Genomic DNA, 121,896 nt, shown 5'->3' on the forward strand with positions numbered 1-121,896 from the left:
AGGACGGTCTTCATCAACGGCCACGAGACGTCTTGCCTGATTGACTCTGGGAGCACGGAAAGCTTTGTTCACCCCGACACGGTAAGGCGCTGTTCATTTGTTACCCACACTGTAAACTAAAGGATCTCCCTGGCCTCTGGGTCACACTCGGTGGAGATAAAGGGGTTCTGCCTAGCGAACCTCACTGTCCAAGGCAGGAGATTCAACAAGTTCCGCCTTTATGTCCTGCCGCACCTCTGCGCGGCTACCCTCCTGGAGTTGGACTTCCAATGTAACTTGCAAAGCCTGACCTTTAAATTCGGCAGCCCTATACCCCCCCTTACTGTCTGCGGCCTCGACCTGCCTTCCCTGTTTGCGAACCTCACCCTGGATTGCAAACCCGTCGCCACCAGGAGCAGGCGGTACAGTGCCCAGGACCGGACATTCATCAGGTCAGAGGTCCAAAGGCTGCTGAGGGAAGGGGTCATCGAAGCGAGCAACAGTCCCTGGAGAGCTCAAGTAGTGGTGGTAAAGACCGGGGAGAAACATAGGATGGTCATTGACTACAGTCAGACCAGCAACAGGTTTACACAGCTGGACCCTCTCCCCCGTATAGCCGACCTGGTAAACAGGATCGTGCAATACAAGGTCTTCTCCACGGTGGATCTCAAGTCCGCCTACCACCAGCTACCCCTCCGTAATAGTGGCCGCAAGTACACTGCCTTCGAAGCAGATGGGCGGATCTATCAATTTTTAAGAGTTCCCTTTGGTGTCACTAATGGGGTCTCGGTCTTCCAGCGAGAGATGGACCGAATGGTTGACCAGTACGGCTTATGCGCAACGTTCCCGTATCTAGATAACGTCACCATCTGCGGCCATGACCAGCAGGACCACGACACCAACCTCCTCAAATTTCTCCAGACCACGAAAATCCTTAACTTAACGTACAATAAGGATAAATGCGTATTTAGCACCGACCGTCTAGCCATTCTAGGCTACGTAGTGCGAAATGGAGTTATAGGCCCCGACCCTGAGCGCATGCGCCCCCTTATGGAGTTCCCCCTCCCTCACTGCCACAAGGCCCTGAAGCCCTGCCTCGGGTTTTTCAGTTATTACGCACAGTGGGTCCCCAACTACGCAGACAAAGCCCGACCCCTGATCCAGTCCACAACCTTCCCCCTGTCGACGGAGGCCTGCCAGGCCTTCAGCCGCATCAAAGCAGACATTGCAAAGACCATGATGCGCACCATCAAAGAGTCCCTCCCCTTCCAGGTCGAGAGCGATGCGTCCGACGTAGCTCTGGCGGCCACCCTCAACCAAGCGGGCAGACCCGTGGCCTTTTTCTCCCGGACTCTCCATGCTTCCGAAATTCGCCATTCCTCGGTCGAAAAAGAGGCACAAGCCATAGTTGAAGCTGTGAGACATTGGAGGCATTACCTGGCCGGCAGGAGATTCACTCTCCTCACGGACCACAGTCGTTTGCTTTCATGTTCGATAATGCACAGCGGGGCAAGATCTTGCGGTGGAGGATCGAACTCTCCACCTTCAACTACGAGATCTTGTGCCGTCCGGGGAAGCTAAACGAGCCTCCTGATGCCCTGTCCCCGCGGCACTTGTGCCACTGCACAAGTGGACCGCCTCCGAGCCCTCCACGAGGACCTCTGCCGCCCGGGATTGACTCGTTTCTTCCACTTCATCAAGACCCGCAACCTACCCTACTCCATCGAGGAGGTCAGGACAGTCACCAGGGACTACCAAATCTGCGCGGAGTGCAAACCGCACTTCTACCGGCCAGAGAGGACGCACCTGATAAAGGCTTCCCATCCCTTTGAACACCTCAGCATGGATTTTAAAGGCCCCCTCCCCTCCACCGACCGCAACACGTATTTCCTATCTTTACACTGTTCGGTTTCCCCGCGTACATACACAGTGATAGGGGGTCCTCCTTTATGAGCGACGAATTGCATCAATTCCTGCTCAGCAGGGGCATTGCCTCAAGCAGGACGACCAGTTGCAACCCCCGGGGAAACGGACAGGTGGAGAGGGAGAACGGCACGGTCTGGAAAACTGTTCTACTGGCCCTACGGTCCAGGAATCTCCCAGTCTCCCGCTGGCAAGAAGTCCTCCCGGTGGCCCTCCACGCCATCCGGTCGCTGCTCTGTACAACTACCAATCAGACACCTCATGAAGGTCTCCTTGTTTTCGCCAGGAAGTCCTCCTCCGAGACCTCGTTCCCAACCTGGCTAACGATACCCGGACCCATCCTGCTTCGGAGGCACGTGCGGGCGCACAAGTCAGACTCGTTGGTCGAGAGGGTCCACCTGCTGCACGCTAACCCCCAGTACGCCTACGTGGCGTTCCCTGACGGCCGGCAAGATATGGTATCCCTACGGGTCCTGGCGCCCGCTTGAACCCCACGCGCACCCGAACCATTACCCACCCCCCCCACAGCACCTCAATGGAGGGTCAGTACTCCCGCTGCTCCTGCCTAGGCCCGGCCACCCACTGACACCCCCTACAGGCGACCCCCCCGTGTCAACCGTTTGCCCACCAGCGCCGCCTAGGGGTGACGAAGCTGCCAGGGAGGCCGAAACCACGCTCCCGGAGTCGCAAACACCTGGACCCCCACCAGAATCACCACCGAAGCCCAGACGATCCAGAAGGATGACCAGGCCACCCGATCGACTGATTGCTTCGCTGTGACTTTAACCGTGAACGAACACTTTGTAAATATTCTCGACAGCCCTGTAAGGAGGTATCATGGTACCTCCATATCTGATCATACCATGTTAAAGGCGTCTGTTACCACTGGCCACCACCCCCGCCGGACACTTTTTTAACAGGGGGTGAATGTGGTATTATCAGGTATTGCGGTACCGAAGCGGCTGATGACCATTGGTTAAACCTAGGAGTCCTAATGTATCCATTGGCTGTTGATACGTAGCTCCGCCCTGGCAGGCGGAGTATAAGAACCGGTGCCGTCCCAGCAGCCACCACTTTCAGTACCGAAGCTGCTGGGCAACAAGTTCTAGTCGATTAAAGCCTTCAATTATGAAATCACTTCGTCTTGAGTGTAATTGATCGTGCATCACTGTGGTGTCAATTATTCCTGCTGATACCATATCTAAGACTCGCACTAGCCCTTCTCCTTGTAGGTTTATGGCAGTCAGTGCCAGAGGCTCCATACTGCAGCCCCTTTCCTACTTCGGCTGCTACCCAGGAGGCATAATTGTTGGCCTCCGCTAACTGTGTTGAATTCATAACAGAATTTGCGCTGCCAAACAACCCGCCAACGTCTCCTAGGATACTGCGTTTGCTGCGCCTGTATAACTTTGATTCTGGGGCAATCCTGTAGGTATAGTCGTCTATGGCTTCCTGCAGTCTGGTCTCTGCCCAAATTATAGCACTAGGGTGATCACAGCATTTGGAGCGCAAAACGTCCAATAACCTTGTAACGTTATATGTGACCTCGAGCGACACCATGGTGACATCCTGTAGTAGTAATTTTGGCTGCCGAATCCTAACTAACCCGTCCGGGCGAAGTTCAACCATATGGGGGCATTTTGTGGGCTTTTGATAGCCACAAGTGCTGAGATTGTAGCATCTTACATCTTTACATCCTAATCTGTCTATCACATGTGTGCAATATTCCTGACAGTACAACCCTTCAAGGCCAGGCTCCCACACAAAGAGGGGCAGACTGGCCCATCCGGCTGTTATATTTAAATACGGACCAAATACCCAAGCTTCCCCTTGTGATCCTGTTACATTGCATGTATATCCCCACATTCCCAAACCCGTGTGTACTTCATAAATCCCCTTTATGCGCAAATGTCCTTCAGTGTCCAGTTCAGTTTTTAGTCCCAAGTCGGAAGGGGGGGCAAACCACCCTCCTCCCGCACGTGTCTTCAGAAAGTGCCATCCTGTGGGTCACTTAATGCTGTTTGTCCCCCAGTTGGCATTGGCCCAGTCGCAGTCTGGATCCTTGAGTCTGATGGGTGTACTGGGTCTTTCAAGGGGCACCGAAACTGTGCGCTCTGCCACCGTCCTTCCCCTTACGGACGTGATCACTTGGGTTCGATGGCTGTCCGGTGCAACCCTCTCCGAGATCCACGTGGTCGGTTACTTTATCCATTCCCCTGTTCCTTCTGTGAGGAGTTGCACATATTGGCCCGGGTGCAAGCTTGTGTGGTCGCTGATGAATACCGTGGGTGCCTCCCAGGTCTGGCCTAGGCTTATCCACGGAAGCAGGAATCTGTAACATAAGATGGTATGAACCCCTCATAACCGGGGGAAGTTAGATCTCCTTTGGTTCCTTGTACATTTGAATTTGAGTATAATGCTCCCACTTTGGCATGCCTTTCATTTCAATTAAGGCACATAAGACCATAAGACATAGGAGCAGAATTAGACCACTTGGCCCATCGAGTCTGCTCCGGCATTCAATCACGGCTGATATTTTCTCATCCCCATTCTCCTGCCTTCTCCCCATAACCTCTGATCCCCTTATTAATCAAGAAACTAACTATCTCTGTCTTAAAGACACTCAGTGATTTGGCCTCCACAGCCTTCTGCGGCAAAGAGTTCCACAGATTCACCACCCTCTGGCTGAACAAATTCCTCCTCATCTCTGTTTTAAAGGATCGTCCCTTTAATCTGAGATGGTGCCCTCTGTTTCTAGTTTTTCCTACAAGTGGAAACACCCTCTCCACGTCCCCTCTATCCAGGCCTCGCAGTATTTTGTCTGTTTCAATAAGATCCCCTCTCATCCTTCTAATGTATTCACATGTATCCCCTGTGCCATCACTCCATGCGGTTCTACCTACCTGGGCTGTAAGCCTGCCCTTTCTGGAAGAACCTTAATCATGACTCTGTCCCCAGCCTTTGGGGTCTGGCTGTGGATGCAATCACTTTCTTTCTCCCAATCTCTCACTCTCTGTGTGTCTATCACTTCTCCCTTTAAACTGTGCAGCTGCTCCGCTAGGAGCCTGATAAATGTAAACACTCTCTCCCTTGCATTACAGCTCTCTGCGCCTCCTGTTACTATGTCCTCTGAGAGTGCCAGGATATTCTGCCAATATCCTGGCCACTGTCCCTGCTGTGCAATCCCTGCAGGGGAATGCCTCCACCCACCGGGTGAATCTGTCTATAATAACTAAGCAGTATCTTTTATTTTGTGACTGCGGGAGTGGTCCGGTGAAATCTATCTGCAGTTGCTCCCATGGCCCCTGCGGCCTGGGCTCAAACCTCATTCTTATTTTTGGGGATTTCCCTGGTTCGCGTTGGGTGCAGACTATACACTGCTGGCAGTGTATTGCTATCTCTCTACCCATCCCTTTCCACCACCAGCACCTATACATTTGTTCGATCATTTTGTCCCTACCAATGTGAGCTATTCCATGGTAAATCTTTAATAATGTCTGCCTTATACAGCTGCGTGCAACTACGCACCCCTCCTTTCTCCAGATTTCATCTGGATCGTGTTTTGCCCCCTCGCGCTTCCACTCCTCTTTCTCTTCCTCCCCCGCTGTTGCCTGTAACCTTCCTGTGGTGAATGATATCTGTATACATATGTACCCTTAATGCGTAGGCCCCTTTAAGACCGGGTTTGGAACCCTGGGGGACTCCGCCTCTGGCTTCGCCCCCAGGAAGCTGTATATAAGGTTACGTTCAGTAGGCAGCGTGCAGTGAGCACACTTCTCGGCAGCTGTCTGGCTTTCTGGTTATTAAAGCCTTGTATTATCGAACTCCTCTCCTGAGTCGTATTTGAGGGTATCTCAATTTAATAACCAGACTACATCATGATGGACCAGTTCTACTCCAGAGGCACGTGAGGAGCCATAGGACAGATCCACTGATCGAGAGGGTCCAACTACTACACGCAAACCCTCAATACGCCTACGTCGAGCACCCCGACGGCAGGCAGGACACCGTTTCCCTGCGAGACCTGGCACCCGCTGGCTCGCCCACCGACGCCCCCCCTTCCACCGACGCTCCCCTCCCCGCACCGGCGGTCGACTCTGACAGTGCCCCCCCCCATAGCGCCCCCCTCCCCCCCAGCCAGCGCCAGCACCAATCACCCTAGCCACCCCGGATACCCCCCCTGCTCCAATCGTGCTCCCGGATATGCCACCACCGAGGACGACCGTATCCGCCGCACTACCGCCGGAGCTGAGAACTTCGACACGGGCAATCAGACCACCCAAAAGACTGAACCTGTAATTCCACTTTACCCCCGACAGACTATGCGTCTTTTTTAACAGGGGGTGAATGTGGTGAATGATATCTGTATACATATGTACCCTTAATGCGTAGGCCCCTTTAAGACCGGGTTTGGACCCTGGGGGACTCTGCCTCCGGCTCCGCCCCCAGGAAGCTGTATATAAGGTTACGGTCAGTAGGCAGCGTGCAGTGAGCACACTTCTCGGCAGCTGTCTGGTTTTCTGGTTATTAAAGCCTTTGTATTATCAAACTCCTCTCCTGAGTCGTAATTGAGGGTATCTCACTTCCCATGCTGTCTGGGTCTGGTTCAGGTGCCGCAATGGCTGACACTACTTCCCCTGATTCCCCGGGGATCTGCTCGGTAAGGACCTTTGCTGCCCTATTGGCATAATCATTGCCTTGCTGTTGCAGGGTTTGTATCTTTTTATGGGCGGCTACTTTGATTACGGCGACTTCTGCTGGGGCTCTGGCTGCTTCTACCAGGTCTCGTATGTGCTGTTCATGTTGCACGTGCCCCCCTGATGAAGTTATGTAACCTCGCCTAGCCTAAGCTACAATATAGTCATGAATCACTCCGAAAGCATACCGGCTGTCTGTATATATGTTCACCCTCTTTCCTGCTGCTAATCTTAAGGCTTCTGTGAGGGCAATTAATTCTGCTACCTGAGCTGACCAAGTCCCCGGAATCTGGCTTCCCCTTAGTACCGTGCCTATTTTATTCACTACTGCCCATGCGGTACGGGGCATCCCCTCATGATATTTCCGGGACCCGCCCACAAATAATTCCCATACATCTTCCCCTCCCAGGAGTTCCTCTGCTATCCCGCCACTCTCGCTCTCATCGACTTCCTCCACATTGTGCTCCGTACCTTCTTTAACCATCATGGACGCAGGGTTAAGGGTTGAATCTTTAACTATCTGGATTCTTTTGTCTGCTGGGAGTAAAATGCTTTCCCATTTAGTTCGGCAACTATCTGAAACTGCCCTTAATTTCCCTGCTTCTAATAGCTGTACTATGGAATGAGGGGAGTGAAGGATAATGGATTCTAGGAGAGTCACTGCTTCTGCTGCCTCTATCGCCCACGTGGCACAATCCAGGGCCTGCGCACATCGATGTAAGCCTGCCACCGTAGGACCCCGATTAAATGAGTAATAGGCTACTGGCCGCATCTTGTCCTCATGTTTCTGATCTACCACCGCTGTATAATGTCCCCCCTGATTATCACAGTACACGTGAAAAGGTTTAGTCGAATCTGGCAACCTTAGGGCTGGGGCTAAAGTGAGGGTCTGCTTTAATTTGTTAAAGGCTGTGTCTTGCTCTGGGGCCCACTCGACTCGCTCTTGGGACTGTCTCCCTCCCCTGGTCAACCCTTGCAATGGCTCCGCAAGCTCGGAGTAATTCTCGATACAGTAGTTGAATAGCCCCAATGCCTGCCTAACTCCTCTTATGGTCTGGGGGTTTGGGGTTTCTAAAATAGCTTTCTTCCGATCCCCTGGAATCTTTCTCTCCCCTTGTCTAATGTGGTATCCCAAGTACACTACCTCTCCCCGCCCTAACTACGCAGTCCTGGGGTTGATCTTAAGGCCAACTCGCTGTATGGTTGCGAAGATCCGGATGAGGGTGATGATGTGGTCTTGCTCCACTACTGAAGCTATTAGGATGTCGTCTACATACTGGAGTATGGTACTCTGTATCCCGCTAAGGTTCACTTGGGCGACCACCTCGGCCATGTGCCTATGAAAAATGGCTGGACTACTGTGAAAGCCTTGGGGTAATCTAACCCACGTATACTGTTTTCCCCCTACGGTAAAAGCTAATTTGTCCTGATGCTTTTCCCCCACTGGAATGGACCAGAACCCGTTGGCTATATCTAAGACTGAGAATGTCATAATATCCACGCATGTATATAATGAAGTGCAGACAGGCAGTGATTGACACACAGGATGACCAGTAAGCACACAGCACAGTGCAGCCAATCACCAGACAGGACACTACCACTATAAAGCCAGAGGGCACTAGGTTTCCCGCTCTCTCTGGACCCAGCCACTGAGACAGTCAGAGTCCACGAGCTAGCACAGTGCAAACACCATTGCCCATAGTGTCCAAAATTGCCCTTAGTGTTGGGTGGTGTTACTGGGTTATGGGGATAGGGTGGAGGTGTTGACCTTGGGTAGGGTGCTCTTTCCAACAGCCGGTGCAGACTCGATGGGCCGAATGGCCTCCTTCTGCACTGTAAATTCTATGATTCTATGAGGAGAGTTATAAAATGGGCTCTGACTTCCTATCACCTGTTTTTCCTTATTGCATAAGGTCCACACCACTATATGCTAAATTTAACCAATAATTAGTGTTTCTTCTCTACATTAAACTGGTGCACCGATTTGTGGGGCATAATACAGAGAAATAAGGAGCACTTTGTTTCCTTTGGACCTTGCCTCTAACTTACCTGTTTCATCGCCGGAGATGGCCTTCAGTGTCTCCATGTGAGTGTGATGTTCATTTATCATCCTTTTAGAGTAGAACCCCAAAAATCTGAGGTTGGAGGTGGGAGCCAGGTGGTGGTTGCAGAGGAGCTTCTGCTGCCCCACTGTCAGATCTCACTTTCACCCCAGACTTCCCTGTTACTTCGAGGATTATGGATAATGGAGGAGTATGAATTTGGGGGTGGGGGAGGAGGTATTTTATTCGGGCTGCTCTAGAAAGTGATTAAATGACCATTCCTGGGATTTAAAGTGGAGGCACTTACTGTCACTCATTTACATTTTTGCTGGGTCACAATCTCAAAGAGACCACCCCTCAGTTCCGATGAAAGGTGACGTTAACTATTTTTCTTTCCGACTTCCGGGTGCGGCTATGCAGAGCTAGGTCGCATATTCGGCAGCTCCCGCTTGGAACGGACTTTTGGGCTCTTTTACAGGGCCCCCACGGCATTTGTTTGACATTTCCCGGTGTGGGAAGAAGACTGCAGCATTCCCCTGACGGTGTCCCCCGGGAATGTTGTGTCTTTTGGCTGCCAGACCCGGCAGAAACAGTGAAGGATTTGGCTTGATCTGCAGCAATAGACAGAGGCCTCTTCCAGCATGCAGGCGGGGGAAGGGCAAGCTTAAAGCTGCAATCTGACTTGACTCTATCAAAGGTGAATTCTAGCAGCAGAGGTAACAACTGTGAAAGGATCTACCAGGGCCATTGAAGAGGCGGGGACGAGGCTTCTGGTGGCGGCCATGGAGGAGTAAGTCGCGCATTCGGCAGCTCCCGTCTGGAACTGACTCTCAGACCTTTTTCAGGAGTTTCCATAGACTTTTTGGGGCAGACTGGTGAAGCAAACACTGCCAACTTCTATGAAACGGACCAGAATTGTAACGGCCAAAGGAGCGGCACTGGAGCAACGGGAGAAGCGAGGGAAAGAAAACAAAATGGCGGCAGCCAGGGACAAAGGGGAGCTGCAGGAGTTCATCAAGCGCTGCTTCGAGGAGCAGCGCGAGGAGATGCGCAAAGAGATGTTGGCGCCTATGCTTTCGGCAATTGAAGGACTCAGGATCACCCAGAAGGCCCACGAAGCTAAGATCCAGGAGGTACAGAAAAGAGTCAGTCAGAACGAGGACGAGCTTGTGGGCCTGGCGGTGAGAGTGGAGCAGAACGAGGCGCTACACAAGAGGTGGGCGGGAAGACTCGAAGACCTGGAGAACAGGTCGAGGAGAAACAATCTGCGAATCCTGGGTCTCCCTGAGGGAGTGGAGGGGGCTGATGCCGGGGCATGAGCACGATGCTCGAGACGATGATGGGCACGAAGGCCCCTTCGAGGCCGCTGGAGTTGGATGGGGCACATCGGGTGCTGGCGAAGAAGCCCCAGGCAAATGATCCGCCAAGGGCGATGGTGGTGAGGTTCCACCGGTTCACGGACAGAAAGTGGGTCCTCAGATGGGCCAAGAAGGAGCGGAGCAGTAAGTGGGACAATGCAGAGATCCGAATATACCCGGACTGGAGCATGGAGGTTGCAAAGCGGAGAGCGGGTTTCAACCGGGCCAAAGCGGCGTTGTACCGGCAAGGAAGTGAAATTTGGAATGCTGCAGCCAGCGCGACTGTGGGTCACATACAAGGGCCAACACTATTACTTTGAAACGCCTGAGGAGGCGTGGACCTTTGTACAAGCCGAAAAGTTGGACTCTAACTGAGGGTTTGTGAGGGTGGGGGGGATGTTTTGGGGTTTGATGTGTGATGGTTGTTGTACATAGGGGGTCAATTACGTGCAGGAAATGTTACATGGGCTGGGGGAGAGAGACAAGGCGGCGACAGGAGCTGCGCCAGAGGGGGCGGAGCGGGCTTTGGAAAGCACAGGGTTTTTTCCCGCGCGCGGGAAGAAAGGCGGGAAGGGGAACAAAGAAATGCATATGGATTGGGAGACTCCCACGCGGGGAGGTCAATGGGACGGCGGGGGAAGCCGGGGTCAGCTGACTTACGGGAGTGATATGGGGGGAGCAAAAAAGCTAGACAGGAGTCTAGCGGGGGGGAGGGGAGCGGGGGGGGAAAAAGGGTTGCTGCTGCACTGGCCGAAAGGGAATGGGACACAGAAGAGGTGGTCGAGACGGGGGTCCCCCCTCTGGGGGACTGGAGGGTGAGGGAGGCGTGGACACGGGACTGGCCCAGAAAAGGAGATGGCTAGTCGGCGGGGCGTGGGGGTGGGGGGGGGGGGGGGGGGGGCTGAGAGCCCCTCCAATCCGGCTGATAACGTGGAATGTGAGGGACCTGAATGGGCTGGTGAAGAGGGCTCGAGTGTTCGCGCACTTAAAGGGACTTAAGGCGGACGTGGCCATGCTCCAAGAGACACATCTGAAGGTGGCGGACCAGGTCAGGTTAAGAAAGGGATGGATAGGACAGGTATTCCACTCGGGACTGGACGCGAAGAATAGAGGGGTGGCAATATTGGTGGGAAAGCGGGTGTCATTTGAGGCCAAGACTATTGTAGCGGACAATGGAGGGCGATATGTAATGGTGAGCGGTAGGCTGCAAGGGACGTGGGTGGTGTTGGTAAACGTATACGCCCCGAACTGGGATGATGCAGGATTCATGAAGCGCATGTTGGGGCGCATTCCGGACCTGGAGATAGGAGGCCCGATAATGGGAGGGGACTTCAATACAGTGTTGGATCCAGCACTGGACCGCTCCAAATCAAGGACTGGAAAGAGGCCGGCGGCGGCCAAGGTACTTAGGGGGTTTATGGATCAGATGGGGGGAGTGGACACATCGCGGTTTGCAAGGCCGCAGGCCAGGGAATTTTCTTTCTTCTCCCATGTACATAAAGCCTACTCCCGGATAGATTTCTTTGTTCTGGGTAGGGCGCTCATCCCGAGGGTGGAGGGGACGGAGTATTCGGCTATAGCCGTTTCGGACCATGCCCCGCACTGGGTGGAACTGGAGCTGGGAGAGGAGAGGGATCAACGCCCGTTGTGGCGGCTGGATGTAGACTGCTGGCGGACGAGGTGGTGTGTGGGAAGGTGAGCGGGTGTATCGAAAGGTACTTGGAGGCCAACGACAACGGGGAGGTGCGGGTGGGGGTGGTATGGGAGGCGTTGAAGGCGGTAATCAGGGGAGAGCTAATTTCCATTAGGGCTCATAGGGAGAAGACAGAGGGTATGGAAAGGGAGAGGTTAGTGGGGGAGATTCTGAGCGTGGACAGGAGATACGCAGAGGCCCCGGAGGAAAGATTACTTGGGGAAAGACGACGGCTCCAGACGGAGCTTGACCTGTTGACCACAGGGAAGGCGGAGGCACAGTGGAGGAAAGCGCAGGGGGCGACCTACGAGTATGGGGAAAAGGCTAGTCGGATGCTGGCACACCAGCTCCGTAAGAGGATGGCAGCGAGGGAAATAGGGGGAGTCAAAGATGGGAGGGGAGCCACGGTTCGGAGTGCAACGAAAATAAACAAGGTATTCAAGGACTTTTATGAAGAGCTGTACAGATCCCAGCCCCCAGCGGGGGAAGAGGGGATGAGACGATTCCTAGATCAGCTGAGATTCCCGAGGGTGGAGGAGCAAGAGGTGGCTGGTTTGGGGGCACCAATTGGGTTGGAGGAGCTGAGCAAGGGTTTGGGGAGCATGCAGGCGGGGAAGGCCCCGGGACCGGACGGATTCCCGGTGGAGTTCTACAGGAAGTACGCAGACCTGTTGGCCCCGCTACTGGTGAGGACCTTTAATGAGGCAAGAGAGGAGGGGACCCTGCCCCCGGCAATGTCGGAAGCGACAATTTCTTTGATCCTAAAGCGGGACAAGGACCCACTGCAATGTGGATCTCACAGGCCGATCTCGCTCCTCAATGTGGATGCAAAGTTGCTGGCAAAAGTGCTGGCCACGAGGATCGAGGACTGTGTCCCGGGGGTAATCCACGAGGACCAGACGGGATTTGTAAAGGGCAGGCAACTAAACACCAATGTGCGGCGGCTCTTAAATGTGATAATGCTGCCATCGGAGGAGGGAGAGGCGGAGATAGTGGCAGCTATGGATGCGGAGAAGGCCTTTGACCGAGTAGAGTGGGAGTATCTCTAGGAGGTGCTGCGTAGGTTTGGGTTCGGGGTAGGGTTTATCAATTGGGTTAAGCTCCTTTACAGAGCCCCGATGGCGAGTGTAGTGACGAACCGGCGGAGGTCGGAGTACTTTCGACTGTACCGAGGGACGAGGCAGGGGTGGCCCCTGTCCCCCGTTGTTCGCATTGACGATCGAACCATTGGCCATGTCATTGAGGGAGTCTAATAAATGGAGGGGGGTGGTCCGAGGGGGAGAAGAGCATCGGGTGTCACTATATGCGGATGACCTGTTGCTGTACGTGGCGGATCCAATGGAGGGGATGGTGGAGGTCATGCAGACTCTAAGGGAGTTTGGGGAGTTTTCGGGCTATAAGCTCAATGTAGGGAAGAGTGAGCTCTTTGTATTACAGGCGGGGGACCAAGAAAGAGGGATAGGGGACCTACCGCTCAGGAGGGCGGAGGGGAACTTTCGGTATCTGGGGATCCAGATAGCCAGGAGTTGGGGGACCCTACATAAACTGAATCTGACGAGGTTGGTGGAGCAAATGGAGGAGGATTTCAAAAGATGGGACATGTTACCGCTCTCGCTGGCGGGTAGAGTGCAGTCGGTCAAAATGGTGGTCCTTCCGAGGTTTCTGTTTGTGTTTCAGTGCCTTCCCATCGTGATCACTAAGGCCTTTTTTAAGAGAGTAGGCAGGAGTATTATGGGGTTTGTGTGGGCGAATAAGACCCCGAGAGTAAGGAGAGGGTTCCTGGAACGCAGTAGGGACCGAGGAGGGTTGGCGCTGCCAAACCTGGGGAGCTCCTACTGGGCAACAAATGTGGCGATGATCCGCAAGTGGGTTATGGAGGGAGAGGGGGCGGCATGGAAGAGGATGGAGATGGCATCCTGTAAAGGAACGAGCCTGGGGGCGTTGGTGACGGCACCGCTGCCGCTCTCGCCGACAAAGTATACCACGAGCCCGGTGGTGGCGGCAACGCTAAGGATCTGGGGCCAGTGGAGACGGCACCGGGGTGCAATGGGAGCATCGGTGTGGTCCCCGAACAGGGGTAACCACCGGTTTGTCCCGGGGAAGATGGACGGGGGGTTCCAGAGCTGGCATCGGGCGGGGATTGGAAGAATGGGGGACCTGTTCATCGACGGGACGTTTGCGAGTCTAGGGGCACTGGAGGAGAAGTTCGAGTTACCCCCGGGAAATGCCTTTAGATATATGCAGGTGAGGGCTTTTGTGAGGCGACAGGTGAGGGAATTCCCGTTGCTCCCGGCACAAGAAGTTCAAGATAGGGTGATCTCGGGTGTATGGGTCGGGGAGGGCAAGGTGTCGGAAATACACCAGGAGTTGAAAGAAGAGGGGGAAGCGCTGGTAGAAGAGTTGAAGGGTAAATGGGAGGAGGAGCTGGGGGAGGAGATCGAGGAAGGTCTGTGGGCTGATGCCCTAGGTAGGGTTAATTCCTCCTCCCCATGTGCCAGGCTCAGCCTGATACAATTTAAGGTGGTCCACAGAGCGCACTTGACGGGGGCGAGGTTGAGTAGGTTCTTTGGGGTAGAGGACAGATATGGAAGGTGCTCAGGGAGCCCGGTGAACCATGTCCATATGTTTTGGTCATGCCCGGCACTGGAGGGGTTCTGGAGAGGAGTGGCGGGAGCAATATCTCAGGTGGTGAAAGTCCGGGTCAAGCCAAGCTGCGGGCTAGCAATATTTGGAGTAGTGGACGAACCGGGAGTGCAGGAGGCAAAAGAGGCCGGCATTCTGGCCTTTGCGTCCCTCGTAGCCCGGCGAAGGATCTTGCTAATGTGGAAGGAAGCGAAGCCCCCCAGCCTGGAGAAATGATATGGCTGAGTTCATAAAGTTGGAGAGGATTAAGTTCGCCTTGAGAGGGTCTGCGCAGGGGTTCTACAGGCGGTGGCAACCCTTCCTAGACTATCTCGCGGAGCGTTAGGGGAAGGTCGGTCAGCAGCAGCAGCAACCTTGGGGGGGGTGGGGGGGGGGGGTGGAGGGGACATCCTGGGAGGGGGAGGGAGAGGGGGGAAAGGGGGGACTGCCTGGGAGGGTGGTTGAGCAAGAGATAACATGAAGGGTTGGGGAAACTGGCACGTACGGGTGAGGGCCAGTGTACAAAGCTGTGTAAATATATCATTTTGCCATGTATATATCTTGCTCTGCGCAATTTCTCGTTTTTTTTTGTTATGAGGGGGGGGGGGGGGTTATTGTTTGTAAGGGAGAAAAATTGTGTTAAAAAACTTTAATAAATATATATTTTTTTTAAAACTATTTTTCTTCCCACAGGTTCTGCCCGATCCACTGAGCATGTCTCGCCTTTTTTTGTTTTATATTTCAGATTTCCAGTGTTTAGCTTTATCTTGAGATCAACCTTGTTCCTCCTTACCTGTTACGACGACAGGCGGGTCCACGTGCGGGTTAGTTTATTTCTTTTGGTTTTCATCCTTGGTTAGGGAATCTAGAACCGGGGGCACAATTTCAAAATAAGGGAGCTGCCACATAGGACCAAGATAAGGAGAAATGTATTTACACATAGAGTTATGAATCTTTGGAATTCTCTATCCCAGAGGGCTGTGGTAGCTCAGTCACTGTGTGTGTTTAAAGCAGAGATTGATAGATTTTTGATTAACAATAACATAAAGGGTTATGGGGATAATGGGTGCAAAAGGCATTGAAGTGTCTGATCAGTCATGGTCGTATTGAATGGCGAAGCAGGCTCGATGGGCTGAATGGCCTATTCCATTTCCTACTTTTCCAATTTGCTTATTCCCCCAGTGCTGCAATTGGCTCTTTAGGGAACAGCAGGTTTTATATTCTGCTTCCGCACTTTGTCTCTGCCATTCCTGCAGATATTTGCAGACCCCAAACATACCCATTCCACCTCCACTCTAGTGACTTTCCAACCCCACCCCCTTCAGGGCTCATTCTAACTCCTAACCCTGTGTAATCAGAAAGAGGGGCTTTGATCCCAACCAGCTGGATCAGCTTTGAATGCAGGAAGAAAGCTTAGAGTGCAAATTATTTAAAATAAGCAGTAATGCCATTTAATTGCAGTATGTGGAGTATTACAATCCACAATTGTCACAAGACAGCACTGGGCACAGAGATTGAGAAAGTGATGTTTTAATTTAAAACTGTTTTAAAACCATGTTAAAATTGGAAAATGTATGCTCATGAGAATTGCAGTAATATTTCTCAGTATAAGAGATGAGATAAAAGGTCAAAAAAGATCTTAACAAGTTCTGGTAATTTATTTCTTCTCAGTCAGTTACCACTAAACAACAAAACCTTTGAGGGTTAATGATCCTGGTGAAAACCCTCTAAGAGACTACTATAATAAAACAGTCAGGTGTCTCTGATGTTCTCTGCCCATGGGTTCAAATGGTTATGCAGTCATTTTAATGCTGGCAAAAAAAGAAAATACCGTCAACAAAAAAGGCAGAGGAAATCCCGGTTGCTGGCTTGAGTTAAAAAAATATGTTTTGACGGTCCCCTTCCACTTAAACTCCACGGAAGAGGAATGCTTCATTGAGAGAGAGCAGTGCAATATTTAATTAAAAATTTTAAAACTCAGCAACCTCACTGCTGTCTTTCTGAAAGGTAAAATGGAAGTCAGGGGGCGCGATTCTCCACTCCCGCGCCGGTTGGGAGAATCGCCTGGGCCGCCAAAATTTCCGGGGACGCCGGTCCTACGCCCTCCCGCGATGCTCCCAAGCGGCGGGAACGGCCCGGTCGAGTTTCGCGGGCCGCAGGCCGGAGAATCGCCGGAGACACCCAAAATGGCGATTCTCCGGCACCCCCGCTATTCTCAGGCCCGGATGGGCCGAGCGGCCAGGCTAAAACGGCGGGTTCCCCCCCGACGCCGTCCACACCTGGTCGCTGCAGTCGTGGGCGGTGCGTGAACACTGGGGGGGCGGCCTGTGGGGGGGGGGGGGGGGCGGCGAGGGGGGATCCTGCACCGGGCTTCACCTGGAATGTGGGGTGGCCCGCGATCGGTGCCCACCGATCGTCGGGCCGTCCTCTCTGAAGGAGGACCTCCTTCCTTCCGCGGCCCCGCAAGATCCAACCCCCATCTTCTTGCGGGGCGTATTTAGAGAGGACGACAACCACGCATGCTTGGACCTCCTTCCTTCCGCGGCCCCGCAAGATCCAACCCCCATCTTCTTGCGGGGCGTATTTAGAGAGGACGACAACCACGCTGCTTTTACGCGGGCGACAAGGCCTGGCGCGTATAGATGACGCGGCCCCGATCCTGGCCCATTGTCAGGGCTTGAATCGGTCGGGACCGGGGCCGTTCCGCGCCGTCGTGAACCTCGATGGCGTTCACGACGGCGCGGCCACTTCGGCGTGGGAGTGGAGAATCCCGCCCCCGTGTTAATTTTGCCAACCAGCTTCACATTCAGTTTGCATAGTGGACACTCATCAACAAAACGAGATTTGTCTGACCCCTCATTATTATTGATAAAATCACTCGGAAATTAAGTTGGCGCGATAGTCAGCTCCTCAGGGGCAATTCGTTCATTTGTCTGTTTATTAACCGATTTAGAAAATTACTACAACATGGTGATGTAGCACCATCGATCACACACGAGGCGAGACGTAAAGAACTTCAATCGAGGCTTTATTGAGCAGACTTGTTCAGACTCGTTCCCCAGCAGCTCAGTCACAGAATGCAGCTGCGGGGATTAAACCCAGGTTCTTATACCCCGCCTATCTGGGTGGAGCCCAGTAGGCGGCGGATCCAATCGGGATCCAGCATCTGTCCTCCAATAGCTCCTCGGCATTCATGGTGTACCGTATTACCCCTAATACATAGCACCACATTCTCCCCTTGTTAAAAAAGAACCCGGCGGGGTGGTGGGTGGTATGGTGGTAGGGGTTTACAGGGTCGGTACCTTAACCATTGAACTATATACAACCATGCCGACTTTACTGGGCCACTGAATTATTCACATTTTACCCGATTTGCAGCGTTAACTATTTACAACAAAGCCGCTTTACTGGGCCACTGAATTATATACATCTTAAGTCGATTCGATGAGTCGAGATGGTGCTCTGGTCGCCCTTTCCGATCGTCTCAGCCCGGGTGGTGGTGGTGGTGCTGGCTCGGGTCCGGTCGACTCTGGGAGCATCGCGCTGTCCCCTTCTGTTTCCTTACTCCTGGACGGGCCTGGGAGGAGGACCGATCCCCCTCGGGAAAGGGGTGGCTGTGGGGTGCACCGGCGGGAGTGAGGGCGAGGTGATTTGTGTTGGGGGGGGGGGGGGAGCTCCGGCGGGCGCCAGGTCCCGCAGAGAGACCGTGTCCTGTCGGCCGTCTGGGTACGCCACGTAGGCGTACTGCGGGTTTGCGTGGAGTAGATGTACCTTTTCCACCAGCGGGTCTGATTTGTGCGCCCGCACATGTTTCTGGAGGAGGATGGGTCCCGGGGCCGCCAGCCAGGTCGGAAGTGACGTTCCAGAAGCGGACCTCCTAGAGAAGACAAGGAGGCACCCGTGAGGCGTTTGGTTAGTGGTGGTACACAGCGGGGACCGGATAGAGTGAAGGGCATCCGGGAGGACTTCCTGCCAGCGGGAAGTTGGGAGACTCCGAGACCGTAGGGCCAGTAGGACCGTCTTCCAGACCTTCCGTTCTCCCTCTCTACCTGCCCCGGGGGTTGTAGCTGGTCATCCTGCTCGAGGCTATGCCCTTGCTGAGCAGGAATTGACGCAGCTAGTCACTCATGAAGGAGGACCCCCTGTCGCTATGGATGTAGGCGGGGACACCGAACAGGGTAAAGATGGTGCCGAGGGCTTTAATGACCGTGGCCGCGGTCATGTCGGGGCAGGGGATGGCGAAGGGGAAGCGGGAGTATTCGTCAACGACGTTAAGAAAGTATGTGTTGCGATCGGTGGAGGGGAGGGGGCCTTTGAAATCCAAACTGAGGCGTTCAAAGGGACGGGAAGCCTTTATCAGGTGCGCTCCATCTGGCCTGAAAAAATGCGGTTTGCATTCTGCGCAGATTCGGCAGTTCCTGGTGACTGTTCGGACGTCCTCGACGGAGTAAGGGAGGTCGCGGGCCTTTATGAAGTGGTAGAAACGAGTGACCCCTGGGTGGCAGAGGTCCTCGTGGAGGGCTTGGAGACGGTCCACTTGTGCGTTGGCACAAGTGCCGCGAGATAGGGCATCGGACGGATCGTTCAGCTTTCCGGGACGGTACAAGATCTCATAATTGTAGGTGGAGAGTTCGATCCTCCACCGTAGGATCTTGTCGTTTTTTATCTTGCCCCGCTGTGCACTATCGAACATGAAGGCTACTGACCGTTGGTCAGTGAGGAGAGTGAATCTCCTACCGGCCAGGTAATGCCTCCAATGTCGCACAGCTTCCACTATGGCTTGGGCCTCCTTTTCTACTGAGGAATGGCGAATTTCTGAAGCGTGTAGGGTCCGGGAGAAAAAGGCCACGGGTCTGCCTGCTTGGTTGAGAGTGGCCGCCAGAGCTAAGTCGGACGCGTCGCTCTCGACTTGGAAGGGGAGGGACTCGTCGATGGCGCGCATCGTGGCCTTTGCGATATCCGTTTTGATGCGGCTGAAGGCCTGGCGGGCCTCTGTCGACAGGGGAAAAGTAGTGGACTGGATTAGTGGGCGGGCCTTGTCTGCGTACTGGGGGACCCACTGGGCGTAATAAGAAAAGAAGCCCAGGCAGCGTTTCAGGGCTTTGGTACAGTGGGGGAGAGGGAACTCCATGAGGGGGCGCATGCGTTTGGGGTCGGGGCCTATCACTCCATTACGCACTACGTAGCCAAGGATGGCTAGACGGTCGGTGCTAAACACGCATTTTTCCTCGTTGTAGGTGAGGTTGAGGGCGTTAGCGGTCTGGAGGAATTTGCGGAGGTTGGCGTCGTGGTCCTGCTGGTCGTGGCCGCAGATGGTGACGTTGCCGAGGTACGGGAACGTGGCCCGTAAACCGTGCTGGTCGACCATTCGGTCCATCTCTCGTTGGAAGACCGAGACTCCGTTCGTGACGCCGAATGGAACCCTTAAGAAGTCGTATAGCCGCCCGTCTGCTTCGAAGGCAGTGTACTTGCGGTCACCGGGGCAAATGGGGAGCTGGTGGTAGGCGGACTTAAGGTCCACGGTGGAGAAGACCTTGTACTGTGCAATCCGATTGACCATGTCGGATATGCGGGGAAGAGGGTACGCATTTAGCTGCGTGTACCTGTTGATGGTCTGACTGTAGTCTACGACCATCCTTTGCTTCTCCCCTGTCTTCACTACTACCACCTGGGCTCTCCAGGGACTATTGCTGGCCTGGATTATGCCTTCCTTCAGCAGCCGCTGGACTTCGGACCTGATAAATGTCCGGTCCTGGGTGCTGTACCGTCTGCTCCTAGTGGCGACGGGTTTGCAATCCGGGGTGAGGTTCGCAAACAGGGAGGGCAGTTCGACCTTGAGTGTCACGAGGCCGCAGATAGTCAGTGGGGGTATAGGGCCGCCAAATTTGAATGTTAAGCTCTGGAGGTTGCATTGGAAGTCCAACCCCAGGAGTGTGGGAGCGCAGAGGTGGGGAAGGATGTACAGCCGGTAATTTTTGAACTCTCCCCCCTGCACCGTTAGGTTTGCGATGCAGAACCCTTTGATTTCAACGGAATGGGACCCCGCCGCCAGGAATATTTTTTGGGTGCTTGGCCGAATTACAGGGAACAGCGTCTTACCGTGTCCGGGTGAATAAAACTCTCCGTGCTCCCCGAGTCGATCAAACACGGCATCTCGTGGTCGTTCGCCAGCACCTTTGTCGTTGTCGTCTGGAGCGTCCGGGGCCGCGACTGGTCGAGGGTCACCGATGCCAAACGTGGTTGGTGTATCAGATCGTTGTCTTCAGGCAGTGTGGAGCCGTCCACGCCGGGGTCCTTGCCTGTCAGCCAAGATGGCGGTATCCATGGATCGCACGCGGTCGGGGGTGGACAAAATGGCCACTCCCATGAGTCGCACGCGGCCGGGGGTGGACAAAATGGCCACTCCCATGGATCGCACGCGGCCTGTGGGTAGGAAGATGGCGGCGCCCGTCCCCCCCTCGTGGTGTCCGGGGTCCAAAATGGCGGCGCCCGTTGGCCGCCCGTGGGTCGCTGGGGGGCTTGAGCCCGTGGTCCCATTTGTTCCCCGGAGATAGCGGCGACCCCACGGGACTGGCACACCGCTGCGTAGTGCCCCTTTTTACCGCAGCTTTTGCAGGTGGCCGAGCGGGCCGGGTAGCGCTGGCAGGGGAGTTTTGACTGCCCGCAAAAGTAGCAGCGGGGGCCCTCCGGGTGGTCTGGGATTCTGGCTGCGCACGCTTGTGGAGGAGTTGGGGTTGCCGGGGGGTCGGTCGCGGCGGGGGTCCACGGAGCCCAAGGGGGCATAGGCGCGGGCGTTTTGGGAGGCCACGTCGAGGGAGGCTGCAAGGGCCCGTACCTCTGTGAGTCCGAGAGTCTTTCTCTAAAAGTCTCTGGCGAATTTGCGACGATGCCAAAGCTGCTACGTAAACGTCTCTGATCAGGAGGTCCGTATGTTCGTTCGCCGTAACCGCTGGGCAGTTGCAGTTTCGTCCCAGGATCGTTAGAGCATTGAAGAAATCGTCTAGCGATTCCCCGGGGATTTGTCATCTCGTCGCAAGCTGGTAGCGTGCGTAGACCTGGTTGACGGGCTTAATGTAGATCTCCTTCAGCAAGTTGAGCGCCGCTGGGAATTCTTCCGCGTCCTCGATGAGTGAGTAAATTTCGGGACTCACCCTGGAATGCAGGACCTGCATCTTCTGGTCTTCTGTTGGTCTGCCGGGGGCTGTTCGGAGGTATCCCTCAAAGCACACCAGCCAGTGTTTAAACGCCGATGTTGCGTTTGCTGCGTGGGGGCTGATTCGCAGGCACCCCCGGGGTGATCCGGAGCTCCATATTCCTTTTTAAGTCTGCTCAATAAATTGTAGCATCATCGATCACACACGAGGCGAGACGTAAAGAACTTCAATCGAGGCTTTATTGAGCAGACTTGTTCAGACTCGTTCCCCAGCAGCTCAGTCACAGAATGCAGCTGCGGGGATTAAACCCAGGTTCTTATACCCCGCCTGTCTGGGTGGAGCCCAGTAGGCGGCGGATCCAATCGGGATCCAGCATCTGTCCTCCAATAGCTCCTCGGCATTACCCCTAATACATATCACCATAGGTGACAAGTGCCTCTGCAATGACATGGTCATCGCAAAAGCCAGCCACAGGGGCTCAATGATAATACTATGTACAATGGGTGGTATAACAGAAGTCAAGTTTTATTTTGACCAAACCTACAATAGCAACAAACTTCTCTACCTTTTATGATGTAAAAGCTCATCACTAAACAAGATTCTTAACAGGAGTTTAAGAAAGTATGTGGGTGTGAAAATTGTGAAGAATATGGGGAGGGATTCGCCGATAATGGGGCTAAGTGTTGACGCCATCGTAAACGCCGGAGCATTTTACGACGGCGTCATCTGGCCTCGAGGAGCAGTGATCCTGCGCTGCACACAGGGCCAGCATGGCACTGGAGTGCTTCACGCAGCTCCGGCTGCCGATACGGGCGCCAGTACGGCTGGCGCATGCATGCACGTGGGCTGCCTTCTCCAAGCTAGCCCCCGGGCAACATGGCGGAGCCTTACAGGGGCCCGGCACGGAAGAGGATAGGCCTCCCCGGAATTAGCCTGCCCGTCGATCGGTAGGCCCCGATGGTGAGCCTGGCCACCGTGGAGGCCCCCCCCCCCAAAGTCAGATCCCCCCTCCCCCACACCAGGACAGCCCCCACAGCATGAACTCTGAGGTCCCGCCGGGTAGGACCACATGTGAATGGCACCGGTGGGACTCAGCCAAACTTGGCCCGTTGAGCACGGAGAATCGTCGGGAGGCCGCGTTGAGTGGCCCGACTGGCGCCGCGGCAACCGCGCCGGTGGCACTGACGCCGATTCTACGGTCGCCGGAGAATCAGCGGCCCGGCGTCGGAGAATCCCGCCCATGGTCCTGTAATATTTTTTATAGATCTATTGGGAACATTTCCCTTTTTTGTTTATCGGCCCTCAGTAGGAAGCTGCATTTCAGGAGGAAATGTATCAAATATTTGCAATGGACAGAAGTTGACACGTGTGCTGTTCTTTTAAAGTGATAGACAACATTTATTTCTCTTGGACAATTTCCCTGCTTCACCCACAGTTGTAGCCGAGTATATATTTTGTCCTGTCAGGAAGCAGGAGACAAAGTTAGGCTGCAATATCTTTTTTTCTGACTGCCAAGGTTTCAATCAAAACCTCAGGTTTGATTTCACAAACTATCAATGCCCACCAATTTCACTCAATTTAGTCAAAAAGAAATTTCTTAAAGTAATAGCTTATGAGAGAGAGAAATGGATAAACTGTGGATGTAAACTATTTCCTCTTTCATGTTCATTTGCCATTTCGCATGGAAAGATAACTCGCGTAAATGCTGAGACGAGATATTTCACAGAATCACTACAGCTGAGGGAGCCCATTCAGCCCATCGGGTCTACATTCCGAACAAGCAATCCTGCACATGCTTCCTTTTCAGACAGTAATCCAAAATACAATTTCAAATACATTGCTAATGTGTAAGGGCATCAGACACAGCTGTGCTAAGTCAAACAGACCATAGTGTTCCATGTTCAATCCCTCGCCTGGGCTGACAGGTCCAGTAGCCAAGATGGAAAATTAATGTGAGCATGAAGGGTGAGTACAGGATCAAACTCGGCCATAAGTAGCCTCTTAATACTCGCTGTCAAGGCTCACAAGCAAAGAATATACGCTTGGGCAAGCTATCAGAAAATAACTGGCTCACCAGAACAACAAAGAGAGACACGAGTAAAAAAGTTCTTAAACCATTCTGTAGGGAGGAAAGGGGACTGCTCTTCGATTATAGCAATGCAGCTGTTACCACATGTTCACAAAAAAACCCATCACAATATTGAAATAAACACACGGTTAAAATTCAAATAGGGGCGGGATTCTCTGACCCTCTGCGCCGAAATCCTGCTCTGCGCGGGGACAGAGAATTAGCCAAAATAGTTTCCCACACTGGCACGCAATTCTCCGGCGACCAGAGAATCGCCGCCAGTCACGCACGTGGGCGATTGACGCGGCGTCGGTCGGGAGCCGTTGAATGCGGCCCCCGTGGTGATTCTCCGCGCTCGACGGGCCGAGTGCCCGCCAGCGTGGTTCACATATGGTTCTACCCGGCGGGACCTCGACGTTCTGGCTGCGGGGGCCGTCCTGGTGGGGGCGGGGGGGATCCGATTCCAGGGCGGGCCTCCGAGGTGGCCAGGCCCGCGATCGGTGGCTACCGATCGGCGGGCGCGCTCATTCCGGCGGGGGAAGGGGGGGGGGACGGAGGGGCTATGCTCCTCCGCGCTGGGCCCCTGTAGGACTCCGCCAATTGAGGACCCGCGGCTGCACGGGCGTCACTGCAGGACTCCGCCGGCATCCGCAGTTGCGGTACGCACGCCGGGCCCTGCTAGCCCCCTTGAAGACGGAGAATCACCCCGGACTTTCTAGGAAAAAGTCCGGAATGATTCCCGCCCATTTTCCGGCCGGTGTGGGGACTTAGTTCCCAGAAGGGAGAATCCTGCCCATAATATTGTACAAATTCTTTATTTCAAAGTGTAAGTTCTCAGTCTAGAAAGCATTTTTGAACACATTGAATTATTAGAAACGATTCTGTTTTATTGTTTCATTTACACAGAGAATAAGGCAACTTTCAAACTAGATGCTCTCCTATCTCTGAGATGGCGATTTGCAACTTGCTAACAGCCTTATTAGCAGATCGTGACAGTTATGCTGCTTGCTCTAGACAAATGCTGTGCACAAGTCTAGTTATAAGAGGCTTTAATTAAACAAAATTATGTTCTCAAAGTGAAGAACGACTTAAGCAGAATAAGTATATATCTGCTTGTTAATTATCAGCAAAACTTGTTTTTTTAAAAGCTCTTAAGCAAAACATTTTCATTTTTACATTGCGCTGTAGTTAGCTGCAAGCAACATAATGGAATGTGATAACTAAAAATGCTGCCAATCGCTCCTCTAAAGTAACCAATGGGCTGCTGTCCTTGAGTAAAGAAATTCCAGTCTGAAATTATTCTCCTTGTACAGAATAAATAAATAACAATTAATTGAATTGACTAGATTTTGGATGAATCTCAAGTGTGTTAAATATAGCTCATTTGGGGCCTGCTCCTTCCTATTATCAAACTCAGAAAGAAATTGAGTAAATGGTCACAAGTAAACAGCAATTCCTGTCAACCTGTCTTTTTTTCACAGTGCTAGGTACTAGCAATTCTGTTCATATTTGGCTGATTTGGTAGTGAGCTAATCATTTGCTTTCTGCATCTCTGGTTGAGTCAGATTTTTTTGGAGATGCTTCCTTCGTTACAGATCATCATCGAATGTCTCTGTGCATCTCAGCAGAACTGTCTCGTCATCAACATTGGGGGAACTCTCCTGTAGACAGAGGTGGGAAGTAATTTAGTACCAAAAAGAGGACAATCTGCTCAGTCAATTACATCTGGTCACATTGCCTAAAACAACAACCTTCTTCTGGCTCATGAAATAGTGCTTTTTTTCAACATTCGAACAGCACATGCTCCAGTGTTGGGATGTTGTCCATATTCCCTGCAGCCTGTGCTCAGTTCTCCAATACCAGGCTGTACAATCCAGCATGGATCTGGGAAACAAAATGGTGACATAAATCGATACTAACAATGGGTGAATAGCTGGGAACTGGAACCAACATTTTTTTTTTATTCATTCACAGGATGTGGGTATCGCTGGCTAGGCCAGCATTTATTGCCCATCCCTATTGCCCTCAGGAAGGTGGTGGTGAGCTGTCTCCTTGAACCTCTGCAGTTAATGTGGTGTAGGTACACCCACAGTGCTGTTAGGGAGGGAGTTCCAGGATTTTCACCCAGCAACAGTGAAGGAACGATGAAATGAAATGAAAATCGCTTATTGTCACAAGTAGGCTCAAAATGAAGTTACTGTGAAAAGCCCCTAGCCGCCACATTCCGGCGCCTGTTCGGGGAGGCTGGTACGGGAATCGATTTGTGCTGCTGGCCTGCCTTCAAAGCCAGCGATTTAGCCCAGTGCTAAACCAGCCCCTCCTGTACTAAACCAGCCCTTGATATATTTCCAAGTCAGGATGGTGAGTGACTTGGAGTGGAACCTCCAAGTGGCAGTGTTCCCAGGTATCTGTTTCTCTTGTCCTTCTAGATGATAGTGGTTGGGGGTTTGGAAGATGCTGCCTAAGGAGCCTTGATGAGTCCCGGCAGTGCACTTTGCAGGTGGGACACACTGCTGCTACTGTTTGTCGGTGATGAAGGTAGTGAACACTGTGGATGAGGTGCCAATCGAGCAGGCTGCTTTGTCCTGGATGGTGTCGGGCTTCTTGAGTGTTGTTGCAGCTGCACTCATCCAGGCAACTGGAGAGTATTCCTTTTCATTCACAAATTAGATGTTTAGATAGTCCTGAATGCTCTGCAATGGTAGAGGCTAGGGCAGTCATTCTCCAAACAGCATTTGCTTCAGTAAATAACACAAACTTTGCACCTATGTGAACAGTATTTAGCTTATCCTGGTTCAATTCAGAAAGATAAATAATCACACATGAAGGTACAGGAATGTTTTTCTACCTATCTTCGGTTCTTTATTTTTCTCTCACACTGCTGATGGAACCCCCGTGCTAAACTAAGTAGGCTAAGGGAAGCCACTGCTCAAGACATCAAACTGACTTTGAGATTGGTCGAAGAAACTGTCCTTAAACTGATTCTAATACACAGATCATAACTGCAGAAAAGGAAAAAGTGGTTGTTAGCAGAGGTATAGCATACCAATGAAAAGCAGTTGTATTGTTGCTATATAAGGTGGGGTCAGGCCCAGTTCTGTAATGTGGTTGGCAGTTCTGGTCACCTAATCACAGGGGGGGGAATGTTGTTGCTACTGACAGTGGAAAGAAGTTGAGCATTGCCCATTCTTCTAGGTTACAGGTAGTTAAATTACAAGGCAAAGGAAAGTAAATAGGATTAAGGTCTATCAGAAATTGAAAGTTCTTTTGGTTCTAATGGGCTTTGCCCCCACCACCTTTGTTAATTTTCAAACTACAAGACAGGAGTGATTTTATTTTACATAATTTAAAAATCATTTTGTTGCCAACATTTGAACCTGCATGTCATCTCTATGTGTGCAACTCCAAGTTTTATATTAGCAAACCATCCAAAATCAGCCCCCAAAAATGAAGTCAACATTTATGAAAGAGGGTGCTTGTATAATGTGAAGAAATCCGTGCCCAAAGATGGACATAAATATCTCTGGCAAAGCCTGTTTTTAATCCACACAGGCTAAAACCCCAAAGAAGGTCTTCCCACTTTGGAGATTCAGGAGGTCGATTACTCTCTGCAGAACACCCTGCTTTTCTCTTGCTCCTGTAGCCAGGGTATTTGTGTGGCTAGTCCAGCTAAGTCTCTGTTCAATGATGGACCATGCCCCATGCCCTTGTCCAGGATGTTGATATTGGGGAATTTGATGATGGTAATGCCATTGAATGTCATGGGGATGTGCTTCAGCAGGTTTTTTTAATAATTGTTCTTCAATGTGTTGTGGCCATCACTGGCCAGACCAGAATTTATTTGTGATCCCTGTTGGAGATGGTCATTGCCTGGCACTTGTGTGGACTCCATCTATTTACACCAAAGATGTTCAGCAGTGGCTGAACTCTGAAGACCTTGCTGTTAAATGGCTAGATTTATCAGATCACCAGCAGGAATCTTGCTCTCTGGTACCACCACTCCAAGTGCTTCTTCAGAGTTAGGATCCCTGCACTGGGATTATCCCAAGGACAAGTGATCCTATTGTTATCTCTGATTGATTTTGCTCATTAATGAACTAAATTGCGAACAAGGTGAGTAAAGTCCAAGGGAGGTGAAATTACTTCCAAAATGTTTGAAACACCGTCAAAGCTATGAAATCAAGGGTGGCAGAATAAATCCTGTAAGCAAACATGTTCCATTGAGGCTGGTCACAAGCTCTGATTTCATTCTTTAAAGGCTTCCCAACCTGTCAGTCCCATTGTCCAATGAGTCTCTGCTTTGCTCTCACTTGTTTAACCCTGGCAGGTTCTTAACTGCTGGCTATTACCAGTTGGATTCCCTAACACTTTTCAGGGTTTAACCTCCCTTCGCTTGGCAGTTAGAATTGAACCCAGACATGTGGGTTTCTCAGACAAGGAACAAATCATTTCAAATTCCATAAAGAGGAAAAGCCAGTCTGAATTTCCCCTTCAGTAATCCAAAGAGTCTATTCCCTCGTGACATCCCAACCCATTCTTCCATGACCCACAACATCTTCTCCCCTCCGATGAAAGCACAGGAGATGTAACACCTGTCATTTTAACTTCCCATTCACTGTCCAGGACCCCAAACACTTCTACCAGATGAAAGAGTAATTTATTTGCACTTGTTTCAATTTAGTATATTGTACGCATGACACACGATTCAGTCTCCTCCACACTGGGAAGATCAAATGCTGAGTGGGTGATCGCTGTACGGAACCTCCGTTCAGTCCACATGTGTGACCCTTGTGGCATTTTTAATGGATAGATTTGCAGACCAAGAAGGTACAAACAAACAAAAGCTTTATTGGAAAGGTGTGTTCTCACAGGCTGTTAGGAGAGACTGCCTGTTTGCCCACGCAAAGAACTGATGATGTCATCAATTCATCACGTGATCCGACTCTTAACGTGATCTTGTTACAACTAGGAACAAACATGAATACACAATACTTACCTCCCCCTTTACATTAGAGGTTCCTGAAATGAAACACAATGGCCGTGATTCTCCGACCCTGCGCCGGGTTGGAGAATCCCCGAGGGGAGGCGCGAATCCCACCATGCCGCCAGGCCCTATTCTCAGCATTTTTTGGGGGCCGGCGGGATTCCCGCCACGCCGGTCAGGGTCCGCTGACAGCGGCCCCCCCCCCGGTGATTCTCCGGGCCCCGATGGGCTGAGTGGCCGTAAGGTTTTGCCCAGTCCCGCCGACGTGAATTACTCACCTCACACACGGTGGGACCTGGTTGGTAAGTGTGCGGGGGCGATGCTGGGTGGGGGGGATCTGACCCCGGGAGGGTCCCCACGGTGGCCTGGCCCACGATCGGGATCTACCGATCTGTGGGCGGGCTGGTCCCGTTGGGGGCCTTCTTTCCTCCGCGCCGGGCCCCTGTAGGGCTCCGCCATATTGCCCGGGGGCCTGCGCTGAGAAGAGAACCTCTGCGCTTGTGCGTAAATACGCCGGCCGTTCTGCGCATGCGCGAAAATACGCCAGCCAGTCCGCGCATGCGCGAGATCACGGCGGCCGTTCTGCGCATGCACGAACTCGCGCTGGCCCTTCGGCACTGGCTGGAGGTGCGGGGACGACTTCGGCGACAAAATTGTCCCCTAGAAAGGTGAGAATTCCTCACTTTCGGGGGCTGTTGAAGCTGGAGTCGTTGGTGCCAGTTTTCCCGCTGGCGTGGGGACATAGCCCCATTTTTAGAGAATCCCGCCCAATATGTTATCGATCAAAATTTAGAATATGAACAATTAATAAATATAGCAGTCAATAAGTTAGGTGTTTCTGAGGATACTGATTTGTGTGTGCTTGTCGGTGAACCTCAGTGTCTGCTTTTTCGTGTTGACTGCAACCTTTGGTGCTCTTGGTTTTGTTTTGATGTTTTCCGTGGTTGGTTCAACCGAAGTCGGCGTAGGATTTCGTGGTTGACTCGGTGCTGAAGTGTCCTCAACTGGGGTACTGTCTTCCAGAGTTGTTTCTGGTATTGTCAGGTTCTCAGTAATGCTTAGGTCTTCACTTGGCTCAGTTTGCTGTGGACTCTCGTTGACTCTGTCACTGGCAAACGAGTTCTAATTGGTAAAAGTGTCTTCTCCACAACACATTGTCCCAAGTTTGAACTCTGAAGGAGACTAGTCTTGTCTGTGGTAAGATGATGGCAGTTATCCACTTCTCACTGGTGGTATAGATCCTTGCCAATACCATCTGGCCTTTCTGAAAAACAGCACTTAGCCCTGTTCTCACATCGCAAAACCTGACTTTGTTTCCTCTCAACAATTTCTCTTGTCTTAGGTGGCTTCAGCAAATCACATGCTGTGCAGAACTGACATTTTATCATTAATATTTTCAGAGAGCACTGGGTTGTCGAATGTGTAGTATTCCTGTATGTTAGCAGGCATTGGCCTAGTTGTTTAGACAACAATCCTTCGTCATGTGTTACCTTCATTGAATGCTTCATTGTCTGAACAAATCTTTCAGCCATCCCATTTATAGCAGGGTGATAAGGAACAGATCGGATTTGTGGATTCCACTCTTTTAGATGATTTGTAAATTCTTGCAAAATGAACTACGGCCCATTGTCACTAACACGTTGTTCAGGGTAACCGAACCTTGCCAAAATCTCACTCAGTCTTTCAATTGTTTTCTCTGTGGATGTGTTCTTCTCATAATGGCAACATCAGGCCATTTTGAGTGCGCATCTACCACAATGAAAAACATTCATCCCTCAACTGGTCTGGCATAATCTATATGAACTCTTGTGCGGTGTGCGGAGGGCCCGCAAATCATGTCCATATGTTTTGGGCATGTCCGAGGCTTAGGGGATTTTGGCAGGGATTTGCCGATGTCATGTCAAAGGTATTGCAGGTACGGGTGGTTCTGAGTCCAGAGGTTGCAATTTGGGGTGTGTCGGAAGACCCGGGGGTCCAGGGGGTGAGAGAGGCCATGTTTTGGCCTTTGCCTCCCTGGTAGCCCGGAGACGGATCTTATTGGCGTGGAGGGACTCGGAGTCCCCAAAATTGGGGGTGTGGGTCAGTGACCTGGCAGGGTTTCTCAGGCTTGAGAAGATCAAGTTCGCCCTGAAGATGTTAGGGTTTGCCCGGAGGCGGCAGCCGTTTATCGACTTCTTTGGGGAAAATTAAGCTGTCAGCAGGGAGGGGGGGGCGGGGGGGTGGCGGTGTAAAGGAAAGAGAGAGGTATGGGGGCTGGTTGAGGTGGGAAATAGTTAGTAGGAATGGGGAATTGGGGAATTATGTATGTAAACCATGTTGGCTGGGTTTGCTGGTTGGTTGGTTGGGTGTTATTTACTTTGTTGTTTTTTCCTGTTGAAAATTGTTAAAATTAGATATGCCTTAATAAAATAGTTTTAAATAAATGATTGTCAAATGTCGTGAATCTGGATCCACATTAATCTAGAGATACGATTGACTACGGTCAACTTTACTGAAATGCTGGCCTCCAGCCAATCCAGCAAATAAATCATCAATTAAAGGCAGAGGATACTGCTCTGCACAAGGTACTGGATTGATCGAGACTTTCAAGTGCATACCAAACCATCTTTCGTCCTTACAGGTACTATTGGCATGGCCCAAACACTTCCATTAATGAGTTCTGTTGTGTTATGTAATTTGGAATAACACAAGCTGCCACTTGGTGCAGTTTTGAGTAAAAGGTGCTCCAGACTTTGAAGTGAGTTCAACATGTTTTATTGAACTATTAGCACAGTTCTCAATGAGTTCGACTGCTAATCTAAATGTAGTAACTCAGTCTAACTGAACCAGCCTTGCTCTAAACCACGCGCTGGCGTGTGATGCTGAGGATACACCCTGTCTCACTCTGTAGATGTTGGTCTGTGGAAAGAGGCTTTTCTGTGGCTCTGCTGTAACTATGGCAATCAGTGAGTTTTCCCTCCTTTCTTTTGATATCTATATTATATTGCTCAGAGTCGCCAGGGTGTGAGTGCCTCATCCCTTTTATAGTGAGATACCACCACTGAGTGTCCTGACTGCTCATTGGTCATGTCGTATTCTATGTGTTCATTAGCTGCATGTTTGCATATCATGCCAGGTATCAAATGAACCACAAGGTTCAACCGGCTATTGATCAAACAGCCAAACACCAGTTAGTTAGTTCAAGGTCAAGGGTACTTTATTTACACACAATTAGTCATGCAACATACACTACTAGTTAACTACACCTATCGACTAAGACAACCTGTACTTAACTTCACGCACCCGGCTTAGGTCAGAGGAACAGTGGCCGCTGTTAGAATCTGGATCTATCGGGTCTGTAGGATTAACTGCTGCTCAGCTGGGCTCATCCGTCTGGTAGCGGGCGTTGAACTTGGACTTGCTTCTGGTGTTACTGCGATTGGAGATGGTCGTTGCCGGGGCGCCAGGTCCAAAAGCGGACGAACACATGGTGGACTCTCTTCTTATGCTTGGGGGTTTTCGCGCTCTTTTGGGCAGTCCTTCAGTTTGGACCCCACTGATTGGGTGATCCCTGATCACTATGTTCGATTTCGAACTAATAAAGGGGCGGGTGCCTGGATGGCTGGATGTGTCCCAAGCGGTCACTTCCCTAGTACAGGGAGTGGCGCCGAAATGTCTGGGACTGTACCAGTCGCTCAAGTACCAGTCCTTTGTCTTGGTGGAGATGGGCCATCAAATGCTAATCGGTCCATCAAAATGCTAACTGGTCTGAGTTTCGATACCGTCTGGACTCCTTGCTTGCAAATAAACATTTCAGGCTCTGAGCCTGCCTGAGTCTTGCACTGTCCATTTTACCCGCTAGGCTCTGCGAGCTTCTCTGTTCCTGGTTCTAAGTGGCCATCCCAGATGGCTACAAGGTGGGGTGTGAGTGCCTCATCCGTTTTATAGTGAGATACCACCACTGAGTGTCCTGACTGCTCATTGATCATGTCGTATTCTATGTGTTCATTAGCTGCATGTTTGCATATCATGACATCTCTCTTTTTTTTAATGTTTTGTTGGTGTATGTGAATGTATTTACCTGTGAATGAGGCTGTCTAACGTGACTGACGGAGGACAACAGAACAGAGCAAACAAAACAAACGTTCACAAGTCCAGTCTCTGAGGCTTGCGTCTGATCCTGGTCGACCGCCGGAGAGGTGGCAGAGGGGATAACGGCGCCTTGACAGGCGGGATGGAAGCCTGACTGGTGGCCTCGTGGTGCGAGGTATCAGGAGGTGGCAATTCAACATATGGAAATGGAAGAGAAAGTGGTTGCGGGCAGGCATCTTTGCACAATGCCCGACGTAAGAGCGGGGCGTGGCCTGTCGAACAACGACAGCCGGGGCTGACCACCCACCATCCGGTATCTTGATCCTGACAGTGTCTGCCGGGGATAGCACGGCCAGTTCGGTGGCATGGGCATCATGGCCCTGCTTTTGACGGGCTCAGAGCTGCTGCATCTTCTGCAGCACTGGGTGGGAAATCCAGGTTGGGCAGGTGTATGGCTGGAAGCGTCGTCCGCTGGTCCCTGTTCATCAGGAATTGAGCCGGCGACATGCCAGTGGACAATGGAGTCGTCCTGTACGCGAGCAGTGCAAGGTGTTTGTCAGAAGCAGAGTCCGCGGCCTTGCAGATGAGCTGTTTCACAATGTGCACCCCTTTCTCGACTTTTCCATTGGACTGTGGATAGTGCGGACTGGAGGTGACATGCTGGGAATTGTATGACCTGGCAAACGTGGACCATTCTCGACTGGTAAAGTACGGGTCATTGTCGCTCATGACGGTGATTGGGATGCCATGCCTTGAGAACGTCTCCTTACAGGCTTTCATGACGGTCCGAGAGGTGAGGTCCGGGAGCTTCAGCAGCTCAGGGTAATTCGAGAAATAGTCAATGATCAATACATAGTCGCGACCATTCGCATGAAAGAGGTCGATGCCTTGGACCATGGAGAGGTCACTATGTCATGCTGTTGGAGCGTCTCCTTGCTCTGCACTGGCTGGAACCGCTGACAGGTAGCACAGTTCAGGACCGAGGGTGAAATTCTCCGTAATCGGCGCGATGTCCGCCGACCGGCGCCAAAATCGGCGCAAATCAGTATGGCATCGCGCCGCCCCAAAGGTGCGGAATACTTTGCATCTTGGGGGGCCGAGCCCTAACCTTGAGGGGCTAGGCCTGCGCCGGACTGATTTCCGCCCCGCCAGCTGGCAGGAAAGGCCTTTGGTGCCCGCCAGCTGGTGCGGAAATGACATTGCCGGGCGGTGCATGCACGGGAGCGTCAGCGGCCGCTCACGGCATCCCCGCGCATGCGCAGTGGAGGGGGTCTCTTCCGCCTCCGCCATGGTGGAGACCATGGAGAAGGCGGAAGCAAAAGTGTGCCCCCATGGCACAGGCCCGCCCGCGGATCGGTGGGCCCCGATCGCGGGCCAGGCCACCGTGGGGGCACCCCCCCGGGGCCAGATCGCCCCGCGCTCCCCCCAGGACCCCGGAGCCTGCCCGCGCCGCCTTGTCCCGCCGGTAATAGAGGTGGTTTAATCCCCCCGGCGATTCTCCGGCCCGGATGGGCCGAAGTCCCGCTGCTGGAATGCCTGTCCCGCCGGCGTGGATTAAACCACCTCTATTACCGGCGGGACAGGCATTCCAGCAGCGGGACTTCGGCCCATCCGGGCCGGAGAATCGCCGGGGGAGGCCCCAACCGGCGCGGCACGATTCCCGCCCCTGCTGAATCTCCATTGCCGGAGAATTCGGCAACCGGCGGGGGCGGGATTCACGCCAGCCCCCGGCGATTCTCCGACCCAGCGGGGGGTCGGAGAATCTCGCCCCATGTTCATGATAGCCTGGCTAATGCCGGGCCAGTAGAGTCTGCCGGGCTCTGCGTCTGCACTTCTCGACGCCCAGGTGGCCCTCATGAATCTGGCGCGGCACCAAGCTCTGGAGACTGAGCGGAATGACAATTCTGTCCAGCTTGAGGAGGATACCATCAATCACGTCAGGTCATCCTTCACATTGTAAAATTGTGGGCACTGCCCTTTCTGCCAGCCATTGGTGAGGTTGTGGATGAATCGCTGCAAGAGGGGGTCTTTGGCTGTCTCATCACGGATGAGAACTACCTTCTCATCTGTCGCCGGGAGAGTGCTAGCACACAGCTGCACCTGCGATTCGATGTGCTGGATGATCTCCAGCGGCTCACTGGGCGAGGTGACAGAGCGGGACAATGCATCAGCGATGATGGGCTCCTTGCCAGGTGTGTACATCAAGTTGAAGTCATACCTCCTAAGTTTAAGCAGGATTCTCTGCAACCGAGGTGTCATGTCGTTCAGTTCCTTGTGGACCAGAGACCTATGATCCGTCTTGACAGTGAATGTCGACAGGTCGTAGACATAATCATGAAATTTGAGGATGCCAGTGAGAAGACCCAAGCATTCCTTCTCAATCTGAGCATATCTGGTTTAAGTGGGCGTCATCGCCCTTGATGCTACTGGTGCCTAGGATGATGTGTCATCTCGTTGAAGCAACACCGCACTGATGCCATCCTGACTCACATCTGTGGATATCTTTGTCTCCCGGTCCGGGTCGAAGAATGCCAGGACTGGTGCAGTGGTGAGCTTGGCTTTGAGCTCCAGCCACTCTGTCTGGTGTGCCGCCTTCCACTCAAAGGCAGTTGACTTTTTCACCAGGTTGCGTAGGGCCGTGGTGTGTGGCCATGTTTGGAATGAACTTGCCCAGAAAATTGACCATACCCAAGAAGTGCAGCACTGCCTTTTTGTCCTCGGGGACCTTCTTCGCCTTGATGGCCTTGATTTTGTCTGTGTCCGGGCGCACACCAAGCTGTGAGATCTGGTCGCCTAGGAACTTGAGCTTCGATGTGCCAAAACAACATTTGGACCTGTTTAACTTTAGGCCGTTGGCATGTACACGGCGGAATACCTTCTGGAGACGGGATACATGTTCTTCAGGAGTCGTGGACCATATGATAATGTCGTCCACAAACACACAAACCCCTTCAATGCTTTCCATCACCTGCTCCATGATGCGATGGAATATCTCTGATGCCGAAATGATGCCAAATGGCATGCGATTGTAGCAGTATCTGCCAAAAGGCGTGTTGAAGGTGCAGAGCCTTCTGCTGGACTCTTCCAGCTGGATGCATCCAATTTGGTGAAGAAGCGCACGTGTGCCATCTCACTCGTGAGTTCCTCCCGCTTCGGGATGGGGTAGTGTTCCCGCATGATATTCTTATTGAGATCCTTGGGATCAATGCAGATGCACAGGTCCCCCAAAGGCTTCTTTAGGCACACCATCGAGCTGACCCAGTCAGTCGGTTCGGTGACCTTGGATATGATGACTTTTTGCTGAAGATCCTTGAGCTGTGCCTTCAGGCACTCTCTGTGGAGCAGGGACACGTCGTGGTGCATGGACCACTGGTTTGGCATCAGGTCAGAGCAGAATCTTGTATCGATACGGCAGCGTGCCCATCCCGTTGAACACATCTGGATACTGGGCGAGGATGTCGTCGATGCTGGCCTGAAGAGCCACATGGGAGGATGTTGCGGTGTAAACCTTTTGAATGAGGTTCAGCTGCTTGCAGGCGTGCGCACCTCGTAGGGATGCCCAGTCCGGCTTAACAATTTCAAAGTGTAACCGAGCTTGTGTGTGTCGGTTGGATACGTGCAGATGGCTGGATCCCAGAGCCGTGATGGCATTCCCGTTGTAATCCAGGAGCTTGCAGGCAGCTCGAAGGACTGACGTCTGCCTGTGAGAGGAGGTTGGCAGAGGCACCTGTGTCCAGCTTGAACTGGATGGGGCAGTGGTTGACCTTCATCATTGCTCGCCTTTCGTCCTCGGAATCCACAGCTAGGATCAACTGGACTTGCGATGAGTCTGATGTGGCATATTCACACGTTGTAATAATGCCCACACGGTAGGCGTTATCCAGGCATTCATCATCTGGATCCGTTGCTCTGCCGGGATCAGAATCCTGTAGGCGTTGTTGCACACTCCGGATGCTTCCCGCAGTTTAAACAGCGTCTGCCTCTTGCAGGGCAGTGTTTCTTTAAATGGGCGGTGCCACAGTTCAAACCCGTCATGACGTTGGCATCCTGACGCTCCCGTGTGCCGTTGCACATGCGCAGTGCGGTTCTCAGACGTCTGCACCTACGCAGTGCGTGTTTCAGCCGCTTTGTTATCCCGTTCGCATCTCGCATGTGTCTGGCCCCGGGAAGAGCGCGCGAAATGGCCGCTTTCGTCAATGTTGAGACGCTGCCTCCGGGAGATGGCCTGCACACTCTCCGCCTCGTGGGAGGCTAGTTTATCATTTTCTGCCGTTTTGTACTGGGAATAGCGATTTTCATCGTGCTCATGAACTGTGCATGTTTCAATCGCGACTAGCAGGGTCATGTGCTTGATCTTCAGTAACTGCTCTCTCAGAGGATCAGAGCGAACTCCAAAAACAATTTGGTCTCTGATCATGGAGTCAATGATATCACCGAAGTTGCAGGATTGCGCTAGCAGTCTAAGGTTAGTTAAATATGAGTTGAAGGATTCGTCTTTACCTTGCAATCGCTGCTTGAATATGTAGCGCTCGAAGATTTCATTGGTGTCCATCTCACAGTGGCTGTCAAACTTGTCCAGGATGGTCTGAAACTTTGTCTTGTCCTCGTCTTCGGCGAAGTCAAAGGAGTTGGAATATTTCCAAGGAGTGATCACCTGCTGTGGCGAGGAAAAGAGCTATCTTCCGTGCATCAGACGCACCATTGAGGTCTGATGCTTCGACGTAAAGCTGAAATTTCTGCTTGAATGTCCGCCAGTTGGCATTGAGATTGCCGGAGGTTCTGAGCTGGTGGGGAGCCTGAATCTTTTCCATTGTGCCGGTATACATTCGCTGGTCGTCACGGATCTTGCTGAGTTGAACTAACTAGATTGAACAGACTCCTGGTATCATGTTGTGTTATGTAATTTGGAATAACACAAGCTGCCACTTGATGCAGTTTTGAGTAAATGATGTTCCAGACTTTGAAGTGAGTTCAATGTGTTTTATTGAACGATTAGCACAGTTCTTAATGAGTTCGACTCTCCTAATCTATATGTAGCAACTCAATCTAACTGAACCAGCCTTGCTCGAAGCCACGTGCTGGAGTGTGATGCTGAGGATACACCCTGTCTCACTCTGTAGATGTTGGTCTGTGGAAAGAGGTGGGTTGTGAGTGCCTCATCCCTTTGAAAGTGAGATACCACCCCTGAGTGTCCTGACTGCTCATTGGTCATGTCCTATTCTATGTGTTCATTAGCTGCATGTTTGCATATCATGACAGGTTCAAGGTTGAGCAGACTCTCTAATTCTCGGTCAACTGTAGGCCTGATGTCGTACAGCACTGACCTCACCTTTAAACATCTTGTTTGGATTTCATCCTTCATATTTCATGCTTCCCAGCTCTCCCTTAAAGACAATGGCATGTTTCATTAAAATCTTCGGTAGACCGGCTTCGGACCCCGACATGAGATTTACCATGGCCCAGTTTAGCTCGATTCTCTCCAGCCTAGCTCTCTCCATTAGGGCTGGATAGTTACCTTGAGCAATGTGCAGGAAAAGGCTGCGGTCTATCCATTTAGCTGCACATTTACATTGATATGGCCCCTCAATGGAACCACTTCTCTAGTATCGGTTTTTAGTATTATCTTTGAGGGTTTTAAGGTGATATGGGCCGGGATTCTCCCCTACCCGGCGGGGCGGGGGGTCCCGGCGGGATGGAGTGGCGGGAACCACTCCGGCGTCGGGCCACACCAAAGGTGCAGAGGGGCTAAGCCCTCACCTTGAGGGGCTAGCCCCGCTCCGGGGTGGTTGGCGTGCCGCCGACTGGCAGGAAAGGTCTTTGGCGCCACGCCAGCCGAGGCCGAAGGGACCGCGCTGGTCAGTGGAAGGCCGCGCATGCGCGGGAATGTCGGCGGCTGCTGACGTCATCCCCGCGCATGCGCAGGTCACTTCCGCATCGGCCATCGTGGAGGCAATGGCCGAGGCGGAAGGAAAAGAGTGCCCCCACGGCACAGGCCTGCCCGCGGATCGGTAGGCCCCCCCCCCCAGGACCCCGGAGCCCGCCCGCGCCGCCAGTCACGCCGGAAAGGGAGGTGGTTTGATTCACGCCGGCGGGACTGGCATGACAGCAGCGAGACTTCGGCCCATCGCGGGCCGGAGAATCGCCGGGGGGGGGGCCGCCAACCGGCGCGGCGTGATTCCCGCCCCTGCCGAATTTTCGGTGCCGGAGAAGTCGGAGGCCGGTGGGATTCACGCCGCCCCCCCCCCCCCCGGCGATTCTCCGACCCGGCAGGGGGTCGGAGAATCCCGCCCCTGTTGGCGTTTCTGTTGGTAAAGTTTCTGGTACCGCCAAAATTGCTGCTCCAGTCTCAGTAAAGGAGTGCCCCAGTAACGGTTTGTTACACCCGAAATGGCCAGTATGTTCAACAACAGTTGGTCATTTACTGTGACTCTGGTCTTTTTCGCTCCCTTTTTACATCACGTGAACCCTTTTCCCTCTATTCAGTTTTACATTTGATACACTTGGGGCGTCATTCTCCGACCCCCCCCAGAGGGTCGAAGAATGGCCGTTGGCCGCCGTGAATCCCGCCCCCGCCGGTTGCCGAAGTCTCCGAAGGGAGAAAAGTCGGCGGGGCGTTAATGTCGCCGCTGCCGCGGAGAATGTCACGGGTCTGCGCAAGGCAGCCGATTTTCGGCCTGCCGATATTCTCCCTTCCGGATGGGCCAAAGTCCCGTCGACGTGATGACCGTTCACGTCGACATGAATCAAACCTCCTTTTCATCGGTGTGACCCTGTGCTCCAGGTTCACGCCAACCAGCGTGGAGGTGAGTGACGGCCTGGGGGGTTGGCTCTGGGCAGGCGATGGCGTGGCCGCAGTCTGAATGCGTGAGGAGAGGTGTGTCTCAGCTTGTGTGTGTGTGTGTGTGCGGCGGGGGGGGGGGGGATGGTTAGAGTAGGCTGGGCTCCGGGGGAGTGCCGGGAGGGAGTCCGTGCCGGGGAGGTGGATGGGGGGGTCCGTGCCGGGGTGGAGGTTGGGGGGGCGTCCGTGCCGGGGTGGAGGTTGGGGGGCGGGGGTGTCCGTGCCGGGGTGAGGTTGGGGGGGGGGGGTCCGTGCCGGGGTGAGGTTGGGATGGTCCGTGCTGGGGTGGAGGTTGGGGGGGGGTCCGTGCCGGGGTGGAGGTTGGGGGGGGGTCCGTGCCGGGGTGGAGGTTGGGGGGGGGTCCGTGCCGGGGTGGAGGTTGGGGGGGGGGTCCGTGCCGGGGTGAGGTTGGGGGGGGGGGTCCGTGCTGGGGTGGAGGTTGGGGGGGGTCCGTGCTGGGGTGGAGGTTGGGGGGGGTCCTTGCCGGGGTGGAGGTTGGGGGGGGTCCGTGCCGGGGTGAGGTTGGGGGGGGGTCCGTGCCGGGGTGGAGGTTGGGGGGGGGGGGGTGTCCGTGCCGGGGTGAGGTTGGGGGGGGGGGGGTGTCCGTGCCGGGGTGAGGATGGGGTGGTCCGTTCTGGGGTGGAGGTTGGGGGGGGGTCCGTGCCGGGGTGGAGGTTGGGGGGGGGGTCCGTGCCGGGGTGAGGTTGGGGGGGGGGGTCCGTGCTGGGGTGGAGGTTGGGGGGGGGTCCGTGCTGGGGTGGAGGTTGGGGGGGGTCCTTGCCGGGGTGGAGGTTGGGGGGGGGGTCCGTGCCGGGGTGAGGTTGGGGGGGGTCCGTGCTGGGGTGGAGGTTGGGGGCGGGGTTCTGTGCTGGGGTGGAGGTTGGGGGGGGGGTCCGTGCCGGGGTGAGGTTGGGGGGGGGTGCGTGCTGGGGCGGAGGTTGGGGGGGGGGTCCGTGCTAGGATGGAGGTTGGGGGGGGGTGTCCGTGCCGGGGTGAGGTTGGGGGGGGGTCCGTGCTGGGGTGGAGGTTGGGGGGGGTCCGTGCTGGGGTGGAGGTTGGGGGGGGGTCCGTGCCGGGGTGGAGGTTGGGGGGGGGGGGTCCGTGCCGGGGTGGAGGTTGGGGGGGGGGGGTCTGTGCCGGGGTGAGGTTTGGGGGTGGTCCGTGCTGGGGTGGAGGTTGGGGGGGTCCGTGCTGGGGTGGAGGTTGGGGGGGGGGGTGTCCGTGCCGGGGTGAGGTTGGTGGGGGGTCCGTGCTGGGGTGTAGGTTGGCGGGGGTCCGTGCTGGGGTGGAGGTTGGGGGGGGGGGTCCGTGCCGGGGTGGAGGTTGGGGGGGGGGGTCCGTGCCGGGGTGAGGTTGGGGGGGGGGGTCCGTGCTGGGGTGGAGGTTGGGGGGGGGGGTCCGTGCTGGGGTGGAGGTTGGGGGGGGGTCCGTGCTGGGGTGGAGGTTGGGGGGGGTCCTTGCCGGGGTGGAGGTTGGGGGGGGGGGTCCGTGCCGGGGTGAGGTTGGGGGGGGTCCGTGCTGGGGTGGAGGTTGGGGGCGGGGTTCTGTGCTGGGGTGGAGGTTGGGGGGGGGGTCCGTGCCGGGGTGAGGTTGGGGGGGGGTGCGTGCTGGGGCGGAGGTTGGGGGGGGGTTCCGTGCTAGGGTGGAGGTTGGGGGGGGGGTGTCCGTGCCGGGGTGAGGTTGGGGGGGGGTCCGTGCTGGGGTGGAGGTTGGGGGGGGTCCGTGCTGGGGTGGAGGTTGGGGGGGGTCCGTGCCGGGGTGGAGGTTGGGGGGGGGGGGTCCGTGCCGGGGTGGAGGTTGGGGGGGGGGGTCTGTGCCGGGGTGAGGTTTGGGGGTGGTCCGTGCTGGGGTGGAGGTTGGGGGGGTCCGTGCTGGGGTGGAGGTTGGGGGAGGGGGGTGTCCGTGCCGGGGTGAGGTTGGTGGGGGGTCCGTGCTGGGGTGTAGGTTGGCGGGGGTCCGTGCTGGGGTGGAGGTTGGGGGGGGGGGTCCGTGCCGGGGTGGAGGTTGGGGGGGGGGTCCGTGCCGGGGTGAGGTTGGGGGGGGGGTCCGTGCTGGGGTGGAGGTTGGGGGGGTGTCCGTGCTGGGGTGGAGGTTGGGGGGGGTCCGTGCCGGGGTGGAGGTTGGGGGGGGGGTCCGTGCCGGGGTGAGGTTGGGGGGGGGGGGTCCGTGCCGGGGTGAGGTGGGGGGGGGTCCGTGCTGGAGTTGGAAGTTTGGGGGGGGAGGGGGGGTCCGTGCCGGGGTGGACGTTGGGGGGGGGGGGTCCGTGCCGAGGAGGGGAATGGGAGGGCAAGTGAGTTGGTCCACCTGGCCAGGTGCCAGCCTCCAACAGTTGGACCCATGCGGTCCATGCCACCTGGCTAGGAAGAGGAGGGGACATGGGCAATGATGACATGTCGTCGTTCCCCTCCCCCCCACCAGGCCGTCATGTTTTCAGATCATCCAGCGATGTTGGCCGCCGTGGTTGCAGCCGCTCATGTCTATGTTGCCCTGGATGAGGAGGAGGAGGAGCGTGCCAGAGAGGCGGCGCAGGCTGCCGCAGAGGGGCAGGCAGCAGCCGCCCAGGCTGGAGGGACACCTGACCGACAGGACGAGGAGGGGGAGGAGGACGTCGCGGCCCCACGCCAACGGAGGCACCCGAGGGCGCCCCGTGTGTACCGGCCCCGGCAGTCATACCAGGACCTCACGGACCGGGAATGCAGGAGGAGACTCCGGATGAGCCGGGAAACCGTGGCACACATCTGCCACCTGCTGGCACACCTGTCACCGCGTGGCACTGGTGGGGGACACCCTCTCCCCGTGTCCGTCAAGGTTACGGTGGCCCTGAACTTTTATGCAACGGGGTAATTCCAGGCACCGAGTGGGGACCTGTCCGGCATATCGCAGACATCGGTGCACCGGTGCATCCGGGCAGTGACAGATGCCCTATATGCCATGGCGCACCGCTACATCCGCTTCCCCGTGGACCGGGCCAGCCAAGATGCCCGGGCCGTGGGCTTCTCTGCCGTGGCCAGGTTCCCCATGGTCCAGGGCGCGATCGATGGGATGCACGTCGCCGTGCGGCCACCTGCAGATAACAGGGCCGTGTTCACTAATAGGAAGGGGACCTATTCGATGAACGTACAGGTGGTCTGCGACCACCGCATGATGATCCTGCACGTCTGCGCCCGTCACCCAGGCAGTGTACACGACTCATTCGTGTTGTCGCGGTCATCCATCCCCGGCACGTACGAGGGACGCCATCCCCGGCTGAGGGGCTGGTTGCTGGGCGACAGGGGCTACCCATTGCGATCGTGGCTGATGACGCCTATACGGAGGCCATGCAATGAGGCGGAGAACCGCTACAATGATGCCCATGTAGCGACAAGGGGAGTGATTGAGAGGTGCTTTGGCGTGCTGAAGATGCGTTTCAGGTGCCTGGACCTCTCTGGGGGCGCCCTCCAGTATCGGTCAGATAGGGTCGGCCGCATCATTGTGGTGTGCTGCGTCCTGCACAACATAGCCCAGCAGAGGGGCGATGTGCCACAGGCAGAGGAGGGTGGAGTGGAGGAGCAGCAGGAAGAGGCCCAGTCCTCCCCAGATGAGGGGGATGGGGGCAATGGTCAGGGCAGACGGGGTAGACACAGGCGGGTGGCTGTCCACCGTTACCGGCTGGCCCAGCGGGCACGGGACAGACTGATAGACGCCCGCTTCACTGACTAGATGGGCGTGGGAATCGGGTCGTATGGCCACAGACCGCACACCATGGCAACAGCCGACCACCCACACCCCCCACCCATCCACCCACCCAGCACCCTCACCCCCTCCCCAACCCCACCCACCCCACCCGCATGCACACCACCCCCCCCCCCCCCATTGCCGATCCACCTGCGGCACAACGGGCCGGGCTCACACAGTTGCGGGTGGACGCGTGTCTATCGCAGGCCATGGAGGATGATGACAACCCGCCCTGCGGTGAGCTCCTGGCTCTACATCGTTGGACTATGTCTGACCCATGGCCACAGTACCACCATCCACCCGGACCATCCCTGCATGCGGCTGTGACACTGCAGCGCACGGTCCCGTCCTCTGCACGGGGAATGTTGATGGCGGCCCAGGGGGAAGGGGACAGACTCACCTGGGGCTGAGGTAAGACCACCCCTCACACACACACTTGCGCTCAACGTACATGACACCCCCGCACGCTTTGGACAGAGCACAAAGGCAGCTTCGGTAGGTGTAATATTGACTTTAATAACCAAAGGAGTTCATGCACGTGCCCTAGCCCCTAAAACTCATCTGTGCCCTGCACCCGTGCCAACTTACTCAGTGTCTAATTGTTTGGCCTTACGGGCCCTTTGACTACGTCTACGTGGTTCCCCAGACGGTACAGCAGAACTGGAGGTGGACTCCTGTGATTCCTGCCCTCTGACACTGGATCCCTTTGGCGGCCGTTTCCTGGGGCGTCCTGGCCTAGATGGGCCAGGCTGCGGCCCGGGCGACTGGGATGGCGAGCTGCCAGCCTGTCCTGCCCGTTGCCCACCCGATGCACCTGGGACGGAAGGGGGGGGGGGGAGTCCGAGGTGTCGCGGTGTACCGGGACCTCCCCTACAGAGGGAGCCGGGACAGACCACACCACCTCCTCCTCCCTCGGGGTGCCCGATGGCCCCCAGGCCTCTACATGGGTGGGGGATGCGAACGGACTGGCCATCCGATGCCCCCCCGACATCTGGCGCTGCCAGTCCTGGAGGCCCGTGCTGGTATCGACAGGGGTCTGCAGGTTTGCAGCCATGGAGCCCAGGGGGTTGGCAAACCCTGTCTGTGACAGTGCGACGCCGGCTCGCACATGGCCACTGGCGCCGATGCCCTCAGCGATGGCCTGCAGAGACTGGGCCATGGCCTGCTGAGACTGGGCCATGGCCTGCAGAGACTGGGCCATGGCCTGCAGAGACTGGGCCATGGCCTGCTGAGACTGGGCTATGGCGTTGAGCGCCTCTGCCATCTGGCGCTGGCACTAGCTCATGGCCTCCTGTGAGAGGGCAGCCATTTCCTGGGCCACAGACGCCGCCTGCACGGAAGGCCCCAGGCCTCGCAAACCGTTCCCCATGTCTGACACCGTCGCACCCATTGCCTCCACCGCGGACGCCACCCATGCGGTGTCGGCCTGGCTGGCACGCATGACCGGCACCACTCCCAGCTCCTGGACGCGGGTGGACTCCTCCACCTGCGACCGCAGCCGCCGCAAGCCGCCCGTCACCCTCTTCGCTTGTCTCCGGGTCGGTGGTTGCATCGGATCTATGTGTGGGTGTGGTAACTGCAGGAACCCGGGATCCATCTGGGCGGCAGATGTTCGCTTGGGCTGGACTGCCCTCCGACCGCCCGGTCCCTCTGCTGCTCCTACCTCCACCTGCTGTACCGGGACGGCTGTGTTGTACGCACCGGTGAGTGTACCAGACGCCTCATCACTAAAGTGCCCAACCGTGGTGAGTGTTTCTGCGATGGTGGAGGGTGTTGGTGACAGCAGTGGCGTTGTGTCGTGCTCTTCGTCCCACTCTGAGTCCATGGCACTTTGGGGTGGGGGTTCGTCTCCACCCATCCACTCTGAGTCACTGTCCGGTATTTCGTCTTCCTGGGTAGTGCTGTCCCGGGTAGGGGTGTCCTGGGTAGTGGTGTCCTGGGTAGTGGTGTCCTGGGTAGTGGTGTCCTGGGTAGTGGTGTCCTGGCTCGGATGTGACGGGGGCCTGTGGCTGCCCCCCTCGTCGCTGGGTGGTCGCTCCCGCACGTGACGGGGGTGTCGTCTCCCTGTTGCTCCAGGTCTCTCCGTCTCCCGTGGTGTGAGAGGGGCATCCTGCGGGCGTCGCATGCTGGAGGGTCCGGGTCTCTCCGTCTCCCGTGGTCTCCGAGGGGCATCCTGCGGGCATCGCATGCTGGAGGGTGCGGGTCTCTCCGTCTCCTGTGGTCTCCGAGGGGCATCCTGCGGGCGTCGCATGCTGGAGGGTGCGGGTCTCTCCATCTCCTGTGGTAGCCGAGGGGCATCCTGGGGGCGGTCTGCATCTGCGGGGATGGGTGCCTGGACGTTTGGTCCTGCGATACACAATGAAGCATGCATGGTTAGACATCAGGCAGTGATCAGGTGATACGGGGAGGTGGATATAGGGGAGGGGGGATATGGGGACGGGCTGTCGGTGGCTCACTTGCTAGTACGCCCCCGACCTCTGCATCAGCAACCTCCCGGTCCTCAGCTCCGCCAGCCAGTTCCAGGGCCCTTTCCTGGTGTTCAGTCAGTGGCCTCTCATCAGCGGGCCCTCCTCCAGTCCTCACATGCTCCCTATTGTTGTGTGCGCGCTTCTCCTGTGGGGGGGGGGGGCAGGGGTAAAAGGCAACAGTGTTAGGCAGGTATATGAATGCACGCCATCGGTTGCGCGTGCATTGCAGAGGTTAAGGTTAGGGCTGGATTCACTTGGGGATATGGGGGAGGGGGGATATGGGGGAGGGGGGGATATGGGGAGGGGGGATATGGGGAGGGGGATATGGGGAGGGGGGATATGGGGGAGGGGGAGATATGGGGGAGGGGGGATATGGGGGAGGGGGATATGGGGATATGGGGGAGGGGGGATATGGGGGAGGGGGGATATGGGGGAGGGGGGATATGGATATTGGGCAGGGGGGGAGGCTCACCCTGCCTGCTCTGACGTGGTCATTCACCTTCTTGTGGCACTGGGTGCCTGTCCGTGGTGTCAGGGCCACAGCGGTGACGGCCTCTGCCACTTCCCTCCACAGACGCCGGCTGTGGCGTGGAGCAACTCTGCGGCCGTGCCCGGGATACAGGGCGTCCCTCCTCTGCTCCACCGCGTCCAGGAGCGCCTCCACATCGCGTGACTCGAACCTCGGGGCTGAGCGACGGCCAGCCATCCAGTCGGGTGTTGCGGTCGGGTGTTGCGGTCGGGTGGGGGCGAGCAGTGCGGCCTTATGAGCCGTCACGCCGTGCAGCACGTATGACGCTGCACGGCGTGAACCACTGCGCAAGCGCGGATCCCGTTACGTCACTGCTAGCCCATTTCGGGCCGGAGACTATCGACCCATTTTTCCGACGTGACGCTAGTCGGATTTGTGCCGTTTTTTGCGCCGATCGGCGGACTTTCCGCTGATAACGGAGAATTTCGCCCCTGGTTCTTGCTTTTTATAGTTCTTGTTTGGACCTTGTTGTTTCTTTCCCCAACAAGCACACTCGATGTTCCCCTTTTTATCCACAATTACTGTGTCTTGCATCTTTGCCCCTGTTTTTGCATATTGCTGGCAATTTTGAACCTGTGTCGGCGTTAAGGTCTCAGCTAACATTTAATGGATTCTAGTGCAAACTTAATTTTTGGGCTTCCTTAGTTGCTAATTCAATAGAAATAATGACTTTTCAAGCTTTCTTTAGGTTAAAGCTGCTTTTGGTTAACAACCTTCTTTGGATCGCTTCGCTTCTTAACCCAGTCTGTCTCTAATGGTATCGTTCATGAAATCTTCAAATTCGCAGTAGTCAACTAATTTCTTTGAAGTGGCTACGAATTGTGTGATTGATTCATCTTCTTGTTGGTTATGGTCATGGAATTTGAACCTCTTGGCGAAGACCTTAGGTTTAGGTGAGAAGTGGTCCTGCAAGATCTCCGCAATCTCATCACAGGTTTTCGAGCCTGGTTTTTCTTTTTTTTTTTTAAATATGTTTATTCAAAGTTTTTCCAACAAAAATTTTCAACCAATTAAACTGCCCCCCCCCCCACCCCCGTAACAGAAAAGAAAAAGAGAAAAGAACAGAACAGAACATAAGCATATCAATCAAACATAATACAGAACTTATACAATGGGTTTCTCCCGCACATATTAACCCTCCCATATGCTTTTTTTTTTACAAGTACCCCTAGAAAAACCCCTCCCCCGCCCACCCAAATACCCCCCTCCCCCCCTCCCTCCCTGGGTTGCTGCTGCTGCTGACCGACCTCATTCTAACGCTCCGCGAGATAGGCTAGGAACAGTTGCCACCGCCTGAAGAACCCCTGCGCAGACCCTCTCAAGGCAAACTTTATCCTCTCCAGCTTAATGAACCCTGCCATGTCATTTATCCAGGCTGCCACACTGGGGGGCTTCACAGCCTGGTTTTTCTGGCTGCACCAGGCTTCGCAGGAGATTGAATGTTTCCCCTCCCCATTGCACTCAGGAAAGTTGGGACTACAATATCTGCTGCAATTTTATTCACTTGGACAAAATAATCAAATCTTGGCGTTCTCATTGCTTGGGTTTCTCATCGTATGGTCCCAGGGCACCAGAAATTCCCGCCATTCCCGAATGCATGATGTGCCATGAAATCTTTTGCACTACCTTGCTTCACCCTGAGCCTGATTCCATCGGAGTTTTGGATCACCCCCAGTTCTAAACTATTGTTGCCGCGTACTTGCTACTCACAGTGCTTCCTGTACTGTTCCAGATCTTTCCGGGCAGAGCACGTGGTGCGCATCTTTTTGATGTTTGAATTTCAATTCCTTTGATGCTGTCTGCCGATATTTGGCACCCCTCCGTTGCCAGCTTTGGTGCAGCAAAGTCTTCAGTTTCTTCATACTTTTTGGATATCTGTGCATGGATTGCCAATTTTTCAATATTTACTTCTCCAGGAATCTGCCAGTGTGGTCCCTTCCTTGTCACCAGTTCTCTTAGTGGAATTTTAAAGGATAGGCTTGCAGACCACAAAGGTAATAAACAAACAAGAGCTTTATTGGCACGGTGTTTACGCGACATGCTTTTCGGACAGGCTGCCCATTTGCCCGCTCAAACAGCCAATGACATCATCAATACGTCACGTGATTGGAACCTTAGTGACCTTGTTCCAACCAGGAATAAACAATGAATACACGACACCCTGAGCTTCTGACGTCTTGTGATTTCGATTCTCTGCCCCACTCCCACCTCGATGCCCTCAACCTCCTACTCTGTTCCAATGCTACTCAACAGACATGAGGAACAGCACCACACCTTTTAATTGAGCACTCTACAACTTTCCAGTCAATGCTGAGTTGAACGGTTTCAGACTGGAAGCACTGCTCCCATTCTTTGAAAGAGCAAGTGCTGATAATAACTGATAATGTGGGGAGGGGGGGCACGCTGGCACAGTGGTTAGCACAGCTGCCTCACAGTGCCAGGGACCTGGGTTCGATTCCAGCCTTGGGTGACTGTGTAGGGTTTGCACATTCTCCCTGTGTCTGCATGGGTTTCCTCCAGCTGCTTCATTTTACTGCACAGTCCAAAAGTTCAGTGGATTGGCCATGCTAAATTGCCCTTAGTGTCCAAAGATGTGCAAGGTAGGTGGGGTTACGGGGATAGGGTTGGGAGTGAGCCTAGGTCGGCTGCTCTTTCGGAGGGTCGGTGTAGACTCGATGGGCCGAATGGCACCCTCTGCATTGAAGGGATTCTATGGGAATTCTATGACTCTACAATCGCCATTTACAGCCCTTTGCCACTCACCTTTTCTTCTCTTAACTTGTTCCAATACCACCTCATTTTTCCTTGCACCATCATCCCTTTTGCCAATTAACCTGCACCGTGACAATTCTGTATTTTAATCACTCCTGCTTTCCTTTTGTTCCTTTCCTCTCTCCTCCCCCACCCACCTTTTCCCTGCATCTGCTCTCATTTAAAACATGTTACATCTGTAACATTTTCAAGCTCTGACGAAAGGTCATCAACCTGAAACATTAACTCTTGTTTCTCTCCACATAAGTTGCCTGACCTATTGAGCATGTCCAGCGCCGTGTTTATATTTTAATTTTCTGCAGCTGCATCGTATTGCTGTTGAGTTTTTCAAGACATTTCAGATTAATTAGCTTCCACAATAGTAACAAATGACGAGAAACACTGCGAGTAATCGTTCAGCCCAGGGCTTGGCTGCAATCTTTTCATATTTTGTTTATTTAGGAGTTACATCAAAGGATGGCTCATGTACATGCTTGTTCATTTTTGGAAATAAATGTTTTTGATATTTTAAACTTAAAACTCTTTCTGATGTGATGTGCTGTTGTTTTCAAAGATTAAAGTAAGATCTTAATGAGGCATTGAGTAAGTCTCTTAGCTTCAAAAAAAGCAATTACCAAACAGGGTTCACACTGAACAAATTATTGAAACTCAATGCAGAAAGACACAGGGAGGATTTGTCCATGAGAGTGACCTAGGAAGGTTAGGATAGATCTAACAGTAATACTGATTGGCACACACCAGAACGCATGCGGTTTGATTTTCTGGTCTGTATTGAAGTAATATCCATGCAGAAGTGTTGGATGCAACCCATCAGCAGCAGGATTAAAGGAAGATGTGCAAGAGGTTGACAGTTCAACAAAATTAAGGACTAGTTTAACCAGAACTCCAACAGAGGTTACCCACTGTTGCTGTGATTGGAAAGTTTGGAGGACAACTGTTACCTTCACCACTTAGACGATAATGACAAGTGAGTTAACCGATTCCGAACGCAACGGCCTATTACAATTGGCCTCAGTGCCAACCTCAGGTGATGAATTAACAGCAAGGGCTCCGCTGCTTCAGTGTGCAGATACACGGATATCAGGTAAGACCAAGATCACATGAAATGTGAAGGGTGGACAGCCCACCCCACCACCCTCCCCTCCACTCCTTTAAAAAAAAATTTAGAGTACCCAATTATTTTTCCTCCAATTAAGGGGCAATTTAGTGTGGCCAATCCACCTAACCTGCACATCTTTGGGTTGTGGGGGTGAAACCCACGCAGACATGGGGAGAATGTGCAAACTACACACGGACAGTGACCCAGGGCCGGGATTCGAACCCGGGTCCTCAGGGCTGTAGTCCCAGTGCTAACCACTGCGCCACATGCCGCCCTCTCCACATCACTCCTGACCTGCTCCCCATAATACAGGAGATGGCGGGGTTGGCACTCACTTGCCCAATTAATGGGCAATTAAGAGCATAAATCCATCTCCAGTGCCATAGTACACTGAGCATTGGAAGACCAGCGAGAGTGGGCAGGTCCGTTTTTCAACCAACATTTGAAGGCCCAGGAAGGAACATACAAATTAGGTGTAGGCCATTCTCCCCTTCAAGCCTGCTCTGTTGCTGAATAAGATTATGGCTTATTGGATTTCAACCTCAGCTCCACATTCCCAACTGCTCTTGAAAGGGGGGAGGGTTATGTGCTTTTGGGAGTTGCCTGGTGCACATTGGGGGCACCCTCACTTAAGATCATACTCCCTCCAATGTTCCTCAACCCTAGCCTTAAAATTCAACCCCCCATATCCCTCACCTTCCTTCCTAGAGTGCTCAATCTCTCTCCCCCCACCCCCGCGAGAAGCCAGACTCACCTCACTCCGAGGTCCATTCTGAGCAGAAATACAGCCCTGATTCTGCATGAGTGGGGCCTGAAAATGTGGCAAGTCATTCAAAAGTCCATTGAGGTCAGTGGGACCGTAAAATCCCGCCGGCGCAAAATTCTGCCCTACATCTTGTTCATGGGCCTGCTGGCAGTTCCAGCACCAATCAAATTGGCCGGCAGCTCTTGAGGGTGAGAGTTCATTTCACTGAGCGATGGAAGTCCCTCTCTCTGGGTATAGCAAGAGATATGTGAGGGGCGGTGGCCACCTCCCACTCCAGAAACCATGTCAGTATGGAGTCAACATGCTCATAGCCATAAAGCGCTGTGGGGCTGATTAATGAGTGGGACCTCCATTCTCTGGAGTTGTCAGCCAATCCGAGTGGGAGGGAGTGGGTTTAAAAGGAGGGAGCAGATATGAAGGAGGGCTACCATGTGATTGGCCAAGGGCAGTTCCCAAAGAGCGAATCTCCTCCCCTTCCTCGCCACCCTTTAAACATTTAAGTTTTTTTTTAAACGGGCTTCCCACTCCTGTCCACATCCCCATATTATGGGGAAAGAGCTTGGGGGGTGGGCAAGAAGATGGTGAGATGGGTGGACACCCATCCTATTTCACGTGCCACAACTCTCCCCCCGACCTCCCCAGGAGACATGTAAAATTCAGCCCTCTAGTTGTTAAGGTCACTCAGTGTGCAACATCGCTGTGGGCAATCTTTTTAAAGACAGTTGGCCTGCAATACACTCACCCACCCTGTAAAATTCAGTTCATTGTGTGCAGCGTTCAGAGAACTTGCAGATGGCGGTGTTCCTATGCATCTACTGCCTTTGCGTTTCTAGGTGGTAGAGATTGTGTGTTTGTCAAAGAAGCCTTGGTGAGTTGCTGTGATATATCTTGTACATGGTACACACTACTGCCACTGTGCCGCAGTGGTTGAGGGAGTGAAGGTGCTTGATGTGGTGCCAATGAAGCGGGCTGCTTTGTCCTGGATGGTGTTGAGCTACTTGAGTCTTGTTGAAGCTGCATTCATTCAGACAAGTGCAGAGTATTCCATCACATGTGCCTTGAACATGGTGGACAGGATTTGAGGAGTTGGGAAGTGAGTTACCCGCTGCAGAATTCCAAGCCTCTGACCTGCTCTTGTAGCCGCTGTATTTATATGGCTGGTCCACTTCAGTTTCTGGTCAATGGTAACCCCCCAGAACATTGCTGGTGGGTGATTCAGCGATGGTAATCCATTGAATGTCAAAGGGAGATGGTTACATTTTTTCTTGCTGGAGATGATCCCTGCCTGGTGCTGGTGTGGCACGAATGTTACTTGCTATTTATCAGCCCAGTCTCGAATTATGTTGAACATTGTGCAATCATCGGTGAACATCCTAACCTCTGATCTTAAGACAGAGGAAAGGTCATTGATGAAGCAGCTGAAGAAGGTTGGGCTATGGACTTTACCCTGAGGAACTCCTGCACCGATCTCCTCAGCAGGGATGATTAACCTCCAACAATCTCAACCATCTTCCTTTGTGCTAGGTATGACTCCAACCAGTGAAAGGTTTTCCTCTCCTGATTCCCACTGACTTCAATTTTGTCAGGACTCCTTGACGACACCCTCAGTCAAATGCTACCTCGATGTCAAGGACAGTCCCTCTCAACTCAGCAAAAGGAGGAGAAAATAAGGAAGATTACTATTTTTTTTAAAATAACTACAGGTCTGGCACATTAAATGCAAATCACTTACTCCCACCTTGTTAGCAAGAAACTATTTTTCAAGTGAGTTACCTGGTAGAGAAATTTAGATATTCAATATTGCACCACCAGAACTCCAACTGGACTCAGCTGCTGTGCTTAACTTAGTTGTGAAGTCTTACCTGTGAGTGATGTGCGACTGTACCAGGTCGAGCCATCACAAAGTTAATTATCTGTTTGTATAAAATGCACGTTTCTTCTGGATTTTCAGAGGAGCAGTGACTGAAGATGGAGCTTTTAATCGAATCAGAGGAAATAAAGGCAAAGGCATCAGTACATCAACATTTGTGTGCCCAATATTATTTTTACTATAAACACAAGATTCTCCTACCAAAGGAAGTATTGCATTTATAAAATATTAAAAGCTTTTACTTTTGCGCAAATTCCTGTCTACAAAAAATGTATTTCACATTGTTGTCACACTTTTTACCTCTGCCACTGGCAGGGGTAATGTTTTTACCTCTGTTTAGAAATCTGTAAATAATATATTGAGGATTTTTTTGGGTGGTCGGGGGTTTTGCCCACCGGTCGGAGAACCAGCGCGGGTCCCCCGTCAGTTTCATGAGAGGAAGGACACTTATTTGGCTGCTGCCACAGACGTTTCTGCCGATTGCGGTCCCTGGTAAGCAAGACTTGCCGCCCATCAGAAGATGACAGATCCTCATGCCGTCAACACCAACAGGAAGCAATGCATCCACCCAAGACCCGGAATCACAGAGGGATCCTCCAAACCACAGGTGTGCGAAGGTGGGATGGGGGGTTGTGGGGTGGATTCATAGGATTGGGATGGGGACATTGAGGCAAGGACAGAAGGGTGGCTTTCAGTGGCCAACCTCCTGCCCTAAACCCGGTCCATTAATTGGGAACAGGGTGTTTGATAGTGAGGGCACCATCCCCGGGGTTTGATGGCAACTCCAACAGGTTTTACGGCGTGGACCTTCCCGCTGCATAAAATCCAGCCCTATACCCCAAAAACTAATGGCTTATTTTAATCAAAACGTGGTGCATGGATAGGGTATGGCCCAAGGGAGAACTAATTAGTTCTTGACGAAGATGTGGATCTAGAATCAGGGGCGAAATTCTCCGGAAACGGCGCGATGTCCGCCGACTGGCGCCCAAAAGGGCGCCAATCAGACGGGCATCGCGCCGCCCCAAAGGTGCGGAATGCTCCGCATCTTTGGGGGCCGAGCCCCAACATTGAGGGGCTAGGCCGACGCCGGAGGAATTTCCGCCCCGCCAGCTGGCGGAAAAGGCCTTTGGTGCCCCGCCAGCTGGCGCGGAAATGACATCTCCGGGCAGCGCATGCGCGGGAGCGTCAGCGGCCGCTGACAGTTTCCCACGCATGCGCAGTGGAGGGAGTCTCTTCCACCTCCGCCATGGTGGAGACCGTGGCGGAGGCGGAAGGGAAATAGTGCCCCCACGGCACAGGCCTGCCCGCAGATCGGTGGGCCCCGATCGCGGGCCAGGCCACCGTGGGGGCACCCCCCGGGGCCAGATTGCCCCGCGCCCCCCCCAGGACCCCGGAGCCCGCCCACGCCGCCTTGTCCCGCCGGTAAGGTAGGTGGTTCAATTTACGCCGGCGGGGACAGGCAATTTATCGGCGGGACTTCGGCCCATCCGGGCCGGAGAATCGAGCGGGGGTGCCCGCCAACCGGCGCGGCGCGATTCCCGCCCCCGCCGAATCTCCGGTGCCGGAGACTTCGGCAACCAGCGGGGGCGGGATTCACGCCAGCCCCCGGCGATTCTCCAACCCGGCGGGGGGTCGGAGAATTTCGCCCATGATTCTGAAATTTTTTAGAAGATTCATTAACACCGAACCGAGAGACAGCTTGAATTGACTATTTGTTTTGTAATGTTGTGGATTGTTTCAGCTGCTGTGGTGGAATTTGTCACAGCTGTCAAAATGTGAGCAGAGTTTTCAGAGCAAGTTGTTAGATGTGGATTGGCGTGAAGTCTCCTCAGTGAGACAGAAGCTCTTGAAAAAGAGGTTTATTTCTGTCAGCTTTGTAGTTACAAAGCATCAACAAGGCAGGGGAAAAAACCTTAAGTAAATGCTGTCTAATTGTAATAACATTGACTTAACACAGTGTGGCAGAGGTAATGCACTGTATTGAGTACCCTGTTCACTTGCTTATTAAAGATTTCTCCACTCTCCTTTTTTAAACGGGTCAACAAAGTGATCACTGGCTTTGTTCGGGCTGGTAAGACCCCGCGAGTAAGGAAGGTAATGCTTGAACAGAGTCGGGGAGAGGGCGGGCTGGCGCTGCCAAATTTTAGTAACTATTTTTTTAGCCATGATCAGGAAGTGGGTGGTGGAGGAGGGGTCGGCATGGGAGCGTAACGAGGTGGCCTCATGCAAGGGCACCAGTCTGGGGGCATTGATAACTGCGCCTCTGCAGTTCCCGCCGGCATGGTACTCCACCAGCCCCGTGGTGGTAGCGGCCGTGAGAGTCAGGGGGCAATGGAGGAGACATGTGGGAGCAGAGGGAGCATCGGTCTGGTCCCCAATCTGTAATAATCACCGGTTTGCCCCGGGAAGTATGGATGGGGGGTTCCGGATATGACGGAGAGCAGGGATTGAGAATGGGGGATACGTTTATAGAGGGGAGCTTTCCGAGTATGAGGGCGCTGGAGGAGAAGTTTAGATTGGCGAGGGGAAACAAATTCAGGTATCTGCAGGTGCGGGACTTCCTACGCAAATAGATGTCAACCTTCCCGCTCCTACCACTAAGGGGGATTCAGGACAGTGTAGTTTCCAGAGGGTGGGTAGGACATTTACAAGGAACTCATGGAGTCAGAGGAGATGCAGACCGAGGAGCTGAAGTGCAAGTGGGAGGAGGAGCTGGGAGGAGAGATGGAGGATGGTCTATGGGCGGACGCGTTGAGTAGAGTCAACGCGTCCGCAACATGTGCCAGGCTCAGCCTGATACAATTTAAGGTTGTTCACCAGGCTCATATGACAGTGGCCCGGATGAGCAGATTCTTTGGGGTGGAAGACAGGTGTGCAAAATGTGCAGGAGGACCAGCGAACCATGTCCACATGTTCTGGGCATGTCCAAAGCTTAGGGGGTTTTGGCAGGGGTTTGCGGATGTCATGTCCACGGTGTTAAAAACAAGGGTGGCGCTGAGTCCAGAGGTGGCGATTTTCGGGGTGTCAGAAGACCCGGGAATCCAGGAGGAGAAAGAGGCAGACGTTCTGGCCTTTGCTTCCCTGGTAGCCTGGAGACGGATACTATTAGCATGGAGGGACTCAAAGCCCCCAAAGTTGGAGACCTGGCTATTGGACATGGCTAGCTTTCTCTGTTTGGAGAAAATCAAGTTCGCTTTGAGAGGGTCAATATTAGGGTTCGCCCGGAGGTGGCAATCGTCCGTCGACTTCTTCGCGGAAAATTAATCATCAGCAGAAGGGTTAGTTTAGCTTTGAGTAGGGGGTTAATAAAAGGGACCTGTAAGGAAGGGAGACGGCTTTTGCACTATGTTTACAGTTTCATGTACATTGTTTATTATGTTGTTGTTAAAATACCAAAAATACTCAATAAAATGTTTATTAAAAAAAAAAGATTTCTCCACTCAAAATTCTTCTGATTGTGCTTACACCCACGTTCTTTAAAAAGCCTGCCATGTTGAACACAATGCTCCCACCAGTAGTGGTAGTGTGGCACCTCAGTTTTGCATCTCCTAGCTCCTCAGCCTGTACTCAGACATGACAACTCTTACAAATTTATCATGAAAGATGCAGTTTCAAAGTAAAATTAAGCCTTACTCATGATTTCACAAGAGGTTCTGTAATCTTAAAATTTTTGACTTAAGTCCATATCGGTCCCTATGCACAATCCTGGAACATGAAGCTACCTACACCTTAAGTCCAAGCTTTTTCTGAGTTCCGCCCTCTCTCCATGTGGCTTTGCCCAGGCATGAGGTGTTTGGTCTACTCTGAGTTGGTGGTCTGGTAGAGCTCTGGGTTAAGGCCCAGCCTTTTGCTCCCTGTCAATGTTTCTCAATTTAGCTCTAACTCGCTGTCATTGACACTTTCTCAATGCTGACTGCCAGTGGGTGTTACTTCTGAAGACTGATGTTGTAAGTACGAGTTGCTGCCGTTGTCTCACAATGGTGGGAGCAGGTGGGGATTTGAAATAATAGAGAAACGAGAGAATACATTCAAAAACAAAAAAGAGGTACAAAAAAATTCAAAAAGAACACAAGAGGTACAGAAAATACATAAATAACTAACAAAGCTGCACACAATTGGTTTTGGACCTCTTCAGTTGAAGGTTTAGAAAAGGACCAAATTCCAGGTGAGTTATTTCAATGCAATCAAACTGAGAGTTTTAAAATGGACATATTTAAAATGGTTTGTTAAACCTGCACAATTTCAAAAGCTGGTATTTTCCGTTTAGTGTGGATGGATTTTAAAATATATTTAATATTATGTTGAATAGAGGGCCAATGATAGGTGGAGGCTAGGGAGAGATTGACAAAGATGTTGTGGACAAAAAGACAAAGGGAATGGAAATGGTCGTGGTCATGGTTAAGAATTGTGCTGATAGTGGCACATTAAGAGATCAGGATGTGTTAATGGCAGAACAAATGTAAGCAGTGTGTCAAAGGGAAACCTGGGACAGGGAACAGATGGCCTTAGTGGGGTGGGGTGAGGGAAGGGGAGATGGTGGTAAGGGAAAAACAGATCAATGGAAGAAAGGAAAATGCTGGCCTAGCCAGCGAAGTGCACATCCTGTAAAAATGAATTTTTAAAAAATAGATAGAAATAAAAATGGGTGAAGGTGGAGTAGAGCCGGCTGGGAACACTGTGGAACATCCATGAGGTGGAAAGTATTGTGGATAATTTGTACAGAGAGATGGTCACACTGCAGGTTAAGAGCCCACAGGCAGGAAGGGAATGGGTGACCAGCAGGCGGAGCAAGAGGATGATGCAGGCAGTGCAGGAAACTCTGTGGCCATTCCCCTGCAAAACAGATATACCGTTTTGGATACTGTTGAGGGGAATGGCCTCTCAGGGAAAAGCAGCAGCAGTCAATTTCATTGCACCACAGTTGGCTCTGCTGCACAGGCAGGGGTAAAATGTGTGGGAATGCAATAGTTATAGGGGATTTAATTATCAGGGGAATAGATAGGCATGTGAATGAGACTTCAGGATGATATTTTGCCTCCCTGGTGCTAGGGTCAAGGATGTCTCAGAGCGGCTACAGGCCATTCTGGAGGGGGAGGGTGACCAGCTAGTGGTGGTGGTGGTACATATCAGTACCAATAGATTTTTAAAAAGGGATGAGGTCCTAAAAGTCTGAATATTGGGAGTTAAAAGTAAGTTGGAAAGTAGGACAGCAAACGCAGTGATCTCAGGACTACTACCAGTGCCACGTGTTGTCAGAGTAGAAATAGCAGGATATATCGGATGAATATGTGGCTAGAATTATGGTGCTAGGGGGAGGATTTCAGATTCCTGGGACATTGGGACCAGTTCTGGGAGAGGTGAGGCCAGTACAAACTGGACGGGTTACACCTGGACAGGACCGGGGCTCATATCCTAGGGATATTTGCTATTGTGGTTGGGGAGGGTTTAAACTAGGATGGCAGGGGGGGTGGGATCCTAAGCAGGATGACAAGGAAAAGAGAAACAAGGACAGTAATGAAAGCAAGAACAGCAAAACGCACAAACGGTAGACAGAATAATCAACGGCAAGAGCCACAAAGGGCCACAGTACAAAGAAAAGTTAAGATAATTTGAAATGGCAAAAAGGCAAGCCTCAAGGCTTTGTATCTTAATGCACAAAGCTTTTGGAATAAGGTAGATGAACTGATGGCGCAAATCGAGGTCAATGGATATGATCTCATAGCCATTAAAGAGATATGGTTACCAGGAAATCAAAACTGGGAACTTAATATTCAGGGATATTTGACCTTTTGGAAGAACAAAACGGAAGGAAAAGGTGGTGGGGTAGTACTCTTAATAAGAGATGAAATGAGGACAGTTGTAAGAGATGATCTAAACTCGAATGGTGTAGAGTCCATTTGGGTGGAGGTAAAAAATACTAAGGGAAATAAGCCATTGATAGGAGTGGTATATAGACCCCTAAACAGTAGCCACGCTGTAAAAAAGGGTACAAATCCACATTCTCCCCATGTCTGCGTGGGTTTCACCCCCACAACCCCAAGATGTGCAGGTTAGTGGATTGGCCATGCTAAATTGCCCCTTAATTGGAAAAAATAAAATAAAATAAAATAATTGGGTACTCTAAATTAAAAAAAAGAAAAGGGTACAAATCAACAAATAGTTGGAGCAAAAAGAATAGGGCAATCATTATGGGTGACTTTAATCTTCATGTTGCCTGGATTAATGTAGTTGGTATGGGTAGCTACGACAACAAATTCATAGAGTGCATTAGGGATAGTTTCCTAGAGTAAGATGTCATGGAGCCAACCAGGGAACCAGCTATCTTGGATATGGTAACGGGTAATAAGGCAGGTTTAATAAATGATCTCAGAGTAAAAGATCCCCTGGGAAGTAGTGATCATAACATGATAGAATTTAATATTCAGTTTGAGAGTGAGAAACAACTGTGTTTGACTCAAATAAAGGGAATTGCAATGAAATGAGGATAGAGTTAGCTAAAGCGGACTGGGCAGATAGACAGTAAACAAGCAGTGGCAGACATTTAAGGAGGTAATCCGTGATGCTCAGCAAAAATATATTCCAAGAAAGGGATAAACCAACCATGGCTAACCAAGGAAGTTAAGGAGAGTATTAAGTTGAAAGAAAAAGTTTCTAAGGAGACAGTGATAGCCCCGAAGACTGGGGTAAATTCAGAATTCAGCAAAGAGAGATTAAAAAGAGAATAAAGAGGGAGAAAATAAATTATATGGGAAACTAGCAAGGAATATAAAAACTGACAATAAGAGTTTCTTTAAATATATAAAAAGGAAGAGAGGTCAAAGTGAACATAGGTCCCTTAGAAAATGAATCTGGGGGGATAATTACGGGGAACTAAGAAATGGCAGAGTAGTTAAACAGATATTATGCATCAGTCTTTACGGTGGAAGATACTTCGAGCATCCCATTAATACTAAAGAAAATGGGGAAGGAATTAAATACCAGCACCATCACTAGAGAAGCAGTATTGGACAAATGAATGGGGCTAAAGGCAGATAAGTCCCCTGGCCCTGATGGTTTGCATCCTAGAATCCTACAAGAAGTAGGTACGGTAAAGTTGTCATTGTCCCAGGCTTTCCCCTTTGAGGGAGAGACAGAGATAGTGAATGCATTGGTTGTAATTTTCCAGACACCCTTGATTTCTGGAGAAGTATTGGAGGATTGGAAAACTGGCAATGTCATAAACCTATTCAGAGAGAGAGGCAAAAAGTGGGTATCTACAGGCCAATTGGCGGAACATCTATTGGTGGAAAAATTTTGGAATCAATTATTAAGGAAGTAAATCATAATCTAATCAAACAGAATTCGCATGGCTTTCTGAAAGGGAAATCGTGCCTGAATAATTTATTATAGTTTTTCGAGGACTTCTGTTATAACCTGCCTGCTTACCATTGGCTGGGGACTAATGGCAATCCCACAATCCTGTGGGAGTATGAGCTTCCCCAATGAGGGGGGGCGGAGAAATCATGAGCAGACTCCCTGTATAAATAAAGCTGGCCAGTTTGGAACCAGTAGGAAGGAGTAAGCAGCAAGCGAGGTTGCTGCTGTTGTGTATATATATGTTATTGTAAATAAATGTTATTTCTTTGTATCCTTGAAACTCGTGCTGGATTCTTCGTGGCCCTCACAAAACTGGTGACGAGGGTTAAAGTGAATAGCTGTCTACACTGCTGAAGCCACCTCCCTGGATTTCTGTTGGATACAGGTTGGAAGTTGTTTTCTATTACACCATGCCTCTGTACGGACGTACGAAGCTGGAACCAGTATGCACATCGGATGCGTTACTATTTCCGGGCAAACAATATCACCGAAAACGAGTGCCAGGTGGTCATATTGCTCACCGCCTGCGGACCGCATACGTTTGGGGTGATTAGGAGCCTTACGTACCCAGCTGCGCCGGACACCAAAACGTTTGATGAACTTGTGAATTTAGTGGGGCAGCATTTTAACCCAACCCCGTCCACGATAGTCCAACGTTACCGATTTAATACCGCTGAGAGGACCCCAGGAGAATCCCTTGCTGACTTTCTATCCAGGCTACGCAGGATTGCGGAGTACTGTGACTACCTTGTCAGAAATGTTACGCAACTGTTTGGTTTGCGGTATTAACAATGCGGCCACCCTGAGAAAGTTGTTAGCTCAGCCAACATTGACTTTTCAACAGGCCATTCAAACAGTATTGTCCCGAGAGAGCGCAGAATGAGGAGTGCAGGAGATACAGGGAATGGAAGTGCATGCCTTGGGGCGCAACCCCTTCCGTCCATAAACGTCCCCCCGCACTCCTGCAGTACCTTGGGCGGGATGACGTCCGGATCGACGCCAGTGGCTATCGGACATTCCTCCCCGAAGGGAGCCTTCTCCAGAACCAATGGATGAGGAGCCATGTCCGTGTCAGACTTGTAGGCGCCGACCCCGTCGGAGACGCCGGTCCTGGGGTCGCCAGAGGCGCCGTCGTTCCGACCGAAACTGGGACTAGCCCAGGGGCCGTACCTTCATGTGGATGAACCTGCGGCGACTACTCCTGAGGACGTGGAGACGGAGGACGACTGCCTGCAGTTGCATTGTGTGGCAGCTCCCCGTGTGGCCCCCATTAAGGTGACAGTACGGGTCAATGGTCACCCGCTTGAGATGGAGTTGGACACTGGCGCAGCAGTCTCCGTGATCGCCCAGAGGACATTCGACCGCATCAAGCAGGGTATACAGACCCTTACATTAACCGACACACAGACCAGGTTGGCCACCCACACGGGGGAACTATTGGACATCGCAGGAACTACGATGACCCCTGTTGTTTATGGACGCCAGGAGGGGCGTTTCCCACATAACGTGGTGCGCGGCCATGGGCCCAGCCTGTTGGGTCGGGACTGGTTGCGCCATTTGCGCTTGCAGTGGCAGCACATCCTCCAAACAGTTTCTGGAGGGTTGACTGAGGTGCTAGGACGATACCCAGATGTATTTCAGCCCGGTTTGGGGAAAATAAAAGGGGCCGTAGCCCGTATCCAAGTCGAACCAGGAGCCACGCCGCGCTATTTCCGGGCGTGCCCGGTGCCTTACGCCTTGCTCGAGAAGGTAGAAGGGGAGCTCACTCGTTTGGAAACTTTGGGTATTATCAGGCCCGTCCGTTTCGCTGACTGGGCAGCACCAATTGTACCTGGAATGAAGCCAGATGCCACAGTTCACTTGTACAGCGCCTATAAACTTACAGTGAATACGGCTTCCCGACTCGACCGATATCCAATGCATCGCATAGAGGATCTCTACGCAAAGCTTGCAGGTGGGCTCTCGTTCACAAAATTAGATATGAGTCACGCCTACCTATAGTTGGAGCTGGACCCTGCCTCCCGACAATATGTAACGATTAATACACACCGGGGCCTGTATGAATATACACGTTTGCCCTTTGGAGTATCCTCTGCCTGCGCTATTTTTCAACGCGTTATGGAGGGCATTTTGAGAGGTTTACCGCGTGTCGCTGTCTACTTAGATGACATTTTGATCACAGGGACGTCGGAGCAGGAACATTTGGAAAATCTGGAGGCTGTCCTTAGACGCTTTTCGGAGGCTGGAGTCCGTTTACGTCGCACAAAGTGCGTCTTTCAGGCGAAGGAAGTAGTCTACCTGGGTTATCGGGTGGACCGCGAAGGGTTGCACCCCGTCGCAGAGAAGGTGCGTGCGATTCAACAGGCCCCCGCCCCGACTGACACTTCGCATCTTCGTTCTTTTCTCGGCCTCGTAAACTATTACGGGAAGTTCCTCCCCAATCTGGCAACTACGCTGGCCCCGTTGCATCTTCTGCGAAAGAAAAATCACACCTGGGTTTGGGGTCAGCCGCAAGAAACCACTTTCCGGCGGGGCTCGTCACATGTGATGCATCCCTGTATGGTTTTGGGGCCGTCCTGTCCCACAAGATGGAGAACGGGGCCGAGCGGCCGATAGCTTTCGCCTCCCGCACATTGACTGCAGCGGAAAAAAAGTACGCGCAGATCGAGAAGGAGGGCCTGGCAGTGGTCTTTGCGGTGAAACGCTTCCACCAGTACGTGTATGGCCGCCACTTCACTATCGTGACTGATCATAAGCCTCTGCTGGGATTTTCAGAGAGGATAAGCAAATACCGCCCATTGCTTCCGCACGAATCCAGCTCTGGGCTTTGTTGCTCGCTGCATACGAGTATTCTCTGGAGCACAAACCAGGAACGCAGATCGCGAATGCCGACGCACTGAGCCGATTGCCTTTATCGACCGGCCCCATGTCGACCCCCACGACCGGTGGTTGCAACCCTAAATTTTATGGACACCTTGCCTGTCACGGCATCACAGATCCGTGAGTGGACCCAGACGGAGCCAGTCCTGTCAAAAGTTCGGCACATAGTCCTGTGTGGTGGGCAGCATAGACAGCTCCCAGGCGAGTTGCGGCCATTTTCCTCCAAGCTGTCAGAATTCAGCGTGGAAGACGGCATCCTCTTGTGGGTGATTGTCCCGGAAAAAGGATAGGAGCTGATACTAAGAGACTTGCACAATGGGCATCCAGGTGTGACCAAAATGAAAATATTGGCCCGAGTTATGTTTGGTGGCCAAGCCTCGACGCCGACATTGAGAAGGTGGCCCAAAACTGCTCCATTTGTCAGGAGCATCAGAAGCTTCCGCCGGCCGCGCCCCTACATCACTGGGAATGGCCAGGGCGGCCTTGGGCGCGCTTGCATGCGGATTTCGCCGGCCCTTTTCAAGGATCCATGTTCCTTTTATTAATCGACGCCCAGTCTAAATGGCTAGAGGTGCATAAGATGCTAGGCACAACGTCCTGTGCAACAATTGAGAAGATGCATGTCTTTTAGTACACATGGCCTCCCCGAGGTGCTGGTCACGGATAACGGCACTCCATTCACCAGTGAGGAGTTTGCGAGGTTTATGAAGATGAACAGCATACGCCATATCTGCACTGCCCCTTACCACCCGGCTTCAAATGGGTTGGTGGAGGGCGCAGTGCAGACATTCAAACGAGTCCTAAAGAAGCAGTCTTCCGGGTCAATGGACACGAGACTGGCTCACTTTTTGTTTTCGTATAGGACCACCCCCCATGCGGTGACTGGGGTAGCTCCCGCAGAACTCCTAATGGGCCGGAGACTTCGCACCCGCCTTAGTATGGTTTTCTCGGACATTGACGCAAAAGTACGCCGCACACAAGAACGGCAGGGACAGGGTTTTTCTCGGCATCGGCCGATTCGACAGTTTGCGCCCGGTGACCCAGTGTTCGTTCGCAATTTTGCTGGTGGTGCCCAGTGGGTCCCTGGCGTAATCTTTCGCCAAACGGGCCCTATATCTTACCAAGTGCAAGCCCAGGGTCGTCTCCAGCGCAAACATGCAGACCGCGTTCGGTCCAGAAGACTATCCCTTCCAAAGATTCCCCGCCCCCGGAGCTCATTTCTACAGCCGCAGAGACCAGACACAATGGAAAGTAGTCCTCACAATCTTCCTCTGGTGCCTCACTCAAAGCCTGCGCGCAGGTCGTTACAGAATATAAAACAGATAAAATAATATTGTCCATTTTTGTTCTTCCTCCAACTGAAATCCTTCTCGATTGACAGTCTCTTTGAACAAGAAGGTCCTTGCACGATCCGTCCATTTCTCTACGTCTCGGCATTTCTCTTTAAAGTCAGATACTTTAGTTCAATCTGATCACAGAGTCCCTTGTAATTCTCCAACACAAGAGCATTGGTTATCACAGCTTTCAGGCAGTCAAATGCCTGTTGAAACTCCGCTGTCCATTGAAATTTTCAACGTTTCTTCAGCAAGTCCATCAGTGGTGCAGCCACACTACAAAAGTTTTTCCCAAATGTTCGATCAAATCCACTCATGCTAAGAAATCGCATTATTTCCCTTCGTCTTGAGGGTATTGAAAACTCCTCAATAACTGTTGGTTTCACATCCAGTGTGACCATTCGACCCTGTCCGATTGTATGGCCAAGGAAAGTGACTTGGGCTTTTCCAAATTCACTTTGGGCCAGGTTTATCACCAAACCCGCCTCCTGAAGTTGATCAAATAACTCCATCAGATGTTTTAAATGTTCTTTCCATGTCTGGCTGAAAATTACTAGATCGTTGATGTATACCGCACAATTGGGTAATCCTGAAACAACTTTGTTAGTTAACCGTTGAAATGTGGCTGGGGCGTTTTTCATGCCAAATGGCATATCTTTGAATTGGTATATCGCATTTGGAGTCACAAAAGCTGAAATTTCCTTTGCCCTTTCGGATAAAGGTACCTGCCAGTAACCTTTAAGTAAATCCAGTTTGGAAATAAAAGCTGATTGTCCCACTTTCTCAATGCAATCCTCCAAACGTGGGATAGGATAAGAGTCCGTTCTTGTAACTGCATTAACCTTTCTATAGTCCACACACAACCGTTGGGTACCGTCCAGTTTAGATACCATCACAATGGGTGAGCTCCATTGGCTGCAACCCACTTCAATTATGCCATTTTTAAGCATACTCTCAATCTCTTTGTTAACCTGTGCCAATATTAAAGGGTTAAGTCTATATGGATGTTGTTTGATTGGAACAGCATTTCCCACGTCTACATCATGTATAGCCATTTTAGTACTTCCCAATTTATCTCTATAAACTTGACCACGTGATATCAATAACTCTTTCAGGTCAATCCGTTTTTCCTCTGGAAGGTAATTCAACAATTTATCCCAATTTTTAAAAACATCCTCATTTTCCAAATTAATTTGAGATATGTGAAATTCACAGTCATCTGGATTTGGTTCATCACTTTGAGTTAGAATCATTAAAACCTCCTCCTTTTTCTCTCCTTCCCTTTCAAAGTACCTTTTAAGCATTTTCACATGACACTCTCAGTGAGTCTTCCTTCTATCTGGTGTTTTTACCACATAATTCACCTCACTTAATTTCATTTCAATCTGATACAGTCCACAAAACCTAGCTTTTAAAGGTTCGCCTACCACTAGTAACAACACTGAAACTTTACCTCCAAAGGCAAAACTACGAACTTTGGATTTCTTGTCCGCTACCCGTTTCATTACATGTTGTGCACCTTTTAAATGCTGTCTAGCCAATTCACCTGCTCTATTTAATCGTTCCCTAAAATTTAAAATCCAATAATGTAAGTTCCGATTTCTCACTCACCAATTGTTCCTTAATCAATTTAATTGGTCCTCTTACCTCATGACCAAAAAATTAGTTCAAAAGGACTAAATTTGGATAACTCATCAGGTGCATCCCTAATTGCAAACAGTATGAATGGAATTCCTTTATCCCAATCCTCTGGAAAATCTTGACAATAAGCCCTCAACATTGTCTTTAATGTCTGATGCCACCTTTATAATGCTCCCTGCGATTCTGGATGGTACGCAGTTGATTTAAATTGTTTTATTCCTAAGCTGTCCATAACTTCTTTGAATAACCTTGAGGTACAATTTGACCCTTGATCCGATTGTATTTCTGTGGGTAGTCCATATCTAGTAAATAATTTAAGTAACTCCTCCACAATCTTTTTAGTTGTAATATTATGCACTGGAATGGCCTCTGGAAACCTAGGAGACACATCCATTATAGTCAAAAGATATTGATTCCCACTTTTTGTTTAAGGAAGCGGTCCTACGCAATCACTTAGGACCCTTATAAAAGGTTCCTCAAATGCTGGAATGGGTATTATGGGCGCTGGTTTTATCACTGCTTGAGGTTTCCCTATCACTTGACATGTGTGACATGATTGACAAAATTTAACTACAGCTTTATGTAGTCCAAGCCAATAAAAATGTTTCTGGATTTTAGCTTGAGTTTTCCTTATTCCCAAATGACTTCCCACTGGTACCTCATATGCAACTCGCAACACCTCCTTTCTATACCCTACCAGCAATACTATTTGATGAACCTCTGCCTACTTTTCATCCACCTGCATATGTAAAGGTCTCCAGTTTCTCATCAAGACATTACTTTTACGGTAATAACACTCTGGTATACACGCAGATTCCTCTTCTGTGTATGCTTTCTGATACATCCGGTTGATTTCTACATCTTTCTGTTGTAACTCCGCCACTTTTCCTGAACTAAAAATATCCACCTCATCCTCCACCTGTTCTTGTTCTGTTTCAACCATCTGATCAAAAATCGTTTCTGGTATTGCACTTCAACTTCATCTTCACTCTTTGATTTCTCCTCGTGTTAACCTGTGACTTTGCGACCTTGTTATTACACAATACGGAAAAATCCTAGGATATTCGTCCTTCAACACTTCAGTTGTCTGATTTTCTACTGGCTTATCCTGTTTTACCACATCAGCCTTCCCAGTGCTTTTCTTCAATCACCAACACTGTGACTTTACATGGCCTAGTTTATTACAGTGAAAACATTTGAAACTTTTCATTTCTTTTCCACCCTCCTGGATTTCTTTTTTAATCTGAGGTATACTCTCTTTATTGTCTCCCATCAGATCACCTTTACCTTTACCACTTGAGTATTTCTCATGTCCCCAGTTTCTATCCCTCACCGGCTGAAACTGATGTCGGAAACAAATCTTTGATTTGTGAACTAATTCACAATCATCTGCCATTTATACTGCTGATCTCGCAGTTTCAACCCTCTGCTCTTCCACATGAGTTCTCACTACATCAGGAATTGAATTTTTAAACTCCTCCAAAAGTATCATTTCTCTGAGAGCTTCATACGTTTGGTCTATTTTCAAAGCCCTTATCCACCTATCAAAATTACTCTGAGCCTTTCAAACTCCATGTATGTTTGACCAAATTCTTTCCTTAAATTTCTTAACCTTTGTCTGTAGGCTTCAGGCACCAGTTCATATGCACCTAAGATGGATTTTTCCACCTCCTCATACATCCCATTACCTCCTCCGGTAGTGATGCAAACATTTCACTAGCCCTACCTATCAGCTTTGTTTGAATCAGTAATACCCACATGTTCTGTGGCCATTTCATTTGTTCAGCTACCTTCTCAAATGAAATGAAAAAGGCTTCTACCTCCTTCTCGTCAAACCTTGGCAATGCTTGGACATATTTAAATAGATTCCCACCAAGCCTTCGACTTTGACGCTCTTTCTCACTATCCTCATCACTATCATGCAACTGTACGTTTCCCTTTACGTCTGCCAATTTTAACTGACTGTCATGTTTCATGGCCATTTTCTGAAGTTCAAACTCTCTCCCTTTTTCTTTTTCCCTGATCTGTATCACCCTTTCTCTTTCTTTTTGTTCTGCTAGGGCTATTCTTTCTTTTCTCCTCTCTTCTCTCTCCTTTTCTTTTTCCTCTCTCTTGCTTTCTCTTTGTTCCGCTCTTTTGTATTCAAGCTGCTTTAATTCTTTCTCATGTTCCATTTGTTTAATCTGTAACTGAATTTTTGCCATTCCCAATGAGTCAAACTGTATCTCAGGCAACTTTAAATGCTTAGTCACCGCCATAATTACCTAATCTTTTTGCATTTTGTCAGGTAATGTTAACTACAATGTTTTTGCCAAATCTAACAGTCTGCTTTTAGTCTCTGTCCGTAAGGTACTGCGTGTGACCGCCTCCACCCCCAAAAACTTCAGAGCCTCTGAAAGAGCCACTGTCCACAACATGCTCCCTACTTAAACTAGAATACCACACCTGAAACGCTACCACAATATGCTCACCCCTCACTGTCTTTAAGTTCACTAAGCCAATCCAATAGAAAGACTTTCATCCCCCACGAGCCTCCAATTTGTTATGGGCCAAGGTTCAGAGAACCCCAAAGTGTATCATGGAGTTCACCTGACCCACAACTTTTAATAGATTGTGGTATGGGGAGCACATGGCCCACTCTACAGGTGTGGTACAGCAGAAATGGAAAAGTATTTTTTAAAGCAAAACAATGTTTCTTCTATGCACTCAAGTTAACCTTTTTAAAACATACAGTGAACATCTTAGCAACCATCAATTCAAATATAACCCCAAAGAATACAACACTAAGTAATCCTTAAGCTGTCCTTTTAACATCCATAAGATTTTTTTAAAAACCTTTAAACAGAAGCACATCAGGTTAAAGTCACTACTGAGAGCAGTTATTAGTTTTAAAATCACCAAAGGATTGATTTACAGTCTTTAGATTAGAGAGAGACTCATACACCTTCTGGCTGTGACTGCAGCTATCCAGCTCTGAAAATGAAACTAAAATGCACCCTGCAGCAAACAGCCTAAAACAAAAGTAAAAAGCTGACAAACAGCCCAGCTCCACCCACTCTCTGACATCACTGCGGTAATAAATACCCATTTCTTAAAGGTACTTTTACTACAGATATTTATATACACACCCATTTATAAACACCCATTTCTTAAAGGTACTCTCACATGACACAGGTGTTCTTTGTTGGTGGCTCCTTTGATTAACACATTATCTAGGTACACTGCCATCCTAAGCAGCCCTCAAAGGATATTTTTCATTATGTGCTGAAAAATGACACACGTCGATGAGACTCCAAAAGGCAGGTGGGTGTATTCATACAACCTCTTATTGATGCTGATGGTGACAAACTTCCTGGATGTTGTATCGAGCTCCGGCCAGCCTCTGCCCAGAAGACTGTTAGGAAGGTTGGACTATCTGTTGTCCATGGGCGACTGGGGTCACCATGGTTCCTACGGTTCCTACGATTCGTAGAGGCTCCCCCGTGTACTTGGCCAATTTGGCCCTGGTGCCCCGCAGGCACAGTGGCGTGATGCCAGCTTGGTGGTCTTTTCTCCCACAATGGAGACACGGCTCCCTTGTCCACTTCCATTTCCAAGGGGTGACCGTTGACCCGGAGTTTTACTTTGATTGGGCAATTATGGAGTGGTGATGCAGTTCAACTGCATTAGTTCATCCTGTTCGGGCTGTTGGATTTGCAGGGCCCGGGCCTGAGGTCGCTTTGGCTTCCGGCCTGAGCGGTAGGCGTACTGAAGATGCTGCCAGCCTTGCTTTGGGTGAATCCTTCGGCCACAGTTACAGCACTCTTGTGACTGCACCCCAAAGTCTTCTGGGGAAGCTTCTCTAAGCCTGGAGTTTTGCGGCCATTGGCCATGTCCTTGTGTACTGTGGCTGAGTAGTGGACAGAGCGTGAAGGTGCTGTCTACAGGGAGTCGGCTTTCCGATACTTTCTGACACAGAGCATGCTGCGGTCCATTGAACCTTGGAGCTCCTGGGTTAGTTTTTCAACATTTTCCAGGCTCAGTGGGAGTTCTATGGCTCTTTTAAGATCCAAGGGGGTTCTACAAAGAGCTTGCAATATTGTTTATCCCACATAGCAGCCAGTCCAGTAGCATCTCTGGCAAGAATGGCCAGTTTCCTAAGCCTGGTCAGGAACTCCATTACAGGTACTCCAGGGAGTCTTCCGGCTGTATTGAACATTTAAAAAAAAAAAAAAAAATTTTGAGTACCCAATTAATTTTGTCCAATTAAGGGGCAATTTAGTGTGACCAATCCACCTACCCTGCACATTTTTGGGTTGTGGGGGTGAAACCCATGCAAACACAGGGAGAATGTGCAAACTCCACACGGACAGTGACGCAGTGCTGGGATCGAACCTGGGACCTCGATGCCGTAAAGCAGCAATGCTAACCACTGCACCACCATGCCGCCCTGTATTGAACATTTAGCGCTGGAGAATAACTGATGGTCTCAGGCCGTAGTGGTTTACTGCTAAGTCCACCAGCTCAGTAAAAGCTTTTGAGTCCAGGGCCTCTGGGTAAGTTGGACTCTTAATTATGCCGAATGTCTAGGTTCCACAGGCAGTCAAGAGGATTACCTTCTGTCAGTCATCAGCCTCTATGCCATTGCATGAACAAAGTTATGCATTCTTTCGGTGTACAGGGGTCAATCCTCCAAACCCGCATCATAAGCTTGGGTTTCCCAAATAATGGCATTTTCTGGGTTCACTTCTTACCAGAGGCGTTTTTCTTTTAAAAGGACTGTCCAGAATTGCGTTCTTGCTCCTCGTCGCCAGTGTAATAATCCAGAAGAGACAAAGATAAAGGTTAAATTGGTAGGAGAACAGGGCAGCACGGTAGCATTGTGGATAGCACAATTGCTTCACAGCTCCAGGGTCCCAGGTTCAATTCCGGCTTGGGTCACTGTCTGTGCGGAGTCTGCACATCCTCCCCGTGTCTGCGTGGGTTTCCTCCGGGTGTTCCGGTTTCCTCCCACAGTCCAAAGATGTGCAGGTTAGGTGGATTGGCCGTGATAAATTGCCCTTAGTGTCCAAAATTGCCCTTAGTGTTGGGTGGGGTTACTGGGTTATGGGGATAGGGTGGAGGTGTTGACCTTGGGTAGGGTGCTCTTTCCAAGAGCTGGTGCAGACTCGATGGGCCGAATGGCCTCCTTCTGCACTGTAAATTCTATGATAATCTATGATAAACCCAATTTATTTTAACTCAAAAGTAAAGCCGCACCCGCGGCATACAGCACTAATGTCCCAGTCCGGGACTGACAGCGGCTCCTAGTCCCAGTTTGGGACAGTAGTTAAAAGGCTCGATAACAAGTTCTAGCTGGATGGGCCTCAGCCCGTTACCATGGAAACTCATACTCAAGGAGCCCCAAAGGGCGATCAATGAGTGATTCCTCATGACCCTCATGAGGGTTATCACAAAACTCAAATTGAAATTTATTCAAAGTCAGCTGCAAGTTTTAATACCTTGACACAAAAGGAGTAGGTAGAGGTGACAGGTGGCGCTGTGGTCCAGACTCTTAGACCATGGATTTGGGGGAAGATCCATAACAGATGCTGCTATGCCAATGCAAAGAAAGTAATGATTTTGAATGAACCACAAAGAAGAGTGCTGGTGCGGACAGTGCAGCATGGTGGCACAGTGCCTCACAGCGCCAGGGATTCGGATTCGATTCCAGTCTTGGGTTACTGTGGAGTTTGCACGTTCTCCAGTTGGGTGCTCCAGTCTCCTCCTATAGTCCAATGGTGTGCAGTTCAGGTGGATTGGCCATGCTAAATTTCCCCTTTGTGTCCAACAGGTTAGGTGCGATTATGGGGATAGGGTGGGGGCATAGGTATGGTGCTGTTTCGGAGGGTCGGTGCATACTCGATGGACTGAATGGCCTTCTCCTATACTGTATGGATTCTATGACAAATTCCGATTCGACGAAATGAGGCTTGTGAAGAGTATGAGAAGACAGAATTGTGATGATATGCATCACTGTAAAGGCACAAGGGGTTAATGCAAATACATGTAGACTAGCTAGACACTAGAGGGAGCACCAGAGACATGACACACAGACACTCAACCAATAGAACAGTTAGATAGGACACGGCCAATGGGCATTCACAATACACACAGAGGTGACACGACCACAGGAGGGCATTACACCAACCCATATATAAAGGACACAACACACATGATCTTCCTCTTTCCAGTGGAGACAGTCAGTGAGTAGAGACACAGGGTTGATTCAATATTACACCCACCACGTGGGTTGTAGCAGACTGGTTAGTCAGTCTGAGTAGCTATAGAAGGATTAACAGTAGTGGCGAACCCGAGTAGGAGAACTGTAAATAGTTTAATAAACGTGTTGAAGTTATCTCCACGTCTGAACCTTCCTTTGTCAAGTGCACCACTAGGAAGCCGCTTATGTTACGCTTAGAACATAACAAGACAGGAATCACTAGGGAGCACCTTGTTACTGGAAGGCCCATTGTTTCTTGTGCCATTCAGACACTTGTCAGGCCAGTGATGGGCCTTCCCCTGGAATCAAGCACCCTCAGGGTAGAAGTCCTATCCATTGGAAGCCTCTTGCCATCAGCTCTTCTGCACTCAGCAGTTCCACTGGGAAGGCTGTGGGTGCTGCCGGTACTACACCCACAAAATTCCCACTGAAACAGAGGATGTAGGGGCAGAGTAGGCCATCGGCCCTTCATTAAGATCGAGGGACCCAGACACTGGTGATGATGGCAGGGATGTAGTTTATTGATTTAGATATGGCCTCATTGCAGTAAAATGATCATTTGAGAAAAAGTGACAGCATCTGACAAAGGTTTTAATTGATTTTGCCTGTCAGGTAACACTATCATATTACTGAGTATCAACCAATAAAGATAAATTCCTGATCATAATGGAATACAGATTCCACATACATTTACATGTCAGCAACAGCAGTAAATTGCAAACACAAAACGTGTGGATCATTCCAAGAGATAAATGAATTCTGACCACATACACAAATATAGCAAATAAAGTTCTTCTGGTTACCACAAAACATAATCAAGATTTTTTTGTTACTGCTTTCCATGTCATTAAAATTGTTAGCATGACAACAAAGAGCAGAGACAAAAATCAGCTACCTGCTTTCCCGTTTTATTCCTGTTCGTGTATTCAGCTCTGATTTTACTAAGAAGCCTGACGCCAAATCAAACGCATCTTCAAAAAGCATCTGTAAAAAAGGAGAGAATAAAGCAGGAGCACAAGGAACAGAAAATGATTATTGTAAAAACATCTGGCCATCTACACCATTCTACAGCAGATATTCTAGGAAAATTTAGTGGGCTCATCTTTGAATACTGCGAAGCAGGGGATCAAATGAAGAATATGTACTTTTTCCACTTTTATGGGAATTTGGGCGTTACTGACTAGGCCAACATTTTTTTGCCCATCCTTAACTGCCCTTGTAAATGTGGTGGCGAGCTGCCTTCTTGACCCGCTGCAGCCCCTGTGGTGTAGTTACACACACAACGCTGTTAGGGATTAATTTATCCTAATATTACTGGAGGTTTTCAATCCTTTTGGATGTAAATGTGAGTTGGCAAATTGGGTTTTCGATTAACTAGCTGCATATGCCTATATAATCGGCTGGTGTGTATATATAATGGGGATATAATGGGGATATAATGAGGAATTAAGGGCTATGGAGAGAGAGCGGGTAAATGGAGTTGAAATCAGCAATGATTGAATGGTGGAGTGGACTCGATGGGCCGAATGGCCTTACTTCCGCTCCTATGTCTTATGGATCAGTTGGCTGGTTCGTGATACAGAGTGAGGCCAATAATGCGGGTTCAAAAGGGGCTCAAGGCGGATGTGGTTATGCTCCAGGAGACACACCTGAAGGTGGCAGACCAGGTAAGACTGAGGAAAGGGTGGGTAGGTCAGGTGTTTCACTCGGGGCTAGATGCCAAAAATCGAGGGGTGGTGATCTTGGTGGGAAAGAAGGTGTTATTCGAGGCGTCGAGCATTGTGGCAGATAATGGCGGTAGGTACATAATGGTAAGTGGTAAGTTGCAGGGAGAGAGGGTGGTACTGGTCAATGTGTATGCTCCGAACTGGGACGATGCGGGTTTTATGCGGCGTATGTTGGGTCGGATCCCAGACTTGGAAGTGGGGGGCCTGATAATGGGGGGAGACTTTAACACGGTGTTGGATCCTGCACTGGATCGCTCCAGGTCTAGGACGGGTAGGAAGCCGGCGGCGGCTAGAGTGTTGAGGGGATTTATGGACCAAATGGGAGGGGTGGATCCTTGGAGATTTGCAAGGCCGGGGGCTAGGGAATTTTCATTCTTCTCACATGTCCATAAGGCTTATTCTCGAATCGACTTTTTCATTTTGAGTAGGGTGCTGATAGCGAGAGTAGAGGATACTGAGTATTCAGCAATAGCCATTTCGGACCACGCCCCGCATTGGGTGGACTTGGAGATGGGGGAGGAGAGGGACCAGCGCTCGCTGTGGCGCTTGGAGGTGGGGCTGTTGGCGGATGAGGAGGTGAGCGAGCGGGTCCGAGGAAGTATAGAGAGGTACTTGGAGACCAACGACAACCGGGAGGTCCGAGCGGGGATGGTATGGGAGGCACTGAAGGCGGTAGTGAGGGGAGAGCTGATCTCCATCAGGGCCCACAAGGAGCGGTGGGAGCGGGGGGAGAGGGAGAGGCTGGTGGGGGAGATGGTGAGGGTAGACAGGAGGTATGCGGAAGAACCTGAGGAAGGATTGTTGAGGAAGAGGCGCAGTCTCCAGGCCGAATTCGACCTGGTGACCACCCGGAAGGCGGAGGTGCAGTGGAGGAAGGCCCAGGGTGCGGTCTACGAGTATGGGGAAAAGGCAAGCCGGATGCTGGCGCATCAGCTTCGGAAGCGGGACGCAGCTAGGGAGATCGGGGGAGTTAAGGACAGGGGGGGGAGCGTGGTGCGGAGTGTGGTTGGCATCAACCACAAAGGGGCAGCACGGTAGCCTTGTGGATAGCACAATTGCTTCACAGCTCCAGGGTCCCAGGTTCGATTCCAGCTTGGGTCACTGTCTGTGCGGAGTCTGCACATCCTCCCCGTGTGTGCGTGGGTTTCCTCCGGGTGCTCCGGTTTCCTCCCACAGTCCAAAGATGTGTAGGTTAGGTGGATTGGCCATGATAAATTGCCCTTAGTGTCCAAAATTGCCCTTAGTGTTGGGTGGGGTTGCTGGGTTATGGGGATAGGGTGGCGGTGTTGACCTTGGGTAGGGTGCTCTTTCCAAGAGCCGGTGCAGACTCGATGGGCCGAATGGCCTCCTTCTGCACTGTAAATTCTATGAAATTCTATGAAAATCAATGGGGTCTTCAGGGACTTTTACGAGGAATTGTACCGATCCGAGCCCCCACGGGAGGAGGGAGGGATGGGCCGTTTCCTGGACCAATTGAGGTTTCCAAAGGTGGAAGAGGGACTGGTGGTGGGACTGGGGGCCCCGATTGGGCTGGAGGAGCTGATCAAAGGGATAGGAAGCATGCAGGCGGGGAAGGCACTGGGGCCGGACGGTTTCCCGGTCGAGTTCTATAAAAAAATATATGGACCTGTTGGGCCCGCTGTTAGTTAGGACCTTTAATGAGGCAAGGGAGGGGGGGGGGGGGGGCTTTACCCCCGACGATGTCCCGGGCACTGATCTCCTTGATCCTGAAGCAGGACAAGGATCCCCTGCAATGTGGGTCTTACAGACCGATTTCCTTGCTAAATGTAGATGCCAAGGTGTTGGCGAAGGTCTTAGCCACGAGGATTGAGGATTGTGTGCCGCAGATCATCCATGAAGACCAGACGGGGTTTGTGAAGGGGAGACAGTTGTACGCGAATGTGCGGAGGCTTTTGAACGTTATCATGCTGCCGGCGAGGGAGGGGGAGGCGGAGATAGTGGTGGCGATGGACGCTGAGAAAGCCTTCGATTGGGTAGAGTGGGGGTACCTGTGGGAGGTGCTGAAGAGGTTCGGGTTTGGGGAGGGGTTTGTCAGGTGGTTAAGCTGTTGTACGAGGTCCCGATGGCGAGTGTGGCCACAAATAGGAGGAGGTCCGAGTACTTTCGGTTGCACCGAGGGACGAGACAGGGGTGTCCCCTGTCCCCCCTGCTCTTCGCACTGGCGATTGAACCCCTGGCTATGGCACTGAGAGAGTCGAGGAACTGGAGGGGGTTGGTGCGGGGTGGGGAGGAGCACAGGGTGTCGCTTTATGCGGACCACCTGCTGCTGTATGTGGCGGACCCGGTGGGAGGAATGCCAGAGGTAATGAGGATGCTTAGGGAATTCGGGGACTTTTCGGGGTACAAGCTCAATATGGGGAAGAGCGAGCTGTTCGTAGTTCAGCTAGGGGACCAGGAGAGGGGGATTGGCGAGCTCCCACTAAAAAGGGCGGAGAGGAGTTTCAGATATTTGGGGGTCCAGGTGGCCAGGAGCTGGGGGGCCCTGCATAGGCTTAACTTTACAAGGCTGGTGGAGCAAACGGAGGAGGAGTTCAAGACGTGGGACGCGTTGCCGCTGTCCCTGGCGGGTAGGGTGCAGTCAATCAAAATGACGGTGCTCCCAAGGTTTTTGTTCCTGTTCCAGTGCCTCGCCGTGTTTATCCCGAAGGCTTTTTTCAGGCGGGTTAACAGGAGTATAATGGGGTTTGTGTGGGCGCGAGGGACTCCGAGGGTGAGAAGGGTGTTCCTGGAGCGGAGTAGAGATGGGGGGGGCTGGCGCTGCCCAACCTCTGTGGGTACTACTGGGCCGCCAATGCGACGATGGTGCGCAAGTGGGTGATGGAGGGGGAGGGGGCTGCATGTAAGAGGCTGGAGACGGCGTCCTGTGTGGGTACGAGTCTGGGGGCGCTGGCAACAGCGCCGCTGCCGCTCCCTCCAAGGAGGTATACCACGAGCCCGGTGGTGGTGGCGGCCCTGTAAAATTTGGGGGCAGTGGAGGCGGCATTTGGGGGAAAGTTAGGGCCTCGGCGTGGACCCCATTACGGGGGAACCACCGGTTCGCCCCAGGAAGAACAGGTGGAGGGTTTTCGAGGTGGCACAGAGCAGGCATACGAAGGTTAGGGGACCTGTTTGTGGACGGGAAGTTCGCGAGCTTGGGTGAGCTGGAGGAGAAGTACGGGCTCCCCCCGGGGAACACCTTCAGGTACTTACAGGTAAGGGCGTTTGCCAGACGGCAGGTGGTGGAATTCCCACGGCTACTGCCACACACAGTACAGGACCGGGTGCTCTCGGGGGGGTGGGTGGGATTGGGGAAGATCTCGGAAACTTACCAGGTGATGCAGGAGCAGGAGGAGGCCTCGGTGGTGGAGTTGAAAGGTAAGTGGGAGGAGGAGTTGGGAGAGGAGATCGAAGAGGGGACGTGGGCAGATGCCCTTGCGAGGGTGAACTCTTCCTCTTCGTGCGCGAGGCTCAGCCTCATACAGTTTAAGGTGCTGCACAGGGCACACATGACCGGAACAAGGATGAGCAGGTTCTTTGGGGGTGAGGACAGGTGTGTTAGGTGCTCAGGGAGCCCAGCAAATCACACCCATATGTTCTGGGCATGCCCAGCGCTGGAGGAATTTTGGAAGGGCGTAGCGAGGACGGTGTCGAGGGTGGTAGGATCCAGGGTCAAACCGGGCTGGGGGCTCGCAATATTTGGGGTGGCAGAGGAGTCGGGAGTGCAGGAGGCGAAAGAGGCCTGAATTCTGGCCTTTGCGTCCCTGGTAGCCCGGCGGAGGATTCTCCTTCAGTGGAAAGATACGAGGCCCCCAAGTGTGGAATCCTGGATCAGCGATATGGCAGGGTTCATTAAATTGGAGAGGGTGAAATTCGCCTTGAGAGGGTCGGTACAAGGGTTTAGGCGGTGGCAACCGTTCTTAGACTTTCTGGCAGAACGATAGACATTGGTCAATGGCAGCAGCAGCTCGGGGGGTGGCGGGGAGGGGGTTTACTTTATTTTTGTTTATGTTATTTACACTGGAAGGGTCTGAGGGGGTGTATACACCTGTTGTGTTAAGTCGGGGTGTTAATGTTAATTTATTATTTAGGTACGGGGGGGGGAGGGGTTTGGGGGGTTGTTTTTTTAGATTGTGTTTTGTACTTACCCCTGTTGGGTTCTTTTTTCTTTCTCATTTTGTTATTGATATTTACTGAAAACCTTTAATAAAAATTATGTTTTTAAAAAAAAACAATGCGGGTTCAATCCCTGTACCGGTTATTCTGAAGCTATTCATGGAGGCCCACCTTCTCAACCTTGCCCCCACCACTCAGCTCTCCCCCCTCAAAGGGGAAGCAGCCTGTGGTCATCTGGGACTATGACGACTTACTTTTTATATATAAACTGGGGGGCAGGCTGGAAAAACACCAATGAAGTGAGTTATTAAGATACATTTTTGCACATAGCAATGCCCTCCTGTTAACCAGAATATGGTTAGTTAACTGTAAGTACCTGCAGCTGGTTCACTTAGGATGGAAGTGGGCTATTTCTTTTTTACATTTAGAGTACCCAATTCATTTTTTCCAATTAACGGGCAATTTAGTGTGGCCAATTCATCTACCCTGCACATCTTTGGGTTGTGGGGGCAAAACCCACGCAGACACGGGGAGAATGTGCAAACTCCACAAGGACAGTGACCCAGAGCTAGGATTGAACCTGGGACCTCGGCGCTGTGAAGCAGCAGTCCTCACCACTGTGCGCTGGAAGCGGGCTATTAACATTAGATTAGAGTTCAGGTTTGGAAGGTTGAACAAAAGTCACAAGTGATGGAAAATCCAGCAGCTGGTTCCTCCCAGTCACTTGAAACAGTGGGAATGACAGTCTGTTCAGGGAAGGGGCTCAGTCGGGCAAGGGGGGAGGAGGAATGCACAGATATAAAGGGAGTAAGAGATTATTTTTATAAATGTAACTAATAGCAGAGTGCTACTCAGCTACTTAAATAGCCAGGTTATTTTCCCACACTGCAGCAATAACAGGTAGTAGGACGATATGTGTCAGTAGACCTGTCCTTCACATTTTAGATTTTGTCATTTTTAATCTTTTTTCTGTAGGAAAGGGAATAAATCTCCTGTCTTTTATTTGCCTATTAAGTAGACTTTTTAAAAAAAACTTTAATTAGCCTTGCATAGAAATTTCTTAATAAGATACCTCATCATGATTTGATTCTGAAGAACCACTCGCTCCCTGGCTATCTAAAGCTCTGTCTCTCACAGTGCAGTCCATCTGCATAGGTATCTGCAAGGTGATTTGTTCTCCTGGAGACAAACACACACTGCTCCTTTGGGAGCATTTTTTGAAGATAGCTTCCTTCTTCTCCCCAGACATTTCCTGCCAGAGGTGTGAAATTGCTTTTGATACAATGGGGAGGGTGATCTGTTCCATGGACACTATCCTGTTCTCCACTAAAAGGTCCACCGTTTCTTTGTAAAAATTCAGGTACCTGCCAGATAGAAAAATACAGTAAAGATCATTTCAAAACAATTTGAAAGTTAGAACAACCTGGCATGCTTCAGCATCTAATGTTTACGTTTCTTTCTGTTAGGAGATTCTGTGGCATTTCCACCTATGACACAAGAATAATAGTGTTGCATATATATCAATGTCAGTGATCCAAAAATAACTTGTTGAAACAAAAACACTCTACATTTGATTTATTGTCACATGTCCCGAAGTACAGTGAAAAGTATTTTTCTGCGACCAAGGGAATGTGCAGGTTTCAACCCTTAAGTTGCATTTAAAATTCTTGGAGTTTCTTGTGATTCGCTGCACTCCTAATCAGGCAGCCTGCACTGCCACAGGATAGGGTTTCCCTGTGCAATGCCTCATGACGCGTTCCCAATCTTATGATCTTCGGGAAGTAGGGTTATTAGGAAGAGAGAAATAAATCCACCGAAAGAAGTTGAGTAAAAGTAGATGACACATTTTTCTTGCACGATTCCTCGAGTGACATTGGAAGAAACACACTCCCTGAATCAGAGAAAGGCTTCCAGCACAAATATACAAATAATGAATAAAATAACATTGCTCCAAGAACTCAAATAACATGAAGTAGGTTGTGCAATTACATGGAAAAGGGGCATAAGACAGGGCTAATCAAGTCTGCACTCAAAGATTATGCAGTTGCATAGGCTGCACCTGAAGAAATTCAGAGTTTAGAAAGATAGGGAAACACAGTCTGCAAAAACAATTGATTTGTACTCTCTATCTGACTTTCAAACTGCTAATAACCAATGTTGTCAGCCCATTTGCCTCAGAGAATCTGCGTTTATTCTGCTCAAAAGTGGTATGTTTGTCCAGCAACAGGTACAGAACTGAATCCTTTCCTCAGCCCTTTAGGAGTTTGCTGCTGAAGCATTGCTCATTTATTTTGGAAAATGGGAATTAATAAGGCAAGGAGAGGAGAAAGGCTATTTGAACAAACTTGCAAAATGTGACTTAGTTAAGCTGAATTTTTCCTCCGCCCCCCTCCCAACATCACCGACGGTAGCATTGACATGTGCAAAACTAACCCTTCAAATTCTATGAGGTCTGCTGAAGATTTTACAGGAGACTGGGAACAAACTGGTTTCAGATCACTTTCTGCAGGATGACCTCTGTATTCTCTCAGCCACTGCCAAAGCGCCATCCTTGTCTTACCAGGTAGGTTTGCTGATGCCAAGTCACTGTGAAGGTAGGAAAAATGCGTTACCGATGTAAGCAAAGGGGAAAACGTTAAGAATACAAAAATATTAGAGTTCAGGAGTACAATGGGTGGGATTCTCCGGTCCCCCAGCCATATGTTTCTCAGAGGCGCACTGCTTGCTAGCGGTGGAATTCTTTCTTCCTGTGGTGTTCTTTGTGTTGCTAATTTTAGGATGGTTGGCATAGTGTTCATAAAGACCACAAATAGCTTTAGATTGAACAAAGCTATAAATGTATTAACACTCCTTATTTGGACTTGACACTTACTCCTATATAATTCAGTTGATAATAAGCATATAATCTACACTCATCTACTACTAATTTCTACACTATTACATTAACAATGATCTGCTCTCACTCACACTATCTTTCGTTCAGTCTGTTCTCTCGCTTTCTCCTCAACCTCTTACCCACAAGGCTTAGCATCAATGTCTTATATACTTGTACATCTAGCTCCCTCTAGTGGTTGATTTAGACATTAAATTAATCCTTGCAGTTCTTACATTTATGATAATGTCACATTTCTAGCCACTTGTCAATGGATTTCCCATTGAAATCACTCTACTCTACGCAGGTAACCCATGGGTGGGGGAGCGCTGCCAGCAGGAAAACAGAATCCCAACGGACAGAGGATTCCAAGTGGTGCAATTTGTCATTTAAAATCAGAATATTATAGTTTTGAATCAAATTTCAAATAAAGTTGTTCATTTTCAGTCATATTTTTATCAAGGTTCTTATATTTCAAGAACGTAAACTAGATTTATGGTTCCAAAATGTCTGCTTTCTGATCCTTGCACTTTATCTTTTAAACTGCTGACGTATCACTGATCTTTGCACTATGTAGAAATGCATATATGATGCACTCCAGTTACATTTGAATGTAGAAACAGTAACTGGATGTACATCTGCTAACATTGCAACACTATTCATGAGAGTGATTAATCCTATATTAATGTTCCAACCTCATTCTTTCCTCTGAATTAGTCATATCAAATTTTCCAACACATACCCACCACTCTCCTTATTCCTTAAATCTACTGCAATCAACATATACAAATGAAATGCTAAATCCCAAATGGGCTGGCAAGTAGAAAAAGCAAGGAAACAATGTATACTGTTACGATCCCTGTGGGGAAACCACAAAGCAAAATAATCAAATTTTCTAAATTACCTCCAAATGAAGAAATTACTAACAAGACTTCACTTTTTGCAGTTTTTACTTCAACATAAATCAGACCAACGCAAATTACACACGAATTAACAGTCAAATGATACTTCAAATAAAAAGAAGAATTTCACTTTTAATAGTCGTTACAACATAGATATGTGTGACACAATAACAGGCATTCGCATCACACCTTACACAAATGTAGCACTGATAGCTGCACAATTCCATAATATATTGTTCTTTATTCATGCAGGATAGGTCAGGGGCCTTATCTGATCCGACAACACCATTGAATTTCACTGTACGATTATTTAGTACATATTCTCGTTGGGAGGGACAGACTACCTTTAAGAACAGAAGGATGACTACACCACTGAATGCAGAGGGAGGCAACAGCACAGGAGCTGCTCAACCATATGTTACAATCAGATAAATGAAGAGGCAGCACAAAATCTGAATGCTGCGTACCTCCACCTGAACTGGCATGGGCAGGTCATACGTGTCACAAACCACGTTGATCTTATCTGCGAGGGTACCCCAACTTGGGACACTGGTTTGTGGGGTGTACACATTTGGTTTTTGTAATGGTGTGAGGAGACAAGTGAAACCCCAATGAGAATAGGTAGCCCAGTCATCGTACAACAATTATTAAAAGACTATTTATTAAATGCTCACGAACAGGACTACTCTACCCTACGATAATTAAAGTTTGTGAATTACTAAACACACACACACACACACACACACACACACACAGCTGATGTAAAATGTACCTCTTGTTTCAAAATATATCTACGATACCTGAACTCCTTAAGGCTTCTGTTACCCAAACACCATCCAAATTAAATAAATCTCTAAATTACGAAACAGCAGTTTATAATACAATACAGGGGTGATAATCAAGTCTGGGAAACGTCTTGTCCTGGTCAAGTGAAGATATTTAAACTGCCTTTACAAAGATATTCTGCACTTCCTTGGCTCTAAGACATAGAGGCTGTCAGCTGTAAATTGGCTTGTCTGCTTCTGCCTGCTAGGTGTTTACTGGCCTGCCTTGTTTCTGAGGATCCAGCCAATTATACCTTTGTTTCCACATTGATTTTACCTTCTGTTAACTTGGTTGTCTGCCCCGATCAAATTCCTTGACTCTAGACATTATAATATGTATACCTCATTGATCTTCCCAATCATCTGTTTCTACTAATATTCTATTCACATCTGATTCTTATCTAAAATGCCTTCTAAACTCATTATTGGGAATGATGCACCTCATCCAACCTATTTCATACTGGCTACTGCTGTCTCTGGGGGATTCTGGAGCGAAGCACTGCACAGGGTCAACTCTACCTCCACATGCGCGAGGTTCAACCTCCACACTCCTTGCTGCTCCTGCCAGCCTTGCTCCCGCAATACCCTGGACTCCGTGGCTCCTCTTCTTCAGGGAAGGCTGAGTGTGGAGCACAGGGCAGGGGTAAGGGAAAGGTTGGGGAGAGTTATTATACCTTGTGGGGGGGCCTCCATGAGAGTCAGGGGCCTCAAGAAGGAGACAACCCCGCCACTCCCCCCTTGCCTGGCCAGCATTCCTCAACCTGACATTTGCCGCAGGTGAAATCCCAGTAGAGGCGGGAGGAAGTCAGAGGCCACCTACGGGTCTCAATTGGCCCACAGGCAAACAGGCCACTCAACACTTCTCACATTGCTGGTAACATTGCAGCGGGGGCAATAAGGACGGTTAGGGTGGGGGGTTGTGGGGAAGGGCACATGGGGAAAATGGGTCTTAAGTTTCCTTGTGAAGCCTGGAGGAGCAATCCTACTCCCGCAAGGAAAGTGAAAGTATTTTTCAAAACTTATCTCTTTGTGCCTTTCCTGACTAGTTTCATCTGGCAGGGAACCAAAGTGGCTTCCTTGTTCAGATCGCTGGTTAAATTATGTCATCAGAGTCTGATCCTCCTATTTAAAAATAACTGCTGGTGAGAAGCAGAACATCATTCTGGCCTCCCCATCCACCCGATTTATATGGGTTCAGGGTGCTGGTACCAACCAAAGTTTGACACATTAACCAGAGGGGAATCAACTGATACAATATCATGGTCAACACGTGCTTTAATCACCCAATTAAATGTGAAAGTACCAAAAGTCTGTTTTCAAACTGAAAGTTAATAACTGCCTTGAACTTTCAAAGTAACAAAACAACAATTAGCAGAGATTTTGTAATGTTCAGAGGTATGATCACAACTATGGCAAAAAGTAAAGATGAAGCTCTTATCATGTCCGGAAAATAAAATGAGCTGCTCATAATGGGACAAAATGAACTGAAACACGCTGAAGAGCAAGGTCAAAGCATTCTCGATCCATGAAGCATATTTGAATCATAATTCATATGATGAAGCAACGAATTTGCCCGGAAAAATTTATCCCATTGGAAAAAACGGGCGTTATTTCAGTGTTCATGCTGAACTAATTAACTGTAAGTACAACAGCATTGTTTCTCATACTGTACCAATGCTCCTTGTAGTAATTGATGTATTGTTCTTTTATTTCTTCCAAATTTGATGGATGCCCATCTTCCAAATGATATGCTTCTGTCATTTTGCAAGATATTAAAAAGATGAATCAGATTTGTGAAGATCACAAGAGAGACATTTAGTTACAATTTGAAATGCTATCGAACAAATATTGCCAGAAATTTATAGGAACAAACTGAAATGATACATTTAATTCTGTTCATAAGAATACCACATAACCAGAGGTGTAAATAGTTTTGGGCATTGTCAAAGTGCCAATGCCAAAGGAGGGAGGTTGCCCAGATGCTTGCGAGGTGGGGGTGTGCCCTGATGCTGATGCTTTTGGGGGTGGGAGGGAGGTCGCCCTGATGCTTGTGGTGTGGAAAAGTGCTCTGATGCCTTTGGAGTAGGTTGCGCGTATGCCTTTAGGAGGGAGGGGGTGGCCCAAAGCATGTGGGGGCACCCTCCGTGTCTAGGGGGGTATTTACTTTTGCACAGAGCAGGGCGCCCTTTAAAGATGGTGCCTGATCTCTGTGGAGTGGGCCTTGCTAGCTTTATCAGGCCGCACCCCGCCAGAGTGACAGCGTATACCACACCCCAGATTCTCTGTGCACAGAGTGTCAGAAAATCTGGAGAGGAATCACGGCTGTGGAGCTGGAAAGCTGCACTCTGGTTTTCTGTCTGAAACTGACTGACAAATGAAGGGAGATTCCTCCCTTTATGTCTATCCTATCAGGTCCCATCATTTAAAAAACCTTTGTTCGGTCACGTTTCAGCCTTTTCTCTTTTTTCTACAGACATGAGCCTTGTCTTTAGTTTCAGTTTTGTTGCCGTTCTTGTGAATCGTTTTTTTCCCTCCTCTCTGGTGCCTCTATGTCCACAAGTTATCTAGAGGGGATGGCAGGGAAGGCAGTGCAATGTTCCTCCTGCAGAATGTTTGAGGTGAGGGACGCCGTCAGTGTCCCTGCTGATTTCACCTGTGGGAAGTGCACCCATCTCCAACTCCTCAGAAACCGCGTTAGGAAACTGGAGCTGGAGCTGGATGAACTTCGGATCATTCGGGAGGCAGAGATGGTCATAGATAGTACCTTCAGGGATGTAGTTACTCCGAAGAATCAAGATAGATGGGTGACGGTGAGAAGGGCTGGGATGAAGCAGTCAGTGCAGGAATCCTCTGTGGTCGTTCCCCTCAGTAACAAGTATACCATTTTGGATACTGTTGAGGGGGACGACCTACCAGGGGTAAGCCACGGTGAACGGATCTCCAGCACTGAGTCCGTCCCTGTGGCTCAGAAGGGAAGGAGGGAGAGCAGGAGAGCAATAGTTATTGGGGACTCGATAGTTAGAGGGACAGATAGACGGTTCTGTGGCAGCGAAAGAGACTCACGGATGGTATGTTGCCTCCCGGGTGCCAGGGTCCGTGACGTCTCGGACCGTGTATTCAGAATCCTTAAGGGGGAGGTGGAACAGTCACAAGTCATGGTACACATCGGTACCAACGACATAGGTCAGAGAAGGGATGGGGATTTAAAACAGGAATTTAGGGAGCTAGGGTGGAAGCTGAGAGCCAGGACAAACCATGTTGTCATCTCTGGTTTGTTGCCGGTGCCAAGTGCTAGCGAGTTGAGGAACAGGGAGAGGGTGCAGGTAAACATGTGGCTGCAGGGATGGTGTAGGAGGGAGGGTTTCAGTTACGTAGATAATTGGAGCACATTCTGGGGAAGGTGGGACCTGTATAGACAGGACGGTTTGCACTTGAACCAGAGGGGCACCAATATCCTGGGAGGGAAATTTGCTACGGCTCTTCGGGGGGGGTTTAAACTAATTTGTCAGGGGGATGGGAAAACAAGCTGTAGTCCAAAAGCCAGTGTTGAGAGTAGTGAGGTACTGAGGAGGGTATCAAGGTCGCAGGAGTGTACCGGCAGTCAGGAATGTGGGTTGAAGTGTGTCTACTTCAATGCAAGGAGCATCCGGAATAAGGTAGGTGAACTTGGAGCGTGGATTGGTACCTGGGACTACGATGTTGTGGGCATTGCAGAGACATGGTTAGAACAGGGACAGGAATGGTTGTTGGAGGTTCTGGGGTATAGATGTTTCAGTAAGAGTAAGGAAGGTGGTAAAAGAGGTGGAGGAGTAGCATTGTTAATCAAGGATAGTTTAACGGCTGCAGAAAGGCATTTCGAGGGGGATCTGCCAACTGAGGTATTAAGGGCTGAAGTTAGAAATAGGAAAGGAGCGGTCACGTTGTTAGGAGTTTTCTATAGGCCCCCAAATAGTAATAGAGATGTGGAGGAAGAAATTGCAAAACAGATCATGGATAGGTGTGGAGGTCTCAGGGTAGTTCTCATGGCTGACTTTAACTTTCCAAATATTGATTGGAACCTCTATAGGTCGAACAGTTTGGATGGGGCAGTTGTTGTACAGTGTGTGCAGGAGGGTTTCCTGACAAAATATGTGGATAGGCCGACAAGAGGTGGGGCCACATTGGACTTGATACTGGGTAATGAACTGGGCCAAGTGTTAGATTTGTTTGTGGGAGAGCACTTTGGAGATAGTGACCATAATTTGGTGTCTTTTACTATTGCAATGGAGAGGGATAGGGCCATACGGCAGGGCAAGGTTTATAATTGGGGAAGGGGTAATTATGATGCAATTAGGCAAGAATTAGGGAGCATAAGATGAGAACAGAAACTGTCAGGGAAAGGCACAAATGAAAAGTGGAGCTTGTTCAAGGAACAAATACTGCGTGTCCTTGATAGGTATGTCCCTGTCAGGCAGGAAGGAAATGGCCGTGTGAGGGAACCATGGTTCACAAAAGAGGTTGAATGTCTTGTCAAGAGGAAAAAGGAAGTGTAGGTAAGGATGAGAAAACAAGGTTCAGTTGGGTTACTTGAGGGTTACAAGGTAGCAAGGAATGAGCTAAAAAATGGGCTTAGGAGAGCTAGGAGGGGGCATGAGAAGTCCTTGGCAGGTCGGATCAAGGAAAACCCCAAGGCTTTTTACTCTTATGTGAGAAATAAAAGAAAGACCAGGGTGAGGTTAGGGCCGGTCAAGGACAGTAGTGGGAACTTGTGCATGGAGTCAGAAGAGATAGGAGAGGCATTGAATGAATACTTTTCTTCAGTGTTTACCAAAGAGAGGGGCCATGTTTTTGAGGATGAGAGTCTGATACAGGCGGGTAGGCTGGAGGAGGTAGATGTTCTGAGGAAGGATGTATTAGCAATTTTTTAAAATCTTAGGGTCGACAAGTCCCCTGGGCCAGATATAATATATCCTAGGATTCTTTGGGAGGCAAGGGATGAGATTGCAGAGCCTTTGGCTTTGATCTTTGGGTCCTCACTGCCCACGGGGATAGTGCCAGAGGACTGGAGAGTGGTGAATGTTGCTCCTCTGTTCAAGAAAGGAAATAGGAATGACCCTGGTAATTATAGGCCGGTTAGTCTTACTTCGGTGGTCGGTAAGTTAATGGAAAAGGTCCTGAAGGATAGGATTTATGACAATTTGGAAAGATGCAGCTTAATCCGGGATAGTCAACACCAATTCGTGAAGGGTAAGTCTTGCCTCACAAATTTGATTGAATTCTTTGAGGAGGTAACTAAGTGTGTAGATGAAGGTAGAGCAGTTGATGTCGTATACATGGATTTTAGGAAGGCGTTCGATAAGGTTCCCCATGGTCGGCTCATGAAGAAAGTAAGGAGGTATGGGATAGAGGGAAATTTGGCCAATTGGATAAGTAACTGGTTATCACATAGAAGACAGAGGGTGGTGGCAGATGGAAAATTTTCAGACTGGAGACCAGTTACCAGCGGTGTACCACAGGGATCAGTGCTGGGTCCTCTGCTATTTGTGATTTTTATCAATGACTTGGAGGAGGGGGCTGAAGGATGAGTCAGTAAATTTGCTGATGACACCAATATTGGTGGAGTAGTGGATGAAGTGGAGGGCTGTTGTAGGCTGCAGAGACATTGATAGGATGCAGAGCTGGGCGGAAAAATGGCAGATGGAGTTTAACCCTGATAAGTGCGAGGTGATTCATTTTGGTAGGAAAAATTTGAATGCGGATTACAGGGTCAACGGCAGGGTTCTGAGGATTGTGGAGGAACAGAGAGATCTTGGGGTTCATGTCCACAGATCTCTGAAGGCTGCCACTCAAGTGGATAGAGGTGTGAAGAAGGCCTATAGTGTGTTAGCGTTTATTAACAGGGGGTTTGAGCTTAAGAGCCCTGGGGTTATGCTGCAACTGTACATGACCGTGGTGAGACCACATTTAGGGTATTGTGTGCAGTTCTGGTCACCTCACTATAGGAAGGATGTGGAAGCATTGGACAGGGTGCAAAGGAGATGTTCCAGGATGCTGCCTGGTTTGGAGGATAGGTCTTATGAGGAAAGGTTGAGGGAGCTAGGGCTTTTCTCTTTGGAGCAGAGGAGGATGAGAGGCGACTTAATAGAGGTTTATAAGATAATGAGGGGGATAGATAGAGTGGACGTTCAGAGACTATTTCCTCGGGTGGATGTAGCTGTTACAAGGGGGCATAACTATAAGATTCAGGGTGGGAGATAGGAGGGACGTCCGCGGTAGGGTCTTTACTCAGAGAGTGGTTAGGGTGTGGAATGGACTGCCTTCTGTGTTAGTGAAGTCGGACACTTTAGGAACTTTCAAACGGTTATTGGAAAGGCACATGGAGCACACCAGAATGACAGGGAGTGGGTAGGCTTGATCTTGGTTTCGGACAAGGCTCGGCACAACATTGAGGACCGAAGGGCCTGTTCTGTGCTGTACTGTTCTATGTTCTTATAATGTGGTGTCAAGGCTGTGCAAAACACTCCAATTTTTTAAAATCTTCTGTTCAAATCTTCTGAGGTCTAACCAAGGTTCGATACTGGTTTAAGGTAACTTCTCTACTTGCCAATAATATCCATCACAAACAGTATTTGTGCATATGTAACCCTAAATCCATTTCCTCCAATCATTCATCAGTCTGCTTCTGTAATTGGATAGGGAGCAACCTTTAATCCAAAGTGAATTTAACATATCCATTTAAGCTCACTGCAGTTATCAGAACTCAGTGACTAACCTCTTTGTTTGCTGATGTTGGGCTTAATTTAGAAAAAGGAAGTTAATTATTTTAATAGTCTTGTATATACTAACCTTTGAGTTTCAGCAAATTTTCTAGCTTTCTTTCTAAATCCAGTATGTAGTTCTTTGCCTTACGCAGTACCTGCCACTTTGAGTAAAATATAATAGCCAATGTTTAGCTGTTAACATAACGAAAACCATTTAATTCAGCGGTGTCTCTGTTGCTAAAATAATCTGTTGTTTGTTCAGAGTAAAAGGGACAGTCTCATGCTATATTGCTCATGTCAGCTCTTGTATAGTGCCCCCCCCCCCCCCACCCCTCCCCACCTCCCTGAAGAGAACAATTATTTCTTGCCTGATGCTGTACAGCATGCCTATTTCTATCACCCTTAAGCAGAGGGAGATAGCAGACCTTACAGGCATGAAGTGTATTGGAGCTATCAGCCGGGATTTTCGTCTACGTGTCGGGTGCGCAGAATCGGAAGAATTCCTAGCTCCACAAATCTGACTTCTAAAAATAGCTGCCTATATTCAGATTTTTGATCCAGGGCAAGCTAGATTAGAGCTCAGCCCTTGGAGAACTGAGGAGGCTGCTGGATACAGAGGTAGACTGGACAGAAAGCCAGCCTCTGGCACAGTGTCCAACATTATTTTAAGACAATAAAATATGAAATGTCCCCCAACTGAGACGAGCAAGGGGTGCAGTTTATGAACATGGAGATATGTTAGCAGGTCAGCTCCGGAGGGAGGCAGCGGCAAGGGAAATTCTTCAGGTGAAGGATAGGGCAGGGAAGTTGGTGGTGGCCCCAGTGCTGATTAACAAGGTTTTTGAGGAGTTTTATGAGAAGTTGTACAAGTCAGAGCCACCCGGGGTAGACTGTGAGATGCAGGAATTTCTAGATGGGTTGGAGTACCCGAGGCTAGGGGAGGGGGACAGGGCTACATTAGAAGGAGCAATTGTGGAGCAGGAGATAAAGGATGCGATTGGGAGGATGCAGTCGGGGAAGGTGGCAGTGCCGGATGGGTTTCCAGTGGAATATTATAAAAGATTTAAGGATAGGTTGGCACCCCTGATGGTGGGGATGTTTGAGGAGGCGATAGGGAAGGGGGTGTTACCGCAAACCTTGGGGCAGGCATCGATTTTACTGTTGCTAAAAAAAGATAAGGATCCAACGGAGTGTGGGTCGTATCGGCCCATATCACTTCTGAACATAGACGCAAAAGTATTGGCGAAGGTACTGGCGGGTAGGCTGGAGGAGTGCCTCCTGAAGGTGATAGGGGAGGATCAGATGGGGTTTGTGAAAGGGAGGCAGCTGTTTTCGAACATTAGGAGAGTTTTGAACGCTCTTATGGCACCGGCGGAAGGGAAGGAAACAGAGGTAGTTGTGGCATTGGACGCCGAGAAGGCGTTTGATCGGGTAGAATGGGGGTACCTGATGGCAATGCTGGAGCGGTTTGGGATTGGACCAAGGTTTGTGAACTGGGTAAAGCTATTATATAAGGAGCTGAAGGCGAGTGTCCGCACAAATAATATCAGTTTGAGATATTGTTCTCTCCACCGTGGGACGAGACAGGGATGTCCTATGTCCCCCCTGCTGTTTGCACTTGCGATTGAGCCGTTGGCCATCGCATTGAGAAGTTCAGGAGCATGGAAAGGAATAGTGCGGGGGGGGGGCTAGAGCATAGGGTGTCCTTATATGCCGACGACGGCTGCTGTATGTGTCGGAACCGAGTGCGTCGAGAGGAGGAATATTGGAGCTACTGCGGGTATTTGGGTCTTTCTCGGGGTACAAGCTGAACCTGGACAAGAGTGAGTACTTCGTGGTGTCTCGGCCAGGGGTGGGGGCAGGGGAGGGGGGGCTGCCATTCCGTAGAGCAGGGACTCATTTTAGGTATCTGGGGGTGCACGTTGCCCGGGTGTGGGGGAGGCTTCGCAGGTACAGCATCACTAGTTTGGTGGGGCGAGTGAAAGCCAATCTGGCAAGGGGAGCCGACCTTCCTCTGTCACTGGCGGGTCGGGTACAGGCGGTTAAAATGAATGTGTTGCCGCGATTCCTGTTTATTTTTCAATGCCTACCAATTTTCCTGCCAAAGTCTTTTTTCAGGGAAATTGAGGGAAGGATTACCTCATTCATATGGGGCGGAAAGGTGGCAAGAGTGAGAAAGGTGCTGCTACAGAGGGGAAGGCAGGCAGGGGGTTTGGGTCTCCCGAACCTGTTGTACTACTGCTGGGCGGCGAATGTGGAGAAGGTGCGGAACTGGGTCAGAGGGGTTGATTCTCAATGGGTCAGAATGGAGGAGAGTTTGTGCAGGGGGTCGGGGCTGAAGGCACTAGCAACAGCGCCGCTCCCGATAGCTCCGGGAAATATTCAGGGAGTCCGGTAATAATAGCTTCATTGAAAATCTGGAGGCAGTTTCGCCAACACTTCGGGTTGGGTTTAGGGTCAAGGGAAATGCCGATTCGGGGGAACCACAGATTTGAGCCAGGGAGGTGGGATGGAAGTTTTCGGAAATGGGAAGAGAAGGGGATTAAGACGCGAAAGGATTTGTTTCTTCGGGGTCGGTTTGCAGGATTGGGGGAGCTGGAAGCGAAGTATGGGCTAGAGCGGTGATGCACGATCAATTACACTTAAAGACGAGGTTGTAACATAACTGAAGGCATTAATCGACTAGAACTGTTCCCCAGCAGCTTCGGTACAGAAAGTGAGGGCTGCTGGGACGGCACCGGTTCTTATACACCGCCTGTCAAAGCGGAGCTACATACCAACAGCCAATGGTAAACTCCTAGGTTTAACCAATGGTCTTCGGCCTCTTGGGTACTGTAATACCTGATAATACCACATTCACCCCCTGTTAAAAAAAGAGTCCCGCGGGGGTGGTGGCCAGTGGTTACAATTGCACTTAACATGGTATCATCAGATACGGAGGTAACGTGATATCTCCTTACAGAGTTGTCGAGAATATTTACAAGCGTGGAAGATAAATACAGTCAGTGTCCGTTTATAGTTGCAGTTACAGTGAAACAATCAGTCGGTCGGGTGGCCTGGTCGTCCTCCTGGATCGTCTGGGCTTCGGTGGTCATTCTGGTGGGGGTCCGGGAGTCAGCGACTCCGGGACTGTGGCCTCCATGGCATCTTCGTTACCCCTAGACGGTGCTGTTGGGGCGAACGGTTGGCCCGAGGGGTGGGCCCCTGTAAGGGGCACCGGTGGGTGGGAGGGCCTAGGCAGGAGTGGCGGGAGGACTGACCCTCCAGTGAGGTGCTGTGAGAGGGAGAGAGAGACGACGCCACGTAGGCGTACTGAGGGTTAGCGTGCAGCAGGTGGACCCTCTCGACCAACGGGTCCAACTTGTGCGCCCGCACGTGCTTCCGAAGCAGGATGGGTCCGGTTGTTGCGAGCCAGGTTGGGAGCAAGGTCCCGGAGAAGGACTTCCTGGGGAAGACAAGGAGACGTTCATGAGGTGTCTGACTGGTAGTTGTACAGAGCAGAGACCGGATGGCGTGGAGGACCTCCGGGAGGACTTCTTGCCAGCGGGAGACTGGAAGATTCCTGGACCGTAGGGCCAGTAGGACGGTCTTCCAGACCGTTCCGTTCTCCCTCTCTACCTGGCCGTTTCCCCGGGGGTTGTAACTGGTCGTCCTGCTTGAGACAATGCCCTTGCTGAGCAGGAATTGCTGCAGTTCGTCGCTCATAAAGGAGGACCCCCTATCACTGTGGATGTACGCAGGGAACCCGAACAGTGTAAAGATACCCTGGAGGGCCTTGATAACGGTGGTTGCAGTCATGTCTGGGCAGGGGATGGTGAATGGGAACCTGGAGTATTCGTCAATCACGTTCAGGAAATACGCGTTGCGGTCGGTGGAGGGGAGGGGGCCTTTGAGGTCCATGCTGAGGCGTTCAAAGGGACGGGAAGCCTTTATCAGGTGCGCCCTCTCTGGCCGGTAGAAGTGCGGTTTGCACTCCGCGCAGATTTGGCAGTCCCTGGTCACTGTCCTGACCTCCTCGATGGAGTAGGGCAGGTTGCGGGTCTTAATGAAGTGGAAAAAACGAGTGACCCCCGGGTGGCAGAGGTACTCGTGGAGGGCTCGGAGGCGGTCCACTTGTGCGGTGGCACATGTACAGTGGGACAGGGTATCAGAAGGCTCGTTTAGCATCCCAGGATGGTACAAGATCTCGTAGTTGTAGGTGGAGCGGAGAGTTCTATCCTCCACCGTAAGGTCTTGTCGTTCTTTATCTTGCCCCGCTGTGCATTATCGAACATGAACGCCACCGACCGTTGGTCAGTGAGGAGAGTGAATCTCCTGCCGGCCAGGTAATGCCTCCAATGTCGCACAGCTTCTACTATGGCTTGTGCCTCTTTTTCGACTGAGGAATGGTGAATTTCTGAAGCATGGAGGGTACGGGAGAAGAAGGCCACGGGTCTACCCGCTTGGTTGAGGGTGGCGGCCAGAGCTACGTCGGACGCATCGCTCTCGACCTGGAAGGGGAGGGACTCGTTGATGGCGCGCATCGTGGCCTTTGCAATGTCTGCTTTGATGCGGCAGAAGGCCTGGCGGGCCTCCGTCGACAGGGGGAAGGTTGTGGACTGGATATGGGGTCGGGCTTTGTCTGCGTTGTTAGGGACCCACTGTGCGTAATAACTGAAAAATCCGAGGCAGCGCTTCAGGGCCTTGGGGCAGTGAGGGAGGGGGAATTCCATAAGGGGGCGCATGCATTCAGGGTCAGGGCCTATAACTCCGTTTCGCACCACGTAGCCGAGGATGGCTAGGCGGTCGGTGCTAAATACACATTTATCCTTATTATACGTTAAATTAAGGATTTTCGTGGTCTGGAGAAATTTCCGGAGGTTGGTGTCGTGGTCCTGATGGTCACGGCCGCAGATGGTGACGTTATCGAGATACGGTAACGTTTTGCATAAGCGGTACCGGTCAACCATTCGGTCCATCTCGCGTTGGAAGACCGAGACCCCATTAGTGACACCAAAGGGAACACTTAAGAAGTGATAGAGCCGCCCATCTGCTTCGAAGGCAGTGTACTTGCGGTCACTAGTGTGGAGGGGTAGCTGATGGTAAGCGGACTTGAGGTCAACCGTGGAGAAGACCTTGTATTGGGCGATCCTGTTCACCAGGTCGGATATGCGGTAGAGAGGGTACGCGTCCAGCTGTGTAAACCTGTTGATGGTCTGACTGTAGTCAATGACCATCCTAAGTTTCTCCCCAGTCTTTACCACCACTACTTGAGCTCTCTAGGGACTGTTGCTCGCTTCAATGACCCCTTCCCTCAGTAGCCTTTGGACCTCTGACCTGATGAAGGTCCGGTCCTAGGCACTGTACCATCTGCTCCTGGTGGCGACTGGTTTGCAATCCGGGGTGAGGTTCGCAAACAGGGAAGGCGGGACGACCTTTAGGGTCCCGAGGCCGAAGACAGTAAGGGGAGGTATAGGGTCACCAAATTTGAAGGTCAGGCTTTGCAAGTTACATTGGAAGTCCAACCCCAGGAGGGTAGCCACGCAGAGGTGCGGCAGGACATAAAGGCGGAACTTGGTGAATTTCCTGCCTTGGACAGTGAGGTCTGCTTGGCAGAACCCCTTTATCTCCACTGAGTGTGACCCGGAGGCCAGGGAGATTCTTTGGTTTACAGGGTGGGTAACAAGTGAACAACGCCTTACCGTGTCGGGGTGTATAAAGCTCTCCGTGCTCCCAGAGCCGATCAAGCAAGACGTCTCGTGGCCGTTGATGAAGACCGTTGTCGTTGCTGGTGCGAGTGTCTGAGGTCGATTTTGGTCCAGCGTCACCGAGGCCAGATGGAGCAGTTGCGGGTTGTGATCGGGCAGCGTGTAATCGGCCGTGCTGGGGGCCTGGGGCCCCATCCAAGATGGCGTCTCCCATGGATCGCACATGGTGGTCGGGGATAGACAAAATGGCGGCAGGGGTGGACAAAATGGCGGCGCCCATCCGTCCAGCGTGGTGTCCGAGGGGCAAAATGGCCGCGCCCGTGGGTCGGACGTGGCCCTAGGATAGGGGGGTGGCGGTGAGTGCTGGCCACCTAGGGCCCGAAGGGAAGGTTGCCGCGGCGGTCCGGAGTCACTGGAGACCGCGGCCACGGCTCGTGCCTGGCAGACCCCCACAAAATGGCCCTTCTTGCCACACACTTTGCAGGTGGAGGTGCGGGCCGGGCAGCGCGTGCGGGGATGCTTCGCCTGCCTGCAGAAGAAACAGCGGGGTCCAACGGAGTTAGCAGGCCGCCTTACAGCGCAGGCCTGCGGGGACACGGGGAAGGTCAGTGGGGCTGCCGCTGCGGGATGCCACGCAGCCCAGGGGGCCACCGCGTGGTCGGGCGCATAGGACTGTGCGTTTCTGGAGGCAACATCCATGGACCCTGCCAGGGCCCGTGCCTCTCTCAATCCCAGGGTGTCTTTTTCTCAGAGTCTTTGGCGGATCTCTGAGGAGCTCATACCTGCTACGAAGGCATCCCGGATTAGAAGTTCCGTGTGCTCGCTCCCCGAAACTTGCGGGCAGCCACAGTTTCTGCCCAGCACCAGTAGCGCACGGTAGAAGTCCTCCAACGATTCCCCGGGGCTTTGCCGTCTAGTTGCAAGCAGGTGACATACGTAGACCTGGTTTACAGGGCGGATATAATGTCCTTTTAACGGTTCAATCGCAGCATCGAAGTCCTCCGCCTCCTCGATGAGGGTGAAGATCCCAGGGCTTACTCTCGAGTGCAGGTGATGCAGTTTCTGTTCTCCTGAGAGGGTGCCTCCGGTTGTCTCGAGGTAGCCTTTAAAGCACGCCAGCCAGTGCTTAAATATCGCCGTTGAGTTCTCCGCATGGGGGCTGAGTTGTAGACACTCAGGCTTGATTCGGAGATCCATCCTTTCAGCTTAAGTGTAGTCGATTAAATTGATGCACGATCAATTACACTCAAAGACGAGGTTGTAACATAACTGAAGGCTTTAATCATCTAGAACTGTTCCCCAGCAGCTTCGGTACAGAAAGTGAGGGCTGCTGGGATGGCATCGGTTCTTATACGCCGCCTGTCAAGGCGGAGCTACATACCATAAGCCAATGGTAAACTCCTAGGTTTAACCAATGGTCTTTGGCCTCTGGGGTACTGTAATACCTGATAATACCACAAGCAGGGAGAAGTGTTTAGGTGCATGCAGGTTCGGGATTTTGCCAGGAAGGAAATACAGAGCTTCCCAGAGGAACCGGCCTCCACATTGCTGGAGGAGGTGTTGACGACAAGGGGACTGGAGAAGGGGGCAGTGTCAGCGGTGTACGAAGCCATTTTGGAAGAGGATAAGGCACCACTGGAAGGGATCAAAACAAAGTGGGAGGAAGAGCTGGGAGAGGTCATAGAGGTAGGGGTCTGGTGTGAGGTGTTCCGGAGAGTAAATGCCTCCACCTCATGTGCGAGGTTGGGGCTGATACAGCTGAAGGTGGCATATAGAGCGCATCTCATGACGGCGAGGATGAGCTGATTTTTTGAAGGAGTAGAGGATGTGTGTGAGCGTGGTGGGAGTGGGGGGGGGGCACGAATCACGTTCATATGTTTTGGTCCTGTTCAAAGCTAGGGGAGTACTGGAAGGAGGTGTTTTGGGTAATTTCCAAGGTGGTGCGTGTGAAACTGGACCCGGGTCCCCAGGAGGCCATATTCGGGGTGTCAGACCAGCCAGGGTTGGAAACGGGTGCGGAGGCAGATATCATAGCCTTCGCCTCGTTGATCGCCCGAAGGCGGATCCTGTTGGGATGGAGAGCAGCCTCTCCACCCTGTGCCCTGGCGTAGCGGGGGGGCCTGTTGGAATACGTTAAGTTCAAACTGAGGGGAACTCGGAGGGGTTCTACAAGTCATGGGCACTATTTATTATGCACTTTCAAGAGCTGGATAACATTGAACGTTGGGGGTGGGGGGTGGGGGGAGGGGGCTGTGTAGATTAAGGGTGACTCTGGGTAATCCCCGATTCCTTTTTGTCATTTGTTTATGTAAACATGCGGGCTGATGTTTGGGGGTTGGTGGGCGGATGGGATCGTTGTTATTATGGGGATTGACATATCTTGTTGATTATTGCTTATTGTTGATGGGTGTAAATGCAGGAGAAAATGTGAAAAAGGAAAATAAAAATAACTTTTAAAAAAAATATATATGAAATGTCCCTGCAGTCCTCAGCCACTTCCCCCCCCCCCTCGCCAAACACTCACCATGCCCCATTCATTCCAGCCCATGCTTTTCATGCCATGTACCCACCCTTCATACCTTCCATGCCAACCCATATCCCTCTATCCTCCAATGGCCCTTTATAGTCCCTATGCAACTCAGTGCCAACTCATGCCAATCCATGTCACCCCACCCACTCACCATCCTTTCACCTACCCTGCCAACTCATCCTGTATCCACCCTGGACAGACTTCAGGGGCGAGATTCTCCGACCCCCCCGCCGGGTCGGAGAATCGCCGGGGGCTGGCGTGAATCGTGCCCCCGCCAGTTGCCGAATTCTCAGGCACCGGATATTCGGCGGGGGCGGGAATCGCGCCATGCCGGTTGGCGCCCCGCCCCCTCCCCCCCGCGATTCTCCGGCCCGAAGTCCCGCTGCTAAAATGCCTGTCCCGCCAGCGTAGATTAAACCACCTACCTTACCGGCGGGACAAGGCGGCGCGGGCGGGCTCCGGGGTCCTGGGGGGGGGGTCGCGGGGCGATCTGGCCCCGGGGGGTGCCCCCACGGTGGCCTGGCCCGCGATCGGGGCCCACCGATCCGCGGGCGGGCCTGTGCCGTGGGGGCACTCTTTTCCTTCCGCCTTCGCCACAGTCTCCACCATGGCGGAGGCAGAAGAGACTCCCTCCATTGTGCATGCGCGGGAATGCCGTCAGCGGCCGCTAACCCTCCCGCGAGTGCGCTGCCCGGAGATGTCATTTCCGCGCCAGCTGGCGGGGCACCAAAGGTCTTCTCCGCCAGCTGGCGGGGCGGAAATTCGTCCGGCACGGGCCTAGCCCCTTAAGGTTGGGGCTCGGCCCCCCAAGATGCGGAGCATTCTGCACCTTTGGTGCGGCGCGATGCCCGACTGATGTGCGCGCCAGTCGGCGGACATCGCGCCGATACCGGAGAATTTCACCCTAAGTTCCATGCAGAGATGAGGTAAAATAAAGTTCTAGAAAATAAAGTTCTAAGTGCCTATTGCAGATTTCACTATATTTAAAAAAAAGAACCCGCATTCATAAAAACTTGTATAATAGATTTATTTTCCTTCAACTAAATAAAGCTGTAAAACAATGATCATTTCATTGAAGTACGCAATCTCTTATAACTACCAATGGAATGCATAGCCCCACTTGAAAGAGTTTATAACCACTTGTAGCTGTCAATCAAATTGTGAAACAGCAGGCAGCCCACTGTGTTAATTGACGGTTGCGAAATCAGTCATGCAACAGCAATCCAGTAATGGAAACCCTCAAGCTTATGTCAACATGCAGAGTGAAATCGCAAACAATCATTTTTTTAAATGCCTTGACAGTTTGACAGAAGCTTTTGACAGTTCCTCTTGGCACTTTTCAAGGTCCTCTTGATACTTCCTCATGACACTTTTTGAAGGCTCTGTTGACAGTTCCAATGAGCTTGACAGCCCTGGGCTAACAAAATCAGACTTCAGTGAAGGCAGCTGATAATTTAAATGTCCAGCTGCCTCCATAAACTGTGCATTGGTGAAACATGAGACACCCCCATTCCCATCCCCAACAAAATGGGACGTGCCCGTGACTCACCATGGCAATAATCTGGGCCAAAATAACTTTTCCCCTTTTTCAAAACTTATTATATTTCATCTCTTACCCTTTCAATATAAAATGCAACATATTTCACAATATACACGAGTGTCATATGTATGTAACACTGATTTTTGTAATATAAACAAGATCTCAATCTATGTACAATGTTGATACATAATTAAAAAAAACAAGAAAAATAACTCTTGAAACCCTTTTATCCTATACATAACTTGCTACCCAGTTTCGGGTGACAAGCAAGCAACTATCACTCAGTTAAAAATCAGAAAATTCTGAGGAAAGGTCATGAACCTGAAACATTAACCCTGTTTTTCCCTCCACAGATATTGCCAGGCCTGCAGAGTATTTCCAGCATTTTCTGTTTTTATTTCAGATTTCCAGCTTCTGCAGTATTTTCCTTTTGAACTGTTTCTCAAACCTGTCTTACTTTTGAAGTGGTCCTCTTCGTCCTCTTGGACTGAGGACATACTGTGTCTCGTAGGTGATTGAAGAGACCGACCAGCTTTGCACGATGTCGAGCTTGAGAAAGGCGTCGGCGAGCCACCCGAGGTTCCACTTCCTGCAGCATCGCCAAGAAACTGGAGCTCGCATCTGTGTAAGGACTAGTGCAATCTCCAGAGCTCTCCATTGAAATCTGAAATCCAGGAGCAGATACAGACTTGTAAACCGTTAAACATGAGTAGCATAGCTGTCCTATTACAAAAAATTAGACTCCTAAGAATAGTTTCTGTGATACTCTCTTAATAAACATGGAGCTTCATGGATTTTTTTTTTTTAAATGTTATTCTTCTCCTTTTTCACATTTTCTCCCAAATTTACACCCACCAATAAACAATAATCAGTAACGAATGTAATGTCAATCCCAATATCAATAACAACAATCTCATCCTCCCACCATACCTCAGGCATTGGCCCGCATGTTAACATAAACAAATCACAAAACGGAACCAGGGGCATCATTCTCCGACCCCCCGCCGGGTCGGAGAATGGCCGTTGGCCGCCGTGAATCCCGCCCCCGCCCCCGCCGAAGTCTCCGGTACCGGAGATTGGGCGGGGGCGGGAATCGGGCCGCACCGGTTGGCGGGACCCCCCGCTGGATTCTCCGGCCCGGATGGGCCGAAGTCCCGCCCAGAAATTGCCTGTCCCGCCGGCGTAAATCAAACCTGGTATTTACGGCGGGACCAGGCGGCGTGGGCGGGCTCCGGGGTCCGGTGGGGGGGGGGGGCGCGGGACGATTTGAACCCGGGGGGTGCCCCCACGGTGGCCTGGCCCACGATCGGGGCCCACCGATCCGCGGGCGGGCCTGTGCCATGAGGGCACTCTTTCCCTTCCCCCTCCGCCACGGCCTCCACCATGGCGGAGGCGGAAAATACTCTCCCCACTGCGCATGCGCGGGAAACTGACAGCGGCCGCTGACGCTCCCGCGCATGCGCCGCATTTCCGCGCCAGCTGGCGGGGCGGAAATCCCTCCGGCGTCGGCCTAGCCCCTCAATGTTGGGGCTAGGCCGCCAAAGATGCGGAGCATTCCGCACCTTTGGGCTGGCGCGATGCCCGTCTGATTGGCGCCGTCTTTGGCGCCAGTCGGCGGGCATCCCGCCGTTGGGGGAGAACTTTGCCCCAGGAATCACCCATAGTCACCATTAACATATACAGTCCTCCTCCACCCAACCCTCCCAGTCCTCCAATCCCCCTGATGTTCGATGTGATCCAATTCTCGAAAGTGCATAATGAATAACGCCCATAAATTGTAGAACCCCTCAGTTCAAATTTGGCCTTTTCAAACGTTAAGAATTCCAGCAGGTCCCCCCGCCACGCCAGGGCACATGGAGAAGTGGACCAGGAGTGCTCGCAAAGGAAGAAATAGGCGAACGGAGAAGGCTTGGACTGAGGCTGCAGCGGGGGAAAGCATGACGGAGGACCGGAGTTCTGGCTCGATGACCCAGCAGTCGACGGAGCAGATGATGCAGTTTATACAGGAGGACTTCACCAAGCAGAAACAGGACTGCTTGGACCCGATTAAGAAAACGATTGCACGACTGGAACTCAGACTGGATGCTCAAGATTGGACGATCCAGAAAGTGGAGAAGGCACTGACTGAGCAGGAGGAGCACCAAGCTGCAGTGGAGTTGGAGGTGGGGGGGAATGTTGAGAGACCAAGAGAAAAGGCCAGGAGCAGGTGGAAGATCTAGAAAACAGGTCCCGCCGAAAGAACCTGAGAATCGTTGGGCTCCCATAAGGATCCGAAGGAACAGACGCAGAGGCATACATAGCGGCTGTTTGAGAAGCTGCTAGGGGATGGGACGTTCTCCCGAACCTTGGAGGTGGACAGGGCGCACAGAACGATAGCGAGGAAGCCGCGTGTGGGCGACCCCCCCCCCCCCCCCCCCCCCCCGGGAGCAATGGTGGTGAGATTCCACAAGTACCTGGACAAGGGGTGCATTCTAGTGGGCCGGGCAGACATGGAGCTGCAAATGGAAGAACAGCGTCCTGCGTATATATCAGGATCTGAGCGTGGACGTGGCCAGGAGACGAGCAGGGTTCAACCAGATAAAATCAACCCATTTTAAGAAGAAGGTAAAGTTTGGACTACTGTACCCCGCCTGCCTTTGGGTTACTCACCAAGAGCAGCATTTCTACTTCGAGTTGCCCGAGGAAGCGATGGACTTCGTGAGAAGGAAAGGGCTGGTAGCGGACTGAGGTGTTTGGACTGAACTTTGCTGCAGTGCTCATGTGGTTTTTTTTTTCTCTTCTCTTCTCTTCAGTTAATTTTTTTTTCTAAAAAGAAAAGTTGTTGTCTTTGGATGTTACTTGTAATGTCTTTTGTATTGAGTTGGGGTCTGTGGACGAGTTGCTTCAGTTAAAATTGCATTTGCACTGATGGGGGATAGAGGTGTGAATGTTAGATGTTGGATCTTCTTTATGATTTTCATTGCGTGTTTCTTTTGTGCAATTGGGTTGGGATTGTTTACATTTGCATATGTGTGTCCGAGCAGAGGGGGGGGGGGGGGGTGGAGACAATAGGTGGGAAAATGTCTGGCGCCATGGGCGGGGGCCACCAAGCTAGCTGGGCGGGCTAGCTCAGGGAAGCGCAGTGGGGGGTGAGCAGATGGTATGCTTGTTGGAGGGGGCTGTGTGTATGGTGCTGTTACTAGGGGGGATTGGGGGGGGAATGTTCTGCTGATGGGGGAGGGACTTTTGCTGTGGGACAGTAGGGAGGTCAGGGGCGGAGGCTGTCTGGGGGCGGGCCTGCGGATACATGGGGTGCGGGCTGGAGACTGGCCCAAGAAAGGTGATGGCTGATCGGCGGAGGGGGGGGGGGGGGGGGGGGCCAAAAGCCCCCCAATCAGGCTGAGCACATGGAATGTAAGAGGGCTAAATGGGCCGGTTAAGAGGGCACGCGTGTTCACGCATTTGAGGGGACTGAAGGCGGACGTGGCAATGTTACAGGAGACGGCTCTCACTCCGGCTGGCTTTTTGGACCTGGTTTCTCGACTTTTCGGAACTTTTGAGCGCTAGAAAAGACGGCCACAAAATTGCTGATTTGGAAACAAAGAAGAGCAGAAAGCAGCGAAAGCAGGAAAAGGGGCAGAGACAAAGTGGTGTGGGAGCTGACCCGGGACCAAAGATGGCTGACCAGACCGCGGGCCAGACGATCCAAGCAGCACTGGACAATATGCTGCAGGTCATAAAAGGAAGTTTTGAAGATATGAAACGGGATAACTTAGAACCGCTGCAGAAAGCGGTTGAGCAAGTGAACCAAAGGCTAGAGGCCCAGGACAAAAAGGTCAAGGAGCTGGAGCAAGCAGTGGAGGAACAGGCGGACACACAAACGATCGCTGCAATAGAGATAGATGGGTTGAAGGAGCGGCAGAGAAGGCTGCTTGACAGGCTTGAAGACCTGGAAAACAGAGCCAGCAGACAAAATTTGAGAGTTATTGGCCTCCCAGAGGGGGCCGAAGGAGCGGACGCCACGACGTTTGTGGCAGACCTGTTACAGCAGTTGATGGGGGCTACCTCCTTTCCGCGACCGCTGGAGCGGAATGGGGCCCACAGAGTGCAGGTGAGGCAGCCGCGGCCGGGAGGCCCCTCCCCCCTCGACCAGTGGTGGTCAGGTTCCACAGGTTCACAGACAAGGAGCGGGTACTTCAGTGGGCAAAGAGTACAAAGAGCAGTACATGGAACAACAATGTCCTGCACATCTATCAAGACCTGAGTCAGGAGCAGGCCAGGCGGCGAGCAGCCCTTAAAAGAATTAAAGAGATTTTGTTCAAAAAGCACGTGAAGTTCGGTCTGCTTTTCCCGGCGCGGCTTTGGGTTACGCACCAGAGCCCGCATTGCTACTTTATGGACCCCGATGAGGCGATGGAGTTCGCAAAGGATCAGGGACTGGTGCCGTTCCGAGGGCCCACGAAGGTCTGAGTATTATTGTTTGTGAGACTTCTAGTTTTCTTGGACTGGCTTTCTATTTTTTTTTGCTGCTTCACAGGTACTTTGTAGTTTCTGTTTTCCATTTTCGCTGCCTATGGGTACAATGGGCGGGGGGGGGGGGTGCCCCCTCGTGCCCCCTCTCTCTTTTGGGTTGTCTTTTTGCTTTTTCTTTGTGTTTTTTTCTTTTTGGAGCTTCCAACGGAACAGAAATTTGACCGGGAAGCAATGGGGGTTAAAGGTATTGGAGGTAGGGGGGGTGACGCGGGTACTGTGTTGCTGTGTGTTTTTATTACTAATGCGAAGAAAAGGTTGATCGGTATCACATATCTGCTTACACAAATGGAACAGCATTACAGCTGGAGCGATCTCGGGTCTTTGTTTGATTACCCTTGTTTTTTGTTTGATCTCTTGTACTGCAGGGAGAGAGACTGCTCGAGCAGGACACATCAGGAGGATGGGTGTGGATAGGTGGGGGGGGGGGATGAGCTCGGGGGGACAATGGGAGCGAGACAAGTTGGTGCCGGAGGGATGAGTCACCGGGCTAGCGGGAAGCTAGTCAAGGGAGTCAGGTGGGGGGTATGCATACAGCCAGTAAATGGCAGGGGTCGGGTTACAGAGGGGTGTTGTTGCTGGGGGGGAGGGGGGGGGAGTTATTTTGCTGACATGGGAGGAATCTAAAGTAGGTAACAGAGCGGAGGTCGGGGGTGGGAACTGCCAGGAGGCAAACTGGGAGGGGCGCAGCACATGGGCTGGGGGCGGGCCCAAGAAGGAAGATGGTTGATCGGCAGGGGGGGCGGGGGGGGCAGGTGCTCTCCAACCAGGCTGATTACCTGGAATGTCAGAGGACTGAACGGGCCAGTCAAGAGGGCGCGTGTGTTCGCACATTTGCGGGCTCTAAAGGCGGACGTAATCACGCTGCAGGAGACACATCTGAAAGTGACTGACCAGACCAGACTAAGGAAGGGCTGGATTAGCCAGGTCTTCCACTCGGGCTTGGACACTAAGTCCAGGGGGGTGGCAATCATGATCAATATATGGGTTCAATTTGAGGCGGAGGGCACAATTGCAGATGGAGGGGATAGATTTCTTATGGTCCGTGGTACTTTTGAGGGGGTGAGGGTAGTCCTGATGAATGTATATGCTCCAAATTGGGACGACGCTGACTTCATTAAAAGGGTGCTGGGGAAAATCCCAGATACACGCAAGCTGATCATGGGTGTGGACTTCAACACGGTCCTCGACCCCGGACTAGACAGGCCATGCTCCAGAACGGGTAGGCTCACGGGTAGGCTCCCAGCGATGGCAAGGGAACTGAGGGGGTTCATGGAGCAGATGGGGGGGGGGGGGGGGGGTTGACCCATGGAGAGCCAGACGGCAGAAGGGAAGGGAATATTCGTTCTACTCGCATGTTCACAAAGTATACTCTAGAATCGATTTTTTTCATCATGAGCAGGAACTGTGTAGGCAGGGTAAAAAATACGGAGTACTCGGCGATCACCATCTCGGATCATGCCCCACACTGGGTGGACCTGCAGGTCTGCAAAGGGAGCTACCAGCGCCCGCAATGGAGGTTGGACGTAGGATTTCTAGCGGAGGAGGGGGTGTGCGAGAGACTGCGGAAGTGCATGCAGGACTACCTGCAGGTTAATGACACAGAGGAAGTCTCAGCAGCGACCCTGTGGGAGGCGCTGAAGGCGGTGGTAAGGGGGGAGCTGATTTCAATTTGGGCCCACAGAGATAGTACGGACAGAGCGGAAATGGACAGACTGATCAAGGAGATCCACCGGACAGATAGGGAATACGCAGAGGCCCCGAGGGAGGACCTACTTAGAGATAGACGGAGACTGCAGGCCGAGCTGGGAGTGTTGTCCACGAGCAAGGCAGTGGAACAACTCAGGAAGGCAAAAGGTGTGGTCTATGAGCACGGGGAGAAAGCTAGTAGAATGCTTGTGCAGCAACTCAGGAGGGAAGGAGGTGGCCAGAGAAATAGGCAGGGTAGTGGACGGTATGGGGAACAGAGTGGATGACCCGTCAGGACTGAACAAGGTGTTTCGGGAGTTTTACAGCAAGCTCTATACCTCGGAACCCCCTGGGGAGCCGGGGGGATGAAGCGTTTCTTAGATGGACTGACCTTCCCAAAAGTGGATTGGGGGCTGGTAGACGGACTGGGGGCCCCGATCAGAGCTGAGAAAGTACTGGGGGGCTTGAAGGCCATGCAGTTGGGTAAATCCCTGGGGCCGGGCGGATATCTAGTGGAGTTCTACAAAACGTTCTCGGAGATAGTGGGGCATGTGCTGACTAGGGTATTTAATGAGGCGAGGAACAGAGGGACGACGTCACAGGCTACCATTTCGCTGATATTAAAACGGGATAGAGACCCGGAAGCTTGTGGGTCATACAGACCTATCTCCCTGATCAACGTCGACGCCAAGCTCCTGGCTAAGGTCTTGGAGATTAGAATTGAGGACTGTGTCCCAGAGGTGATCAGGGAAGACCAAACAGGGTTTGTGAAAGGCAGACAGCTGGTAGCCAACTTGAGAAGACTACACAATGTGATCATATGCCCCCGGAGGGCAGAGAGGTAGAGGCAGTGGTGGCAATGGATGCCGAGAAGGCCTTTGACCGGGTGGAGTGGGACTATTTGTGGGAGGTACTCAGACGGTTTGGGTTCGGGGTGGGCTTTGTTGACTGGGTTAAGACCATTGTACCAGGCCCCAAAAGCTGGCGTGAGGACGAATAGGACAACATCAGAGTACTTTAGACTACACCAGGGGACCAGACAAGGATGCCCACTCTCCCCGTTGCTGTTTGTATTGGCCATAGAACCGCTGGCGATTGCCCTGAGAGCTGCGAGGGGGTGGAAGGGAATTAGGGGAGGGGTGGAACATAGGGTATCGCTGTACGCGGACGACCTGCTCCTGTACGTATCGAACCCGCTGGCTGGGAGGGACAGTATACTAGGAATATTGAGAGAATTTGGCAGGTTTTCAGGGTTCAAACTGAACATGGTTAAGAGTGAGATGTTTGTAGTGCAGGCGAGGGGCCAGGGGCCAGGAGAACAGGTTGAAGGGGCTGCCATTTAGGATGGTCGGAGAAAGTTTCCGATACTTAGGGATTCACATGGCACGAGACTGGGGCAGGCTGCACAAACTAAATTTGACTAGAGTGGTGGAACAAATGAAGAGCGAGTTCAGGAGATGGGATGCACTCCCGCTATCACTGGAGGGGAGAGTGCAGACGGTAAAGATGACAATCCTCCCAAGATTCCTGTTTATTTTTCAGTGCATCCCGATTTTCATCCCGCGGTCCTTCTTCAAAAGGGTCAACAAGATTATTATGGGCTTTGTCTGGGCGGGGAAGTCCCCGCCGATGAAGAAAGCGATGCTTGAGAGGAACCGTAGCAAGGGGGGGCCAACATAGCCATGGTAAGGAGTTGGATGGTGGGTACGGGGTCTATTTGGGGGCGAGTGGAGGCGGCTTTGTGCATGTGCACCAGTTTGGCAGCCCTGGTCATGGCCCCCCTACCGCTCCCGCCGGCCAGGTACTCCACCAGCCCGGTAGTGGTGGCAGCCCTGCGGATCTGGGGCCAGTGGAGGAGGCATGTAGGAGAGGTGGGAGCATCGGTCTGGTCTCCAATATGCGACAACCACCGATTCGCCGCTGGGAGTATGGACGGTGGATTCCGAGCATGGCGGCAGGCGGGGGTGGGAAGGATGGGCAATATGTTCTTGGGGGGGAGCTTCTCGAGCATGAGGGTCTTGGAGGAGAAAGTCGGTCTAGTAAGAGGGAATGACTTTCAGTACTTGCAAGTGCGTGACTTTATAATTAGACAGGTCCCATCCTTCCCACGCCTCCCGCCAAATGGGATCCAGGACAGAGTAGTCTCTAGGGGAGAGGTAGAGGAGGGGAAAGTCTCGGATATTTACCGAGAACTTATGAAAGGGGAGGAGTCCCAGACAGAGGAACTGAAGCTCAAGTGGGAGGAGGAACTCGGCGAGGAGATGGAGGACGGGGAATGGGCGGAAACCCTGAGTAGGGTAAATTCAACTGCAACATGTGCTAGGCTCAGCCTGATTCAGTTCAAGGTCATCCACCGGGCCCACATGACGGTGGCTCAGATGAGTAAATGTTTTGGGGTGGAGGATAAATGCGCTAGGTGTGCGGGAGGGCCAGCGAATCACGTCCACATGTTCTGGGCATGCCCAAAACTTAGGAGATACTGGGAGGGATTGCGGACGTCGTGTCCCAGGTACTGAAAACTAGGGCGGTGATGAGTCCGGTGGTGACAATCTTTGGGGTCTCGGAAGAACCGGGGGTCCAGGAGGAGAGGGAGGCCGATGTCTTGGCCTTTGCTTCCCTGGTAGCCCGGCGACGTATACTGCTGGCATGGAGGGACTCAAAGCCCCCAAAGACCGAAGCATGGCTCTCGGACATGTCGAGCTTTTTAGGGCTGGAAAAAATTAAGTTTGCCTTAAGAGGATCTGTATTGGGGTTCGTCCGAAGGTGGCAACCATTCATCGACTTCTTCGCGGGGAATTAAACGTCAGCGGCGGGGGTAGGTGGGGGGGGGGGGGGAGATAGGATTAGAGCAGATTAGGAGGGATAAATAGGCAGGTACTGGTTATGAGAGAGGAAATGAAATGAAATGAAAATCGCTTATTGTCACAAGTAGGCTTCAAATGAAGTTACTGTGAAAAGAGTGGTCTTTTGCATTACGTTTCTGCTTTGTGTTGATATTTGCACATTACTGTACACCGGAACTGTTTACAATGCCAAAAATACCTCAATAAAATTGTTTATTAAAAAAAAAATGTTGCAGGAGATGCACCTTAGAGTGACTGACCAGGTCAGACTATGGATGGGATGGGTCGGACAGGTTTTCCACTCGGGGCTGGACTCCAAGACTAGAGGTGGCGCGATCCTGATTAATAAGCGAGTGTCATTCGAAGCGGGAAGAATAGTTGCAGACGTGGGGGGTCGGTACATAATGGTCAGTGGAAAGCTGGATGGGCTGCCAGTGGTACTTGTGAATGCGTACGCGCCGAATTGGGATGATGTGGAGTTCATAAGGAGGATGTTGGGGAAGATCCCGGACCTGGATTTGCATAAGCTGGTTATTGGGGGGCGGGGGTCTTTAACACAGTCATTGACCCAGGGCTAGGCCGATCTAGCTCAAGGACAGGCAGGGTGCCAGCAATGGCAAAGGAGCTAAAGGGGTTTATGGAGCAGATGGGGGGGACCCATGGAGATTTGGGCGGCCGAGAGTGAAGGAACATAGAACATAGAACAATACAGCACAGTACAGGCCCTTCGGCCCACGATGTTGCACCGAAACAAAAGCCATCTAACCTACACTATGCCATTATCATCCATATGTTTATCCAATAAACTTTTAAATGCCCTCAATGTTGGCGAGTTCACTACTGTAGCAGGTAGGGCATTCCACGGCCTCACTACTCTTTGCGTAAAGAACCTACCTCTGACCTCTGTCCTATATCTATTACCCCTCAGTTTAAAGTTATGTCCCCTCGTGCCAGCCATATCCATCCGCGGGAGAAGGCTCTCACTGTCCACCCTATCCAACCCCCTGATCATTTTGTATGCCTCTATTAAGTCTCCTCTTAACCTTCTTCTCTCCAACGAAAACAACCTCAAGTCCGTCAGCCTTTCCTCATAAGATTTTCCCTCCATACCAGGCAACATCCTGGTAAATCTCCTCTGCACCCGTTCCAAAGCCTCCACGTCCTTCCTATAATGCGGTGACCAGAACTGTACGCAATACTCCAAATGCGGCCGGACCAGAGGTCTGTACAGCTGCAACATGACCTCCCGACCGGAACTCAATCCCTCTACCAATAAAGGCCAACACTCCATAGGCCTTCTTCACAACCCTATCAACCTGGGTGGCAACTTTCAGGGATCTATGTACATGGACACCTAGATCCCTCTGCTCAGCCACACTTTCAAGAACTTTACCATTAGCCAAATATTCCGCATTCCTGTTATTCCTTCCAAAGTGAATCACCTCACACTTCTCTACATTAAACTCCATTTGCCACCTCTCAGCCCAGCTCTGCAGCTTATCTATATCCCTCTGTAACCTGCTACATCCTTCCACACTATCGACAACACCACCGACTTTAGTATCGTCTGCAAATTTACTCACCCACCCTTCTGCGCCTTCCTCTAGGTCATTGATAAAAATGACAAACAGCAACGGCCCCAGAACAGATCCTTGTGGTACTCCACTTGTGACTGTACTCCATTCTGAACATTTCCCATCAACCACCACCCTCTGTCTTCTTTCAGCTAGCCAATTTCTGATCCACATCTTTAAATCACCCTCAATCCCCAGCCTCCGTATTTTTTGCAATAGCCTACCGTGGGGAACCTTATCAAACGCTTTGCTGAAATCCATATACACCACATCAACTGCTCTACCCTCGTCTACCTGTTCAGTCACCTTCTCAAAGAACTCAATAAGGTTTGTGAGGCATGACCTACCCTTCACAAAGCCATGCTGACTATCCCTGATCATATTATTCCTATCTAGATGATTATAAATCTTGTCCCTTATAATCCCCTCCAAGACTTTACCCACTACAGACGTGAGGCTCACCGGTCTATAGTTGCCGGGGTTGTCTCTGCTCCCCTTTTTGAACAAAGGGACCACATTTGCTGTCCTCCAGTCGTCTGGCACTATTCCTGTAGCCAATGATGACATAAAAATCAAAGCCAAAGGTCCAGCAATCTCTTCCCTGGCCTCCCATAGAATCCTAGGATAAATCCCATCAGGTCCCGGGGACTTATCTATTTTCAGCCTGTCCAGAATTGCCAACACCTCTTCCCTACGTACCTCAATGCCATCTATTCTATTAGCCTGGGGCTCAGCATTCTCCTCCACAACATTATCTTTTTCCTGAGTGAATACTGACGAAAAATATTCATTTAGTATCTCGCCTATCTCTTCAGACTCCACACACAATTTCCCATCCCTGTCCTTGACTGGTCCTACTCTTTCCCTAGTCATTCGCTTATTCCTGACATACCTATAGAAAGCTTTTGGGTTTTCCTTGATCCTTCCTGCCAAATACTTCTCATGTCCCCTCCTTGCTCGTCTTAGCTCTCTCTTTAGATCCTTCCTCGCTACCTTGTAACTATCCATCGCGCAACATCGTGGGCCGAAGGGCCTGTTCTGTGCTGTATTTTCTATGTTCTATGTTCTATGTTCTATCGCCCCAATCGAAACTTCACACTTCATCTTCACATAGGCCTTCTTCTTCCTCTTAACAAGAGATTCCACTTCCCTGGTAAACCACGGTTCCCTCGCTCGACGCCTTCCTCCCTGTCTGACCGGTACATACTTATCAAGAACACGCAGTAGCTGATCCTTGAACAAGCCCCACTTATCCAGTGTGCCCAACACTTGCAGCCTACTTCTCCACCTTATCCCCCCCAAGTCACGTCTAATGGCATCATAATTGCCCTTCCCCCAGCTATAACTCTTGCCCTGCGGTGTATACTTATCCCTTTCCATCATTAACGTAAACGTCACCGAATTGTGGTCACTGTCCCCAAAGTGCTCTCCTACCTCCAAATCCAACACCTGGCCTGGTTCATTACCCAAAACCAAATCCAACGTGGCCTCGCCTCTTGTTGGCCTGTCAACATATTGTTTCAGGAAACCCTCCTGCACACACTGTACAAAAAACGACCCATCTATTGTACTCGAACTATATATTTTCCAGTCAATATTTGGAAAGTTAAAGTCTCCCATAATAACTACCCTGTTACTTTCGCTCATATCCAGAATCATCTTCGCCATCCTTTCCTCTACATCCCTAGAACTATTAGGAGGCCTATAAAAAACTCCCAACAGGGTGACCTCTCCTTTCCTGTTTCTAACTTCAGCCAATACTACCTCGGAAGAAGAGTCCCCATCTAGCATCCTCTCCGCCACCGTAAAACTGCTCTTGACTAGCAGCGCCACACCTCCCCCTCTTTTGCCTCCTTCTCGGAGCTTACTAAAACACCTAAACCCCGGAACCTGCAACATCCATTCCTGTCCCTGCTCTATCCATGTCTCCGAAATGGCCACAACATCGAAGTCCCAGGTACCAACCCACGCTGCCAGTTCCCCTACCTTGTTTCATATACTCCTGGCATTGAGTTTTCCTTCTACTCGCACGTGCATAAAGTGTACTCCCGGATTGACTTTTTTATCCTGAATAGGGCTTCACTGATGGAGTTAATGGACACGGAGTACTCAGCGATCACGATCTCGTACCATGCCCCGCACTGGGTTGACCTACAGCTGAGCAAGGAGAGTAGCCAGCGCCCGCACTGGAAGCTGGACGTGGGGCTTTTAGCGGATGAGGTGTGTGGGCGGCTGATGAAATGTATCCAGACCTATCTGGAAGTCAACGACAAGGGGGAAGTTTCGGCTGCAGTGGTCTGGGAGGCATTGAAGGCGGTGGTTAGAGGGGAGCTGATTTCATTACGGGCCCACAGGGAGAAGGTAGACAGAGCAGAGACGGACCGACTGATAAAGGAAATACTACAGGTCGACAGGAGGTATGTGGAGACCCCAGAGGCAGGGTTTTTAAGGGAACGGCGGAGGCTACAGGCAGAGTTTGGCTTGTTAACTACAGGGTAGGCGGTAGAGCAGCTGAGGAAGCGAGGGGGGCGATCTATGAATATGGGGAGAAAACCAGTAGAATGCTTGTGCAGCAGCTTAGAAAGCGGGAGGCGGCCAGGGAGATTGAGAAAGTAGGGACAGAGATGGGAACCTGGTCAGACATTCAGCTGGGGTCAATAATGCGTTCGAGGAATTCGACAGCAGAGTGTAGAGTCGGAGCCCCCAGCTGGGCCGGAGGGGATGAGGCAATTCTTAGGGGGGGCTGAAGTTCTCGAATGTTGATGAAGACTTGGTAGAAGGGTTGGGGGCCCCGATTGCGTTGGAAGAGATAGCAGATGGGCTGATGGCCATGCAGTCGGGTAAAGCCCTGGGTATCCGTGGAGTTTTACAAAAAGTTCTCTGGAATACTGGGGCCACTGCTGATGAGGACATTCAATGAGGCAAGAGAGAGAGGGGGCTGCCCCCCGACGATGTCACAGGCCACTATGTCATTGATCCTGAAGCAGGATAAGGACCTGGAGTTATGCAGGTCCTACAGACCGATCTCCCTACTAAATGTGGACGCCAAATTGTTGGCTAAGATCTTGTCCTCAAGGATTGAGGACTGCGTCCTGGACGTGATTGGGGAGGACCAGACGGGATTTGTTAAGGGGAGACAGTTGGCGGCCAACGTAAGAAGGCTGGTGAATGTTATCATGATGCCCCCAGAGGGTAGGGACGTAGAGGTAGTGGTCGCAATGGACGCAGAGAAGGCATTTAACCGGGTGGAATGGGAATATCTGTGGGTGGTATTGGGGCGGTTTGGATTTGGGCAGGGCTTCATTGACTGGGTCAGGCTGCTGTATCAGGCGCCCGTGGCAAGTGTTCGGACGAACAGCCTGACATTGGGCTTATTTAGGCTGCATGGGGGACGAGGCAGGGATGCCCCCTCTCCCCGCTGTTGTTCGCAGAGAACCGCTGACAATTGAGTTGAGAGCCTCAAAGGGCTGGAAGGGACTGGGGTGTGGGGGGGGGGGGGTGTGGGGGGGGGGGGGGGGGGGGCGCGGCACAGAGTCTCACTCTATGCGGACGATCTGCTCTTATATGTGTTGGACCCATTGGAAGGGATGGAAGAAATTATATGGATTCTGGGGGATTTTGGCCGGTTTTCGGGTTATAAATTGAATGTGGGGAAAAGCGAGATGTTCGCGATCCAGGCAAGGGGGCAGGAGAGGCGATTGGGGGAGCTGCCGTTTAAAGTGCTAGGGGGAAGCTTTCGGTACCTAGGAATCCAGGTGGCGCGGGAATGGCTGCGCAAGCTTAATCTGGCCCGACTAGTAGACCAAATGAAGGAGGAGTGCTCCCATTGTCATTGGCTGGGAGGGTACAGACAGTGAAAATGACGGTTCTCCCGAGATTCCTGTTTGTGTTTCAGTGTCTCCCCATCTTTATTCCTCGGTCCTTTTTTAAACGGGTCAACAAAGTGACCACTGGCTTTGTAGGGCGGGTAAGACCCCACAAGTTAAAAAGGGGATGTTGGAGCACAGCCGGGGGGAGGGCGGGCTGGCACAGCCGGGGGAAGGGTGGGCTGGCACTCCCGAACTTTAGCAATTATTACTGGGCGGCGGATATAGCCATGATTAGGAAGTGGATGTTGGAGGGGGAACGAGTAGAGGTGGCATCTTGTAAGGGCACTAGTTTGGGGGCATTGGTAACGGCGCCTCTGCCATTCCCACCGGCATTCTACTCCACCAGCCCCTCGGTGGTCGCGGCCCTGAGAGCCTGGGGGGCAGTGGAGGAGACTGGTGGGAGCAGAGGGAGTATCGGTCTGGTCCCCAATTTGCGATAATCACCAGTTTGCCCTGGGGAGGTTAGGTGTAGGGTTCCGGAGATGGCAGAGATCGAGAGGATGGGCGATATGTTTTTAGAGCGGAGCTTTCCCAGCTTGAGGGAACTGGAGTTGAAATTTGAACTGACGGGAGGGAATGAATTTAGGAGAAGTTTGGGTTGGCGAGGGGAAACAAATTCAAATATCTGCAGGTGCGGGACTTCCTACGAAGGCAGGTCTCAACCTTCCCGCTCCTACCACCAAGGGGGATACAGGACAGGGTAGTTTCCAGAGTGTGGGTGGGAGAAGGGAGGGTTTCGGACATTTATAGGGAGCTTATGGGGTCAGAGGAAACACAGACCGAGGAGCTGAAACACAAATGGGAAGAGGAGTTAGGTAGAGAGTTAGAGGATGGTCTCTGGGCGGACGCGTTGAGTAGAGTCAATGCGTCCACAACATGTGCCAGGCTCAGCCTGATACAGTTTAAGGTCGTTCACCGGGCTCACATGATCCTGGCCCGGATGAGCAGGTTCTTTGGGATAGAAGACAGGTGCGCAAGGTGTGCGGGAGGACCAGCGAACCATGGCCATATGTTCTGGGCATGCCCGAAGCTTAAGGGATTCTGGCAGGGGTTTGCGGATGTCATGTCCAAAGTGTTGAAAACAAGGGTGGCGCCGAGTCCAGAGGTGGTGATTTTCAGGGTGTCGGAAGATCTGGGAATCCAAGAAGAGAAAAAGGCAGACGTTCTGGCCTTTGCCTCCCTGGCAGCCCGGAGACGGATATTATTAGCTTGGAGGGACTCAAAGCCCCCGAAGTCGGAGACCTGGCTATGTGACATGGTGACATGGGGGGGGGGGGGGGGGGGGGGGGGGGGCGGCGGCGGCGGCGGCGGCGCGGGGGTTGTTTAGTGCAGAATATGAGGCTAGAATAGGTGGGACCTGTGAGAGAGGAAGACAGCTTTTGCACTATGTTTATATTTGTATGTACACTGTTTCTTCTGTTACTGCTATAAAACCATAAATACCTCAATAAAATGTTTATTAAAAAAAGAGTAAACCTTTTAATACTGAGGTGAGGAAAAATCTCTTCACCCAGAAAGTGGTGAACCTATGGAATTCACAACCACAGAAAGTAGTTGAGGCCAAAAGATTGTGTGCTTTCAAGAAGGAATTAGATATAGCACTTGGGGCTAAAGGGATCAAAGGATATGGGGGAGTAATCGGGATCATAGTACTGAATTTGATGATTATAATGAATGGCGGAGCAGGCTCGAAGGGCCGAATGGCCTCCTCCTGCTTCTATTTTCTATGTATGTTTCTACGTATTCCTTGGGCGTACATGGTGGCATTAAAGCTGAACTGCGCGAGTTGCTGAGTTCATAAGTTCAATGAATACTGGTTAATGCAACGATGGTGGGTCTAGTGATACAGTGTTGCAATGCTTCCTTAAGTGGAACATTGTTGAATAGACTAACAATCTCAAATAAGAACATGGACACGGCATCACTATCGATATGGAAGCCCTGTATGGTTTTCTCAAATTTGAAGGAATCCTTCACTGTGTTTGTAGAAAACTTGTTCAAAACTGGTTGTAACATTTCGCCCAACCATTTGTCAATTCATGCTGTGCAGAACCAGCCATAGATAAGATGGGCTGTTAACGGACATCACTTTTATGTGTCTTGGGCAGACCAGATATTAGCATAGCCGTGAGGACGAACCATGAAAGATATATCACGCAGCAGCTCATCGATGTTACACAAGTCCAGCAAGCATTTCTTTTAGCTTACTTTCGAAGAGGCAGTCGAGTCTGGTCCGCTCCTCTTGCGGTTTTTCTTTGCGGCTCTCACCTTCTCCGACTCCTCTTCCTGTTTTTCTTTCTCACTCTCACTCCTGTTGTTTCTGGCTCCCACCTTCCCTCACTGCTTTGCTGTTTTTTTCTCTCTCTCGCTCTCACCTTCTACCACTCCACTTAGTGTTTTTGTTCCTCTCGTTCTCACTTTCTCTCACTCCTCTTGCTGTCTTTCTCTCTCTGACTCTCACCGTCCCTCACTCCTCTTGCTGTTTTTCTCTCTCTGACTCTCACCTTCCCTCACTCCTCTTGCTGTTTTTCTCTCTCACCTTCCCTCACTCCTCTTGCTGTTTCTCTCGCTCTGACGCTCACCTTCCCTCACTCCTCTTGCTGTGTTCTCTCTCTCACCTTCGCTCACTCCTCTTGATGTTTTTTTTCTCTCTGACTCTCACCTTCCCTCACTCCTCTTGCTGTTTTTCTCTCTCTGACTCTCACCTTCCCTCACTCCTCTTGCTGTTTTTCTCTCTGACTCTCACCTTCCCTCACTCCTCTTGATGTTTTTTTCTCTTTGACTCTCACCTTCCCTCCCTCCTGTTGTTGTTTTTCTCTCTCTGCCTCTCACCTTCCCTCACTCCTCTTGCTGTTTTTCTCTGCCTCTCACCTTCCCTCAGTTCTCTTGCTGTTTCTCACTCTCTCACCTTCCCTCCCTCCTCTTGCTGTTTCTCTCTGACTCTCACCTTCCCTCACTCCTCTTGCTGATTTTCTCTCTGACTCTCACCTTCCCTCACTCCTCTTGCTGTTTTTCTCTCACCTTCCCTCACTCCTCTTGCTGATTTTCTCTCGCTGAATCTCACCTTCCCTCACTCCTCTTGCTGATTTCTCTGACTCTCACCTTCCCTCCCTCCTCTTGCTGTTTTTCTCTGACTCTCACCTTCCCTCCCTCCACTTGCTGTTTTTCTCTCTCTGCCTCTCACCTTCCCTCAGTTCTCTTGCTGTTTTTCTCTCTCTGACTCTCACCTTCCCTCACTCCTCTTGCTGATTTTTTTCTCTGACTCTTACCTTCCCTCACTCCTCTTGCTGATTTTCTCTCTCTGACTCTCACCTTCCCTCCCTCCTCTTGCTGTTTTTCTCTCTGACTCTCACCTTCCCTCCCTCCTCTTGCTGTTTTCCTCTCTTTGACTCTCACCTTCCCTCACTCCTCTTGCTGTGTTCCTCTCTCTGACTCTCACCTTCCCTCACTCCTCTTGCTGATTTTCTCTCTCTCACCTTCCCTCCCTCCTCTTGCTGTTTTCCTCTCTTTGACTCTCACCTTCCCTCACTCCTCTTGCTGTGTTCCTCTCTCTGACTCTCACCTTCCCTCACTCCTCTTGCTGTGTTCCTCTCTCTGACCTTCCCTCCCTCCTCTTGCTGTTGTTCTCTCTCTGACTCTCACCTTCCCTCACTCCTCTCGCTGTTTTTCTCTCTCTCGCTCACCTTTCCTCACTCCTCTCGCTGTTTTTCTCTCTCTCGCTCACCTTTCCTCACTCCGCTCGCTGTTTTTCTTTCTCTCTCACCTTCCCTCACTCCTCTCGCTGTTCTGCTCCCCTCGTTTCTTATTGCTTTTGACACCTTACGTTCCATTATATTCTGTGGACCAATGGGAAGCTCCGCCGTGGTCCGGGTAGCAACTCGGCGACCAATGGGAGGCGGCGTTTGGAAAGGGCGGGAGAAGGGGAAAGAGGGCCGAGTGGCCGGGCGGGGAGAGAGAGGAGGGGAAGGCCGGGTAGCCGGGCGGGGAGAGAGCGGAGGGGAAGCCGGCGGCAGCCGGGCCTCTGTCACCCGGCGGGACAGCGAGCCGCCAGCTCCGGGAGTCAGGGATCACCTGAAACTTTTCATTTCAGATTCGAAGCTTTATTATTAACTTGAAGGTTAATAGGCCGGGAGACCAATATAAATCCAAAGTTCACACTTCTGATTTTATTCTATTCGCGGGTACAGGAGAAGCTGGAGGTTTATTCCAGCACCGCACATTTTAAAGAGGTATTTCGGTTTTTAAGTGTTGTTTCGGCCCCCTGCCAGTTTAAGGATAGCTGGACAGTGAGGTACAGTTTACTAGGCTGTGTTTAACACCAAGCGCCAGCAATTCGCCCTGTGCTAGAAGGAACTAATTGGAGAGAGTTTGACATAAGCGATAAATGAGAATGGATAAAAGCAAATTACTGTGGATGCTGGAATCTGAAACGAAAGAGAACATGCTGGAAAATCTCAGCAGGTCTGGCAGCATCTGTAGGGAGAGAAAAGAGCTGACGTTCGGAGTCCAATGACTCTATCAAAGATTAACAAAGCCATTGGACTCGAAACGATAGCTCTTTTCTCTCCCCACAGATGCTGCCCAACCTGCTGAGATTTTCCAGCATTTTCTCTCAAATGAGAATCGAGCTCTGTAGGAGGGGGAAATGTGTTTTGTAATGAGGTATGGGGAGTGAAGGCAATTGTCTGAGGTTGTCATCGTGGCAATAGAAGCCACGCAGAGATGGTGAGTAATTATTTAAAAATTCATTTACGAGATGTGGGCATCGCTGGTTAGGCCAGCATTTATTACCCATTCCTAGTTGCCCTTCAGAAGGTAATGGTGAGTTGCCTTCTTGAACCACTGCAGTCCTTGAGGTGTAGGTACACCCACTGTGCTGTTGGGGAGGGAGTTCCAAGATTTTGCCCCAGCGACAGTGAAGGAATGGTGATATATTTCCAAGTCAGGGTGGTGAGTGACTTGAAGGGGAACCTCCAGATGGTGGGGTTCCCTGGTATTTGCTGTGCTTGTCCTAGATGGTAGTGGCCGTGGGTTTGGAAGTTGCTGCCTAAGGAACCTTGGTGAGTTACTGCAGTGCATCTTGTAGATGGTACACAAGGCTGCCACTGTGCGTCGGTGGTGGAGGGTTTGAATGTTTGTGGAAGGAGGAGCAATCAAGCAGCTGCTTTGACCTGGATGATGTTGAGCGTCTTGAGTGTTGTTGAAGCTGCACTCATCCAGGCAAGTGGAGAGTATTCCATTATACTCCTAACTTGTGCCTTGTACATGGCGGACAGGCTTTGGGCGTCCAGGAGGTGAGTCACTTGCCGTAGGATTCCTAGCCTTTGAGCTGCCCTGGCAGCCACAGTATTAATATGGCTAGTCGAGTTCAGTTTCTGATCAATGGTAAACCCAGGATGTTGATTGTGGAGGATTCAGCGATGGTAATACCATTGAATGTCGGTAGTCAGGTCCTCTCTTGGAGAGGTCATTGCCTGGCACTTGTGTGGTACGAATGTAACTTGCCACTTGCCAGCTCAAGCCTGGAATTGTCCAGGTCTTGCTGCATTTGGACATGGACTGCTTCATTATCTGAGGAGTCGCGAATGGTGCTGAACATTGTGCAGTCATCTGCAAACATCCCCACTTCTGCCCTTGTGATGGAAGGGAGGTCATTGATGAAGCAGCTGAAGATGATTGGGCCTAGGACACTACCTGAGGAACTCCTGCAGAGATGTCCTGAAGCTATGATGATTGACCTCCTGCCACAGCCACCTTCCTTTGTGCCAGCTATGACTCCAACCAGCAGAGAGTTCCCCCCTGATTCCCATTGATTCCATTTTAGCTCCGGCTCCTTGATGCCATACTCGGTCAATTCAGCTTTGATGTCAAATAAGCTTCTGAAAGAGATGTGTTAACGTTTCAGGTGAGATATATACTTGAAAAGGAAAATTTGCACAACAGTAATTAAAGTGGGAAGAGTGGGAGTGATTGGGCAGCCATCTCAAATAACCAGATCAGGCATCACCTTGGGCTCATAAGACCATCAGACATTAGGCCAATATGTTCCTCATTCCCCAATAACCTCTGATCCGCTTATTAATCAAGAACACCAGATTTGTGCTTGAGGTGCTGTTGCCTACAGGACTACAGACCAAGAGGTGGAATTAGAATAGTTCTTTCTTAGAAGACAAGAAGCAGGGGTAGGCAATTTAGCCTCTCAAGCCTGTTTCACCATACAATAATGACGAATGTGATATAAAATAGTTCAAATATTAGTTACAGTAATGTAGATGCGAGCCAGTCTGATGGTAGTGAGTTCACAAATAAGAGACAAAGAGATTCGGAAAGCATGGCAAGGAAGGGGGAGTGGTCTGATGGAGGATGGGGAAAAGGATGCTGGGTAACAAGAGGCCCAGGGTTAAGGAATGAGAAGTGAGCCAATTAGGATGTATGGCCAGGTCAGGAGGGGTATAGGATGACCTATGGGAATCTTGTATGTGAAACTTGATGCCATTTGAATGTATTTGCAGAGATCCCTTTGTCTCGGACCTCATTCGTTTCCAAGGGGTCCAGGAGACTGGTTCTGTGTTCTGTGTCCCTGAGAAGCGAGTCAGACTTGCAAGTTGGTTAAAAATAAATAATACTATGCCTACAAATCCATCTCGAGTTTTATTGAGGCCAGACTGACGGGTAAAGAATTCAACATTTGTCAATACAATCATGGCTGATCTCATCATGTTCTCCCCGTTCTCCGTAATCCTTCAACCCATTTCTAATTAAAAATCTGTCTAATTACTCTTTAAATTTACTCACTGTCCCAGCATCCATCACATTCTGGAGTAGCAAATTCCACAGATGCACGACCCTTTGGGAGAAGCTTTGCTCCCCTCTCTTCCTCTCGGACTCTCACCTTCCCTCACTCCTCCTGCTGTTTTGCTCCCCTCACTTCTTCCTCTTATTGCTTTTGACACCGTGGGCGAGATTCTCCACTCCCGCGCCAGTTGGGAGAATTGCCTGGGCCGCCAAAATTTCCCGGGACGCCGGTCCGACGCCCTCCCGCGATTCCCGCAAGCGGCGGGAACGGCCCAGTCGAGTTCCGCAGCCGGAGGCACCCAAAATGGCGATTCTCCGGCAACCCCGCTATTCTCAGGCCTGGATGGGCCAAGCGGCCAGGCCAAAACGGCGGGTTCCCCCCGGAGCCGTCCACACCTGGTCGCTGCCGTCGGGAACAGCGCGGGGGGGGGGGGTATCCTGCACCGGGGGGTACCTCAAATGTGGCATGGCCCGCGATTGGTGCCCATCGATCGTCGGGCCGTCCTCTCTGTAGGAGGACCTCCTTCCTTCCGCGGCCCCGCAAGATCCGTCCGCCATCTTCTTGCGGGGCGGACTCAGAGGATGGCAACCACGCATGCGCGGGTTGGCGCCGGCCAACCCGCGCATGCGCGGGTGACGCCAGTTATGCGGCGCCGGCCGCGTCATCTATGCGACGCCGCCTTTACGCGCCGACAAGGCCTGGCGCGTGTAGATGACGCGGCCCCGATCCTAGCCCATTGTCGGGGCCTGAATCGATCGGGATCGGGGCCGTTTCGCGCCGTCGTGAAGCTCGACGGCGTTCACGATGGTGTGGGCACTTCGGCGCGGGAGTGGAGAATCCCGCCCCCTTTGTTCCATTTTATTCTGTGGATCAATGGGAAGCTTCACTGTGCTCCACTCCCCCTTTCCAATGGAGCTAACACTAACAGGATTTAACCAGACTTTCCACCTGTTTAAATTCCGGGGCAGAATTTTCTGAAAAAAATGACGAGTCATTTTCGTCACGCAAATTGTTGTGATTAACGCCGTTAATTTTTCCTCATTTTTCAGGCAGTTTGGAAAAAAATGTTTTCCCCACGTGAAAAGCACTGTGCCTGAGGCTCAAAGTGTCTGATTCACCCGCCTCGGGGGTCATTTGAGCACTTCAATGAAGGGGGCGCTGCTTTTAAACAGCTTCATAACACTTGCTGTCATACAAGCCAAGAGGATGGCAGAGAGGGAATTTGCCCCTCGATTCATAGAAGGGGCCCTCACCCTAATGCTGGATGCCATGGAGGAGAGGCGGGCAATAATATATCTGTGGGCTGGCCGGAAGTCCTCCAGCAAGGTGACAAATTCTTCTAGGGAGGCGGTCACAGCACTGGTAGTGCCAGCAGCCTGCAGAAGACGGCAGCGATGCAGTGCCGCAAGAAGCTGAATGACCTACTCCGTTCTGCCAGGGTAATTGCTCCTGGTCTCCTCTCAATCCTCCACCTTGCCAACACCTATTGGAATGTCACCTCGATCCCACCTCCCAGGGCCCCAGCAGCCAATCTCCCACAAGCTTCCTCACACCCCTGGCATTCCCCATCAGAATCCCTGCT

At 51.3% G+C, this 121,896-nt stretch overlaps 1 protein-coding gene across 1 annotated transcript; it reads right to left on the bottom strand.

Moving 5' to 3' along the window:
• Positions 1-24,439: 24,439 nt before the first annotated feature.
• Positions 24,440-116,360, bottom strand: LOC140395960 (stimulated by retinoic acid gene 8 protein homolog). The gene is made up of 9 exons (XM_072483988.1): positions 115,727-116,360; positions 99,492-99,698; positions 89,363-89,438; positions 84,210-84,291; positions 79,012-79,303; positions 72,995-73,083; positions 52,640-52,751; positions 47,851-48,015; positions 24,440-25,197 (listed from the first exon to the last, which is right to left on the bottom strand). The coding sequence occupies exons 2-9, from the start codon at positions 99,690-99,692 to the stop codon at positions 25,126-25,128; spliced, it is 1,089 nt and encodes a 362-aa protein (XP_072340089.1). The 5' UTR covers positions 99,693-99,698; positions 115,727-116,360; the 3' UTR covers positions 24,440-25,125.
• Between the last annotated feature and the right edge of the window lie 5,536 nt (positions 116,361-121,896).

Source organism: Scyliorhinus torazame, chromosome 19, assembly GCF_047496885.1.
Source record: "Scyliorhinus torazame isolate Kashiwa2021f chromosome 19, sScyTor2.1, whole genome shotgun sequence".
NCBI classification, from domain to species: Eukaryota; Metazoa; Chordata; class Chondrichthyes; order Carcharhiniformes; family Scyliorhinidae; genus Scyliorhinus; species Scyliorhinus torazame.

Coding starts and splice junctions, on each gene's coding strand:
- LOC140395960 (XM_072483988.1), bottom strand. CDS start 99,692: ATGGAGAGCTCTGGAGATTGCACTAGTCCTTACACAGATGCGAGCTCC. Junction 89,439..99,491: donor CGAAGAGGACCACTTCAAAA/GTAAGACAGGTT, acceptor TTTTACTCAAAG/TGGCAGGTACTGCGTAAGGC. Junction 73,084..79,011: donor CAGAATCAAATCATGATGAG/GTATCTTATTAA, acceptor CCTTTTTTACAG/ATGCTTTTTGAAGATGCGTT.